Source organism: Primulina eburnea, chromosome 3 (assembly GCF_022965805.1).
Source record: "Primulina eburnea isolate SZY01 chromosome 3, ASM2296580v1, whole genome shotgun sequence".
In the NCBI taxonomy this organism is placed as follows: Eukaryota; Viridiplantae; Streptophyta; class Magnoliopsida; order Lamiales; family Gesneriaceae; genus Primulina; species Primulina eburnea.
The window spans coordinates 50,543,099-50,687,277 of record NC_133103.1 but is presented as its reverse complement, the minus strand read 5'-3'; the positions used below and the strand labels follow the sequence as shown (position 1 = coordinate 50,687,277).

At 36.1% G+C, this 144,179-nt stretch overlaps 8 protein-coding genes across 10 annotated transcripts; 3 read left to right on the top strand and 5 right to left on the bottom strand.

Annotated features, from left to right (window-relative positions):
• Positions 1–52,702: 52,702 nt before the first annotated feature.
• On the top strand, positions 52,703–54,674 carry LOC140828546 (stearoyl-[acyl-carrier-protein] 9-desaturase, chloroplastic-like). The gene is made up of 3 exons (XM_073191479.1): positions 52,703–52,965; positions 53,464–53,968; positions 54,077–54,674. Exons 1-3 carry the CDS (start codon positions 52,844–52,846, stop codon positions 54,626–54,628), a joined length of 1,179 nt encoding a protein of 392 aa, XP_073047580.1. The 5' UTR covers positions 52,703–52,843; the 3' UTR covers positions 54,629–54,674.
• A 23,128-nt stretch (positions 54,675–77,802) lies between these two features.
• On the top strand, positions 77,803–79,887 carry LOC140828545 (6,7,8-trihydroxycoumarin synthase-like). The gene is made up of 2 exons (XM_073191478.1): positions 77,803–78,723; positions 79,140–79,887. The coding sequence occupies exons 1-2, from the start codon at positions 77,830–77,832 to the stop codon at positions 79,746–79,748; spliced, it is 1,503 nt and encodes a 500-aa protein (XP_073047579.1). The 5' UTR covers positions 77,803–77,829; the 3' UTR covers positions 79,749–79,887.
• Positions 79,888–86,473: 6,586 nt separating this feature from the next.
• Positions 86,474–102,139, bottom strand: LOC140827828 (histone-lysine N-methyltransferase family member SUVH9-like). Of its 3 annotated transcripts, XM_073190682.1 has the most exons (3): positions 99,998–102,139; positions 99,868–99,909; positions 86,474–86,738 (listed from the first exon to the last, which is right to left on the bottom strand). In XM_073190682.1, exon 1 carries the CDS (start codon positions 101,994–101,996, stop codon positions 100,059–100,061), a length of 1,938 nt encoding a protein of 645 aa, XP_073046783.1. In that variant the 5' UTR covers positions 101,997–102,139; the 3' UTR covers positions 86,474–86,738; positions 99,868–99,909; positions 99,998–100,058. The 3 variants fall into 3 exon arrangements, with proteins under 3 accessions (XP_073046783.1, XP_073046781.1, XP_073046782.1); XM_073190680.1 differs by lacking the exon at positions 99,868–99,909 and having other exon boundaries at positions 86,474–86,823; XM_073190681.1 differs by lacking the exon at positions 99,868–99,909.
• LOC140827829 (uncharacterized) lies at positions 86,822–99,861 on the top strand. Its single transcript, XM_073190684.1, has 2 exons — positions 86,822–89,399; positions 89,432–99,861. The coding sequence occupies exon 2, from the start codon at positions 90,677–90,679 to the stop codon at positions 91,754–91,756; it is 1,080 nt and encodes a 359-aa protein (XP_073046785.1). The 5' UTR covers positions 86,822–89,399; positions 89,432–90,676; the 3' UTR covers positions 91,757–99,861.
• A 1,822-nt stretch (positions 102,140–103,961) lies between the features above and the next one.
• On the bottom strand, positions 103,962–106,239 carry LOC140827448 (accelerated cell death 11-like). The gene is made up of 4 exons (XM_073190120.1): positions 106,213–106,239; positions 105,854–106,026; positions 104,888–105,033; positions 103,962–104,312 (listed from the first exon to the last, which is right to left on the bottom strand). Exons 1-4 carry the CDS (start codon positions 106,237–106,239, stop codon positions 104,206–104,208), a joined length of 453 nt encoding a protein of 150 aa, XP_073046221.1. The 3' UTR covers positions 103,962–104,205.
• On the bottom strand, positions 105,888–109,030 carry LOC140827827 (histone-lysine N-methyltransferase family member SUVH2-like). The gene is made up of 2 exons (XM_073190679.1): positions 106,875–109,030; positions 105,888–106,026 (listed from the first exon to the last, which is right to left on the bottom strand). The coding sequence occupies exon 1, from the start codon at positions 108,875–108,877 to the stop codon at positions 106,937–106,939; it is 1,941 nt and encodes a 646-aa protein (XP_073046780.1). The 5' UTR covers positions 108,878–109,030; the 3' UTR covers positions 105,888–106,026; positions 106,875–106,936.
• Positions 109,031–118,716: 9,686 nt separating this feature from the next.
• On the bottom strand, positions 118,717–119,079 carry LOC140827447 (uncharacterized). Its single transcript, XM_073190119.1, has one exon. It carries the CDS (start codon positions 119,077–119,079, stop codon positions 118,717–118,719), a length of 363 nt encoding a protein of 120 aa, XP_073046220.1.
• A 38-nt stretch (positions 119,080–119,117) lies between these two features.
• On the bottom strand, positions 119,118–127,594 carry LOC140827826 (accelerated cell death 11). The gene is made up of 4 exons (XM_073190678.1): positions 127,245–127,594; positions 120,947–121,119; positions 120,105–120,250; positions 119,118–119,529 (listed from the first exon to the last, which is right to left on the bottom strand). The coding sequence occupies exons 1-4, from the start codon at positions 127,449–127,451 to the stop codon at positions 119,423–119,425; spliced, it is 633 nt and encodes a 210-aa protein (XP_073046779.1). The 5' UTR covers positions 127,452–127,594; the 3' UTR covers positions 119,118–119,422.
• Between the last annotated feature and the right edge of the window lie 16,585 nt (positions 127,595–144,179).

The following is a 144,179-nucleotide window of genomic DNA, read 5'->3' as shown; positions in this document are numbered from 1 at the left end:
TAGTATAAAGCTTTTAAATTATGTAAACTGAATAAGTGAAATAAGGGGCATCAGTTCTTGCATATATCAGTTCAGTTATGGTGAGAACTAAACTGATAATAGCTTGAACTGAAATTAACTGAACTGATAATAGCTTGAACTAGGGGTGAGCAAGATTTCGGTTAAACCGAATTAACCGACCGAACCGAGTCAATTCGGAAATTCGGTTCGGTTATTTCGGAAATTCGGTTTTCAAATTAAAAAAATTCGGTTATATCGGTTAATTCGGTTCGGTTACGGTTTTCGAAATTTTGAAATCGGTTAACCGAATTAACCGATATAATAAATATTATTATTTAATAATTTTTTTATTTTTCAATTTTTATAAATATTTTAATTTTTAATTTTAAAATCGATATAGTATGTATTAATTGTGTTCAAATAAAACTTATACATTTGGGATGTGTGTGATTTTATATTTTTATGCATTTGTGTAAAGTGTAGTGTTAAAAAAAAATTTACATATATAATTAAAGTTAAATCACAATTTTTTTTAAAACTAATCGGTTAATTCAACCAATTTTAATTCGGTTCGGTTTTCATCGGTTATGAAAATTAATTCGGTCGGTTCGGTTATGGATAAATATTTCGGTTCGGTTATGGCTAATTCGGTTCGGTCGGTAACCGAATTAACCGAATACTCACCCCTAGCTTGAACTGAAAAAATCAATTTTAAAGCAAAAGTTAAGCAGTTAAATACACAAGAGATGTTTATGGATGTTCGGAGACTTCAACTGCTCTTACGTCACCCCTTCTATCAACTCGGGTAGGTTCCACTAGAAGACTTTGATTTATACAAAAGTTTGTACAAACCTACTCAGCTTACGACTTACCCTACTGCCTAACTGAAGTCCTAGTCTAAACTGAAGGCAGCACCTTCCAGCCAACACTTGTTTATTGTCTATGTGTCAAAGACTATATACACAAGTTTACGTCTTTGTGAAAGACTCAGTCAGCTAGTCAATAAGCTCAACTCTCTGTATATATGAGCGCTTTTGTGTGTGCGTGTGTGAGAACTAAACTATGAATACAAAACGAAGGTGTTCTCACACATTGAGAATTTTGCTTCTATACTAAGCAATTGGCATGCCCTTTTTCTCTTTTGATCTTCACAAACTTCTTGTTCTTTTCTTCACTGATCTTCATCTTCTATTTATAGGCGCTAAGCTTGATCGTAAAGTGAGACTCAAGTATTGTATAGGTTGCATTTTGAATATGTTCTTCGATATTTGTCTTGTACTTTTCGACAGTCATTCTGGAACGTTTTGGCTTTAAGCACTGCTGCAACATCTATTATTGTCCTTTGACTGGACAAACCTTTTCCTCAGTGCGCACAGCTGGATTTCATTGAATAAGCTTGTCGTGTTCTGCACACTGATTGATTCCTAACTGATGTTCTGAGCTGGTCAGTTGACCTGAGCTTGAACTGGTTCGGTGAAATCAGTTGGCTCGTTAGCTGAACTGATTTCGCTGTTTCAGTTGAACTATTCAGCTGAGCTCTTCATCAGTTGGCTAAGCTTCTGAAGGTCTTCTGCTGAATTGCCTATCGGCTGGACAATCAGTTGAACTGGTCTTTTGATATTTCAGCTGAACTGGTTCAGTTTATGCAATCATTTGGCGTTTTCAGTTTGCGTCTCGATAGCTTCAGTTTTGGCTCGATACCTGACCAGTTCGAATCTTGATCAACTCCAGTTTGTGCGCACTTAGGTAAATTTATTAGAAACAAAATAACAAGTTTTGTTAACATCAAAATCAAGATTGTGAACATGAAATGTTCCAACAATCTCTCCCTTTTTAGTGATCACAAAACTTGAGCGATTAACGCAATTTAAAATTTAACTGATTATCCCCCTTTGTGAGAATAAAAACATATAAGTATATTAAAAAAATTTCAGTTCGAGGGATAAGAAAGCTCCCTCTCAAGAACTAAATTAAAAAAAACGAGTTAAAACATTTTTCAGTTTGATGGATAATTTTAAAGAAAACTCTCCCTCAAGAACTGAATTACAACCCCCCCTTAAAAATATAATAATTTAGGCAGTTTTAATGAAGTTTTAGCATCTTTTAACATTCAAGCAGTTTAGACAACACATTAACTGAAAATATCAGTTCATTTACATTCAAACTAACTGGATAAATATGATGATTATTTAATAAAATAAGTGTCCCTTGTATTATACATTAAGCACACCATCAAGTGTAAGGGAAATGCTACTACACTTAGAAAATATTTAAACAATATCAAATATCAGTTAGTTTATGCATAATAGAACTGAATATACCTATAACTGGTTGCCTTGAATGCTTTGAATTTTGCATCGATCTTGAGTTTTTTTTTTTTTGCCAGAAGAGTAGCTAATTTGCCTTGGACTTGATCTCTGTGCTGGCTAACTGGTCGAGTTGACTCAAACTGGACTCAACTGATGCTAAACCGCATTGATCATCTACTCTGATTTGATATGGCAGTTAAGTGGCGGAATACTACTGATGATTAAGCTCTACTTTAATCATCCAGCATTTCAGCTTAGCTGGGTTTCGTCTGTTGATCAGCTTGAACTGGTAGACTGGCACCTGAAATCTTGTCGACCGATCAGTTTATTGTTCTGCTGTCAGTTGAACTCGAAACCCTGCAAGTTGCTACAACAAAATCCGAAGTCGAGAGAAATGGCTACAATGTTAGTTGCAGATCCAACAATCTTCTCTCTTCCCACGGTAAGCTCATTTAAAATTTTTAAGAAGATTTTGAAATCCATTTTAGATAACATTTTGAAACATATTTGAAAATATTAGCTTTCAAATTTCCTTCTTAGAACAACTAGCTCTTATAGCAATTGTTAGATCGGTTCGGACACTTTGAAGGTGCTTCAAACGCAATATTCTCAATGAGCTACAATAGCTCGTATTCTAGAATGTAAACACCGATGAATTATATCGAGTTTGGATTTATACCAAGCAAAAAATAATCATTCGTTATGAAACATCTACTAATTTAAAAGCGCGGAAATTCTTTTTTTTTTAAATAAAAACTCGCATTTTAGAAATAACATTTAAAAATGTCTTAAATATTTGACAATATAAATAGTGCGTAAACATAAACGAGTAAAAATTGTGAAAATCATCAGCGTATCAAAACCAGCATATAAAAATGTTCATATAATCTCAAATCTCATAAAAACAAAATGCGGAAAACATGTGGTCCTCGGGTCGTGTCACCCCACCAGGTCTGTCTACTCAGTGTTTAGCACCTCCAGTCCTCTCAATAACAAGCTCACCAGCATCACACACGCCTAGTGAGTCTAAAGACTCAACACACCTGTACCGTTAATAACAAGTACATATACATAGCACACAGCAGTGAAAAATATCATACTCAACATACCTTTCATGAACTTAAAAGCATAACGTAAACGTGTCGTATAAAATCATGTCGTGTCAACTCATGTCATCTCATATCATCATATACGTGTCAAAACAGCTCATCGTGTCATTGACTTAAACATTTTCTTTTACTTGAATTCAGTTCATTAGTTGTGACTTTCGTATCAGCTCTATCGTATCAGCTCTATCGATAGATCCATCTATAAAAACCGTGGTACCCGGTGGCGGGGGACATCAGCGACAGCATTACCCGCCCACTAAGCCCGGGCCTCAGCTCATCATATCTCATGTCAATGGAAATACGTTCGTCGGGCTCCCTCTAGGGCCTTCTCCCGTAAACGGGTTCCCTCTGGGCCTTTTCCCTCACGATATCTCCAATCATATCATCGTATACATATACATCGTCAGTCACAACCAATTCACATCCTTAAAAAATATCATCATTTTCATCACTTAATAAAATATGCATACGCGTAACTTTCTTTTAAACCAAGCATGCACCGTATTTATCATAATTGCGTAAAAATCGTAAACATGATGCATGAACATTTAAAATATCATGAATTTGTGCTCAGGGCGCTGCCAACACCAAAATCTCACCCCTAGTGCAAAATGACTGTTGCCCTTGGAAACCCGAAAAATTATCGTTTCACCTCTGGGCCTCTAAAATTGACCCGAAGCTTACCAAACTCCTTAAAATATCCCAAAACATTTTTTATAAGCGTTCCTATACGTAAACTCGAGTCCATTTTACAACTTAACCGATTCGTTTTAAAACTTAGACCAAAGTCCCGGTTTTAACCTGAATTGACTCGAAACTTAACCGAATTTTTCCCAATATTTTGTCACACCTTATAACCGTCTAAAAGGCCCTGAGACCTCAAAAATCCATCCCTTAAACCCCTCGGTCAGCCCTTGAAGGCTTCTGTAAAATTTCCTCACCACCCTACTCTATCTTTAAACACCTTACCCAAACACATTTGTGTATCTAGACTAAAACCAAGTGGTCCAGCCATGACCCAGCCTCATCTCAATCACCCTAGGAACCTACTGGATGCCCTTGACCCAAGCTTACTGCCCCATGCAAGCCTCCAAGGTTCACACACACAAATCCCCCAAAAGAAACCACCACGCATCTAACTACTCATATCCCGATCGATCTCGCCTTCCAGCAAGTTCCGAGCCTTTCCAAGCCCTGTCTCAGATCCTCAAGGATCTAATCGATGGCTCAGATCAGTTCTTGTGTTGTTGGATCGGCCCTTGGCACGCTATCTACCCCAAAACCGAGGACAACTCCTTGCTGCCTTCCACCCCTCCTAGCTTACAGCCCCTATAGCTCAATCCCAACCTAAGGACAACATACTCTCGACATAAGGAGCCCCTCAGCACGCCACACAACAGCCTCCTTGCAACAATATCAAAGAAATAATGAATAGCAATAAAGAAAGTGCAAGTACATAATTATGAATAAAAAATTCTTCCTGTGCTAAGCTAAACCGGAATCATCATGCGTGAATGCATTCTCCAACATATAAAACGTGCATGATGCAGCAAGAGATAATACAAAGCATGCCTGGAGATGATTTGGTGAACAAATCAAGAAGATGGAGGCCCAAGAATATTTTTCCTTTGCCAAGAGAGTGTGCAGCCGAAGATTTCATTTGTGAGAATGGAGGTGACCGAAGCTTCAGCTGGGTTATGATGAAACCGAGTGACTTTTGGATGGAAAAGGGGTGGGTGTCGGTTGTTGGGGGGTTATGGGTAGGTAAAGAGGTGTTTGAATTAAATAATATAGTTAATTTGAGGTTTAGTGGGCACTCATCTTGTTAATTAAAATTTTAAAAGATGTTTAAGCCCAATGAACTTAAAATTTGACCTGTTAAATTCAAACACACTCCCGAAAAATATTTTGTGCTGAAAATATTTTGAAAATGTTAGTCAAACTCTCAAAAAGTCTATCGATTCGATAAAATTTGCGTACCGTTAAAAAAATAAAATCTTGCGGGTAAAAATACCCAAATAAAATCCCATTTTTGAGAAATACCCTTAAAAACACTTTAACTTAATTTATAAAAATAAATCGTGCAATAAAATAATTTTCCTGAAAATTCTCCGGTCTCCGATCCTCGTTCAAACGTGAAATGGATCTAGAAATCCTAATGCATGAATTTCATGAATTAAATCTTATCATGCATGAATTATGTATAAAATGCATAAAAAGAATTAAACACATAATTAATGAAATAAACATGCATTTACTGCTTTAAAACAATTTAATAAAATACCAAAGAAATTTAATAAGTTGCTTGCATGTGGTTCCCGTGGACTTTCAAATTTTCGGGACGTTAAACGTTAAGTAAGCTAATTAGTTTAAAGCTTTTAACTTGTGTAAACTGAACTAAAGGGGATTAGTTCTTGCATATATCAGTTGAGCTATGGTGAAAACTGAACTGATAATAGCTTGAACTGATCAAATCAGTTTTAAAGCAAAAGTTAAGCAGTTAAATACACAAGATATGTTTATGGATGTTCGGAGACTTCAACTGCTCATACGTCACTCCTTCTACCACCTCGGGTAGGTTCCACTAGAAGAATTTGATTTATATAAATATTTGTACAAACCTACTCAGCTTAAGACTTCTTTACTGTCTAACTAAACTCCTAGTCTAGACTGAATGTAGCACCTTCCATCCAACACTTGTTTAATGCCTATGTGTCAAAGACTACATATACAAGTTTTACGTCTTTATGCAAGACTTTATCAACTAGTCAATAAGCTTAAGTCTCTGTATATGTGAGTGCTTGTGTGTGTGTGAGAACTGAACTATGAATGCAACACGAATGTGTTCTCACACACTAGAATTTTTCTTCTATACTAAGCAGTTGGCATGCCCTTTTTCTCTTTCGATTTTCACACACTTTTTGTTCTTTTCTTCACCGATCTTCATCTTCTATTTATAGGCACGAAGTGATCGTATAGTGAGACTCAATTATTGTATCCGTTGCATTTTGAATCCATTCTTCGATATTTGTCTTGTACTTTTCGACATCCATTCTGAAACTTTTTGACTTTAAGCACAGCTGCAACGTCTAATATTGTCATTTGAGTGGACAAAAGCTTTTCCTCACTGTGCACAGCTGGATTGCATTGAATAAGCTTGTCGTGTTATGCAAACTAATTGATTCCTAACTGATGTTCTGAGCTGGTCAATTGAACTGATCTTGAACTGGTTCGATGAAATCAGTTTGCTCGTCAGCTTAACTGATTTCACTGCTACATTTGAACTGTTCAGCTGGACTCTTCATCAGTTGGTTGGGCTTCTGAAGGTCTTCTGCTGAACTTCGTGTCAGCTGGACATTCAGATGAACTAGTCTTTTGATATTTCAGTTGAACTGATTCAGTTTAGGCAATCAGCTGGCGCTTTCAGTTTGCAGTCTAGAAAGCTTCAGTTTTGGCTCGATAACTGATCAGTTCGAATCCTGACCAGTTCCAGTTTCTGCACACTTAATTAAATTTATTAGCAACATAATAACAAGTTTTTTTAACATCAAAATCAAGATTGCGATTTTAAAAAATGTTCCAACAGATGGATTAGGGGGTCTTTGCATTTGGACAGAGCAATCCGGGATGGTTTGAAGAAACAAAGGATCGAAACTACTTCCTCATCCAAATTACGCCGGATTCTCTTTTGACAGTGCAAGCAGTCACAAACCCAAACAAGAATTATTTAATAATGTTTACATATCCTCATATGATACATGACTAAGGTTGTAACGTCTACCATTTTAAATGTTTTAAAAGTGCTGATATATATTTTTTTAAAACCTCACATTTCCGAAATAATATTTAAAATAATCGTAATTATCTTACCGTAAAAATATTACAGTTTAAAATAATCAAACTCATCCAAAATCATTCGTAAACATAAACGAATAAAAATCTTAAAATCATCATGTATAAAAAAATTCATCTCCTTTCAATTTCATAAATTATAATGCGAAAACATGCGGTCCTCGGGTCGTGTCGCCGCACCAGGCCTGCCTACTCAGAGTTCGGTACCTCCAGTCTCCTCAGCATGAATCTCACCTGCATCACACACGCCTAGTGAGTCTAAGGACTCAACACACCTGTACCAGGAATAACAAGTACATATACATAGCACACAGCAGTGAAAAATATCATACTACTTAAAAATCATAACGTAAACGTGTTATGTGAAATCATATCGTGTCAAATCATGTCATCTTATATCATCATATACGTGTCAAGACAGCTCATCGTGTCATCATAAACTTAAACATTTTCTTTTAATTGAATTCAATTCATTAGTTGTGACTTTCGTATCAGTTCTATCGTATCAGCTCTATCGATGGATCCATCTATAAAAACCGTGGTACCCGGCGGCGAGGGACATCAGCGACATCATTACCCACCCACTGAGCCCGGGCCTCAGCTCATCATATCTCATGTCATCGTATACATATACATCGTCAGTCACAACCAAATCACATCCTTCAAAAAATATCATCATTTTCATCACTTAATAAAAACATGCATATGCGTAACTTTTCCTTTAAACCAAGCATACAACGTATTTATCATAATTGCGTAAAATCGTAAAAATGACGCATAAACATTTAAAATATCATAAATTTGTGCTCAGGGTGCTGCTAGGACCAAAACTTCACCCCGGGTGCAAAATGACCATTTGCCCCTGGAAACCCAAAAATTATCGTTTTAACCCTGAACCTCTAAAATTGACCCGAAGCTTACCAAACTCCTTAAAATATCCCAAAATATTTTTAGAAGCATTCCTAGGTGTAAACTCGAGCCAAAATCAGAACTTAACCGATTCGTTTTAAAACTTGGATCGGGGTCCCGATTTTAACCTGAATCGACTCGAAACTTTACCCGAATTTTCCCAAACTTTTACCATGTCTTAACAACACTTAATAGGCCCTAAACAAATGTCAATAAGCTGCTAACCCACAGCTGCAATTTCCAAAACCTGAAATCAACTCTCAGTCCTATCCCATTACCCCACCTCATGTGCCCCTATCTCTCAAAAAACCCATGTCTCAAGCTATCCCATCGTTCCAGCCATAAACCAGCCCACCAAGGACCTAGACCAGATCCCAAGCCACTTATCAGAGCCAAGCTACCCGCCCCATGCTTGCTTCTAACAGCTAAGAAGCGAGAATTCCCAACCCGCTTCCTACCGAGGCCAACGCGTCACCCCCTGGCCCAATCAGGGGCGGAGCCACCCTTGGGCTAGGGTGGGCTCCAGCCCCACCTATTTTTTTTTTTGAAAAAAATTAGTATTTTAAAATTTTAAATTATTTTCAGCCCCATATTAAAAGTCAAACAAATTTATCAGTTTTATTTTTTATTTTTTAGTCTCATGTTTAAAAACTAAAAATAAAACAACTCTCATAATCATAATTCATTACTGTATATTGGTTGATTTATAGTCGTATGTTCTGAAATTATGCGACTTTGATATAAAAATTCGACGACTCTAAAATTATGTTAAATATCTAGTTGTGATTATTTGAGTTGCAATAATATTGTCTTATGATGTATATGAATTTTGGAGTTTAAATTTTCACCATAAAAATCTATTGTTGTATATTTTTAGAATAATAATCAGTTGGTTGAAATGTATGATGATTGTTAATGAGCAATTATTGTTGGGCTTGTTTTGTGATTTTTCTATTTACAATAATCGAAAATTGAATTATAAGTATGAAATTTGAAAAATAATTTATTGTTGTAAATTTTTGGGAATATTGAATATTTCTAGTTAAATAACTCAGGGAATGAAGAAAATAAAAATTGTCAAGTTATTTTTAAACCAAAAGAGTACATATCAACAAATAACAAGCAAACATCAATTACAAACTCGGGGAATGAAGAAAATAAAAAATGTCAAGTTATATTGGATTTTTTTATTTAAAACACGATTATTTAAAAAAATTATAAAATTTCGGTTAATTGTGTTACTGACCGAATAATTGATTTTTCGATTTGATTTGTTAGATATTCATAAAAAAGTTTGTCGAAAAAAAAGTTCAATTAATTCGATTTTAGAAAATTTGATCGAACCTATTACTGTCTAATACATGATGGGGCCAGCCCCAGGTACTCACGATTCCTAGCTCCGCCCCTGGGCCCAATCAATTGTCCCACCGCTCCATTGTTGTTCGAACCCTTCCAGACCCCAACTCAGACCCACCAGGTGTTAGGGTCATATGCATTTAATGGGATGTCGGATGAATACAAATTGGTTTTGCCAATTTGTTGCACGTGTCATTTGAATGGTTGATTGGAGGCTCGCAAAATGGAATAATGCTTCCTTTTGTTCACACGAGATTATTTCCCCTATAAATAAGTGCGTAACCTGTATTGTTTAATCATCCCAAAACAAACAAAGCAAAGCTTTGTAATTAAGAGAGAAAAAAAAAGAGAGTTTTTTTTGTTCTCTTGTGTGAGTTAGAGAAAATATTTTCTCGGTTATACTCGGGTTGGGAGTGTGAGATATTTAGTGTATTGTTGTATACACTTGTTGTAATATTTCTCCTGTTATAAAAGATCTGCAGTAGCTCCGTGGACGTAGCCTATCTTGGGTGAACCACGTAAATCTTTGTGTCCTTGTTGATCATTTTATTCCGCAATTTTTCGGCACTATATTATCATCGTGATCGGTATCGCTTCGGGGTAATTCCCCAACAACTGGTATCAGAGCCTTGTTGTGAAAATTCTTTAAAATTCTGAGTATGCTCTGTGGTTGCAGCTTTGTCTGATCTTCCACATCAGAAAAGATTTTTTTTAGATTTTTTTGCTAAGGCTAGAGAAGTGATGGCCGGAGATGATGGATCGGGACCGGGAATCAACAAGTTCGACGGAACAGATTTTTCGTTCTTGCAGTTACAGAAGCTAGCAAGGAGATGATATGGTTGAGATCCTTTCTGGAAGAATTGGGTCAGAAACTTGAAAATAGCACATTACACTGTGACAGTCAGAGTGCTATTCATTTAGCAAAAAATCCTGTTTATCATGCAAGGACAAAGCATATACAGGTTAGGTACCATTTCATCAGATCAGTACTGGAAAATGGAGTCTTGATGCTTGAGAAGATTCCTGGAAGCAAGAATCCTGCTGATATGCTCACGAAGACAGTAACCACTGACAAACTGAAGTTGTGTTCGACTTCAGTTGGTCTCCAGGAGTAACATTGGAGATATGAGCTGCTGCACTGATGGTGTGAAGACATGATTGAAATCAAGTCTTCAAGTGGGAGAAATGTTAGGTGACATGGGTCATATGCATTTAATGGGATGTCGGATGAATACAAATTGGTTTTGCCAATTTGTTGCACGTGTCATTTGAATGGTTGATTGGAGGCTCGCAAAATGGAATAATGCTTCCTTTTGTTCACACGAGATTATTTCCCCTATAAATAAGTGCGTAACCTGTATTGTTTAATCATCCCAAAACAAACAAAGCAAAGCTTTGTAATTAAGAGAGAAAAAAAAAGAGAGTTTTTTTTTGTTCTCTTGTGTGAGTTAGAGAAAATATTTTCTCGGTTATACTCGGGTTGGGAGTGTGAGATATTTAGTGTATTGTTGTATACACTTGTTGTAATATTTCTCCTGTTATAAAAGATCTGCAGTAGCTCCGTGGACGTAGCCTATCTTGGGTGAACCACGTAAATCTTTGTGTCCTTGTTGATCATTTTATTCCGCAATTTTTTCTGGTCCAGGGCTGGAGAAGGCTCTCACACAGTTGGTGTAGCAGAACAATGTGGATCGAGCCCCCTCACACCTCACAGTACTCGTTCGGCTTTCACCCTATTGCATCAAAACCCGACCTCGATGCACCCAGCTGTATCTAACCTCAATGATTCACGATCTGTACAACCCCTCATCATCCTAATACAGCAGCCCCTTGCACAAAACCAGAAAATATGAGAGTTTGCCAAGGAAACACCATAATCACATGGAAACCGAGAGAATTTTCTTGTACAAAGCTAAATCACGTATGTCATGCACGGGTATGATCACCAACATAATAAACGTATATGATGCAGAAAGAACAAGTACAAAGCATGCCTGATGATTTTTGGTTTACAAAGGCTTGAAGGAATGCCACCCGAGAGTGAAGAGAGCTTGAGTTGATGAAGAAGGAGAAACCGAATCTCCTTGCTGCAGCTCACACGAAGAGAATGCATGTTTGATTGGAGGGTAGGCGGTTGAGTGGAGGTGGAAATGATAGGTTTAACTAGAGTTAATGATACTTAACTATATAGATAACAATGGATAGTGGGGGTCTTCAACCGATGAGGGGCATTCATCGGTGTGGAGGGTTATGGGAAGTTAAGGGGTTTGATTTAGCTTAAATGAATTAATAATTAAAAGGTTAATGAGCTCTAACCTTGATACTTAAATGATTAAAAGAATATTTAATCCCGATGAGTTTAAAAGTCGACCCGTTAAATTCAAAAACACTACCGAAAAATATTTCGTGTTGAGAAGGTTTTGAAATTATTAGCCGAACTCAAAAAAAAATCATCTGCTTCGATAAAATTTGCTTTATGTTAAATATTAAAATCTTGCGGGTAAAAATACTCAAAAATTCTCATTTTTGAAAAATACATTTAAAAATGATTTAACTTAGTTTATAAAAATAAATCGTGTAATAAAATAATTTTCCTGAAAATCCTCCGGTCTCCGTTCCTCGTTCGAACGTGAAATGCACCTAGGAACCCTATTGCATGAACTTTTAAAATTTCGTGAATTAAATCCTATTATGCATGAATTATGCATAAAAATAATTAAACACATAATTTATAAAATAAACATGCATTTAATGCTTTAAAAGAATTTAATAAAATACCAAAGAAAATTAATAATTCACATGCACGTGGCTCACTTGGACTTTCAGATTTTCGGGACGTTACAAAGTGTGTGTCCCAAAACATGTATACATTATCTTTTTTTGAAACCACAAATTTATTTTACAGTGGAGGTGGTTTTTCTAGTTCAAAATATTGTGAGTGCTAAACTGATATTATGGCCGTGATCACCAACACCCATGAAGTGATGGTCCGTGTCTCCGCTAAGAGAATGTTCAAAGCCTTCGTAGTCGACGACCACCACATGTTACCAAAAATAGCCCAGAAGGTCATCAAGAGTATCGATATCATCCAGGGTGATGGTGGTGCCTAAAGCATTGGACAGATGAATTTTTCCGATGGTAGGTCAAATCAAGCTACCATCTTTGTTTTGTTACATGTATAACTTCGTGCTTTAACATCGTATCTATATATCAAATATTATATTAAAAAATCCATTTGATGGCAGGTGTTCCATTCACTTATTGTGGACACACAGAACATTTGGTCATGGGATTTTAACTCTTGTCGAAGAATACCTCACGGAAATCACACCGAGGGCGATTTCCAGTTCACTGAGGAAGATCACAAGGCAAGCAAAGCATTTGGTCATGGGATTTTAACTCTTGTCGAAGAGTACCTCATTGTTCATCCTGATGTTTGTGCTTAATCTATTATATGGCGATAGATACCAATTTAATAACATATTGAACAATTAAATTAAATGTAAGAGTGAGTGTCCAGTGAGCCAACTTGTAGCTTGAACTCTATTAACTCTAATGTAAAAATATTTTGTACGGTTTTATCCAAGTATAACATTTATATTATCTGTATATTCATGTAAGATGTATAGATAAATTGATTATATTACAGTACCATGAGGTTTATCTCGCAACGTAGTTAATGAAGTTCATTAGGAACTATATTGTATATTCTAAACTCGTTCTTAGTCGATTCAACGACCTAAAACAAGGATAAATGTCACTTGAACTCGAAACTAGCATATATGATATAAACATCATGTTTTATAAGTAAGAGCATGAAGACGTCCATTGATACAGCAGGTACTCATTAGATGAGGCAATAAACAACCCTCTCTCGGATATTCCAAGTGGTTATAACTAATCAAGTTGATTAGTTCGTGGTTATGGTTGTACATCAATAATTATTTGACAATTGACAACATGGAAACTCTACGTACTAGCACTACACTTTGATTAATTTACCGATTCCACGAGGTTCATCAGGTGGCGAGGCTGGGTGCAGTTTCGACATACGTAGGAGCCGATACATTGTAGTCAGGGATTTACCGCTCACCTACGGGTGTGGATTATCTTATGTGATCTGATGAGTTAATAGTGCAAATTATTTTTGGCCAAAGTAAGACGTGCATTATGGAAAATGTTTTCTTAGTTGCACATATGATACCACTATGATTACTTAAAAATACATCACATCGTTATCGAATTCATTTGTAAATCTTGATATATCGATGATTGCATATTCGATTGAGATATATGTGTTGAGGGGATAGTAGTGTACACTGTTGGAAATTTGAATAAAAATTATATGTCATGAATGTGGGAGTGCCTTTTGGTTCTCCACATTCTTGAGTTGGTTGTGGCTCATTATTGTGGAATGTCTTTTGACTTTCCACATTCTTGAGTTACTTGAAAACTTGTGGCTCTTCATATTCTTGAGTTAATGGGAAGATTAATTGAGTTAATTATTCTTGCATGACCCTTGGTATGCTTTTTGGGGGCTTATAAATAGTGTGCTCATTTCCCCATTTCAAGGTGCATGAAAATCTTTTCTCTTTCAAGTATTCTCTTGCATTTCATATTGTTAGATTTTCTTTTGGCCTCCGTTAAATCTCGGTGATAAAGTAAAGGTACGCTTTCAGTTCGTCGTAGTAGTGTCTCGTGCTAATTCACTGCTGGTTGTTCCGTTGTATCCTGGGAAACAGACGTCCAAGTTCATCCTCGAAGCACATCCCGGAGGGGACGAATCTGTTTTAAGGACACTGTATTTTCATACAGGCATCGGTTTGTTTTATTTTAAGCATTGTGCTACTGTTTTGTTCATACTACTAGTTCGTTGGTTTTAGTATACCTTTCTGTTTATTCCATACATTTTGTATAACAATCTTAAAACAGATTACTCATTACGTGTTGTTTCAGATATGGCTACTGAAACTAACGTGCAAAGGGAAAATGTTCATGTTGTCCCTCCTCAAGTTGTCCCTCATGGTACCCCACGTGCTGCTGCGGTTGCTGTTCCAGCAAGTCACGGTGAAAAACCCGAGAAGTTTACTGGTGTGGACTTCAAAAGGTGGCAGCAGAAGATGCTGTTTTACTTGACGATGCTGAACCTGGCTAGATTCCTCACGGAGGATGCTCCTAAACTCAACGAGGGTGAGGGAGATGTTGAATCTGTTAGTGCGGTTGAGGCATGGAATCATTCTGATTTCTTGTGCCGAAACTATGTACTAAACGGATTGGCAGATTCGCTCTACAACGTGTTTTGCGAAAAGAAAACGGCTAAAGAGCTGTGGGAATCCCTTGACAGAAAGTACAAAACCGAGGATGCCGGGGCCAAGAAGTTTCTTGTTGGTCGCTTTCTGGACTTTAAAATGGTGGATTCAAAGCCGGTTATAAGCCAAGTTCAAGAACTCCAAGTGATTCTTCACGAGATTCACGGTGAGGAGATGACTTTGAGCGAATCATTCCAAGTGGCTGCTATTGTTGAGAAGCTACCACCAGCTTGGAAGGATTTCAAGAACTACTTGAAGCACAAGCGAAAGGAGATGAATGTTGAAGAGCTCATTGTTCGACTTCGCATCGAGGAAGACAACAAGAGTTCGGAAAGACGATTATTTTCTCCTGTTGCCACTAAGGCAAATGTTGTCGAGCATGGCCAAAGCTCGAAAAAGAGAACATTTTCCTTCTCCAGCAAAAGGTTGAACATGGGACCCAAAGGAGGCGTGTCAAAGAAAAAGTTCTCCGGAAAATGCTACAACTGTGATGGTATGGGTCACAAGGCATCTGAATGTAAGAAGCCGAAGAGAAACCGAGAGGCGAATGTGGTAGAGAACATTGCTCATGAGGTTTCGAACATGAATCTCTGTGCTGTAATATCAGAGGTTAATCTGGTGGGTTCGAACACCAGGGAGTGGTGGATCGACACTGGTGCCACTCGCCATGTTTGCTCCGACAAAGAGATGTTTGCAACTCTTGAGGAATCTGAGAATGGGGAAAAGCTGTTCATGGGAAATTCCGCCACTTCTGAAATCAAGGGTCAAGGAAAAGTTGTCCTAAAGATGACATCGGGAAAAGAACTGACGTTGAACAATGTGCTGTATGTGCCTGACATCCGCAAGAACTTGGTGTCCGGGTCGCTTCTTAACAAGCATGGTTTCCGCATTGTCTTCGAGTCAGATAAGGTGGTTTTGTCAAAGAGTGGAATGTTTGTTGGCAAAGGTTATGTTTGTAATGGTTTATTCAAACTAAATGTAATGGCTATTAAGCCCGTGATGAATAAAGTTAACAATTTTGCTTACTTGCTTGAGTCTTCTTGTTTATGGCATGGTAGACTTGGACACGTTAATTATGATACAATTCGTAGATTAATTAACATGAAAAGCATTCCTGCATTTCAAATGGATAAACAACACAAATGTGAAACTTGTGTTGAAGCAAAACTAACGAGATCATCTTTTCGAACTATTGAAAGAAATAGTGAACCACTTGATATAATTCACAGTGATGTATGTGATTTAAAAGGTGTACAAACTCGTGGTGGAAATAAATACTTCATCACTTTTGTTGACGATAGCACAAAATTTTGTTATGTGTATCTCCTCAAAAGTAAGGATGAAGCTATTGACAAATTTGTCCAATATAAGAGTGAAGTTGAAAACCAACTTAGCAAGAAAATTAAGGTGCTAAGAAGTGATCGTGGAGGTGAATATGAATCACCATTCGCTGAGTTTTGTGCTCAGTACGGTATTAAACACGAAAGAACTGCACCTTATTCTCCTCAGCAAAATGCCATTGCAGAGAGAAAGAATCGCACATTGAAAGAAATGATGAATGCGTTGCTATTAAGTTCTGGTTTACCACAGAAAATGTGGGGGGAAGCTGTTCTAACAGCAAATTACCTTTTAAATAAGGTGCCCCGAAAGAATCAAGATAAAAGTCCATATGAGTTATGGAAAGGTAGAAGTCCTTCCTACCAATATTTGCGAGTGTGGGGGTGCCTTGCCAAGGTAGCAGTACCCACTCCAAAGAAAGTAAAGATAGGACCAAAAACTGTGGATTGCATTTTCATTGGATATGCTCAAAACAGTAGTGCGTATCGTTTTTTTGTATATGAATCTCAAATACCTGATATTCACAAGAATACGATAATGGAATCAAGAAATGCTTCGTTCTTTGAACACATGTTTCCATGTAAATCTAAGGAAGAACCAAGTTCATCCAAAAGATTATATGAAACAATTGATGAAGAACAAGAGCTTGATCAAGACATTGAACCTAGACGTAGCAAGAGAGCTAGGACTGAGAAATCATTTGGTCCGGATTTCATCACTTTCATGATGGAAAGTGAACCTCAAAGCTTCAAGGAAGCAATTAGTTCATCTGAGGGACCTCTATGGAAAGAGGCTATCAATTCCGAAATGGAATCAATTTTACAAAACCATACGTGGGAATTAGTAAATCTTCCTCCGGGTAGCAAACCACTAGGATGTAAATGGGTTTTCAAAAGGAAAATGAAATCAGATGGAACAATAGATAAGTATAAAGCCAGATTGGTAATTAAAGGTTACCATCAACGTGAAGGGCTTGATTACTTTGACACATATTCTCCTGTATCGAGAATAACCTCTATTCGAGTGATACTTGCGATTGTCGCCTTGCGGAATCTTGAAGTACACCAAATGGACGTAAAGACTGCTTTTCTAAATGGAGATTTAGAAGAGGAAATTTACATGGAACAACCTGAGGGATTTTCTGCGAATGGGCAAGAAAATAAGGTATGTAAACTGGTGAAGTCTTTGTATGGCTTAAAACAAGCACCAAAGCAATGGCACGAAAAATTTGATAAAGCCATGATGGAAAGTGGATTTAAATTCAGTGAATGTGACAAATGTGTATACATAAAAAACACTGAAAATGGATATATCATTTTATGTCTTTACGTAGATGACATACTTATCATTGGTAGTAATGATAAGATGATTAAATCCACTAAGAAATTATTGAACTCAAGATTTGACATGAAAGATTTGGGATTAGCCGATGTGATCCTTGGAATTAAAATCCATAGAACATCAGAAGGGATAGTCCTAAGTCAATCGCATTATGTTGACAAAATACTTGAGAAATTCCATAATGATGACTCCGCATTGGCTAGAACCCCGATTGACACCAGTCAGCATCTATCAAAGAATCGAGGTGAGAATATGTCTCAATTAGAATACTCTCGAGTCATTGGAAGTCTGATGTACTTGATGAGTTGTACAAGACCAGACATAGCCTATGCAGTGAGCAAATTGAGTAGATTCACGAGTAATCCAGGAGTTGAACACTGGAAAGCAATTATCAGATTGCTAAGATACTTAAGGTACACTCGTGATCATGGGCTGCACTATACCAGATATCCTGCTGTTATCGAAGGATACAGTGATGCAAATTGGATATCTGATATGAAAAACTCAAAATCTACAAGTGGATTTGTATTCACTTTAGGAGGTGCAGCAATTGCGTGGAAATCTTCTAAACAAACTGTAATAGCCAGATCCACGATGGAATCTGAGTTTATAGCTCTTGACAAGTGTGGTGAAGAGGCTGAATGGCTGCGTCATTTTTTAGAAGATGTTCCAGAATGGGAAAAACCAGTGCCGGCTATATGCATACATTGTGATAGCCAATCTGCAATAGGAAGGGCACAAAATACAATGTATAATGGTAAGTCTAGGCATATACGTCGTAGACACAATACCATTAGACAACTACTCTCAACTGGAGTTATCTCTATTGACTACATAAAGTCAAAGGATAATATAGCGGATCCGCTAACCAAAGGGTTAAACAGAGAGTTAGTTGCGAAAATGTCAAGGGGAATGGGGCTCAAGCCTATAGAATAAATTGGTGCGAAGGAAAACCCAACCTACGCTGACTGGAGATCCCAAGAACTAGGTTCAATGGGACAACCTAATCGCATTAATTTGGAGAATCACTGTGGGGGTTATCCCTAGTCCATTCCTATTATGAAACAATGAATGTTGAGGATAATCTTACGGCTTTTAATGATTCTGATGAGAAGAATATAGAATCACCTATGTGAGAGAGAAGTGGGGCCGCTTAGAAGGAATTGCAAGGCTCAATTCTAGACCCTCTCGCAGAACCAGGCGTGTGTTCATGGCCAAAACGAACACAATCATGAGAACTGAATAGTATCAGGGAGAGTCTTGTGTGAAATATATCTTAATTTACATAAACGGCAGAACAGTTCAAGGACATCATGTCTACTGGTCAGCTAGTAAAGCAAATATATTTCATGAGGGAAGGTTCAAAGGATAACACCTACCTATCCTATGCAGGATTCAACTGTAGAACTTTGTCACCGAGATTTATATCAATTTTCATTCATGTGGGGGATTGTTGGAAATTTGAATAAAAATTATATGTCATGAATGTGGGAGTGCCTTTTGGTTCTCCACATTCTTGAGTTGGTTGTGGCTCATTATTGTGGAATGTCTTTTGACTTTCCACATTCTTGAGTTACTTGAAAACTTGTGGCTCTTCATATTCTTGAGTTAATGGGAAGATTAATTGAGTTAATTAATCTTGCATGACTCTTGGTATGCTTTTTGGGGGCTTATAAATAGTGTGTTCATTTCCCCATTTCAAGGTACATGAAAATCTTTTCTCTTTCAAGTATTCTCTTGCATTTCATATTGTTAGATTTTCTTTTGGCCTCCGTTAAATCTCGGTGATAAAGTAAAGGTACGCTTTCAGTTCGTCGTAGTAGTGTCTCATGCTAAGTCACTGCTGGTTGTTCCGTTGTATCCTGGGAAACAGACGTCCAAGTTCATCCTCGAAGCACATCCCGGAGGGGACGAATCTGTTTTAAGGACACTGTATTTTCATACAGGCCTTGGTTTGCTTTATTTTAAGCATTGTGCTACTGTTTTGTTCATACTACTAGTTCGTTGGTTTTAGTATACCTTTCTGTTTATTCCATACATTTTGTATAACATACACTAACCATAACTTAATGGTTCTTTCAGGAAGTATCTGTGATACCTAGAGAATCATTAGGTGATGCTACTAGATGCTCTTACCATGATCCGATGAGTACAGTCAGACTTGACTTCTGAAGTTCTTGATCAAAGTGTTGATGAAAAGAATGTGGATAATTAGGTTAAGCCCGAATAATGACAAATATTGTCCTGAATCACATGAAATTGTTAACTCGCGGCTAGCTGTATCTCTGAATCATTAAAGTTTTAAAAAATATTGAATATTTTGTTTCATTGAGATAGTTGAATTCAAGGAGTTGAATTTGGTGACTATAGTTTGAGGAAGATCAAACAAATCGTTTATAAAATAATTTATAAGTCTGTTCCATATTTGGAAGTTGTGGAAGTAAGCCTGACTACCAATTTGGTTAGTAGAGTGCACCTCCCTAGTTCAGTTAAACAGTTCACAAAATAGGAAAATTCTAAAAAATTTCGAAATTTTCACTTTTCATTGGAATGACGAGATTTGTACCCTCGATGCTGTCTGATCGTATTATAATACATTCATCATTATTTAATTAGTAAATTTAGAATATGCTAATTAAATATTAATTAATAGTTTTGAAATAGTTTTGAAAACGACGTTAATTTCAGTTATTGTTCGTAGAAATTTACAAGAACGAATATTTCCGCTAAACCTAAAATAGTTTGGTGTTCAGTATTTAAAACGCAAAGGTAATAAATTCTAAACGTCCTATGTACGGATTTGAATCATACGAAGCCCAAGAATATTTGATTGTCAAAATTAAATTTCTTTGAAAAATTTTAAACTTTCGATGCGTCTTGAGTGCGAGAAAACAATACTCCAAAATTAAACTAAACCCCACTAAAAGGGAATGTGAGTTTTCAAGGCTATTAAAGTATGTGTTTTTGGTGTATTTCTTGAATAAATTTGGCCCTTCATGAAGGCGTATATATGGTGTCTTATTTATTCAACGATACGATGCTAATTGTATCCAAAGGATTTGAAGTCAATTTGAATTTAATCAAATGAATATTTGAACGTCCATAATATAAAAATGATCAGTCGATGCTTAAGATAGTAAAGAAATTGGGCTGTGTTGTCTATTAGCAATATCAATGGGTAGACTAGTCAGTTTTTAGATCGAATAAAGTGCCGTGGGATGTGCCAAAGAATTAATTAATATCTTTCCAAGATAATTAAAATCAATAGATTAAAAAAAATGGAAGATGTTAATAAACACGAAAATATTATTAATTCTGAAAATTTGATATTGTGTGTTTGGTTTTATATAATTTTTCAATCACATATTTTAACTAAATTAGTGATGATAAAAGAGAAAATAAAATGCAGAGGACACCAGAGATTTCTCATTTGCAATATTATGAATCACTTTTTTTTTAACAGTGTCAATCGAATAACCCCCGACATCTGTCTATCAAAAAAATTCAATCACCTTCCAATATAAAATATGATTTCTTCGGTTCAACAGATAGATGCAGTTTTTTTTACTATAGAACTAGTCCTCAAGAGTATGTCTTTTGTGAGACAGTCTCACGAATCTTTATCTGTGAGACGGGTCAACCCTACCGATATTCACAATAAAAAGTATTACTTTTAACATAAAAATTAATATTTTTTAATGGATGACCCAAATAAAAGATTTGTCTTACAAAATACGATACGTGAAACCGTCTCACATAAGTTTTTGTCAGTCTTTAATCTGCATTCTCCGGACAACAAAATAATTACCATCAAATTTCACAGTCCAATGTGCCGAACCCTTCTTCGCTAGTCATCGTTCTCAAATGCAACTTGAGATGTTCTGATACCAATTGTTAATATTAAAGTCTAGGTAATGTAAAAAAGGCCCAAAGTAAGACAGGTAAGTTTTGTAGGCCTAAAGAAGGTTTTTTTAATGAAATACTAAAAATATTACTTTTAAATTTTAATACCCAATCCACACAATTACCCTGAAAAATTACTAGTTGTGTTCGGTTGCATTCCATTACAGAAAAAAAAAAATAACGGTTGATGCGATCCAGGCGAAATAGATGAGCAGGGTCGGGTGCTCCACCGGATCGAATCAAGTATTTGTAGTGTTGTTTAGGAAAATGAACAAGGTATATGGCTTCAATCTTGACCTGCAAACAAGAAGATGAACTCGCGAATGGGCGCCGGAGGGGTGTCCGACGTGACCACTCCGATGATTAAATCAGCAGGCAAAGAAGAAATTAAGCAATATATATGCGAATATATGTGAACAATACTTTTTAGTTCAAAGAGTCTCTCTTTTAAATGAATTTAATACCTGCTATTTATAGGGGAGGAATGAGTAGTTTCCTCGATTTCCGTGACATCTACTAAGTCGGTTTACCTTCCTAGCTTCTGATGACTTCTCGGACACTCCAAGCCCAAGTTGCTCTGGCAGATTAGATGGCATGTAATGATTATACTCAAGTGTGGCTCACTTGTCGAGGTAACGCTATTTTCGAGGTTGCCAAAGTGGATATGCAACTGGGAAACACTACCCGGTCAGGGGAGAAGCACCCGACCAACTCTATGAGAGCCCGGGTAAATAATAAAGAATTGCGTACAACACCAATCCATCCGGGAAGAGGAGTTATACCATCCGGGAAGAGGAGTTATACCCGGATACTCCTGAAATCGACCCTGACTATGACCCGGATCCTACTAGGGGTATCACCACCCATCCCTAAAATAGTCGGGCTAGAGCTTGACTCGCTGTCCCGATTTGATCCTTTCTGCACTCTTTGCAATTGTGAACAAATATTTAAACAAGGGAACTTTTGGAGTGTCTCGTATCCCATATCCTTGACTCCCCGATGTCTGATAATCACTATTCTCGAGAGAATCGATCGAATACATTAATGAGGATGCTACTGAAAATTGCTCGTTTTTCAAGGTAATGATGAGTCTATACTCTCAATAACTGCACACGTCTCTTCACTTGGACGCACGATTTCCTAAGCGTCCTACGATCGTCCGATTAAATTTGAATCGAAGGTAGAGATGAACGCTCTACCCTATAAATAGAGACCTTGCTTATCCTTCCATCTTATCAATGCAATGGCAAGCTCAAGCAATTCGAAAGCTCCTGATATGGCGGGGGAATTTATGCGTGCGGTCACAGAGAGACGGAAGACTGATTTGGAAGACGAAGTTTTCCACAAAATACTCCTATTTTGGGAAAGATTGTACGAGCTGGAATCTTCTCAGTACGCAGAGGGGGCTCCTGCTCCTGAGAACGTGGCTCGTATGCAGAAGTACCGTGAACGTCTTTGTGTTGCGGAGTATGTGGACATATTTACTCACCATGGTGTCTACGCACTAATGCTAGAAAAGGAGTTGAAGATCCTGGAAGACATAGCCGGGTCAGATAGCTTTGGCAAGACCGCTACCGGAGATCTTAGCGGTTGGCTGCACAAATGGAGGGTTGCTGTAGAGGATGAACATCTCCGTGTAATTCGTGCTCATTTTTAATAATGAAATGTCCTTTTGTTTTCGTTCTAGCACTTATCTGGTAAATAGCGAAACCCACTTAAACGAAATTAAATAATGAAAATTGACATGACTAATAATCCCTAGATAATAATGCTTAGGCCAATGAGGTCTCGGTCTACCAGTTTGTTATGTTGAGATCTCGAGATTGTAGTCCGAGAGAAGGAATAAACAGGGACCAAGAATCCCCCGGTCTGCTGACGTGGTGCCATAATAATATGAGATTTATTGAACTCCTGCCAAACAAAAACGTTCCGTATTTCGAGGCACCTCAGACTTGACGTTTTGATAGCTGTTCAGATCCTTTCGTCCTGCTCCGCGCAATTTACGAGGGACATCCTGATCATACACCTGTCCAAATCTGATGGCTATGATCAACTCTTGCCTTTGAATAATAAAGGAGACGCTTCGCATGGCTGAGACTCTTGGATTTCCCCCACATTTAAGGACGTTTGCCTATAAGTAAGAGGGTGAACACAAAAAACAATTTCCCATTTTACCATGTCGAGTTCAGGCGGTTCCAGTGCTTGCAGCAGCACACACGTCTTGGTGACCCCGGCAATGCGTCCTCATCTAGAGGAGCTGAAGAGAGGCATCGAGGAGAGCGTGTGGAGGAAAGTTATGACCGTACGAGATAAGGCCCACGATCTGGATTTTTCCTACCGCAACAGTCTCGTTCTTACTCGAGCACAAAGAGCAAGAGCGAGGAAGTATATCCGAGAATTTGCAGTGGCTCGGATTACAGACCTGGTTAATGACCAGGTTCTACTACACATGATGCTGCGGAAAGAATGGCATGCGCTAACCAAGATAATGCACAATGAAACCTTTGTCAATCTTCGAATCCACGAGCTGACTAACTGGATAACAGAATGGCGAGATTCTGTGTCTGTTGTAATGGATGACATAATTGCTCGCCGCTTCTTTATGTAATGAGAAATTTATTGCTTTTTATTGCTTTATTGCCTCTTTTCCAGAAAATCTATATAAATTTACGTGCGTCGCAACAATAGATGCTCAACCAATCGTAATAATTCGAATTATAAAACTGAAAACGTCTCCGCGATATACCTGTCTGGGAATCTATTCCGGGGTGCGATATCCTTCTTCCTGGACTAAAAACACAATCCCGGGTAATTAAATTTCCGGGCTATCGAACAAGTTGTCGGGGGCCTCGCCTTTTACTTCGCGCATTTTGCTTGTGTACTTCCCTCAAATTTACGTGTTTCCAAGTAAAAACCGGGATTTAAAATCTCCCCGGTTTAACATAACATATAACATATCGAGGCCTCAAACCTCCCGATTTATAAAATAACATGCCGGGGCCTTAAACCTCCCGGGCTCCCAAATAACATGCCGCGGCCTTAAACCCCCCGGGCTACCAAAAACTGGGTAATTCAAAAGGTACCGTGATAGTACGTACCTTTCTTGCTTCAACGGTTATTAACGTTTCGAATTTCGAGGCGTTGATAAGTCTGACACCATAATGATTACGCGTGTCCTTACCGATTCCCAAGGATCATCTCGTCCATCCGATTAGATGCAAATCAAGGGTAGAGATCGAGTCCTTCTCCTTATAAGTAGTGCCTAAATTATTTTGAAAATATCACTTTCAAATTCGAATCTCCGGCGAAGCCCTGCTTAAATTGCTCCTCGAAGCTCTTCCGTGCAAAAAATCACCCACTTCCGAAGCTCCTCTTCAAAACCTGTAAGTTCTCTATTTTTATCATGTCAAACTCTACTTCTTCAACGTCGGGAGCCAATGCGCGAGGCTCTCCTAGCGACGAATCTGCTGCGTTACGCTCCGATGCTTCTCAATCTCCCCCACCCCAACGCTCTGTCACCCAACCTGCTAAGAGACCAGTAGCCTCTTTAATTAAACCATCTTCTTCTAAACCCTCCATTCCTAATTCCTCCCGAATTCTCGCCCAAAGAAAAGGTAAGGGCAAAACTCGGGCCGTGAGCCCTCCTCCTGTCGAGGCCCCGGGATTTCCCTGGTTCTCCTCTCTGAGTAGCACCCTGCGCCCAGGGGCGGATGAAGAACTTAGGACCTTGGGTAGTATTCCTTCCAATCTTTCTATTTTAATACCCGAGTCCTCTGATAGGGCAAAAAACCCCCCTCAAGGGTACACTACTTTTTTCCGGGACCAAATTAAGAATGGTCTTAGATTTCCGATTCACCCCTTTTTCATTGCAGTTGCCAAATTTTTTGGCGTACCCATTAACCAATTTCACCCTAATTCTTTTAGGATAATGGCTGCCACTTATGTCCTCTTTAACATGAATAATTTTCTTATTAACCCCCTCATTCTTCACTATTACTTTTCTTGCCGGTTTGGGGATAATGCCTTTTCCCTGACTGCCCGGCATAACGCTCGCTTCCTTGATGATATTCCCTCTTCTCAAAAAGGGTGGAAAGGAAGATACTTTTTTATTCGACTTCCGGGAGATCTTCCCTGCTTGTCTGGCTTTCTCTCTTCTCTGCCTACACAACCTTCGCTTCCCGGCACCTATAAATTTGAAGAACCCTTCATCGTGAGCCAGGATTTGGTGGAAGGGCGCAAATACTCATCTTCCACATTAATTTCTGATGATAATTTGATCACATATGGGTTGAGTCCCCGGGGTGAGGATCCCGAAGATCGCATGATTGATGAGGTGGCGGGCTCGGGCCCTCAACCCGGTAATTCACCCTTCTTTCTTGCCACCCCCTCCCTTGTTCTTTCCTTGATTTACTCAACACTTACTTCTCCTCTGTCCAGATAACTCCGAGATGCAAGCAGCTTTCGCTAAAAGACGAGCAGTCGAAAAGGCGGCCCGGGAAAAGGAACTCGCAACAAACCGGGCAATGGCCGAAGCAGAAAAACAACGTGCTATGGAGGAAACGCCCCGGGGAATCGAAATTACTCGAGAGAATCCTTCCCGGGATGATACTCTTCGGGTAGTGGTTGAGACCTCAGAGGAGGCCGAAGATCTGGTTCCTCTTAGTAAAAGGCAAAGGATCTTGGCTGTCGAGCCCGAACTGATTATCTTGGATAATCCTCCTGCAGGTGATCAGGGTCCTTCTGGTTCCCACGAATCCCTTCCTCCTCCGCAGTTCAAGGAAGCCTCCAGCTCCGAATTTCCTTCGACTAACATTTTTTTCGAAGGGCCTACTTCTAGTGGCGCGAAACGCTTTAAGCAGATGCTCAGTCTTTCTGAGGCGGCCTTTCTAAAAAGTGTTCCGGCCTGCAATAGATTTCTGGAAGGATCGAATCGCCTCTATTCCGTAAGTTTTTCTCCTTATTACACTTATATTTTGACACATTCTTTATGACTTTTGCTCTTTGTTTTTGCTCAGGCTGCTCAAATGATAATGTCTGCTTTTGAGGAGGTGGCTGCAGTAGCCACCAAGACAAATAGGCAAGCCCGGGCGGCTCAAGAAATTCATGATCAACTTCGAGAAGATATTGCCCGGGCTACCAAGCTGCATGAGGAGAAAGTCACCGGTCTCCTGGCCTCCCTGGAAATGGCCAACCAGCATTTGGCTTCCGCTCAGCGTGCTCGGGATGAAAGTTTAATCCGAGAAGAGGCCTCTCAAAGGCAGATTGCTTTCTTGGAATCCCGGACCCGCTACCTTGAGGAAGAAGCTACTCGCCAACAACATCGAGTCGTGGCTGCTGAGGATAAGCTTAAATCCTTACAGCTTACTCAAGAGGAATGGAAGACTATTTTCCTTCAATCCTCAGATTTCCAAGCGGCTGTTGAAGATAGATCATACAACTACTTCAAAGTCGGTTTTGAGAAATGCCGGGAACAGTTTGAAGAGGAAAACTTAATCCCGGCTAACAAAGAAGGCTTCCCGGATATTGACAAAGCCATTAACTCCCTTCCTAAAGATGGTGATGCTGACCAAGAGGCTGGGGAGTCCGGGGATCAAACTGCACCTTTAGAGTAGGATTGTTTACCTTCTCTCTTTTTTCTTTGTAATTTCCGGCCTTCGAGCCCTTTAATGAAGAACTTTCTTTTCTTCCTTGTGACTAAATGATATGTGAAATACATATGTATTCCCAGACCCGGTCCTCATGGTCATTTGGGCCTTTTAAGAGCCAAAGCGCGGAGCCTTGGGCCGGGGAGCACGTCCCGGGACTTGGAATGGTCGAGGTGTGTGGCCCCGAGCCAGGGTGTAGTGCCCTGGGCTTTTGAGAACCAAGGTGCGGAGCCTTGGGCCGGGGAGCATGTCCCGGGACTTGGAATGGTCGAGGTGTGTGGCCCCGAGCCAGGGTGTAGTGCCCTGGGCTTTTGAGAACCAAGGTGCGGAGCCTTGGGCCGGGGAGCATGTCCCGGGACTTGGAATGGTCGAGGTGTGTGGCCCCGAGCCAGGGTGTAGTGCCCTGGGCTTTTAAGAACCAAGGTGCGGAGCCTTGGGCCGGGGAGCATGTCCCGGGACTTGGAATGGTCGAGGTGTGTGGCCCCGAGCCAGGGTGTAGTGCCCTGGGCTTTTAAGAACCAAGGTGCGGAGCCTTGGGCCGGGGAGCATGTCCCGGGACTTGGAATGGTCGAGGTGTGTGGCCCCGAGCCAGGGTGTAGTGCCCTGGGCTTTTAAGAACCAAGGTGCGGAGCCTTGGGCCGGGGAGCATGTCCCGGGACTTGGAATGGTCGAGGTGTGTGGCCCCGAGCCAGGGTGTAGTGCCCTGGGCTTTTAAGAACCAAGGTGCGGAGCCTTGGGCCGGGGAGCATGTCCCGGGACTTGGAATGGTCGAGGTGTGTGGCCCCGAGCCAGGGTGTAGTGCCCTGGGCTTTTAAGAACCAAGGTGCGGAGCCTTGGGCCGGGGAGCATGTCCCGGGACTTGGAATGGTCGAGGTGTGTGGCCCCGAGCCAGGGTGTAGTGCCCTGGGCTTTTAAGAACCAAGGTGCGGAGCCTTGGGCCGGGGAGCATGTCCCGGGACTTGGAATGGTCGAGGTGTGTGGCCCCGAGCCAGGGTGTAGTGCCCTGGGCTTTTAAGAACCAAGGTGCGGAGCCTTGGGCCGGGGAGCATGTCCCGGGACTTGGAATGGTCGAGGTGTGTGGCCCCGAGCCAGGGTGTAGTGCCCTGGGCTTTTAAGAACCAAGGTGCGGAGCCTTGGGCCGGGGAGCATGTCCCGGGACTTGGAATGGTCGAGGTGTGTGGCCCCGAGCCAGGGTGTAGTGCCCTGGGCTTTTAAGAACCAAGGTGCGGAGCCTTGGGCCGGGGAGCATGTCCCGGGACTTGGAATGGTCGAGGTGTGTGGCCCCGAGCCAGGGTGTAGTGCCCTGGGCTTTTAAGATTAGTACTCGTCGAACTTAAGATGTAAGAAATAATAGAACACTTCTGAGAAAAATATATCTTCCATTATATCTTCAATCAATACATCCATTTAAGCATAATACTGTTTTAAATTAAATACATTCCAAGGTCTCTTGAGGGAACGCCCTTGTGCATCTTCTAAATAGAAAGATCCCGAACTGACTTTTCGAGTAATCTTGTAAGGTCCTTCCCACCTGGCTTCTAACTTTCCGACTTCCCCAGCAGGATTGACCTTTTTCATGACGAGATCTCCTATTTGGAAATTTCGGATCCGGACCCTTTTGTTATATGATTTCATAATCCGATTCTTATATGCTTCCATTCGGATGCATGCTCGATCTCTCTTTTCTTCTATCAGATCCAATTCCATAGCCCTGGCCTGATCATTGCTGCTTGGGTAAGCTTCTACCCGAGAAGAAGTCATTCCGATCTCTACGGGAAGGACTGCCTCAGAACCATACACTAAGCTGAAAGGAGTTTCTTGAGTAGGTGCCCGGGGAGTAGTCCGATAAGCCCAGAGAACACTAGGCAATTCTTCCACCCAATCTTTTCCTTTACCTTGTAATCTGGTCTTTAGTGCTTGCACAATGATTCTATTGACAACCTCTGTTTGACCGTTAGCTTGTGGATATGCAACAGAGGTAAAAGATTGAATAATCTTCATTTCCTGGCACCACAACATAATTTCTTTGCCCTGGAATTGTCTGCCATTGTCCGAGATTAGTCTTCTGGGCACCCCAAATCGGCATACAATATTCTTCCACAGAAATTTCAACACTTCCTGCTCGGTAATTCGGGCTAAGGGCTCGGCTTCAACCCACTTGGAAAAGTAATCCACTGCTACTAATAAAAATTTCTTCTGAGCCCGAGCAGTTGGGAAGGGACCCACAATATCCATACCCCATTGATCGAAAGGGCAAGATGCCCAGATGGGCTTCATGAGAGTGGCCGGGCTGTGCTTAAAATTTGCGTGATGTTGACAGCTCTGACAAGCTTGAACTATCTGGGTGGCATCTCGGTTAAGAGTTGGCCACCAAAACCCGGCAAGCATGGTTTTTCGAGCTAGAGACATTCCTCCAAGGTGCTCTGCGCAGCATCCTTCATGAATCTCCCGGAGTACATAATCTACCTCCTCTTCAGGTAAGCATTTTAAGAGAGGCCCCTGGAATGATCTTTTATACAAGATTGAGTTTAAGAAAACAAACCTGGAAGCCTGTCTCTTAATCTTCTGGGCTTGACCTCTGTCCTCGGGTAGTGCACCCTTTTCAATAAATCTGATTAAGGGCGTCATCCAAGAGTTTTCTGGATCGGGGGCTCTTCCTTCGTCGGTCGAGAGGATCAAACGGGAGACGTGCAACACTTCTCGGGTACTTACTTCACTTAGGGAGGCAGCCATTTTTGCCAGAATATCCGCCTCGCTGTTCTCCTCTCGGGGTATCTGTTCGATACTCCAATCCGAAAAGCCCTCCGCTCGTGTTTTGATAAGCTGTAAATATTTCAGCATCCTGTCATCTTTGGCTTCGTAGACACCCCTTATCTGCTGAGTGACAAGCTGTGAATCAGAATATATAATTATTCGGGAAGCCCCGACTTCCCGAGCAGCTCGAATTCCAGCTAGCACAGCCTCGTACTCGGCCTCATTATTAGTTACTCGGGAATCAATCCTTATTGCCAATTTGATTTTTTCTCCCGGGGGAGATATCATCACGACTCCTACTCCGCACCCTGCCAGGCTAGACGCCCCATCTACAAAAACTCTCCACACTTCCTCTTCACTGGGCTGGATCATCTCAGACAAGAAGTCTGACAAAGCTTGTGCCTTGATAGCCACTCGTGGTTTATATTCGATATCGTACTCCCCCAATTCCACAGTCCACTTAATCATTCGCCCAGATACCTCAGCATGAGTCATGATTTTACCAAGAGGGCTGTTGGTAAGAACCACTATTTGATGTGATAAGAAGTACGGTCTTAGCTTCCGGGAAGTTACGATTAAAGCCAATGCAATCTTCTCTACCTCTGTATACCGGAGTTCGGGCCCTCTTAGAGCGTGGCTGACGTAATAAATAGGCTTCTGATCAGAGCCTTCCTCTTTGATCAACACTGAACTGACAGCATGCTCTGTAGAGGATAAATATAGGAATAATTTTTCCCCGGGCTCGGGCTTTACTAATACCGGGAGCTCTGCAAGATGGGCTTTCAAGTCCTGGAAGGCTTGTTCACATTTATCGTTCCACCCGAATTGCTGGGCCTTTCTCAAGATTTGAAAGAAAGGATAACTTCGGTGTGCTGATCGGGATATAAATCGAGAAAGGGAAGCAATCCTTCCTGTCAGTTTTTGTACTTCTTTTACAGATTGGGGGGAAGGCATACATAAGACAGACTTCACCTTCTCTGGATTTACCTCAATTCCCCGATCTGTGACCATGAATCCCAAGAATTTGCCACTCTTTACGCCAAAAATACATTTGGCCGGGTTAAGCTTGATCCCATATTGCATGAGGGTGGCAAAAGTTTCCTCCAGATCATCAATAAAAGTAGTGACCTCCCGGGTCTTGCTTAAGATATCATCCACATAGACCTCTACGTTCCGCCCCAGCTGCTTCTCGAATACTTTATCCATAAGACGCTGATAGGTGGCCCCTGCATTTTTCAACCCGAAAGGCATTACAACATAACAAAATGTACCTCCCGAGGTGACGAAACTGGCCTTATCTTGATCTTTTTTGGCCAGGGGAATTTGATGATACCCCTGGTACGCATCCATAAAGCTCAGCAGCTCATAACCAGAAGTGGAATCTACCAGCTGGTCAATCCGGGGCAGTGGATAATGATCTTTGGGGCATGCTTTGTTTAGATCACGAAAATCTACGCACATGCGCCATTTGCCAGTGGATTTAGGTACTAAAACCACATTGGAAAGCCACGTAGGGAATTGAATCTCCCGAATGTGCCCTGCCTTCAGGAGCTCCTTTATTTGTTCGGATATGACCCTGTCCTTTTCAGGACCAAAATGCCTCTTTTTTTGCTTCACGGGGTGAGATCCCGGGATGATGTTCAAATGATGCTCCGATATAAGGGGAGAAATCCCCGTAAGCTCCTGCTGGGACCAGGCAAATACGTGAATGTTAGTTTTTAAACACTTAATTAAACTTACCCGGGTGGTCATGCTGAGATCCCGAGCCACCCGGATTTGCTGTCCCGGCCCCACTTCCACCGCCTCCTGCTCTTCTTCTGCCACAAAGTGGATCTCCCCTTCCTCCACTATTCTTTCTCCTGTCCTAACTCTCTTCCCCTCCCTCTTAAATCTGCTCCGATCCGCCCGGACCGCTTCTACATAACACTTTCGAGAAGAGGGTTGATCTCCCCGAACTTCTCCTACCCTTGCTCCCACAGGAAATTTTATTTTCTGGTGGTAGGTAGACGCTACAGCCCTTAACTCATTCATAGCCGGCCTCCCCAGGATAATGTTATATGATGACGGGGAGTTCACCACAGTGAAAGAAGTCATCACTGTTTTCTTTAGATCGTGAGAGCCCAGAGTCAGCGGCAAAATAATCTCCCCCTCTGGATAAACCATGTGTCCGGCGAAACCAAAAAGAGCAGTTTCCACTGTTTCCAGGTGATAGCCCTGTAAGTCCATCTGCTCAAAAGCATCTTGGAAAATTACATTCACAGAACTGCCTGAATCTACGAAAACCCGCAGAATGTCATAATTCGCCACCCGGGCTTGGATCACCAAGGCATCGTTGTGGGGTAGATTCACCCCTTTCAGGTCTTCCGGGCCGAAACTGATGACTGCCTCATTGCCCCTCATTCCTTCCACCTCCAAGCACTCTTTCCTACTTCTTGACTTCCTTGCCCGATTGGAGTCTCCGTCAGTAGAGCCTCCGGATATCATTTTAATTGTCCCTACAACGGGGGGTGACTTCTTTCTCTGCTCAGGTTCAGGCCCCCTTCTTCTTCCGGGCTCGGTTCTAGAGTTGTTTCTCACACCTCCTCTCTGAGAACTAGATCCGGGCTGTCGGGATGCCCACGGCGGCACCCTAGACATTTGAGTATTGATAGTGGGTTTTGGGAAGGAAGGCGCAACATAATTTCCCTTTAGAACTTTGCAATCCTCAGTATTATGATAGCCTAATTTGTGAAGCGCACAAAATCCTGTCTTCTCTGGCCGAGCCAGTTGATGATCCGGAGCTAAATCCCTACTACACTCCTGCACCTCCCTCTCTCGGGCAATCTTCAGAGGCACATGATGAGAGAAATGCCCTGGATTGCCCCTCTTCTGTCCTCTCTCCTCGGGTTTGGATACCCGGTCTCCCCTTTCTTTCCTCACTGCTTCCCTCTTCTGTTTCTGGGCTTCCTCCATATTTATGTACTTCTCTGCCCGGGATAACAGATCCTCAAAATCCCCGGGCACTTTTTTGGTTAGCGATTTAAAGAATTCACCCTCTCTCAGACCCTGGGTGAAGGCAGTAGTCTTGGTCTCGGTGGCACAAGATGGGACGTCTAGAGCCACTCTGTTGAACCTTTTGATGTAAGCCCGCAAACTCTCCTCGGGACTCTGCTTCACCTCAAAAAGACTAAAAGCAGTCTTTTTGTACTTCTTGCTGCTACTGAAATGGTGTAAAAACACCCTCTGGAAATCCTGAAAGGAGTTAATACTCTGGGATGCCAGGCCTTCGAACCACCTCTGAGCTGAATCCACCAACGTCGTTAGGAATACTTTACACTTAATTCGGTCAGTGTAGCAATGCAACATGGCCGTATTTTCAAATCTGGCCAAGTGTTCCTCTGGGTCAGCGTTGCCATCATAATCTTTTACTTTGGCGGACTTGAAATTCCCGGGAAGAGGTTCCCGGACTATGATGTCTGCGAACGGACATCCTCTCAAGATTGTTCGGGCAACGCTTCGTTCTTCCAACTGTCCTTCGAGGACCTTCATCTTCTGCCGTAAATTTGACAATTCCTCTGCCATGGTAGGAGATTTGGATCCGGCGCTAGACTCCTCATCTTCCCCTGTTACTTCCTTTTCCCTCCTCTCCTGTTCTTGCTCCTCTTCATGTCCTTGTTTATCACCCTGTTTATCACCGGGTGGTGTAACAGGTCGAGAGACCTCCTTTCCAGCTGCATATAATGCGACGGCATCAGCCATCATTCTTTTTAACTCCTCAGGGGTCAGGGTAATGTTTGGCCCAGTATTATTGACATTGGCTTGTCTCGAAGTCTGTCCCCCATCCCCCTGGGCATGAGGATCACCCTGATCGGTTCTTCTTGTACGAGCCATATCAACGTCTTGAATTCAGTATATTTCCCACAGACGGCGCCAATGATGCGATCCAGGCGAAATAGATGAGCAGGGTCGGGTGCTCCACCGGATCGAATCAAGTATTTGTAGTGTTGTTTAGGAAAATGAACAAGGTATATGGCTTCAATCTTGACCTGCAAACAAGAAGATGAACTCGTGAATGGGCGCCGGAGGGGTGTCCGACGTGACCACTCCGATGATTAAATCAGCAGGCAAAGAAGAAATTAAGCAATATATATGCGAATATATGTGAACAATACTTTTTAGTTCAAAGAGTCTCTCTTTTAAATGAATTTAATACCTGCTATTTATAGGGGAGGAATGAGTAGTTTCCTCGATTTCCGTGACATCTACTAAGTCGGTTTACCTTCCTAGCTTCTGATGACTTCTCGGACACTCCAAGCCCAAGTTGCTCTGGCAGATTAGATGGCATGTAATGATTATACTCAAGTGTGGCTCACTTGTCGAGGTAACGCTATTTTCGAGGTTGCCAAAGTGGATATGCAACTGGGAAACACTACCCGGTCAGGGGAGAAGCACCCGACCAACTCTATGAGAGCCCGGGTAAATAATAAAGAATTGCGTACAACACCAATCCATCCGGGAAGAGGAGTTATACCATCCGGGAAGAGGAGTTATACCCGGATACTCCTGAAATCGACCCTGACTATGACCCGGATCCTACTAGGGGTATCAACGGTGAAACCAGAATTTCAAATCCTTTATAGCTCTAATTAAAGTCGAGTTTCGGCGCAATTAATTACATTTATTGTATTTAATACCGGCCGCACGTCTGCATATTTTGAATGGGTGCAAAGAATATAAAAGAATTGTTTGCTGAGGTATTGTGTGTAGTGCTATAGCATCTTAACGTAACATGCAGCGAAATAATATAATATCACACAATTAAATTTTGATGAATAAAATAAGATAAAATTAATCGTGCCCAAGTATACACACTTGTCTCAGGGTCAACGATTCACTAGAAAAACTTGCGAGTTTATAAAACCAATTACTAGTGAATAAAAAAAAAAGCTAACTCCCTTAACAAAGGGAGGGAGCAAAGTGCATCCAAAAAACTTGTCAAACCAAATAACCAAAAATATGGATGCGAGGTTTGTGATGCCGATATTCTGTTTTATAAACAACATTCTAATTACCACTGTGATTATGTGTTGTGTCTGCTTGTCTTCAACAGTCTATGACAATACAACAATACGCATTGGCTTGAGCACTTGCTTGCTCTCATGCGCCATCTATATTCATCCATCGATCACAACATCTATCTTTGATTATTATAAGCTTCTTTTGTCTTAGAGTTTATTTCTTGAATAAAATGTTAAAATATATGAAAACAAGAGTTTTATTAGAAAATAAACTCTTTTAGATAAATATATCATATCTAGAGTTTATTAAAAATCTCAATAGTTTAAAAAGACAAAACTCTATAATTAATATGCACAATATTATAAAAATTAAATTAAGAAATATATTTTATGATTTAAAATATTTCAGTTGCATGTTATCACGAGTTATAGATTTAAGAAAAACAGCAAATGTTGACAAATTTAGATTTGTACCTGGTGATGTTATTGATGCCATGTTACTAAAAAAATGTATTTGATATAATGGGAATTCACAAAAAAAAAAAATTATAAATTTACTGTTGAAAATAAAGGGTTGTGTTGAAAATAAAGAGTTGAAATTATTGAATGTTGAAAATAAGAGTTGTTAATATTGAAAATCAGTGTGTGATGATGTATGTAATGATGTATTTATTTTTGGATTATTTCAAAGAAATTCTATAAATAGGTCTCTCAATTTGTGAAGAAGAATACAATTGAGTGGATAAAATTTTATAAAAGTTTGTAGTTTAATATATTTTGTGAGTTTGATATTTTTATTTTTTACCATAAAGTTTTACTTTTAACATGTTATCAGCACGATACTTGAAGGTTCAGTTCTCCATATTTTTACAAGCTCCAAAACACAAGAAAGAGGTAACAATATTCAAAAGTAAGAATATTTATGTTACTGTTTATTTATTTTTATTGTGTATATATTTAATATATAATATCATGTTATAATATAAAAGGATTATATGACACCTCATTATAATAAAGTGATGTGATTATTTCACCGTTTATATATTTTTATTGTATTATATAACAATTATATATATATTTGTATAATGTCACAATATTATATAAAAAGGGTTTCTGACACCTCATTATAATATTGTGATGCGATATACATAATTATGTAAACATGAATACATTATATACATCATATTATTAACATAAAATTTACATATACAGACATTTGTTTTTTAAAGATTTTGTAACAATCATAAACGACTAGTTTTTACCTCATAAATATGACACATTCAATCACTTCAAACTTACTTTTCCTCCCTAAATATTTTCTTCATCAAAATTTTCGACAAAGAAGATGATGATTCTTTCAAGGTTATTTTGTATAATTATTTTAGTTATTATGTGACACCCTGACCCGAAACAATAAAATATACAGCGGAATTTAAAATTTTCTTTAAAATAGGGAAGGAGTTTCAAAATACATTTCATAAAATGTTTTACAAAATGAATACATGATCATTCAAATGATTTAACAAAATACAAAATATCATTCTTATGATCATGTCCCAAAATGATAACAAAATAATATTCCTTCCATCTTCGTATGCATATGACTCCAGGCCACAGTCAACGTCCTGATCCGTCGCTCTTATCTGCATCACATGAAAATAACTGAAATGAGTATGAAAACTCAGCAAGTGGAACTCTTACATAGCAATAATACATAGTATACTCTGTAAAACATGACTTTGAAATCATAAATACCATCAACTCTGAAACATGAATACTGTAGCAATAGCATAGCAATAACATAGCAATAAGATGGTATTTCTCTTTACTCTGGTTGGATTGATATCAATAGTATCTCTGACTGTGGTACTCGTATCCCAAATCGATATAAACCGATAACTCTGAGAGATACAAGCCTATGGGCGTTGATCAACTAATTGCATGCAATTCTCTGACTATGTTTCTATCAATCCAATAAAACATTTGAACTCTCTATAGCATTTAAACCATCACTTTGTAAACTCTTTCTTTTCTCTTGTATTCCCTTTTCAATAAATGAGACATACAATGCCTCCAATAGATATACAATCGAATCAATACATAACTATGGATCAAATGAAGGGAATAACACTTTGAAATCATTAAAACACCATACATATATAATCATGTGAGCAAAGGGATGAAATTCCACTTACAAACCACAATAACACCTTGATTCTAACTCTTGGTACACCACCTACAACAATAATCCATAAACAACACCATTATCAACTCTATATCCAAGAATCCAAGCTAAATAATCCATAAATCAACAAGAACAACAAACTCAAGTCAACTCTTAACTCAAAACCTTAAAAGAATCGCACCAAAAGCTTACCTTAGCTTCCTAGCACCAAGGAGAACCACGATCTCAAGTCGAAACGCAAACTAAACGCTTGAATCGAAGATAGAAAGCAAAAGAAATGGAAGAAAACCCTTGCAAGAAGAGAGGAAAATCGAAAATGGAGGAATGGGAAAGGATAAGGTATGGCCAACAACTCCAAAAAGTAACTTAAAATCTCGCCCATACCTAGACCGCGGGTGCGCTGCCACAAGCACCGCGGGTGCGCCTCGCTCACGGCACAACACAAAAATTCTGGAACACTGGGACCGCGGGTGCGGCGCTGCAAGCACCGCGGGTGCGGTCCCTGCACTACCGCGGGTGCGGTCCTGCTACGACTTCCCAACTCCATAATCATGAATAGTACACCGCGGGGGCAATCCTCTAAGAGCGCGGGTGCACTCTGGCCACGGCCAAGATCAAAACTCAACCAACTAAAATCGATCCGAAACTCTGAAACGAACAACCAACAACAACTAATACCTCAAGACAATAATACCAAGCATACTATAGCCCATAAACACAACTCTAATCATCTAAATCACATAACCCAAATAACATACGAAACTTAAATCGTACCGTACACCAGGCTCGGCTATTACATTCTCCCCTCCTTAGAGGAATTTCGTCCGCGAAATTGACGTCACTGCACGAACAACTCAGGATACTTCTCTCTCATCTCATCCTCTGGTTCCCACGTAGCCTCTTCGATCAAATGTTCCTCCAAAGGACTTTAACAATGCCGATCTCTTTGTTCCTCAAAACTCTAACTCTGCGATCCAGAATCTGAATCGGAATCTCTTTATACGTCAAATTCGGCGTCAAGTCCAATGGCTCGTGGTGAAGAACATGGGAAGGATTCGCAATATACTTCCTGAGCATCGATACGTGAAAAACATTATGGACTCTGTCAAGATCTGGCGGTAGGGCTAATCTGTAGGCTCGATCACCAACTCTGTCCAAGATCTCAAAGGGACCAATAAACCTCGGACTCAGCTTACCCTTCTTGCCAAACCTCATCACACCCTTGAGAGGTGCTATCTTCAGAAACACGTGATCGCCAACCTCGAACTGCAAAGGCCTACGACGAACATCTGCATAGCTCTTCTGTCTCGACTGCGCTGTCTTCATTCTCTCTCGGATCACAGCAACAATATCAGCAGTCTGTTGGACCAACTCTGGTCCCAACATCTTCCTCTCACCAACCTCATCCCAAAACAAGGGCGATCTGCACTTCCTGCCATAAAGTGCCTCATACGGTGCCATGCCAATCGTCGCCTGGTAACTGTTATTGTACGTGAACTCAACCAAAGGCAACATAGAATCCCAGCTACCTGGATAATCGATAGTACAATCTCTGAGCATATCCTCTAGAATCTGAATGACTCTCTCTGACTGACCGTCGCTCTGAGGGTGATAAGCTGTACTAAACGCTAACCGCGAACCCAAAGCTCTGTGCAAACTCTTCCAAAACTCTGAAGTAAACCTGGGGTCACGATCAGACACAATCGACAAAGGCACACCATGAAGTCTAACAATCTCTGCAATATATTCCTCGGCATACTGGTTCATGGAGTACGTCGTCTTGACTGGAAGAAAGTGCGCTGACTTGGTCAATCGATCAACGATAACCCAAATGGAATTATATCCTCTCTGCACTCTGGGAAGACCAGTCACGAAATCCATCGTAATATGCTCCCACTTCCACTGAGGAATCGACAATGATAGCAATGTCCCAGTAGGTCTCTGATGCTCGATCTTCACCTGCTGACAAGTAAGGCACTGAGAAATGAACAAAGCAACATCTTTCTTCATACCTGGCCACCAATAAAGTCGACGAAGATCCTGATACATCTTCGTACTGCCTGGATGAATCGAATATGGCGCGGTATGAGCCTCTGTCAAGACGTCTCGTCGAATATCATCGTCAATAGGAACACAGATACGGCATCTGAAAGTCACCAAACCCTCTCCATTCATCGCAAACTCTGAGTTGCCTCTCTACTCTGCTCTAGCTCTCAACTCTGTCAACTGAACATCGTCAGTCTGCTCTCTACGGATCCTGTCCGTCAATGTAGCCCGAATGACCAACGCTGAAAGGCGAGCAATGGTCCCCGGAACTACCAAATCAATCTCCTCTCTCTGCAAATCCATCAACAATGGCCTCTGAATCAAAGAACTCAAAGAAGATCTCGACTTACGACTCAAAGCGTCTGCTACAACATTCGTCCTTCCCTGGGTGGTAACTGATCGTCACATCATAGTCTTTGACAAGCTCTAACCACCTCCTCTGTCGCATATTGAGCTCTTTCTGGGAAAACAGATACTTCAAACTCTTGTGGTCTGTGAAGATCTCACACTTTTCGCCATACAAGTAATGTCTCCAAATTTTCAAGGCGAAAACCACAGCTGCTAGCTCCAAATCATGCGTCGGATAATTCCTCTCGTAATCTTTCAACTGGCGATAAGCATAAGCAATGACCTTACCTCGCTGCATCAGCACTGCACCAAGGTCCTTTCTTCGACGCATCGGTATAGACAACGAAATCCTCTGAACCACTGGGCAATGAAAGAACATGAGCTGTCGTCAATCTATCCTTCAACTCCTGAAATGCTCTCTGGCAGTCAATGGACCACTCGAACTTCACAGTCTTCCTCGTCAGATTGGACAATGGCAGGGCAATCTTGGAAAAATCTGAAATGAAACGACGATAATAACCCGCCAAACCAAAGAAACTGCGTACCTCTGAGACAGTGGTAGGAATAGGCCACTTCTGAATCGCCTCTATCTTCACTGGATCAACTGCTATAGCATCCTTCGAAACGACATGGCCTAGAAAAGAAATCTGATCCAACCAAAACTCACACTTCTTCAACTTGGCAAACAACCTCTTCTCCCTCAACATCTGAAGAACAACTCTGAGATGCTCTGCATGAAGCTCTCTGGTCTTGGAATAGATCAAGATGTCATCGATGAAGACAATGACGAAGCTATCCTGATATAGCTTGAACACTCGGTTCATCAGATCCATGAAAACTGAAGGGGCATTGGTCAGACCAAAAGACATCACGAGAAACTCATAGTGACCATACCTGGTCCTGAACGCCGTCTTAGGGATATCGGACTCCCTAACCTTCAACTGATAGTAGCCAGACCGAAGATCAATCTTCGAAAAGACAGTAGCACCATGGAGCTGGTCAAATAGGTCGTCAATCCGTGGCAACTGATACTTGTTCTTGACAGTCACTTTGTTGAGCTCTCTGTAGTCGATACACAGCCGCAACGACCCATCTTTCTTCTTGACAAACAGAACCGGAGCTCCCCAAGGCGAAGAACTCGGACGAATGAAACCTTTGTCTAGAAGATCCTGCAACTGCGTCTTCAACTCCTTCATCTCGGTAGGGGCCATCCTATACGGAGCCTTAGAAATAGGAACCGTACCTGGAGCTAAATCAATAACGAACTCAACATCTCTGTCCGGCGACAAACCCGGAACATCATCCTCAAACACATCGGCAAACTCCCTCACAACATCAATATCATCAATATTCAACTTAACCATACCATCCACATCCACAATAGAAGCAAGAAACCCATCGCAACCTCTACACAACAATCTCTCAGTCATCAAGACATGAAATAAAAGGAAGGACCAGCGAAGTACCTGCACTGGCGAGCATACCTCCCTTATTGATATCATCTGCAAAAGTCACCGTCTTAGCAACGCAATCAATCACTGCACGATAAGTCGATATCCAATCCATGCCAAGAATAACATCAAAGGCAACCATCGGGATCACAATCAAATCAGCAAAGACCTCTCTATCATCAATACGAACAGGGCATGCATACACAATAGACGTCGGGCACAACACATCTCCTGAAGGTAAAACAACATTGAACTGGAGGGGAATAACAGAAGGAACTATACCCAAAGATCTCAAAAACAATTCAGACATAAAAGAATGAGTAGCACCAGTATCAATCAAAGTCGTAGCTACTCTGCCTGAAATTAAAATGGTACTAGAGATCACAGAAGAATCATGATTAATACCTTCCTTCGTCATCGTAAAGATACGACCCTGCACCTTCCCTTGGCTAGCTCCCTTTGGACAATCTCGGGCAATGTGGCCTGCCGTGCCACAACGATAGCAAGAATGAGTGTCAAATCTGCACTCTCCCCTATGATGTCTCCCACACTTGGGACACAAAGGCTTCTCGGGATCAGATGGAGCAACTGGAACTATCGGTGGTCTAGGATTCGAGTCCATCTTGCCCTTCCCCTTGAATCGATCTCTGCCTCTCTGACTCGAACTCTGGCCCCTCTGAGCAATGGCCTGGTGTCTCGCTTGCCTCTCCCTGGCAATGTCCTTCTCGTCCTGCTCGGCCAACAAAGCCTTGGACACGATCTCCTTGAAAGTCACGGCCTTGGACATATTGATATCTCGACGAATCTCAGCTCTAAGGCCTCGAATGAAATGAGCGCCTTTGTCTCTGTCGTTGGAAGCAATATACGGGGCAAACAAGCAACCCTCCTCAAACTTCAGAATATACTCGTCCACATTCAAGCTCCCCTGTCGAAGCTCCAAGAACTCCGTAACCTTCCTCGCTCGAAGTGCGTCGGGGAAATACTTGTCATAGAACAGGTCTGTGAACTCTGACCACTTCAATGTCGAGACATCAACTCCAACTTTGGTCGCATTCCACCAAATGCGAGCAGCTTTAACCAACATGAAAACAGCACAACTGATAAGGTCTCTGTCCTCGTAGTGGAGATGATCGAAGATCGCCTCTAAAGCCTTGACCCACTCGACAGCAACTAAAGGATCGGTGCTCCCTGAAAACTCTGGTGGATCCATCCTCTTGAAAGCAGAAAATATGGCATCAGTGCCAACAGCCTGAGCAACTTGCCCTCTCGCTTGACCTCTGCCCTGACCTGCTCCTTGCAATCGGAGCAACTGCTGGATCTGCTCGCTATGAACTTTGGCCTGCTCTTTAAGCAACTTGCCGAACTCGTCGACAACTCTCGAGGAAGAACTATCCTCACCCTCTACTGCTTTCCTCTTAGGTGGCATCCTCTACTCTACAATGGGCTCACAAAAGACATATCAATATATAACAATGGATAGATGCAAGAAAACATACCCGGACAGTTGACAGTAGACGAAGTCATATGCATTGGTCCGAAGAACACCGCTCTGATACCACTAAATGTGACACCCAGACCCGAAACAATAAAATATACAGCGGAATTTAAAATTTTCTTTAAAATAGGGAAGGAGTTTCAAAATACATTTCATAAAATGTTTTACAAAATGAATACATGATCATTCAAATGATTTAACAAAATACAAAATATCATTCTTATGATCATGTCCCAAAATGATAACAAAATAATCTTCCTTCCATCTTCGTATGCATATGACTCCAGGCCACAGTCAACGTCCTGATCCGTCGCTCTTATCTGCATCACATGAAAATAACTGAAATGAGTATGAAAACTCAGCAAGTGGAACTCTTACATAGCAATAATACATAGTATACTCTGTAAAACATGACTTTGAAATCATAAATACCAGTCAACTCTGAAACATGAATACTGTAGCAATAGCATAGCAATAACATAGCAATAAGATGGTATTTCTCTTTACTCTGGTTGGATTGATATCAATAGTATCTCTGACTGTGGTACTCGTATCCCAAATCGATATAAACCGGTAACTCTGAGAGATACAAGCCTATGGGCGTTGATCAACTAATTGCATGCAATTCTCTGACTATGTTTCTATCAATCCAATAAAACATTTGAACTCTCTATAGCATTTAAACCATCACTTTGTAAACTCTTTCTTTTCTCTTGTATTCGCTTTTCAATAAATGAGACATACAATGCCTCCAATAGATATACAATCGAATCAATACATAACTATGGATCAAATGAAGGGAATAACACTTTGAAATCATTAAAACACCATACATATATAATCATGTGAGCAAAGGGATGAAATTCCACTTACAAACCACAATAACACCTTGATTCTAACTCTTGGTACACCACCTACAACAATAATCCATAAACAACACCATTATCAACTCTATATCCAAGAAACCAAGCTAAATAATCCATAAATCCACAAGAACAACAAACCCAAGTCAACTCTTAACTCAAAACCTTAAAAGAATCGCACCAAAAGCTTACCTTAGCTTCCTAGCACCAAGGAGAACCACGATCTCAAGTCGAAACGCAAACTAAACGCTTGAATAGAAGATAGGAAGCAAAAGAAATGGAAGAAAACCCTTGCAAGAAGAGAGGAAAATCGAAAATGGAGGAATGGGAAAGGATAAGGTATGGCCCACAACTCCAAAAAGTAACTTAAAATCTCGCCCATACCTAGACCGCGGGTGCGCTGCCACAAGCACCGCGGGTGCGCCTAGCTCACGGCACAACACAAAAATTCTGGAACACTGGGACTGCGGGTGCGGCGCTGCAAGCACCGCGGGTGCGGTCATTACCGCGGGTGCGGTCCCTGCACTACCGCGGGTGCGGTCCTGCTACGACTTCCCAACTCCATAATCATGAATAGTACACCGCGGGAGCACTCCTCTAAGAGCGCGGGTGCACTCTGGCCACGGCCAAGATCAAAACTCAACCAACTAAAATCGATCTGAAACTCTGAAACGAACAACCAACAACAACTAATACCTCAAGACAATAATACCAAGCATACTATAGCCCATAAACACAACTCTAATCATCTAAATCACATAACCCAAATAACATATGAAACTTAAATCGTACCGTACACCGGGCTCGGCTATTACATATTATACTCACTAATCTTGTATTTATCAGAGAATATCCACCTCGCGTTTTTTCATTACTTTTAAAAATGCTTGTACTTATAATTAATCTGTTACTTTGTATTGTCATTTTAATATATTTATAACTTAACTAATAAAATGCATTGTTATTTTTATAGTACCACCATGTCAAATTTGACAAAGCTTAAATTTGTTGCGCTCGACATTACGAGAAAAAATTGTATGACATGTACTCTATATGTAGAAATACATCTTGAGTCATTGGGTCTAAGTGAGACCATTAAAGAAAATGGTATTTCATCATCACAAGAAAAAGCAAAAGCTATTATATTTTTGCATCGACATCTTGACGAATAATTAAAATGTGAATATCTAATTGAAAACATCAAATGACTTTATGGAAATGATTAAAAGAAATGTTTGAACATATAAGGGAAGTTATACTTCCGACTATCCGTGATGATTGGAATACGTTAAGATTCAAAGATTTTAAGAAAGTCAATGAATACAATTCAGCGATGTATCGAATAATCTTGCAATTAAAATTTTGTGGACATGAGATTACAGAATCAGAAATGATTGAGAAAATATTTTTTCACTTTTCACGCATCCAATATAACTTTACAATAACAATATATAATGTGTGGATTTGCAAGATATTCTGAACTTATTGCATGTCTTCTTGTGGTGAAAAAGAACAATGAGCTGCTCATGAGAAATCATCGGCATCGACCTATTGGATCAACATCATTTCCAGAAGTAAATGTTGTAAGTAAAATGAATTCAAACCTGGAAACCAAAATAAATTTTGAAACAAGGTCGAGGTCGAGGTCGAGGTCGTGGTTGTGGTCATGGTTGTGGACGTGAAAGTGGTCTTGATCATGGCCGCGGCCATGGTTTTGAAAACAATCGAGATAGTTACTTCTATAACTTATCTCAAAAGGGTGTCACGAACCACCCACTAAAAAGGTATCATGAAAACATGAGTGTTAATAAAAATCACTCAAAACGATTTGAAAGTTCTTATTTTAGATGCGACACTCCAGGACATTGGTCTCGTATTTGTCGATCCCCAGAGCACCTTTGTAAGCTCTATAAAGAATTGATAAATGGGAAAGGAAAAGAGGCCAATCACTGAACTTAGTGGTCGTTTGAGTAATTTAACTCATTTTGATGCTGTAGATTTTTTGAAAGATTTATCTGAAAATGATCAATATATTGGTGAATTGAAATGTTTTCATGTGCTCATATATTGTTTTATTATATAATTATGATATTTCTTATATTTTTCAATAAATTACATATGTATTGTCGGTAACTTTTTTCATTGCATATTTATTTTGATATAATTCAGATATGGAAACTCCTATGAAAAAAGCTAAACAAGGAACTAATCCTATGGAAGTTTGCATACCTGATAGTGGTACAACGCACACTATTCTCCGAGATAAAAGATATTTCTTGGAACTAAAACCAACAAAAACAATGATGAATACAATATCAGGCCATGTAGACTTGATAAAAGGTTGTGGTAAAACACATTTCATAAATGATGATTTGCATTCACCACAATTGAACATAAATTTGTTGATCTTTAATGACATATATTCACATGGGTACGATACTCAATAAATGAAGGAAATGAGAAATATATGTGTCTTACCACATAAATATCATGAAAGAATTATGTAGTTGAAAAACTATCAATACTCCCTACTTGATTGCATTATACATATATAAGTCCAATTGAATCAAACATGGTAGTTGATAATTCTTCAAAACTGATTAATTAGCATGATCGATTAGGACATCCTGGTTCAACAATGATGCGAAGAATGATAGAAAATACGCATGTTCATCCGCTGAAAGACCCGAAGATCTTTCAAAATAATAAGTTTCAATACAAAGCATGTTCTCTTGGAAAACTTATTATATGACCATCACCAGCTAAAATCTAAATTGAATCACTTATGTTTCTTGAACATATTCAGGGTTATATTTGTTGGCCAATTCATCTGCCATGTGGACCATTTAGATATCTTATGGTATTGATCAATACCTCCAGCAGATGGTCACATGTATGTTTATTATAAACTCAGAATGTAGTATTTGCAAGATTACTTGCTCAAATAATAAAATTGTGAAATCAATTTCTCAATCATACAATCAAGAAAAGTAGACTTGATAATGCTGGTGAATTTACTTCCTAGACTTTCAATGATTATTGTATGTCAATGAGAATCACTGTTGAGCATCATGTTGCTCATGTACATACACAAAATAGATTAGCTGAATCATTGATTAAATGTATACAACTGATTACTAGACCAATGATTATGAAAACAAAACTCCATGTTTCTATATGAGAACATGCAATTTTACATGCTGCTGTATCAATTCGCATCAGACCAAGTGCATATCATAAATACTCCCCATTGCAGCCTACCTTTGGTAAAGAACCAAACATTTCTCATCTGAGAATTTTTGGATGTATGGTATATGTGTCTATTGCACAGCCTTAACAAACAAAAATAGGACCTCAAAGAAAGATCAGAATTTATATTGGTTATGATAACCCATCAATCATTCGATATCTTGAGCCTCAGACAGGCGACGTGTTTACAGCACGTTTTGCTGAATGTCATTTTAATGAGGAATTCTTCCCAATGTTAGAGGGAGAAAAGAAACATATCGAAAAGGAAATTACATGTTATACATCATCATTGTTACATCTGGATCCAAGAACTAAACAATGTGAAAAAGATGTACATCAAATTGTGGACTTACAAAGAATAGCAAATCAAATGTCAGATGCATTTGCAGATACAAAAGGAGTCACTAAATTTTATATACATGCTGTAAATGCCCCTGCTCGAATTGAAATTTCAAAGAAACAAATTGAAGACATTCATGAGCATAGAGAAACATGATAATCACAAAATAGAGAATGATATTCCGACATAATTACATGATGATGAAAATGTTCCGTCAGAACCACAAACTGATGAGAATCGTGAAATCTCTATCAATTATATTAATACTGGAAAAAATGAATCCGAAAAGATATAAAAAAATTTGACGAGATATTTTCTTACAATGTGTCATTTGACATCATAAATGTCAATGAAATCATGAACCAAAATATTTTGATGAATGTAAAAATCTACATGACTGGATAAAATGGAAAGATGACATCTAGGTTGAATTGGATTCTCTAAATAAATCTAACGTTTTTGGGATTATAGTCCTTACACCTGAATGTGTAAAACATGTTGGGTACAAATGAGTCTTTATTCGAAAGCGAAATGAAAAAAAATGAAATAGTAAGATATAAAGCTCGACTTGTTGCACAAAGTTTTTCTCAAAGGCCTGAAATTGATTATGAAGAAACGTATTCTCCTGTTATGGATGCAATTACGTTTCGGTATTTGATTAGTTTGGCGGTATCTGAAAATTTAGAAATATTTCTTATGGATGTTGTCATAGCTTACTCATACGGATCACTTGATAGTAATATATATGAAAATTTCTGAAGGATTTAAGAAGCCTGAAGCACAAAGTTCAAAACCCAAAGAATGTTATTCTGTGAAATTTTATATGAGTTAAAGCAATCCGGCCGAATATGGTATAATTGGCTAAGCGAACACTTAATGAAAAAGATATATGTAAACAATTCAGATGCGTAATTATTGTTGTATATATTGATTTAAACATTATTGAAACGATAAAGAAATTCAAGAAGTTGTGTCGTACTTGAAGGAAAAATTTGAAATGAAGGACCTTGGAAAAACAAAGTATTGTCTGTGTTTGCAAATTGAACAAAAATGTGGAATATTTGTTCCCAAACCGGACTGAAATTTCTTGGCGTTAACAGAAGCAAACACTTATAACAACTTCATCAAATCACGCCGAGATTATTGCGCTACATGAAGCAAGCCGTGAATGTGTGTGGCTAAAATCAATGACCAAACATATCTAAATCTCATGCGGATTATCATTCGACAAGAAGCATGTTATACTATATGAAGATAATACTGCATGTGTTACTCAAATGAAAGAGAGATACATTTTAAAGTGACATAACTAACCATATTCCCCCTAAGTTCTTTGCATTCACCCAAGAACTTGAGAAGAATAAATATATTGATATTGGTTACATTTAATCAAGTAAAAAATAATAAGATCTCTTCACAAAGTCACTTCCTACGACAATATTCAGAAAACATATATATAACACTGAGATGCGCAATCTACGAAATTTGTGAAAAATCGTTTGTGCTAACATGAGGGAGAGTTTACATGACTACACTATTTTTCTCTTACTATGGTTTTTATCCCGAATGGTTTTTCCTATAGTAAGGTTTTTAACGAGGCAGTATAAAAATACGTAATGAAGACAATCATTATATCACGATCATCATCACAAGGAAGAGTGTTGAAAATAAAGAGTTGTGTTGAAAATAAAGAGTTGAAAATACTGAATGTTGAAAATAAGAATTGTAAATATCGAAAATTAGTGTGTGATGATGTATTTAACGAAGTATTTATTTTTGGATTATTTACAAATAAATTCAATAAATAGGCATCTCAATTTTTGAAAAAAATCACAATCGAGTAGAGAAATTTTTTTATAAAGTATGTAGTTTAATATATTGTGTAAGTTTAAAATTTTTCTTTTTATCGTAAATTTTTAGTTTTAACCTAACGAATTTATTGACCCATTAATGAGATTTTTCCAATTTAGTAAAGAGTCGCCGGCCTACCAACATCTCTGTAGTCTATTCAATTTAATTAAGTTTTCCAGTAGGATTTAAAAGATTTGGCCCGATATATCTTACTCACCCGAATTGACACCTTAAATAATTTGGTCTATCGAGTATGTGTATATACTAAAAAACATATATCAATTCAATTTGATAAATAAATAAATAAATTATTTAATTAATTAATATTTTTAAATTTTTTATTACATAAATAATATTTATTTATTCTATTAATTAGACATTTAACTACTTAATTAAAAAAATATTTATTTATTTGTTGAAATAAATAAATAAATATTTATTCTTATTTATTATTATTTTACGTTATTTCATTTAATTGTTCTTACACGTGGATAACTAATTAAATAAAATCCTTGTTTTTTGAAAGTATTTTAATTAATCGAGTTTGTAGATTTGTGATTAATCAATTTTAAGATTTGGCAGATTATATGAGTATTAAAGTTTGTTAAATAATTAGATTAGTTCGATTTTATCCTAATCAAATCTAATTAATTTAAAGCATCAGTTATAAATAGTAATCTATTTTTTTATAGTTAGCTCAATGGATAATTAAGTGTTATATTCGTACTTATCTCATACAATTATCTAGAATTATCGCATTTTCTATCTTAATCTCAATTGAATAATCGGAAATTTAAATTTTAACATTTAAAATTATTGACCAATCTTAATATACATTATTATTTATAAATTTTTGATGTAATTTAATCTATAGCTTTTATTTTATCCTTATTATTCACATGCCCTTTCCTATTCTATTCCTATGATATCTCTATCTTCATATTGTGATATACATTATTTAATTATTATTATTATTATTTACTATACACGTAATCTTAATTTTACACTGCCCAATTCGTGATCATAATCTAAAGTGCAATATATATATATATATATATATAATCAAGGTTTCAAGTGTATATATGTACATACATATATATATTTATAATCAAGGAGATCTCTGTGATTTGAGATCAATTTTTTTTATATAATTATAATACAATATGTCACAATTAATGTTTTCTTAAAAAAATAAAAAATGGTGGGAAATCATTTTTACGATTATTATTTTTAAAATAATATGCTGTCCATGGTCTATGGCCAGGTTTATTTAATTTAAACCATTACTATACATCACTCAATTTAATAAAGCCTATGCGCGTAGAGATTATATTCTTTAATGAATTGCCAATATTATAAATTAAATTAATAATTTTTCAAAAATCTCTCATATGAATTTATATATTTATCAATATCATAAATTAATATTTCTTTAAAAAATTAAAACAGAACTAAGATTATATTGTTATTTGTGTTCCTTATGATTTAATTTTTATTGGTGATATTTCGTTGTCATTTGTTTCTATAGTGACTTTTTTTTATTAATTAATATATTGAATAATATTTAATTATTAAAAACAATTAATATAATTTACTTATTTTTATAAATATATATAAAATAAATTTTATATTTTATAGAAAATCAAGGAAAATGTTATAGAAATTAACGAAACACAATAGTTTTTTATGTAATTAAATTTATGTTCGCTACTTTAAAATAATAAAATCTTATAATCTCATTAATTTATAGAAGTTTTACCGTATTTAGTTCCACTGTCAAAATTAGTTAATGAGATATTGCAAGCGCTAGGATTGGGCGGATCTAGAAATTTTTTTGGGGGCGGAAATTATTTTGAAAAATAATTAATTATTTTAAAAAATTCAAATAAATATAATATTTTCACATCTGCTCACAAAATGATAGGAATAATAACATATATTATATACGAAAATCGAAATATATTGATTTTACATCTAGTCACAAAATAATAGGAATAATAACATATATTATATACGAAATATATTGATTTTTTAAATCTTAATTTAGTACAAAGATATTTAAAAAATAATTTAAAATTATTGATTCAAGCTAATTTATATATTAAAGGGCAAATCTCCATAAATTTTTTTATTAGTGATGTGGTTTTAACTATAATTTTTTTTAAGAAAATAATAAATAGATTAAATTTGGTCCATCAGAAAATATGAAGTTCTTTTTAAATGTATATGAAATTATTAAAATTTAATAAATTAAAATACAAAATAATATTTTATTTCCCTCGATTTAGTTATGTCTCTATATATGAAATGTTTAGTCTTTTTATTAATAAAAAACAGAATAGATATTTGTATTAGGTAATTAATATTTATACACAAAAATTATGCTAAATATTATTTTTTTCTAAAAATATATTTATAACATTTGATTCCAAAAATCCAATTTATATAATTTTAGCTTGGTTTTCCAAAAGAAATTGACGAAAATGTGATCGTTCATATATTTATAGCATTAACCATAAAATGTTTTAATTTTTTTAAAAAAATAGTTGCCTTTTAGATTAAATTTATATATATGGATTTAAAGTATTTAGAAAATATTTATTAAAATTCAAATATTTTAAACATATAATAAAAATATATTTTAGAAAGATTTGAATTTTTTTTAAAAAAATTTCTTCCAAATTTGAGTCGATCATAACGGTTGTTAATTAGCTATTAAAGCGTGATTCTCGACCAGCTACACACTTAAACGGTTCATTCGATGCTACCTGTGGGGCACTGGCCCCACAGGATTTCAGCCATTGATTTTACATGGTGATTAAATCTGGGCCTTTGATCACCTCATGGGGTGTATGTGTGTTTAAATCTGAGCCTTTGATCACTTCATTGGGGCAGTGCCTCACAAGGTAGAGTGAAATGAACCCACTTAAACCTCTTTAAAGTGCGGCAAGGTCTTATCGGTGCTAGTGAGTTATAATATATTTAACAAATTGACCGTTTAACAAGGTAAATGATAGAATTACTAAAGCAGACAATTAATAAGCAGCTCAAAATAAATAACACAACATATATAAAAGTTCGAAAGAAATATATTTCTATGTCTCTCTTTCTTACACTCAATAAAAGAATTCGTTAAATGACTTTAGTTGTTATAACAATAACTTAAAAACTCATTTCAGATGGGACTTATTCACTTACTTATTACTCTTAGTAAACAACATTTTATTGAACCCTAGGTCCAGACAGATATATCAACACTCTAAACAGATAACTTGAGCAACTTGAGTGAATGTGTAGCACAAAATGATCTTAAATGATCAGATATGGACAATATGCCTGTGCTATGGAGAAACTTGATTATAGAACTGTTAAGATTGGAACTTGGACCTAACTCAATCCCAAAAGCTAGATCAAGGGGGGAGGATGGTCTAAGACCATATATACAATTATCAGGTTATTTATCCTACCGATGTGGGACAATTAACACACCCCTCTCACGTCCAGGAATGAACATCTGGAGCGTGGAGTTTACAAATGACCCAATTATAGACAGAACGGTGGTCCAACACATAACGGTGGAACCTGAGCTCTGATACCATGTTAAGGTTGGAACTTGGACCCAACTTAACCCCAAAAGCTAGCTCTTAGGGTTGAGTTCGGTCCAAATTCCAATCTTAACAAAAATAATGATCAAGAGTCGTCGAGATCTTGATTATGGCATATTGTGAATGATTTCACTAGTCTCTTGGTCTTGAATCATGTCTTTATATACTTGATTTCCTTCAGCAATCAGTTCTTTATCAACTATCATTTAAATTGATATTTAACCTAAAAACAAGTTATCTTTTTTTAATTTCTCTTTATAGTACGCATGCCGTTATTACTGTTCACTGACATTAATTAATCCAAATATGATAATTAACTATTTCTTAATTTTTTTTCTCCTGTAAAATTAGTTGGAAATAAGATGCATACTTTTCCCTATTTTAACCTCGTATTGCGTTATTTAAACCCTTCTATGTACAGAGTCTGCACCATCCATTTGTCCATTTTCCTTGCTTCTCTGTCATCTTTCTTCTTTCAATCATTTTCACAGATCATCGTAATCTTTCTGATAAAATCCATTAACTATAGTAAAAAGATAATCAGAAATCAGCTGGTTTTTTTGCGACGACTTCTACGCAAGGAATAGAATGGCACTCATAGCTAATCTTGCTTTCAATCCCAACAAGATGATGTCTTCATTTCCTGATTCTGATAAGATCAGATCTTCTCACCAAGTTTCCGTGGCGTCGAAAGTTCATACTTCTCCCAAGTATCTTTCTTGATTCTAATCCCTGTCTTTTTATTACGATATCTATAGGTGTATTGGGGAACCGACGGTCTAACTTTGTCTACTCCACATGGAAGTAACTGCATGGAGTCTTCTTTCGAAAAAATAATTAATCATATTTCTTGTCTTAAATCAGGAAAATTGCATCGTCGTTCTTATATAATCAATCCTCTACGTAATTTAATTCAATCTTAATCAAGTATTTTTTTTTTTCAGTTTTTGAAAATTTTAATATGTTTTATATTTAATGTGATACTTCACGTGATTCACATCAACTCTTGATCGGTGTTATGTCAAAAAAAAAAAAAGATAATTAAAACTGAAGTTTGAGACTAATTAACTCACAAAATTAAATATACAAATTTTAAAAAAAATGCAATTTTTCCTTCTTTAAACAAACCAATATTCATGTCTGTTCATGCCTCATAATACTATGTTTTTTTTACTTCTTTAAATGCTTCGTTGAATTATGGATCGTAGGGAGGTGATAAACCTTAAAAAACCATTCTCTCCCCCAGAAAAAGTTCTCGACCAAGTGACTCCCTCCATGCCACAAGAAAAGTGTGAGATATTTACACAGCTACATGATTGGGCTGAAAACAATATCTTGGTGATACTAAAAGACGTCGAGAAATCTTGGCAGCCGAGTGACTATTTACCCGACTCAACTTCCGAAGGATTCGTGGATCAGGTCAAAGAATTGAGGGAGAGAACCAAAGAGATCCCAGATGACTGTTTAGTTTCATTGGTTGGTAACATGATTACCGAGGAAGCACTTCCAACTTATCAGACATTTCTCAATACAATAGATGGAGTCCGAGATGAGACTGGTTCTAGCCCCACGCCTTGGGCTATCTGGATCCGAGGGTGGACCGCCGAAGAGAACAGACACGGTGATCTTCTCAATCGATATCTCTATCTCTCCGGACGTGTCGATACGAAACAAATCGAGAAAACCATACAATACTTGATTGGTTCCGGGATGGTAATATTTATTTACTTATATACAATAGCATTTAATTAATAATCAACTTACTCTGCATGCCGTTTGAGTTTTTAATAACTTTGTCAACTTGAATTTTAACATTAAAAGGATGTCAGCACGGAGAACAACCCGTATCTTTCCTTTATCTACGTGTCATTTCAAGAAAGGGCAACGTTCATAGCTCATGGAAACACAGCTAGGATTGCCAAAAAATATGGGGACACAAAACTGGCTCAGATTTGTGGCATCGTTGCCGCAGATGAGAAACGCCATGAAGCTGCCTACACAAAAATTGTTGAGAAGCTCTTTGAGATCGATCCGGATAGCACGATGAGGAGTCTTGCTGACATGATGAAGAAGAAAATCGTAATGCCAGCCCACATGTTGTACGATGGCGTGGATGAAAATATTTTCAGTAACTACTCCGCCGTTGCGCAACGAATAGGTGTATACACTGCCAGAGACTATACCGACATTATGGAATTCTTGGTCGACCGATGGGGTGTGAAGAATTTGACGGGGCTCTCCGACGAGGGGCGTAAAGCGCAGGATTATGTTTGCGGTTTAGTTCCGAGATATAGGAAGTTCGAGGAGAGGGCACAAGCTCTGGGAAAGCAAGCTACTGTTCCCTTTAGTTGGATATTGGGTAGAGAGGCTTGAATATTTATTTATTTATAATTATATATATATATATATATATATATATATATATATATATATATATATATATGTATGTATGATACACTATATTTACAACAAATATTGAATAACATTTCAAGAAAAAAAAAACAAATATTGAATAAAGTAATCCTTTGAATTGCAGATATTTACTTGAGTGAATTTGTGCTCACGTGTTTGCTTTTAGCGTGAATTCTCTCATATATTGTTTTCAATATTCTTATAAATATTTTGGGATATACTTTTTTGAAGATTAATAAAAAAAATGCAACGTATATATATAACTGACATTAATCATATTATATAAATACGTGTGTGTTGGCAAATACTATGAAAGCCATCAAAATATAGAAATTGAGTTGATGTACGATTCAAAATATACGAATTGTTTTCCTATACAATAATTGCAACTTGACATATTTTGGTTATATACATATATATATATATATATATATATATATATATATATATATATATATCATTCTGTGTGGGGTCCTTAACTCCTAATCGTTATTACAACACAATCAGATTAAGGTTAATTAATTACAGCGGAAAACGAGTTTAAATTTTCTTTACAATGAGCCCAAAATATATTATTTGAGTACAAAAATAGTATTTCATCTCACAACATAAAATATGCCCACACAATCAAAACCAACTATATACAAACAACTCATATCCTCGGGACATACCTCGGAGACAGAAAAATGGCAATTTTAGTCATGCAAGTTGATATATTTTGAGTTTTCGTTAGGTAATTTGTCAATATTTGGTGGTAAATTGAATTTTTTTGTTCTTTGATTGAAGCCACTAAATCTAAAAATTATTACTTATTTAATACCGATTATCTCTTGAATTATGAGTCATATAGATTGAATTTATTAATTATACATGATAAAATTAGGTAGCAAGAAAGTATTGTTTTTGTAATGCCCGAAAATTTAATCCTAATAATCGGTAATTATTGATTTATAATTTGATATTATTACGAGATAATTAACCGAGACACGATTTGAGGTAACGTGTGAAAATGTAAGTGCAAGGACAGTAGCATTCACGCACATGCGCGAACGGATGCGCGCACATGCGCGAAGTGGACAGAAGGCTTCGCGCATCTGCGCGAAGTGGAGGCACGCATATGCGCCGAGTGGCCAGTGGCAAGATTGCCGAGACAGAACATTAGGCGCACATGCGCGACTTGTGTGCGCACGTATGCGCGATATGTCTAGAGGACCTCGCGCATATGCGCGGCGAGGAGTCACGCATATGCGCGAGCTACCGAGAAGTTATGTTCGATAACCAGTAGGTCTCGCGCATATGTGCCGATTGATGTCGCGCATATGCGCCGACATATGCGCGAGACGTGCTGAACTAAGAATGAGCCACACGTCTATTATATGCATGATATATATATCATAAACGAATTCCTTACCTCAGATTCAAGGAGAACGAAGAAAATTTCAGAGAAAGTTTTCGAGAAAGAGTGGAAAATCCTTACGCCTTTTGTGAAAAATCCGTCCGTCTGATTTTGAATCCGACTTCGGTACCGAGTTCCTAGCAACGTAGGCTACAACTGGACGTAAGTTTTACTACGTTTTGACATGTTTTGAAATTATGCTATTGTCAGAATTGGATGGAATTCATATATGATGTTCTTGACATATTAGACATCATAGAATCGAAGTCAGATTAATAAACGGACTGATTATGAAATTGTTGTGAATTTCTGAAGTTAATTGATTGAGATATAATATCAGATTGTATTGATATTGATTATGAATCGAGGAAATTGTTATCTGGTGGTGTAGTATTGACGGGGATACTGAGTTTGTACCGTTATGCCGATGATTTGAATTAAATCCAGATTAATCAGTTCAGTGTTGAATTGAGAATTGAATATTGATATTATGATTCTCAATATGTCGTTTCAGATTTATCGAGACAGTCTGGAGTTCAGAACTGATATTGCTTCAGACCGAGACTACAAACGAAAGGTATAAGTCAATGTGGTATCGGGAGATCGACTTGAGTCGGTTTAGACTTGAGTTTCTCTAAATCACATACTTTACTTTATTGCATTGATATTTGCATTGATTTGACTGATGTACTTGTTCTATTGAATTATAGATAACAGGTATTAGACAAGTAATCTTGTGACAGAAGTGCCTGATAGTGGCGGGATCGCCACGGGCACATTGCACGATGTCTCAAGATAGGATATTGGCGATAGAGCTACAGTCCATGATGGTTAGGTCAGGACACTGGATGTTTGGTTATATCGAGTAAATAGAATCGGAATTTCCTCTATTACGGAATTCGATATAAGAACACCATATTTGGTTATATCGAGTAAATAGAATCACTGTTCCTTCTATTACGGAATTCGATATAGGAACACCACATCTGGAAATCGGGATCCCTAGACTAGGATTGAGTCTAGTCTGAGTCGTAGAGTAACGAGCATTGTCGACAGTTTGATATTGATTATATTTCAGCTTTTGATATATATTGATGTTACTTGTTCATGCTTTATTTTTATCATATGATTGCATGTTTCGTTGATTTATACTGGGATTATATTCTCACTGGAATTATCCTGTTGTTGTCTTGTTTGTATGTGTACATGACAACAGGTGGGACATGATCAGGGTCCAGGAGATGAGGAGAGATCGTGATAGAGTGGAGACTTCGGACTTGGATGCATATAGGGTTTTGACACTTGATATTTAGATGTTGAACCTTAGTTTTACTGATTTGTAGACAGTACAGGACTTGTACTTTATTTTATACTGAGTTGTATATTAGTTGATTTCACTACGCTCCGCATTTTTAAAAAAAAAAATTTTAGACCCTGTTTTATAATTGATTAATTAGTCTCAATGGTGATTAAGAAATTGATTAGCGTCCGGGTCCCCACAGTTTTCCAATTGTTCCTTGTAAAATATAGATGAGATAACTGTGACTTAATTTTTGGTATAATAAATAAAAATATATTTATGAATTTATTTGATCTATTAGTGAAACAAAACTAAGATTTATAATTTATTTTTGGCTAAATTTTGATCCACGCCTTGTACATATTGTAAGGTTTTTTACAATAAATTTTATATTCAAAGAAATCATAATATTTTTAAATTACTACTCTAATTTTAAAATTAATTATTTGTCTTAATTTCCCTATTAATGTGGAAGTATTAGTATTTAAATTTGTAACCGATATATATTAATGATTTTTAAAATAATTTTACATTCAAAGAAAGCATATTGTTTTTAAATCACTAGTCTAGTTTTCAAGTTAGTGATTTATCTTAATTTTCATATTAATGTGGAACAATTAGTATTTAAAATTTGTAACCAGATTTAATAAATTCATGATTTGAATTATGAAACTAATATCTATATAGCAATTATTTTGTATATGTCATCATTTTAAAATTGACTGCTGTAGCAACTTTTCACATATTGACCATGTTAGAAGCGAAAATAACATTTTAGATGGGGTGAATGAACTGTTATAAAATTATGACAAGTAATGTGAAACTCAAACTATGTGTTAATAAAACAAGTCAATATTTTAATCAAAATGAGTAAATTAAGCTATTGAAAGAGCTATGTGCACAAACATTTCAAGTTACTTAATTAATACGATATATGCTAGTGCAAAATATTGGTTCCATTTAGAAAGTCAACAGCACAGATGATGAAAGATAAGACAAGTAAAATAACCGAAAGTAAAGAAGAAGTTTGTTTATGGAAGTTCGAAAACCAATCTTCTACGTCTCTTCTTCTTTTGTTTTCTAAAAGATTTACTACAATATTTGATCGATAGAACCTTTTGTACAAACTCGCTTCAACTTAGGACTTATATGTTACTTAATTGACACTCCTAGCATACTTTTTTATTAACTCAATATGTTCATAAACATGTTTCTAACAATTATAATGATTCTCACAATACAATGAAACTCGTGTAATAAAAAAAATGAATAAAATGTGCACAATATGATCTTTAATCGATCTGATAGAACTTTGTGCATGTGCAAAGGCTGCTTAAAAATAAATCTTGTAAGAGATGATGTGAGATTTGAGATTGGTTGATGAAGATCAATGTAACATTAGTCTCTTTATTCGTGATGCATCTCCCTTTTGTATGTGTTGGGTCCCAACATTAATAAATAGCTATGGTAGACATAGATGTACTAGGTAGTCGATAATTAATAAGAAAATGTCACTTGTTCTTATCTTGTTTCCAAATATAATAATGATTAGTTCAAATTCCTTGAAGACTAGCTGAAAAAGGTAATCTGTGGGGACCCGGACGCTAATCAAGTTCATAATCGTCATTGGGTCCCAACATTAATAAATAGATATGGTAGACAAACACGTTTCGCGCATATGCGCGACATCACTCGACGCTTGCGCGAGACCATATGTCTCGGCGCGTCATCTGCACAGCACCTCGCGCATATGCGTGCCCCTGCTCGGCGCATATGCGCGAGGTTCTCTGGAATTGCACTTGGTTCATCGCACAACTCGTGCATATGCGCGCCCTTACTTCGCGCATATGCGCGAGGTCTTCTGCCCGTTTTGCGCATGTACGCGCATGACGTCGCGCATGTGCGCGAAAGGAACTGTCCTCGCACATACATCTTCTCATGCTGAGTCAAATCGTGTCATGATTAATCCCCTCGTAATCATATCAAATCCTAAATCAATAATTACAGATTACCAGGATAAAAATTCTCGGGCATTACATAACCTATATCTTTTTTTTGTCTGTACTGACAACTCTTGGAATATACTCAGAGATAGTATGTTGTCTTCAGAGAATGTTGTCAGATTAATCTAAAATACGATATGTTCTGCTCACAGAATAACTGCGAACAACATGGTTCCACTCGAGCTGTTGTAGATGCTTATAAGATCAGTAGGTTTGGACGGCTTGATTTGTCTGTATGAGTTTTTACGTCTCATCTTGTGTCAGCGTAGTTGAACAACAGAAATGATGCTCTTTCATCGATAACCTAGTCAATTTAGTTCAGTTATTCCTATATTTAGTAATTTATCTTAAGTTAGTATTAGTTTAGGTTATAATCACCAAAACTTATATTCAAATTTTATCTTAGCAATTTTTCTCTTTTTTGGTGATGTCAAAACTAAATTGTTTGTGCAAGTAATAAAGACTAAGCAAAATCTGGACTTTTTATCAATTGAACTGATAAGATACAAATATAATTTTAAAAAATATAACAACAATACTGTAAGGAATTGTTGTGCAGGAAATCAATTAAAACATTATAATGTGTGTATCAGAAGTTAGTGTTGTGTCTGGTGTTGTCAACACTGTACACAACACGGCAGCGGAAATTAATTATTTAACACACAAATATAACTTTAATAAATTAACACCAGATTTAAATTATGCACAAGTACGAATACTTGTGCGGTGCCTCATGGCAAAAAATTCACTAGAAAAATTATGTAAATCGTTTACACCAAAAACAACAATACTAATGAGAAAACAAAACCAAATTCCTTGACACTCCAAGGAATTAAAAATGCATCAAAACAAACCAATAAAAACTAGATGCATAAAATAAAAAGCGTGTTGCTTAAAACCAAACGACGACACTCTTCGATCAACACTCTGCGTCAGTGTTGTTCTTGAGTGTTGGCAACACCAATCGGCAACACAGTATAACAGTGAATCAATCACACAAACTTTGCACAATCTGAACTCTGTATGTGCACTCCCGAAAAACCTCCAGCAGATCCTCTCCACAACAAAGTGATCACACAATCACACAAAAACGCCTCAACAAAATATAGGTTCGGCTTTTGTATTTTTCTTCTATGTATGCGCTCTTCTGCCGACCTCACGAAAGAGTCACATCAAAGGACTCACACGAAAAGCTTCGACTCTCCAACTCTCTCCTCAAGACTTCTCTCTATCCCACACGCATGACGGCTACAAGGAACTCCATATTTATATCTAATGCTTGACCTAAATATCTTCCCATAAAAGAGTCCTACAAAATATAGAAAGAAGATTTCATTAGATATAAAAACTTTTTTTAAACAAAGATAAAATATCTTAGAGATACAAATCACATTAAAAACAAATCATATAATATATAGACTGAATCAATCAAGATTTTATCATCTAGAAATAAATCAAATAAGATCTCATAATCTAGAAATAAGTAAATAAACTCTTTTAGTCTAGAAAGGCAAAATCTTAAATTGATATTATCAATTTAACAAAATAATAAAGGAATAAAATATTCCTTTCAAATACTGTAACTAGTAATATTTAGTTCTTATAAGTAAAAAGAAAAAAAAATAACCCAAACATGAATAATCCCCTCGCATGGCTAACATTAATCCAAAACGGATAGCCGAAATTTCAGCATCAACCACATATCCTGGATGGCTTGTTCAACGAGCTGAAGCCAACACAAATATTGCCATGATGATCTCTGATCACCACACTCGCGCAAAATTTATCAATCTACTCATTGGAGCCTGCATCAACATCAACCCGAAACTGCTCCAAAGGAGGTTTCGTCCATTTTTTCACTTGTACAATATGATTATGCAAAGGTTGAGAAAGACACAGTTGCCTTGCTTTCAGGGATCCCACAAGGTAGGAGGTAATCCAGTTCACCTTAATTAAACGGCTAGGAGTTGTGCTTCAAATGACAAATCTCTTTCCAAATGTCCCAGGTGGTAAAAAAAAATAGCTCGAGCTCAGATTTAGACAGTCGATCCCTCAAATAAAGTCCACAATAGATAAATGGGAGCTTGTTGCGTTTCTTCACACAGTGCCAGAACTCAGTGCATTTTCAGGCTTCCCGGACAATAGGGCAATAGATAAGGCAGTGACTAGTAGAAGCATCCGCCGTGCCACAGAAGAAACAACAATCATCGGGACCCGGTGGTTTAGAATAGCCGAGGTAACTTCCCTGACCGCCGTGCATGGCCCAGTTTTTCTGGAAGGAAAGAGCTGTAAAACCATCGGGCCCAGGTGCTTTGGAAGGATGCATCACGAAAATAGCCTTAAGAATTTCTTCCTCTGTATACGATCGCACAAAGGACATCATTCATGATATCATCTACTACAAGGAAAATAGCCGCGATGGCTTTCTCAATCTCCAACTCAAATGGATAACATGATGTGAAAATGTTGGCAAAATATTTCAGGATGATATGTGCTACATCCCTTTCTTCCGAAAACTACTTACCAGTGTCATCAAAAAGCCCTTGAATAAGATTGAAACTTTCCTCTCAGACGCAAATGAATGGAAGAATTTTGTATTCCCATCGCCATGCGCCAACCTATTAGCACAACTGCACAAGCCCTTTGATTCCAATGCATTTCTTCTGGAGTCACAAGTTTCACAATTTCCTTATCCAGAGCATTTATTCTGGCAGCAGTGTATCTGGCTTGGTTTATAGTGTCATTAAATTATTAAGTTCTTTGCGAATCAACTCAATTTTCCATCGCATATCAGAAAAACGAGAACCAAACCAAGACCAAAGATATTACTGAAATATTTTAATTTGCTCAGAAGATGAACAACATTGTCACTCCCCCTGCCATCGTTCCACGATTGAATTAAAATCATCTTCCACAGTTCATTTATGCTCGAATGTGAATCTTTTAGGCCTCTTTTAAAAATAACATCACACCCCTTCTTCATGGTAACTGGAATAAGTCTATGGTCTGAGCTATAGTTGTCACGCCCCGAAACTCGGGATTGACACCGGCGTCGCTTATCAATCACAAAATCGAAAAACGACCAGCCTCGTAGCACAGTATAAACCGAAACCAGTTTATTTCATAAATTCGCAAAAACAACCATTGTCTTTACAACTGAATAAATTGAATAAATTGCGGAAGCGTTTACAATTAAAATAAACCTACTAAAATTCTTAAATCTTTGCAGCAAAATTCGAAATATAATTAATTTCACCAGCCCCAAAACTGGTCCGACTCTTCTTCCTTGACCTGTTCCTCTGATTTATCTTCAGATTTATCTGGGAAGGGTTGTAAGGGGTGAGTATTTGGGGAAATACTCAGCAAGTGGGGGCCGTTCGAGTACATAACAACATGCATAAAATTCGAAATACATACACACACACACCATGCATTTTTTTGACTCATACCACGTTCATATCATTGACCTGGCACTGAGATTACTCTACTTTCAATGGTTTACTGACGTCAGTCCCTAATTTTTATTCCTCTAAGGGGGCGAGGCCGAATCGGTTATATCCCCACCGTATGAGTGTCATATCATAGTTGGGATTCCCTCTCATATCCAGTTGGATCCTCACAGTGTCAACATAAAACTTATGCACAAATCATAACCAGAAGGGGTAGAAGAAGAATTGTACTCGACCGAATTTTTATAAAACCGAAAATGCATCACACGAAAATTCAACATTTAAAACAAGCCCACTTACCTTAAACTTCTTGAAGAAAAACGTGAAAACTCCGGTGGCTGGACTGCGGCAGCGCTTCGCTGTGCTCGAAAATCCTAAGGAACTAGGGGAGGGGAATTCTCGAAAATATGAGAGTAAAAAGAGGTGTGATTTTCGAGACACTGAGCCCTCCTATTTATAGGGGTTGGCTGCTATCCTGATCGTGTATCAAATCGCGTTTGAATTGAATCAAATCTCCATCTAAAATCGTGATCAAATCTACCTTTATTCTTTATCCTAAATTTGGAATTGTATGTATATATCCCAAGGATAATTTTCGAAATTATGCCTTGCCCAGTCTGCAAAATTTTTACTTTTGTGTCTAATTCCCAATATTCGGTAGATTTTTGACTTCCTAAAATAATAAAAATTATATTTCTTAAATCCCACAAATTTGCTTACTTAAATCCGAAATTTAGTGGTATTTTTCCACAAATAATATTTGGATTATTTTTCCTAAAATCCTGGTAGTTGAACTTTTAAATATTTCCCAAGACTGCATTCATCGCGTAGACTCTCCCTACTATTTTCGAAAATCCTTAACAAATCTTCCAATATTATTTTCGAAAATTACATGATAAAATCCTCAAGATTTTTTAGTTCCAAGATTGGATTATCTTCTTGCTTAAATCTTGACCCAGGTGTATCAAATCTTAGATCTGTATCCGGTAAAATTCTGCATATCTCAATTTCTGAAAAAAATATACACGATATTATTTAAATTCTTGAGAAAAATATTGTACCCGGTAGAGTTATCCAATCTAAAAGCAAATGCCATTCGAAGTTACATACAAATAAGTATAGCCGCTCGAAGATGATCTCATCATTCTTACGTATATTGCACCAAGCAAAGTGATCTATTTTGAGAGTAGGTCTCATGTGAGACCGTTTCACGGATCATAATCTGTGAGACGGGTCAACCCTACCCGTATTCACAATAAAAAGTAATACTCTTAGCATAAAAAGTAATATTTTTTCATGGGTGACCCAAATAAGAGATCCGTCTCACAAATACGACCCGTGAGACTGTCTCACACAAATTTTTACCCTATTTTGAATAGCAAATCCCGCAACATACATGCACGAATTTATCACATCATTAAAAGCTGACAGTTGAGAAAAGATCGTAGAGAACCTCCAGAGTTTTCGCTTCCAAGAAATATATCTTAAAGAAGATATAGGGCTGCCATAGAATCCCATGAACTCCAAGTTTTCTGCTCGTAAGACACAATGCAATCAATATGTCCAGAAGTGTAAGTACAAATTTGAATCTCATATGGATCTTTCCAAAGCAAGGCCAAACCACCCTTTCTACCCTCAAAGTATACAGTAAAAATCCCATTATATTGAAAATAGTTTCTACAAGATGCATATCAATCGAGAATGGTATAATTTAGTTTCACAAATAAAAAGCATCGAAGGGTTACTTTTGGCAATAAGACACCGAAGCTCTCAGAATGCTCGTGGCGGCGATTGAGCATCATGTATAAAGATGGACTCGGAATCAAATTGGTATTTTACTGACCTCATTGACTGCTCGAATTGCTCTCGTAGTCTTTTACCTTCACTTATACTGGCATTCTCAAATCCACGAATCTTGGGATTAGACTAATCCCCCCGGACCAGTCGCTTCCATTGTTTAGTACTCTTGGTTTGGCTTTCCGGTACCACAGTCTCAACTGATTGCTCTTTATCCTTCGCTATCGGGTTTACATTTAGCTTCGAAGATCCCACAGAACCACCCATGATTACTTGATCGACAGATAGGATCATAGCCTTCGCCTCATTTATGCCAATGTTCTCCTGACTAATTAGAGGTTCATATGAAGCATCCATAATTGCTGGCCAAGGCACAAGTCCATTTCCCCAATAAAGTTCTGTTCCAAATCATCCGACTGCATCAAAATATCCTCCCCTTCGGAGGAACAGTGTTATATGGATTAGAATCATATGGACACTGAGAAACCCCTCTGGATCCAGAAGGCACACTGGATTCAGAGTTACGATTCCTCAGATTCCCTAACCGTCGGCCAGCAGTTGCCACAGGAGCATGTTGGTTGATATTCTTTTATTTTATCTTGGCAAATATCGAGATAAAAATGAATGAACTAAATAGTTACGAAAAATAATGGAGGTAAGAGTTTGATTTTTTTCCTTTAAAACGATATTGTCTCGTCTCTGTGCTCACAATTGTTGACAATTCGTTTCCCAAGATACAATGACTACAGCTTCAAAATAGAAGAACTACATATTTTAAAGTCACACGAACTTTGAAAAATGTTTAGAACGCTATTAAGATGGTATAAAAACTTTCTAATTTCGAATTCTAAGCGTTTAACTTAAAAATCTACTTCCAAGAGTTTAAGGTGGGTGTATTGGTTCTAAACTTTTAATAAATTTATGGAGTTTAAAAAAAGTCTAGAAGTATTCAATTTAAACTTTTATATATTTTATAAAAGTTTATTGGTATTCAATGTAAATTTTTGTAGAATTTTAAAAGTCATGTGATATTTAAACTTGACTTTTAAAAACTCTACAAAAGTGTATAGGTATTCAAAATGTTAATAAACTTTTAATTACTACATGGAATTCTATTAAGTACAAAAATTAAAGCCTAAGGTACAACAATAAAATGTCAAAAAATGTAAAATATTTTTTTATTGCTAATAATAGTTTAAAATCAAAATTATTTAAATCGTTCATTTTATTTTTAGAGTTTCAATCACAAAACCTCATAAAATTTAAAATTATATTTATTAAAAAAAATTAAAAATTATTACACTATATATTAAAAAAATTTATAATCTTTTATTGACCTATAAATTTAAAATAATAATGATTTTAATAAGTAAAATTTATTTTTATTTATTTATTATAGAATATTTGATGTTTAATTATTTTCTGTAATTTTAGTTAATTTATATCTTAATTTTGATTATAACTCAAAATTCTTGTATATGATATTTTCATTAACTTTATATATATATATATATATATATATATATATATATATATATATATATATATATATATATATATTTGAATGATTTATACATAATTTCAGAAGTTTATCAACAAACATATATTAACAATAACTATAATAAATTAAATATATTAAAACTCTATAAAGTTACCCTATTTACAAATATTTTAACATACTTATTATTTATTTTCATGTATAAATAATTGTCTTGTTTATTTTTTTTGTTTTGGCATATTGCCAAAAACAAAATTGATATATTTTTTAGACAAAAAATTATTTAAGCGCAAATGCTAAAAAAAACATAAAACTAGAAGACAACTCTCAAATTTAATTTTCAAAGTTCGAATTTAAGTGTATGAATTTACAAAATCCATACTAAAGTTTATTTATTTAAAATTTTAATTTTAGGCGCTAATACTTAAAAATTCTTATATATAACTAGACTTAGAGAGAAATGAGAAGAAAGAGAAAATGATACTGAATGCAAATGAATTAAACCGTATTTATAGAAAATGAAAAACTTTAATAAAAAATTATATCATTTCACAAATCGTTCTTATGAGGCTTGGCTCTTCAGGCGCCACAAAATGACACAACCGTGTGATTTGAAACAAATATTTTTAAAATTATATATATTATATATATAATATTACAATATAATATATATATATATATATACATACATACATACATAATCATTTTGATTCCATCTTTTCACTGAATAAAATTCGAACTCAATTAATTTCTCATTCACCCTAATTGATAATCGATAAATAATTATGTTTGCCACATAACTCGATCGTTTAAATTATTTTTATCGATTCTAAAATTGTTTAACATAGCCTTCATTCAATACCCAAAAGCCAAAGAAAAAGTGTGCACTAAAACAACATCACAATCCCGCAGCAGATGTCCCAATCGTCCACATGCATATAATATTTTTATTTTGTTAAGGGAAAAATGGTTTAAGACGTGTATCTCTTTCTCCCATAAGTCATGGGGTAAGTATGAACTTATCAACAAAGCGTTCATCATTTTTCCAAAGTTCGAGTTTTCTTTTCAGAACTCTGTTTGATTGATGAGAGTATGGAGCATTAGTTTGATGTATAATGTCCAAAGATAAACAAAACTCATCAAATGGAGCTCCATATTCTTCTCCTATATCGCTGCGAATACTTTTAATTCGTTTACCAAGTTGGTTTTCAACTTAAGTTCTATAGTTTTTGAACACCTCAAGTGCTTCATTTTTACTTTTCAAAATATATATGTAACAGTATCTTGTACAATCATTAATTAATGTTATATGGTACTTCTTCTCTCCTCTAGTATGCACAACCTTTAAATCACCAATTTTGGTGCGAATCAATTCTAGATGAGTTTTATATCTTTCAACCTAATAGAAAAACATTTTGGTCATTTTTGATTTGACACATAATTCACATTTATATGTTGGCTCAACATTAACTTAGGCAGTAAATACAAATTTATTAAATGGCGTAGAACATTAAAATTTACATGTCTAAACTAACATACTATAAATTAGAACACTCAAACAAGTACGTAGAATTTTTAATTTTATTGTCATCAAACTCGCGGCGAACCGCTATTGCGCTCAACTTGAATATGTTCTCATCAAGATACATCTTCCCTACAAAATGACTATTCTTGGTCAATACAAATTTATTAAACTCAAATACAGGCTTAAATCCATGTTTGACCAACGATATACGCAATACGAGGTTCTTCTTAATAATTTCAAGAACATGAAGAACATCAATGAGGGTAACTTACATCCCCGACGTCATCTTCAAAACCACCTTTCCTATCCCGATTATGCCCGATATAACATTATCTATCATGAAGAGTTTTACCTCAAAAATTGAAGTGTATTTTTGAGGACATCAATTTATCAAAGCATATGTGACAAGTCTCACCCATTCAACCCACCATTCATTTGGGTTTCCCATCATATTTGGTGAACACAGCTGAGGTAAACCAAGTTCAGAAAAAAATCAAATGTTAACGACTTTTCTTGAAATATGTTTAGTTGTTCCTTCCCTTTATTTGGGCGTCTGCAATCATTTGTCATGTGGTTCGGCTTCCTGCAGTTGTAGCAATTTCACTTGAACTTTTCCATATTCTTTTGTTGTTTTTGTTTATCCATTAACTTATTTTTCTTCTTTTTTTGTTGGATTCCACCAAGTTGATCACTTTCGCAGCCAACTTATTCGTTTTATTATATGTATCACGGTTGTCTTCTTCAATACTCAACCTCATAATCAAATCCTTGAATCTCATTTCTTTCACAAGAATAGAGTTTTTCCATCAAATCAACAACTTGAAATGACTCTCTTAGACTCATCCATTCTGCAGGAATCTCGTGTAATGGTACTTGTATTCCTTGCACTTCACTCACCACAGATTTGGAGTCTACGATCTTGAAATCCAAGAAACATCCCACAATGAACTTTTTAAGACTGACATCTTCTGTGTTATACTTATTTTCCACCATGGCTCTTTTGTGGTATTCACTTAACAATGTACATTATATAATGTATTGTCAAGTCTATTGAGAATGTAATTCTTGCATAGAAATTTCTTTGAATTCATGCATCTGCTACAGCACTTCTGTGAGAACCCGAATTTTCAGCAGCTAGCAATTTCAGTAGCAAATGAAAATTCCAGCAGAAGCTAGCAATTCCAGCATCAAGCTAATATTTCAGAAGTTTATATTTTCCAGCAGACATGTATTTTCCAGCAGATTGGAATCCAGCAGCAGACTACAGATAAAATCCAGCAGCAGCAGCACGAAATTCCAGCAGACAGTTACTAATTCAGACCATAACTTGTAACTGAAGCATTCAACACGAAATAAAGATTGTTAATGTCAGATTATGACATTAATTGGAAGGCTAACAGTCAAATTTCGGCCTATAAATAGCACCCTCAAGTCTCTGAAATGGGTTACACAAGATTTGAGAGTATCACTTAAATTTCGAGTTAAGAGATAGTGCCTTTGTCAAGCAGCAAAATCCAGTAGCGAGAGCAGCTAAATTCCAGTAGACTTCAACCGAAACTTTATAGCAAATCAAGTAAGTGGGCTTATGTATAAATATCTTGAAAACCCGTTTGATGATTTCTGTTTCAAAGCAAAGCATATTCTCGATTTCTGATATCTGATTTTGAGCACTGAAACTTAGTGAACTAATGGTAGGAATATATATTCTGAACATTACTGAATTCTGATTACTGATTACTGGCCTCACCCCTTAGAGGAGAGAACCTATAGGGGACTGATATCAGTTTAGCCCTGAAATTTACGAACGTGCTCAGTGCTTACTTGTTAAACTTCTGATTACTGAATACTGATTACTGATTACTAATTTCTGAATACTGATTCCTGTTCTGAAAGTAAGAGTTTCTGTATATTCTTGAAATACTGTTCTGTATTAAAATGATTTTCGAAAACTGAGAGTTATTCCCGCCCCTGCTTATTGAGTGACAATCATATCACTCACCCACCAAACCCATCTCAGATAAGAGTACTGAAGAAATGTTAGAAGAAGAAGAGCAGATCCAGTTCTGGGGGCTGGTGAAGAAGACTGTTGTTCTCAGTTTATGTTTATTTTTATTCCGCTGCATCTTTTAAGATACTGTAATATTTGGTTTTACATTTCCGCTGTAAAAAATCAGTATTCGAGTTGTAACAGACAATTGATTTATTTCGTATTATGAATAAAAGACTGGTTTCTGAAATTCAGTACTTCTGAGGCTTGTTGTTTTCGAATGTAAATTCGAGAGCAACGCCGGTATCAACCAACCCCCGTCCCGGGGCGTGACATTGAAGTGGTATCAGAGCAGAACCCGGTTTCATAATCTGGGGAGGAGGAACTAGAAATAATAAGTTCTTATAGACTTCTGAGAATAAGTTCTGAAGGTTAATGAAATAGACTACTGAAAATAAACTACTATAATAGACTACTGAAACGAGTTAAAAAAAAATCAGTAGGCCAAAACCAGTAGACGAAAAACAGTAGGATAAGATCAGTAGCCTGAAACCAAAACCAGTAGAAGGAAACCAGTAGATCTGAATGTAGAAGACTGGGTCAGTAGACTCGGAATGCAGCAGACAATGCTGGAAAAGCAGCAGACTGATTGCAGTAGCATCAGAATTGCAGTAGACAGTGTATTCCAGCAAGCAAATGCAGTAGACCTCGCAAAATGACATAGAAGTTGAGGTGTTTTTCGCGCAAACTTCAAACGGCCATAACTTTTGATCCAGGAGGAATTTTACTATTAAAAGTAGGCGTTGGAAAGCTCTCGACTGGAGAACCTAACCTAGAACGATTCATCGTTCTAACACCGCCGACGGACCCCAAAATCCATCGTTTAGATAGTGATATCATCATTTCCGTAAAATTTTCCAAAATTTTGAAGCTTTGAGGAATTTTCATTTCCAAATGGCTTAGTATTTTTGCACCAAACTTGGTACCATTCATGTTCTTGATGTGAAGGATTTTCAGTAAATTTTTCACGGAATTCTGAGACAGAAAATTTTTGAGCTATTTCTTCTGTTAATTGTATAGGCAATACTGATTCTGTTCATTCCAGTAATTGTCTATGGTTCGACTTGCATTCTTGACATCGTTTCTGAACCTTCACTCTCCTGTTTTGGATGAAGATTATGACTGATCAGAATAGCTACATTAAGAGCTTAGAGAAGAAGAAGTACCTATAGATGTAGTGGAAAAAAAAAGAACAGTGATAATGGAAAGATGATAAGATATACTAGATTGGTATTATCATACGAAAAGAAAGAAGGGTAATATTCTTTGGGAAGGTACCAAGATAAATTGAATCATATTGGGAATGTACCTATCTGATATAAGTTGATTTACATTTTTGGGAATTTACCTATCGAAGATAAGCTTCTGACTTAAGATGAATTGTCTGACTCGAGGATAATAAACTATTTATGCAAATATGAGATAAGGATTATATAAGCTTTGAAATTCAGATGTAGGAGTAAAATTTTTGTTAATAATTAATGGTATGTACATTAAATTTGGGATGCTAAGAGAAAGACATCCAATGAGACTTGGTTGTGTTAAAACATGCTAGACTCATAGTCTTTATTAAGGAAAGATTTAGTAAAAGAAGAATTGTCTGAGGATTTAGTTTCTTCCGTTCAAGGTTGAAAATTTTTTTAACTAAGTTATAATTATTGGGACTTGAAGCAATCGACTGATAAGGAGTTATAGTCTAAAATTCTATAGTGGTTTCAAGATTTGAGATAGAATAAAATAAGTATGGATACGCATATATTCAGTGCCGATCTTATACAGTGTACTTTGGGAATTGATTGGTTGGACAAGAATCATGTAATTGTAGATTGTCAGATTAAGAATGCCAAACCCCAATCCAAGAATTAATCGTACTTCGTGGTAAAGATAAGGAACATAAATCCTTCCTTTCTACTTCTCAGACCTAGAAAGTCTAACTAGCAATGATCGATCAGCGAGGTAAATAACGAAGTTACTCTAAAGATAGAGAATATTCCAGTTATTCAGGAATCTCCGGATGTCTTTCCTGAAGAACTCCCAGGCGAACTTCCTGATCGCGAAGTGGAATTTGAGATTAACTTAGCGCTCAATGCTACACCAATCTCAAAAGCACCATACCGAATGGCTCCAGCAGAGTTGAAAGAACTCAAAGAGCAACTTCAAGAGTTGTTGGACAAGAAGCAAATCCGACCAAGCGCATCTCCGTGGGGAGCTCCTGTCCTATTTGTAAAGAAGAAGGACGGAAGTATGAGGATGTGTATCGATTACAGAGAGCTGAACAAGATCACAATAAAAAACAAGTATCCGCTTCCAAGGATTGATGACTTGTTTGACCAACTTAAAGGAGCTTCAGTCTTTTCCAAGCTCGACTTAAGGTCAGGCTACCACCAATTGAAGGTCAAACCGGATGATATTCCAAAGACAGCTTTCAGAACAAGGTACGGACACTATGAGTTCACAGTGATGCCGTTCGGATTAACAAATGCTCCGGCAGTATTCATGGATCTGATGAATAGAGTGTTTAAACCATTTCTTAACAAGTTTGTGGTGGTATTCATCGACGATATTCTGGTATATTCGGCAAGTGAGGAAGACCACAAAAGAACATCTTCGTCTCACCCTCCAGAAGCTGAGAGAAAAGGAACTATACGCCAAGTTCAAGAAATGCGAATTCTGGCTAGAGAGCGTCGCATTCTTGGGACACATAATATCAGCAGCAGGAGTATCTGTGGACCCTAAGAAAGTGGAGGCAATCTCGGATTGGCCTAGACCAAAGAATGTGACAGATGTACGAAGCTTCTTGGGATTAGCAGGCTATTATCGAAAATTTGTTGATGGATTTTCCTCAATAGCCATACCTCTCACCAAGCTCACACAGAAGAACTCTAAGTTTCAATGGAGTGAAAAATGTGAGCAAAGCTTCGAGACTTTGAAGAAGAAGCTTACATCCACACCAGTGCTAGTATTACCTATGGAAGGTAAGGACTACACCGTCTACAGTGATGCATCCAAAGAAGGTTTAGGATGTGTACTCATGCAGGAGGGAAGGGTGATTGCATACGCATCAAGGCAGTTGAAGCCGTATGAACAAAATTACCCAACGCATGACCTCGAACTAGCTGCAGTGGTATTCGCACTAAAGATTTGGAGACATTATCTTTATGGAGCCAAGTGTGAGATTTTCACCGATCACCAAAGTCTCAAATATCTGTTTACACAAAAGGAACTAAATATGAGACAAAGACGGTGGATTGAACTCATAAAAGATTACGACTTGACGATAAGCTACCATCCAGGCAAAGCCAACAAGGTAGCAGATGCTTTAAGTCGAAAGAATATGAGTAAGGTAATCCTTACATCACTTTCAGCACAACCATGTCTTCGAGTGACAATCAAGATAAGCCAAGATAAAGATTCCGCTTTGGTGAAACTGAAAGAGCAAGTTAAAGAAGGGAAATCACCAGATTTCGAGACGGATAACAAAGGAATCTTGTGGATGAAAGGTCGATTGTTCATACCAGACATCGACCACCTTCGACAAGAAGTGATGTCTGAAGCACATAAGTCAAAATTTTCAGTCCATCCTGGCATTACCAAGATGTACAGGGACTTGAAGAAGAATTTCTGGTGGAGTGGAATGAAGAAGGACGTGGCGATGTTTGTTTCCAAATGTCACGTGTGCCAACAAGTAAAAGCAGAACACCAAAGACCTGGAGGACTTCTGCAACCTCTAGAAATTCTAGAATGGAAATTGGAGCATATTTCTATGGATTTCGTTGTGGGTTTACCGAAGACGAGACAAGGACATGACGGGATATGGGTAATCGTAGATAGACTCACAAAATCTGCGCATTTCTTACCTGTCCGCATGAACTATAATTTGGATAAGCTAGCCACATTGTACATGAATGAGATCGTACGATTGCATGGAGCTCCAGCTAGCATACTGTCAGACAGAGATCCTAGATTTACATCTCGATTTTGGAAGAGCTTTCAACAAGCTATGGGGACTAAGGTTACTCTTAGCACGGCCTACCATCCGCAGACTGATGGCCAAACTGAGAGGACAATACAAACTCTAGAAGATATGCTGAGAGCATGTGCCTTGGACTTTAGTGGTACTTGGAGCGAACATCTGCCTTTAATCGAGTTCGCATACAATAATAGTTACCACAACAGCATTGGAATGGCACCATACGAAGCTCTGTATGGACGAAAATGTCGATCACCACTGTATTGGGATGAAGTAGGGGAAAAATCCATCGTTGGACCCGAACTAATCCAAGAAACAGTGGATAAAGTTGCTATGATCAGGGAGCGATTAAAAGCTGCACAAGATCGACAGAAAAGCTGGGCTGACATGAAAAGAAGACCCGTGGAATTTGGAGTTGGAGAGAAGGCATATGTCAAAGTGTCACCCATGAAGGGTGTATTCCGATTCAATAAGGCTGGGAAACTTAACCCCAGATACGTCGGACCATTTGAGATTCTTGAGAAAGTGGGAACACTTGCTTACAAATTAGCACTTCCACCCGATATGTCAAGGATCCACAACATTTTTCACGTATCGCAGTTGAGAAGATATATCTCTGATCCAAGTCACATTCTGGAAGCTAGACCACTTCTGGCGGAGAGTAATCTAAATGAAGAGCTGAATTATGAAGAGATTCCGATTCGAATTGTGGATCACAAAGACCAAGTACTGAGGCGACGAACTATTCCATATGGCAAGGTACAATGGTCCAACCACACCGAAAGAGAAGCTACTTGGGAGTTGGAAGAAAAGATGCGAACACAATATCCCTATCTCTTTGAAGATCAAGTATAGCCAAGTTTCGAGGACGAAACTTTTCATAAGGAGGGAGGGATGGAGAACCCGAATTTTCAGCAGCTAGCAATTTCAGTAGCAAATGAAAATTCCAGCAGAAGCTAGCAATTCCAGCATCAAGCTAATATTTCAGAAGTTTATATTTTCCAGCAGACATGTATTTTCCAGCAGATTGGAATCCAGCAGCAGGCAACAGATAAAATCCAGCAGCAGCACGAAATTCCAGCAGACAGTTACTAATTCAGACCATAACTTGTAACTGAAGCATTCAACACGAAATAAAGATTGTTAATGTCAGATTATGGCATTAATTGGAAGGCTAACAGTCAAATTTCGGCCTATAAATAGCACCCTCAAGTCTCTGAAATGGGTTACACAAGATTTGAGAGTATCACTTAAATTTCGAGTTAAGAGATAGTGCCTTTGTCAAGCAACAAAATCCAGTAGCGAGAGCAGCTAAATTCCAGTAGACTTCAACCGAAACTTTATAGCAAATCAAGTAAGTGGGCTTATGTATAAATATCTTGAAAACCCGTTTGATGATTTCTGTTTCAAAGCAAAGTATATTCTCGATTTCTGATATCTGATTTTGAAGCACTGAAACTTAGTGAACTAATGGTAGGAATATATATTCTGAACATTACTGAATTCTGATTACTGATTACTGGCCTCACCCCTTAGAGGAGATAACATATAGGGGACTGATATCAGTTTAGCCATGAAATTCACGAACGTGCTCAGTGCTTACTTGTTAAACTTCTGATTACTGATTACTGAATACTGATTACTGATTACTGATTTCTGAATACTGATTCCTGTTCTGAAAGTAAGAGTTTCTGTATATTCTTGAAATACTGTTCTGTATTAAAATGATTTTCGAAAACTGAGAATTATTCCCGCCCCTGCTTACTGAGTGACAATCATATCACTCACCCACCAAACCCATCTCAGATAAGAGTACTGAAGAAATGTTAGAAGAAAAAGAGCAGATCCAGTTCTGGGGGCTGGTGAAGAAGACTGTTGTTCTCAGTTTATGTTTATTTTTATTCCGCTGTATCTGTTAAGATACTGTAATATTTGGTTTTACATTTCCGCTGTAGAACATCAGTATTCGAGTTGTAACAGACTATTGATTTATTTCGTATTATGAATAAAAGACTGGTTTCTGATATTCAGTACTTCTGAGGCTTGTTGTTTTTGAATGTAAATTCGAGAGCAACGCCGGTGTCAACCAACCCCCGTCCCGGGGCGTGACAACTTCTGCGAGGATAAACTTCCTCTTCGGGTATGGTGGGAGAATCTTTTTTTAGAAATCTTGCAAAACTTAGAGTTGTAAGATCATCTTTTGAAATATGCACCATCGAAATTTTCCGGCCTTTCTTATTGTGCGAGTGGATCACGAGTTGTCGTCATTGATGAGAAAGTCATCTTCAAACTTTTAAATGAATCTTCTTAAGCTTGTTGGTGAAAATCTTGTAGATGCCAATAAATAACAATAAGTTGAAGCTAGTATTGAACGTTGTTTCTTTAAGAAAATTTGTCTCTCCCTTGTATTTTGGGAATCGATAATCTTCTCTCAAGATACAAAACTTTTAATTTGTAAGAATATGACAACAAATCACGAGTTCTGGAATCAAAAAAAGTTGTAACTTTCCTTTTTCGAAATAAGAGAACTTCAATATGAACATGAGAATGAAAACGTGGGAAATCTGAAATAGTAGTTTCTTATCATGTTTGATTCTTCTATTTGTTTTGTTTTTTTCTACAGCCGACATGTGTTTTTATCATGTGAGTGTCTTTTAGGATCAAGATGATAAAAAGATCTCATTAAAATATACTATAATTGAATTGAATGTAGAAAAATCCAAAATGGTTAACGACAATTCGTCAAATTGTGTACTCGGCGTCCACGCACTCCCTACTATGTCCATTAATTAAGACAAAAAATTCCAACAATAGAAACATTATCTAATTATCTACACTCTAAATATATTTTTTTAAAAAAATAAGAAAAATAGGAATCGAAAATTATAACAATATTAACCAAAAACCACTTACGTGTTGTATCTAAAAAAACCACTTACGTGTCTTTGAAATGCACCAAGTTTTTCGTAAGTATCAACTGATACAAACATCGTTCTAACTAGTACATGACAAAAACTTGTGTGAGATGTATATTTTATTTGGGTCATCCATGAAAAAATATTACTTTTTATTCTGAATATCGTTATGGTTGACCCATCTAACAGATAAAGATTCGTGAGACCGTCTTACAAGAGACCTACTCTTAGTCCATTAGCAGGAAAAAAAATTAAAATTAAATAACTGCACTGACCTTTTAAAAAATAATTCTTTCATAGCATATCTGTTTGAAAATAGTAGAAAATAACTTAATAAATTTTAAATATATATTACATATTTAACTAACTAAAATCATGTGATTAATAATGTCCGTATAAATAACTAATACATGAATCGTATAAAAAATATATAATAAATTTTTAACACAAATAAAAGTCATAAAATTATAAATATCAAACTGAAAAAATTCAAAATATATAATAACAATGAAAGAAAATATTTTTGGAATAAATGATGGAGCAAAATTGAAGTCTTCTAATTGATATTTGAGAAGAAAAAAACCGTAAAATAAAAGTGATCTAAAAAGTTCATTTCACTCAATTTTAAGTAAAAAAAAACTCACAAGGCCAAACTCTAATAACTCATTATAAATTATCTTTGATATTTGATTCAAAAAATACATGCAGTTTCTTACTAAAAATATGTTATATTGGTTAAAATTTATTTTAAATTAATTATTAAGATAATAGATTTAAAAATTTATAAAAAAAATTATTAATCTAATTTTTATACAATTACTATAAAATTCAATTAAAGCAAATGAAAACTTTATGAAAATTATTTGTTTCGTTTCCTATACTTAATTTTTTAATGTTTTTCTTTTACAATTAATTTTGAATATTTAAATAAAAAAATCAAACATAAATATATAAGAATTTGAAGCCAAATTTTTATAATAAATACATAATATCCATTTATATATATAAAAAAAAATAACATCAAATAAGTTTCATTTTTCTAAAAAAAAAAAAAAAAAAAAAAAAAGCAAATATCGTAATCAAATAAAATTCATTTTTCTTAAAGAAGAAGAAGCAAAAATCGCAATTCCTAACATCATGAAAAATTCAAATACGGATCAAATACTTTTGCAAGAACCATAAGTATATTATATAAGCGAAGTTTTATTGTTTAAAAAGTTCACCAATCGCTTGACATCTCTGGTTCTCATTCGCAGTGGAAAATGGCTTCCATTCTTGATCTCCTATTGCTACTCTTACTTTTCCCTGTTGTCATCATTTTCATCCATCGATGGCACAAAAACACAGCGAAGAAAACTAGTTACCCGCCAGGTCCTCGAGGGCTCCCGTTAATTGGAAACTTGCTCCAGTTTGAAAGCCTAAATCCTCATCTTTTCTTGTATAACCTTTCCAAGAAACATGGCCCCATCATGTCCATGAAGCTTGGCAGTGTGCCACTGATTATCATTTCATCGGCCAAAATAGCCAAAGAAGCATTCGCCAGCAACGATATAGTCATCTCGAATAGACCATATCTAACAGGCCAACAGAAGCTATCCTACAATGGCCAAGATATTGGCTTCTCGGCTTATAACGACTGCTGGAGAGAGAGGAGAAAAATTTCGGTTATACACCTCTTTAGTCTAAAGCGAGTAAATTCTTTCGCCCCTATTCGTAGGGAGGAGGTCTTCCACATGATCAAGGATGTATCCAAGAGAGCAGATAAATTTGAGCCTATCGACTTAAGTGAAACATTAATATCTTTGTCGAGCAGCATTATCTGTCGAGCTGCTTTTGGGAAATCTTATAGGGAGACTTCCTCCGTCAAACGAACCTTTGATGTGCTTGTACACGAAGTTCAGGCGGTACTCACTGGTTTCTTTTGGGCCGATTACTTTCCTATGTTAGGTTGGATGGATAAAGTTACCGGGATGGTTTCTCGACTAGAGAAATGTTTCGAGAATATGGACTCGTTCTATCAAGAACTCATCGACGAGCACATTAGCTCGAATAGGCCACAGTCGATGGAAGGTGACATTCTTGATATACTGATCAAGTTGAAAGAAGGGAATGCAAGTTCGGTTGTAAGCTGGGATCATATTAAGGGAATGCTCATGGTAAGTATCAGTTAAATATTAGCAAAATACAGTGTTTACCTAAAATAGTTGCAAGTTGCAACACTTTCCCGGGAGGTAACATTATGTTTACAGCTTGATCACTTATGGATGTAGATTAAGTCGAACCGGCTCACATGCATGCTTATTAAGCCAAATTCGACACAAATTCGATCGTGCTAGATCCAATTCGAGCTCTAGCTCAATTCCGGCGTTCTGACATGTGTAGCTGCTAAAAACTCATGAGCTAGATCACTTAAAATTGATTTTAAAATATTTTTTTACATACTTTTTAAAAATAAAATAAAATAGTTTGCTGTTATTTTATGTATTTATAAATATAATAAAAGATAAATGACATGTTACTTGATGTGAATATGGTTAATCGATTCATCTTGCCAAAAATATATTCACTGCAGAACATCTTTATAGCCGGAACAGACACAAGTTCGTCCGTGGTAACTTGGGCGATGACGGCTCTCGTGAAGAAGCCTGATGCGATGAGAAGAGCTCAACAAGAAATAAGAAGGATAGTCGATAAGAAACCCTTCGTGGACGAAGATGACATCCAAAAACTACCATATTTTAAAGCAGTGATTAAGGAGACTATGAGATTTTATCCACCAGTTCCACTTCTTGTCCCAAGAGAAACAACACAAAGGTGTTTTATTGATGGTTATGAAATCCAACCTAAAACTATGATATATTTCAACTTTTGGTCTATTGGTAGAGATCCCGAGTACTGGAAAAACCCATATGAATTCTCACCTGATCGATTCTTAGATAGCAAAATCGACTATAAAGGGCAAGATTTCGGGTTAATTCCATTTGGATCTGGCAGAAGAGCCTGCCCTGGGATATTGTTAGGTATTGCAACTGTGGAACTGGCACTTGCTAATCTTCTTTTCGCATTCGACTGGGAATTACCAGACGGAATGACCAAAGAAGATGTCGACACCGATGCATTACCCGGAATGGTGATGCATAAGAAAAACCCTCTCTGCCTTGTGGCCAAGAGCTACATATGATTACTATGTTTTTCTTAAGGATTGAGCAATGAATATGTAAGTTGCATTTGAATGAGAAATCATATGACACTGTTTTCATGTATTCTCCATCTATAAGAATTGCTCTATGTAACCACATAAATTATTATATTTTCCCTCATTTTTTATTTATTTTTACTTAATAAAACCTCTATAAATTAATATTCGATAAATTATTATATTCAAGATATTAATTTTTTTTCGGTCCTGTTTCGGGCCACCTTGATAAATTAATGATTTCGATAAATTAATAGGATAATGATTTTTTTGGAAGCCCTTTGTATAAATATATGGTCACCTCGTTATCATATTTTAATAAGAGTGGGTCTCATGTGAGACCGTCTCATGGATCTTAATCTGTGAGACGGGTCAACCCTACCGATATTCACAATAAAAAGTAATACACTTAGCATAAAAAGTAATACTTTTTCATGGATGACCCAAATAAGAGATTCGTCTTACAAATATGACCTGTGAGACCGTCTCATACAAGTTTTGTCTTTTAATAATTCTTTAAAATTATAACCATAGAAAGGCAATTTAAGTACAATATGATTCTTATATTATTTGTTTTTCATTAAAATTTAAATCTAATTGCATTTCATATCAAAATCTTCTCATTAAAGATAAAAGATATGATATTGCAATAACAAATTGTTAAAGAATTCTTTAGCCTTTCACATATATAATTGGTTCTACAGATATTTTTACTCATGTTAAACAATGAATTTTTTTATTAGAAAATAACATCTCTGGTTGGAGGTCAGAGTCGGCTTTAGCTCTTAGTCAACTCGAACTCTTTAAGTCGGAAATACAATAATATATTTTTTAATTATTAAAATCGATTAATATCATTTACTTATTTATATATGTATATACACGTATATAAATATATCTATAATGATTTTTTTTATGTTAATTCAAGAAAGCTGATACAAACATGAGTGAAATATAATGAATTTTTTGTAATTAAATTTACATTTCTGAATCAAAAAATTTACATTTCTGAATCAAAAAATTATTATTTAAAATAATTAGTTAATGATTTTAGATTATTTAATACCTCTCAAAATTAATAAAATAAAGTTTTACTATAAATAATAATTGAGAAAAAGTTTTCAAGTCTACTAACTTGTTCAATTTAGTGTTTTAATCCACTAAGTTTTCAAATTTTTTTTTATACTAACTTTTAATTTTTTATCATTTTGGTATAATTGGTGACGTGATATTGGAAAATGCTGACTTGTCAGATATCACGTTAGCAATTTAACCAAAATAGTCAAAAATTAAATTGTTGTATACAAAAATCAAACTTTGAAAACTTAATGGACTAAAACCCTAAATTTAACTAAATTAGTAGAAAGCCTAATTGTAACGTCCCAGATTCGACGACTGTCCCTACTGTACCAAGACGAGTCTTTCCAGCGTACTTATATCCTCACTAGCGCATTTCCTAGGAAAATTCCCAAGAGATCACCCATACAAGAATCACCACAAGTCAAGCACGCTTAATTTTGTAATTTTTATATGATGAACCCCCAAAAGAAAAAAACAGCACCTTCTTGATATGAGTAGTACATATCAAACATTTTAAGCGTTTCTCAACTGCAGTCTCATACCTGAACAATTTTGGAATTCTTCTCATTCCGACGTGAGATCGATTCATTCATGTTCCCTTCGCTTAGAAGTATGCTAGGAGCCTCTCATTGTCCGTGAAACCTCATGGCATCAGCGATCACTCCCTGCCCTCTTCGTCCTATATATTCGAAGTATAGCAATGTGTTTCGGGCATCACATGCCCACCGGCTTCCGCTTGGTCCGTTCTCGAACCATGCCGTACTAAGTGAAGGCTCTGATACCACTTAAATGTCATGTCCCGAGATCGAGGTTGGCCAACATTGGCGTTGTTTCACAATCACACAATTTGTAAACAACAAGCCTCGTAGTAATCAAATATCCAAAGCAGTCTATTTCAGAAATCATATCAATGTCTTTACAAAATTTGAACGAAATGTGGAAGCGTAAAAAGTAACAAAAACAAAATAACAGGACTGGTTTTGAATGAAGTGACATTTTCACTATCTCATGAATATTCTTGTTCTTCTCTATCAATTTATTCTTCGTTCTTATATGGGAGGAGGAAGTAAGGGTGAATATTTGGAGAAATACTCAGTAAATGAGGTCGATCGTGCGTAACAAATACCAAGGATACACATATAATTTCAATAATATGCATGTTGAATCCAATATGAATAAACATAACATTGCAAATCATCTCATTTTTCATGGTTTACTGATCAGTCACCTATATGTTACTCTTCTAAGAGGCGAGGCCAAAAAACGGTTATTTTAATCCACCACATCATGACCTTATCTATAAGGTCCAAAATGCGATAACTTAATCCAACTACATGCGAATCTAGAAAAAATGAAAAATGCTTAATTAAATTATTAGTTGCATTATTTATATATGGTAGGCATGTTTATATGTTAAAAATATGATTTTTTATTAGAATGCATAAAACTGTGTTTTCAAGGGTTATTCGAGACGCAACCGAAGAACGGAGACTAGGGACTGTAAAGAGAAAATATTTTTAATAAATGATTATTTTTAATTATTTAATATATGGTATATTTAATAGGTAATTTTTGAAAATGGTAATTTTGAGATGTTTTTACATGCCGAGTCGTATTTTAAATCGGTAATCGATTTTTGAAGAAAACAAGAACTTTTTGGAGGCTCGATTATTATTTTCGAAAACTTTCCTAAACAATATATTTTTCATACATTATAATGGGCCTAATGGGTCTATTATACCGAGGTTATTGGGCCTAGCTTTCTATCCATTTATTTATATCCAAAGATAGAGTTTCTAAACCACAAAACACTTCATATTACACACTCAAAGCATTAGAAACCTAGGGTTTCTCTCCCCACCCCACACGAACACAAGCCACATGTTTTTGAAGCAATTCACGTCAACTTTGAAGGAAAAATGCATTAAGGATTCTTCGTCTCTCCGACAACGTCCCTCGCATTTAGAATTGAATATCCGTGCTTGAACCACGCAAAGGCACACCTTATTCTTTCTTTTCTCATCATACATACCATATTATGTGTGAATATAATGGTTGCATCAAAAATCTGATGTCCCTCCTTTTATTTTCGTTTTTATGGCATATACATGGAAAACTTGTGTTTTTTTGACATGAAACTCATTGTATTGATGTTGCAGAAGAGGATGCCAGGTTAGGGTTGATATGGGCTTGATTTAGGAGCCCTAGATTGGGTTGTACAAGGGCTGGACATGAAGGGAAAAAAAAACGAAAATTTGGAATCATGAATAGCTAGGGCAAGGTTTTGGGAGGATAAAAGGGGGAGGCCGCACGGGGTGCTTTCCAGGCGAGGGGCTGGGCTCATGAGAGTCCTAGCATCGAGCCATGGCGGTCCACGCATGGCTGGAGAGGCTGGATAGGGTAGGCACACGGCTAGGGAACTTCCTAGCCGTAGCCGCGCGCAAGGATTGGAGAACCATGCACGTCCTCGTGCATGATTAACTAAGGCTGGTCCGGTAGGTTCCTAAGAATTCGGTCTAGGTCCTAGGATGGGTAAAACAGTTATTTTATACCTGAAAAATGTTAGGAGTACTGGCACTTTCTTGGTGCTGTAATGAATGTTAAAATGTTTATTTTGAAAGAACATCGAATTTTATTATGGAAAAGGTGAAATATTAAAAGACGTGTTGCATACTTGGTTTAAAAGAAAATGATGTATATGCATGTATTTTTATGAAGTGGTGGAAATGTTGAAAATATTTTGAATGCTTAATTGTGACGGTAAGAAAATAGGGATTCGTGAGGTACTAAGCCCCAATGAAACTTGATTGAGGGACTAATCCCCGTGGGAACCCAATACCAAATTTCTATAGACCAAGGTCCAGTAATGGAAAAGTGGTTGATGTTGTCTCCACCAACTATAGAAAACCATTTTACTAAATTAATTTTTTTTTTTTAGAACAAGCAACCTGTGAATCATGAAATATATATCAATATAGGATCCACAAGTCAAGTAGAAAAAGTCTCATTTACCCAACAAAAAAGATAAATGAGATGAAAAAACAAAAAGAACTAAAGAATGAACAACTCGATCAGAAGTCAGCATTAATTCCTTAAAAGATTCATAATGTTGCCTGTAACCCAATACTGATCAATTATTGTATGTTCTTAGCAGTGTTTTTACAACCGGACCGTTAGTCGAACCGGTTAAGCCTTAAAAAATGGTTCAACCGAGTTCGGTCGAACCGGATCAATAAAATTAATATTTTATTATTTTATATAATAAATAAAATAGTAAAATATTGATTATTTATGTTTTTATAGTTTTACTTAATTTTTAAGATGAAAATTATAACAAATATCCAAATAAACACCACTTTTCCGGTTTTTCCGGGTTTTAACCGGTTTTCGGTTTCCGGTTTTTCCTGTTTTTTCCGGTTTAACCGGGTTTTAACCGGTTTTTTCCAGTTAAACCGGTTTTCCGGTTTTTTCCTTATCTCCGGACCGGTCTAGAGGCCGGTTCGCGGTTGAACCGGTCCGACCGGCCGGTCCGGTCCGGTTTTGAAAACAGTGGTTCTTAGCATCAAAATGGAGCTTTTTCAAAGCTTAACGAGCTTCTCTTTTCCACTCCTACTTTTCACAGTTATCAGCATTTTGATCCATCGGTCGCACGAAAAACACCACAAAAAAAACCAGTTCCCCCCAGGGATCCCGTTAATCGAAAACTAGCACATGTTCGACAGCCTAAATCCTCATCTATTCTTGTATAACCTTTCCAAGAAACAGGGCACCATTATGTCCATGGTCAAAATCGGATTCAATTGTCAAGTGCCCCTATCGGAAATAGGATTGACTAGCGGAGCTTGGAAGCGTGCCAGTGATTGTCATTTCATCGGCCAAAATAGCCAAACATGCGCAAGTTCAACTTGCTGAAGCTATTTTGAGCCCGAGCTCATAAATTAATTCCTTCTAAACCTCAGAAACCTGTGATCTTGATCATTAACTTAAAATTGATTTTAAAATATTTTTGTATCTTAATAATATATATATAAGAAAAAAAAAATATTATATTTATAATACAAGGAAAATTGCGATATTATGTTCTTATGCTTGTCAGTTTTCCGATTTTTGTTCTTTATATTGTCTAAATTGGGTTGTGGACATGTACTACCTTTCAGTTTCTCCGCAGTTTTAATTCATTTTCAATAGAAAATAGTGACCTTTTTAATATTTCTTGTATTATAATAATATATGATTACTTTTTACATATGCACACATTATGTAAAACCATTACCAATCCTTGTATATGCACAACTCATTAACACAGTGATTAGCTCGGACTCGAAAAATTCATTGTGTGACGACGGAAAATTTTCTACTGCAAACATAGCCATGCCTAACAATCGAGACAGCGTCTATCTTATCACTCACACACCTAAGGTACCAAATTTGGGACGAAATTTCGATTCAAGACCAAATTATAACAATCCTCCCCAACTCAAGGGGGGGAAAATGTCTAAGGCAGAATTTTCAAGATGACTGAATGTATATACTGGTTCACGAGTTTTTCAAGCTTGTTTGATTCTAAATTATCGAACCAGAGTTAAAATTATTTTATATTTTATTAATATAATTATTTATTAAATATATTCATTTTTCGAGCTTTTCGGACTCGAACCTTAATGTTCGAGTAATAGTTCGAATAGCTCGCGAATAGGCCACCACTCGAACCAAGAAACTTAAATTTGTACGAGTTTCAAATCGTGCTCGAACTCGAATATACTTCATTCAAGCTGAATTCGAGCCTTAATTTTTTTTACTAATATTTGGCTTGATTCAGTTAGTTTCAACACCAAATTATATATAAGCAAAAACATAAAATCAAAGAAAGTAAAACTACAAAAGGCAACATATTATTGTTAATAGCAAATATGGACCCCCTGTGAGCTTCCTGTCTATCAGGTTTATGATTAATACAACTACATGAAATAACTTGACTGAAAATCTAGCTTTGGTTTGCATAATTATAAAGCTCTAATAAACAACTACACTTACAAGGACCTCGGAACATACCAATGGAATGAACGAAATCTGATATTCCTATCCAAATACGATAAGAAAAGTAAAAAAAATTTCCCGACCCTCGAAAGTTATAATCGATACAATTCGCTTTCGTGGAAGATGAACAAATCCTTCTCAGAAAATATCACTCACGCATCTAGATGCAACGAATTTCTAGTATCAGTAATGTCTATGTTCAAAATAACATGTATACTCTAATATCGGCATGTAAATTTCAAATACCAACTGGCGGCATCCTACAGTAATAGAACTCGTTAAAAACATAGTAATTGAACAACATTGTTACAGCATCACAAGTTTTATTGTCTCTGATGCAACACAAAGTGTGTGCATTTAGCACAGATTCCACATCCAAGAATCTTGAAATTTCGAGCTTTTAAAAAAAAAAAATCAAACAGAAGCCAAAGTCAGAACTTCATAGGGTTGATTGTTGAATGTTACTACCCTCAGGTTAAATAAGAATAAGTGAAGGACCCCAAAAGACCTTCACTTATTCTGTCTCAAACCGCAAAAAATCCGCGTCCCCAACTTCAACTCACACAGGTGCATACTTTTCATAAATGTCTTAATTTCATGCTTCTTTATCCTTTAATTCTTATGGAATTCAAAAAATTTAAGTTAGAATCATCCATTGACAAAAGCATTTATAATTTCTGTACAATTTCAAGCAACATGGATTCCCATATAAGCAGCATACACTGGCTAAGAGTACATGAGTTCACAAACAGTTGTGGAAAATCTAATTACAAATCTATATATCTTTAGTCGCTACAGTGGTGCACAGAGGTTACTTAGTGTCATGCGGAAAAAGAACTCCATCCAGAAGAAATGCCGCTGCAAAAGGTAACACCATCCACAAAAAGCAAGTGTAATACACAGCCCAAAACATGCGAGTTCACAAAGATTATCTACTTTACATCTGTACGAGGAAATTAAATTATGAATCAACACATATTCTAATCATAAAAAAAAATGGAATTATAAACCAGATATGTTCATTTTAAAAATTTGAACTGGCGCATCCTTTATCCCCAGACCACATGAGAGTATAAATCGTCCAGAAATACTAATCATGGACAATTGATGATCTAATACAGTACTCACACACTTAAATTGTGTTTCCAAACAGGAGTGGTGCTAAGAACTCCAAGGATGTAAGACACATTTAGAACCTTGTTAAATCCTGTAATATTTTATTTCACTGTTTTTCTGCAGCAATTGGATATAGCCGTTTTCCACAGTAAGTCATCAATTCATGATATATTAAGCAAAAAAAATTCAAATATCTAAATCATCAACTATGTTTTCATCATCCCCATCATCATCATCTTCCAAAACAGTGGTAAGTTGATAGTGTAGAAAAAATTAGAATAAAAGTTTGCATATTACTGTATCATCTAAATAGTCAAATTCTTTTTCATCCTTCTCCTCAACTATGTCATAATAGGGGGAAGATTACATTAAAAGTTTGCATAGAGGACTTTTGAACTTTCTGATAAAAAAGTCACACATAAATAGTCACGGGCTTCAACTTCGTTGGGTCGAGTTAATTTTTATTTACCTCAAAAATATCAATCCACTTTTTTAAAACGCGCGCTTCGCGGCGTTGCTTTTAATAACTATGGACACAACTACTTTTAAGAAAAGAATTCCATGTTGACTCATATGGTCTAGTTATACATGAATGAGTTAGCATAATTGATACTTTAAACTTCTTTTTAAAAGAACCAAAAACACTACAATATCATAGTTTAAAGCAAGAAAATAATATTTGATCAAAGGAAGTCAAGGATCATCATTTTCACACACCATAGCTATAACGGTGCAAGGCGCAAAGGGGTCCCAGAGCTTGAGGCACAAGGTGTAAGGCGAGGCGTTTGTCTTATCGAAACAAGGCGCACTACTTATTTTTTAGAAAAATACATTGATCTACTATACTATTTTATGTTGCGCAAAGCAAAAATTTATTAATAACACCATAAAGGAACCTTAAACATCCAGATCATATCTTCTTTCATAATAGCTAGGCGTCTGATATAATCTTTGTTTCTTAGGGCTTAGACCTTTGGGGCTTTGCTTGATCATAAGTAGAGGATTTTTTCCTCGAAGAATAAGTCGCGCTTTCTTCTCTTTTTGAAAACGCAACTTCTCTGTGAAATAAAAAAAAAATGCCTTTCCTCGAGTACACTTAGTGTGAGTATCCAACTGAGCCTAGGTGCATACCCAGACGCAGCAGGGTCGCCTGGTCGTGCTTAGGGCCTTTTACAACTATGATACATGTCGTAGCTTTTCACATAAAGTGAAAATAAAATTGTCAAAATTATTACACATGAAATGTTATGTCCCTTGGTGACGGATCTTGTTATGGGGTGATTAAGAGGAATATCGCCAATTTCTTGGGCGTCTCTTTGTTTATTTGATTTCCTTCATAGGCAGACTTGGTGTGCGAGTTTGTGGGACTCGTTTCGAGAAAACATCGCGATCTCGTAAGACTGATTTCTTCGAAGATTCAATTACGAATTTTTTATTTGGGAAAATTGTAATTTTATTCAGAGAACTAGGCATGTTTTGGACAATTCTTAACTTGTAAAAATTTGGTTTTCATAGAGTCACTTGTTTTTTTTTTTGTTTTCGTCACATGAGCAATGTATGAGACTACCAGTGTCAAATAAACAACATCCCGGTAGATTTAGAGGTTTCGGGCAAACAAAAAAAAATTACAAGTTACCGGATGAAATTCAAACTTTGACAAGTTATATGACTAAAACCCAAAATATGCTAACTTATAGGACTAAAATTGCAAAATTTTTTATTACCAGTAATCCTGTTTTAATAAGGAATGTTAGAGCACTGATATGCTAGGATAGTGCCTAAATGATTAGAATATTTTTACGAAAGTGGATCTACTGGTACCAGGAAACTAAAATAAACTAAGAACTTAGGATCCTCTATTTTTTAGACTAGTGGTCATTCTTATCTCTTGACTTAACTTTCCATGTGTGAATAGATGATACACCAATCAATGCCCTCGTTGGGCCTCGTTAATGGGCTGCTGTCACTGAGATTCTGCTGCATTTTATCTCAAGCTTCTATGCCCATGAGTCCGTGACATGTAATGATAATCTCAATCAATATTCAATATCTACCATATATTTTGTTTCATTCCTAGTAGAAATGTAAAAGCAAAATCCTCTCTTTCCTTCTCCAAAATAGCATCATTGACAAAAAAAATAATAATTAAAATTTGAAACTCGTTTTATTTAATTCATCAAGATCAAATTAATACAACTAAAGAAATTTCAAATGACTAACCATGCATGAAATCCTAGTAGTACCTACTTAATTCAATCAAACCTTTTTTGGAATATTGATCAGCACAATCCCTTGAACTAATTTCCGGTAATTATGATGAATTATCATGTTTCAAGTAAAACCACCACAAAAATAAATAATTGGATTAAAATATTGAATAATATATTGTTACTCAGGATTATTGTCAAATAAACGGCCAACATACTAATCACTAGAAAATATTGTATCCTTTCGATCCCTTATTGGTGTTGGATGTGGAACCTCGTGCATTCACCATCCGGCAAATGTTTGATAGAGACGTTAATGCTTCTGCATTATGGCCTAGTGTAATTCGTGACTTTATTTCTGTAATGGACCTGGGACTTCTCCATATTACTGGACCTGGGACTTCTCCATAATACTAAATGTCCATAAAGACGATAAGGTTTAGGCACGGCAAAGCTAATCCCTAATGCTAAGGTGCACCTATACGAAGAGTAGGCTGAAAAGCACGGATTGTATGATCATTGAATATTGATTTGTCGTTATTCTTACTCATTTATCATTTCCGATTATTGTGATTATTTACTTCGTTTTATCACTGCGCATTGTTAAATAACAAATAAAAGTCAACAAAAGGATGTCGCGTAAATTGGTTCTCAAAAATACACCAACAAAATCGGAGGTAGAAAAGTGAAGCATGAGTAGAAATAAAACATGGTTCCATGGATGGAATTAGAAAGAAACATGGCCCAGTAGAGGAGCTGTGCATTTCATAGTAACCATGGCAAACTCTTGTTTGAAGCACGAAGCTAAAAAGGACTAGTGTGCAGCACCGTATATAAAAGAACAAAAATATGAAGAAAAAGGGAAAGCACGAGCCCATGTTATAATGCCAAGGATGTGTATTGTACGTGAAATTTTAAGAGAAGAACCAAGAAAGAGACAGGGAGTCGTGTGCAGCTCCCTATTCGAGCCGTGTATCAAGCAAGAAGCTCCACACAGCCCCGTGTAGGCTAAATCCTGCACGATCACAAAAAATAAGGAAATTGTGGGGAAAAGGAGTTTTCACCTTCTTGGACGTGATTTTGAGGATCCCGAAAGGAAAACACTTGACTGCAAAATTTCAAGGAAAAATTATAAATAAGAGGTTCGAATAATTTTGGGGGAGTTTTTTCAGTTATTTTTTACGTTTAGGATTTGATACACGACAATTCAAGGGGGAATCGTGCCATCTTGCTGAGATTTTCTTTTTCTACTTTTTACAATTTATCATCATGAATTCAAACATTGATTTTATGCTTCATTTTGCTTTTATGAAATAGTTTCTATTAGACTAAGGTCACGATAGGATCAAGATAATATCATGTTTTGATATTTGGTTACTTTTCAATAAATTATTATTATTTCTTTTCAACCAATACTATGTTTTGAATCGAGGGTTCTAGGGAAATACAGAATCGAGGGTTCTAGGGAATCAAATGAAGAACAATGGAATAAGGAGGGTGAATGAGAACTGCGGGGACAGCGGGCAGAAAGAGGTAGAGCCGCAGGGCTCATCTAATTCGAAGGCACAATACAGTAGTCCAGGGGGACAGAAGGACAAAACGATGCATGCAAAGGCGGCCAAAGTATATAAAATACTGACAAAAGTTGTTCCGAAGGATGCAGCAGATTTCAGAAGATCACCAATACAATCGATGAATAACACCGATGATGAGGCGGAGCATGGGGAGGGTAAGGGCATAAATAATCGATCTTTGCCCAAATATGAAAATGTCTATTGCAGGAGAAATAAAGGAGGAAGTGCTCGGACATTCGAGAGTTGCTGGGAAGATGAGAAGAATGATCCAGTTATCGGCAGCAATGTCAACAATATGTATGGTGGGAACCATGGCTCAGACAACAGAGTATCATTGGAGCTTTATGAATCAGAAGACGATTTCCTGGATAATGAATTCGAGTTATCAGACACTGATAGTCAAAGATCGCTGCGGTCAGAGGAGTCTTTGAAATTCAAACAACAGGAAAAGATAATGGAGGGATTGTTCTCACCAAAGAGGATTGAGACGACCATCGCGCCAAATCCACCTGAACTTGCTAAATCTGTTGTGGGACAGGTACTAACCAATTTCCATTCCTCACTCCTAAATCATTCATTCAAACTACATTCATTTTTTCCTTCATCATTCAATGCTCTGGGGTTGTCTAGTGGTCTCTTAGGAGGAGGGGGTGTGAGGGTAGATGAATTGCCGGGTCACGAGAAAGAAAATTTCCAAGTGCTTGATTCGGAGAGGAAAGGGGGAACTACTAAGGATATCCGGAAGTTTCGGGAAGATGGAAAGTGTGGGGATCAGGGGAAATTTTCGCCGGTACTGTTGAAGAAGGATTTGAATAGATTGAGATGTGAATTTAGCTGTGACAGATGTTCTTCCTCGAAGGGTCATGAGGTTTTTTTTATGAAGATTCTCACTTGGAATATCAGGGGAGGGGGGAATGTGAAAAAAAGAGAACTAGTTCGAACGGAAATTAATTCAGGAAACAAAGAAAGAACAAGTTGATAAGTGTTTAGTGACTAGTATGTGGAAGTCCAGATTTGTGGATTGGTCTTTTTGCCCTCGGAAGGACGTGCGGGAGGTATACTAGTCATGTGGGATTCGAGGGTAGTTGTGGTTACTGATAACTTGATAGGGGAATTTTCAGTGTCAATTCGGATTAGGGGTGTTGATGATAACAGTTGGTGGTTCTCGGCGATTTGTGGACCTGTTAAGCCACAAGATAGGGAGAGATTGTGAGATGAATTATCAGGTTTGAGTTCTATTTGCGAGAATAAATGGTGTTTGGGAGGAGATTTCAATGTGGTCAAGAACACCGGAGAAAAGATGAACAGTCTTACATCCACCACGAGTATGTTATGTTTTGACAGATTAATAGGTGAATTGGGCCTTCATGATCCGCCACTGTTGAATGCAAAGTACACGTGGTCAAATTTCAGGGTGGATCCAATTTGTTGCAGATTAGACAGATTTCTTATCACTAATGGATGGAGGGATATTTTCCCTCATTTCAGACAAACAGTGATGTTTGATACAAATAAGTCGAAATGGGGTCCGTCTCCGTTTAGATTTGAGAATGTTTGGCTTTCACACCACAGTTTTAAAGCACTGGTGCAGAATTGGTGGAATGTAGGGGTGAGTCAAGGGTGGGAAGGGTATAAATTTATGAAAAAGCTGAAAAAATTGAAGGTTGAGATGGTAAGTTGGAATAAAGATATGAGGAGTTGAAATCCAAGATAAAGCATTTGGATGAGTTAGAATCTGGTGGAGGATGGTCCGATAATCTACAATCTGAGATAAGGGCAGTGAGATGTGAGCTGAAAAATGTGGCATTTAAAAGATTCCAATTGAAGAGTCAGAAAGCGAAACTGAGATGGTTGAGGGAAGGTGACCAAAATTCAAAATTCTTCCATCCATTGTTGACCAACAGAAGGAGCAGATCGATTGTAGATAAGGTGGAGTTAGAAAATGGGTTAGTGGTTACGGACGAGGCGCAGATTGAGGAACACATCATCAAATACTTTAGGAATCTCTATAGGAAATCATAGGGGGATGGGGGAGCTTTGGATGGGTTGGAGTGGTGCCCTTTGGATACGGCTGAAGCGGAAGGACTGGAGACTCCTTTCTCGGAGAATGAAGTTAAAAAAGCGGTGTTTGAGAGTGATGGTTCCAAAGCTCCAGGGCCAGACGGTTTCACGTTGGCAATTTACCAAAAGAATTGGGAAACGGTTAGGGAGGATCTTATGAAAGTCTTCGCTGAATTTTTCGAATGAGGAGTGATAAATGGCGTTACTAATGAAACGTATGTTTGCCTAATTCCTAAGAAACAAGATGCAATTAAGGTCAATGATTTTCGGGCGATAAGTTTGACAACGAGTTTGTATAAAATTTTAGCCAAAGTATTGACTAACTGAGTTAAGAAAGTGTTGAGCAAAACAGTCGCCGAGAACCAATGTGCATTTATAAAAGGTAGACAAATTATGGATTGCTGCTTAGTCGCCAATGAAGTCGTTGAAGAGAACCGTAAGAAGAAAAAGTCGGGTTGGGTTTTTAAGATTGATTTTGAAAAAGCATATGATAATGTCGACTGGAGATTCCTTGATTTCGTGTTGCACAAGAAAGGGTTTGGAGAAAGATGGAGGAAGTGGATATGAGGATGTGTGTCAAACGTCTCATTTTCAGTTTTTATCAATGGAAAACCGAGGGGAAAATTAAAGGTCAAAGAGAATTCGTCAAGGGGATTCTCTTTCTCCTTTTCTATTCAATTTAGTTGTTGATGCCTTGGGGAGGATGGTTGATAAGGCGAAGGATTTGGATGAGGTAAGAGGATTAGTGGTGGGGAAAGGAAAAGTCGAAATTTCACATATTCAATTTGCAGATGACATGTTGCTTTTGGTACAGACAAAGAGGCATGTGAAGGCATTAGTGGAAATAATCAAAGTATTCGGAATTAAATCGGGGTTGAGGATTAATTTTCAAAAAAGCTTCCTTCCGGGGATTAATATCGATAATAATGAAGTGAATGAACTGGCACATGAAATTGGATGTAAAAAAGAAGATTGGCCAATAAAATACATAGGGGTACCGTTGGGAGGTAAGCCTTTGACTTTCGAATTTTGGGAACCGGTCCTATCCAAGATGTCAAAAAAACTTTCAAGTTGGAAAAAGGCGTTCTTGTCAAAAGGCAGTCGTCTCACTCTTATTAAGTCCGTACTGAGTGCAATGCCTTTCTACTGCATGTCTTTGTTCAGGTTCCCAGTGAAAGTGGCCAAAATGATTGAAAAAATGATGTGTGATTTCTTATGGGATGGTATGGATGGGAATAAGCATTGTCATGTTGTTGGGTGGGAGAAGGTTTATAAACCGAAGGACAGGGGAGGGTTGGGGCTGGGGACTATTGTTTTGAGGAGTAGAGCTCTTCTAGGAAAGTGGTAGTGGAGAGGTACTAAGGAAAAGGAGACTTTGTGGGAAAATGTGATACAAAGCATTTATGGTCTTCAAGAAAATGGGTGGGACTTGGGTTTGGCTAGGAATGCTACATTCAGAAGCCCTTGGAAATATATTTCTCGTACATTCCTGGCAATTCTTAGTTTGAGTGGGGCAGTTTTGAGGGGGGGGGAGGGAGGGGAACTTCATTCGTTTCTGGGAGGATGTTTGGGGGGTAGTGGGAGTCATTCTATGATTCTTTCTTTCCTTTGCAATCTTTTCCTGCTTTCTCATGCAATTAAAATATTTGGAAAGTTCCTATCCCACACAAGGTTCAGATTTTCTCGTGGATTGTGGCTTTGGGAAAACTTCCTACAGCGGATTCAGTGCAAAGAAGATGGCCCACTTGTGCTTTAAGTCCTCAATGGTGTACGTTATGTCAGGAACACAACGAGACCTAGGATCATTTGTTGCTTCACTGTTCTTTCTCACGAGTTATTTGGACTATGGTGATGCAGGAGCTTAGATGTTATTGGGTTTGTCCGCAGAGGGCACGAGACATGTTCATTGTTGAGCCAAGTATATCATCCGGTATAAGATTTAAGGTATTCTGGTACGTCATCGTTCATTTAACTTATTGGTCAATCTGGCTCGAGAGGAATTAAAGAATCTTCAACGACTCACAAAACAATGTCAATGAGGTCTGGGAGATTATCAAATTCAAGTTGCAACGTCGATATCAAGGATCAAAGGGTTTCAACGGTTTATCTATATCGGATCTAGTTAGGGATTGGAAGTTTGTTATGTTATGACGATAGTGTGATGTCCATGTGTGCGGATTGCTCATCCGCTTCTTATGTAACAAAAAACTTTTTTATCTATAAAATATAATATTTCCTATAAAAAAAAAACTAGAAATAGTTTCGTTTTCAGTATGCATTTTTGAATGAAAACTAAAACTCCATAATTCGTAAAAAAATGTGTTTTTTATTTGACTAAAATTGTATAGAAACATTCAAGTAAACATAGGTTTGTTGATTTTAGAAATAGATAAATTTCAACGTAATCAAAGGCTTGATAATTAACCGAATAATAATGTAGTCAACAATGGAATCTTGTAACATTGTGTGTCTTGATCTTCTTATTTGAAATCTCGGTCTTTTTATTTGAAATTGAATTCTTACTTAATAATTAACGATAACTGAATTTGGTTGTCAATTTTCTTACTTTAGTTTAATTCACTTGGGTTACTAATTTCACCTGTTACAATTAATTAATTTCCTCAAGCTAAAGTATAGAGATTTATATCCTAGTAATTAAAAATGGTTTCTGCGGTAAAGACTTAGACTAAAATGCGTCTATGTTATAACTCGACCTAGTACGCTTACTGGTCCCATCGAAAAGATCGGACACTTTGAACCCAAGCACATAACCTTGAACCATGCGTGACTTTAGTATACTCTACTTTTTTCTCCTATGAAAAATAGATTCCAAAAGGTGAATCAGGAGTTACTAGAGTTACTTGACAAGGAGGATGTTAGCATATTTGCCTAGGAAATTAAAACAAGTGTTCTAAAAAGCGCGAAAAAACACAATTTAAGCACAAAGCGTGATAAAGCTTTGGTTCGATCAAAATGTGGATTAGGCATCCAACCTCACATTATTCATATAAAATTTTAAGTTTATTTTTTAACAAGATTTTAAGTTAACTTTTGTTATTTTTACGATAAAAGTTAATTTTAAAATTTTAAATATTAAATATTTCATGATATATATTTTTAAACAAGAACTCTCTAGAGGCACCAAAATAATGAAAATATCCTTTAATTGTTACTCTTGATGGTGAAAAGTATTCTAAATTTATACATTTATTCTTAAATTTTGTATGTTTATATGTTCTTTATTTTATTAATTGACTTGATATAATTAAAATTATAATCAAAATTAAAAAGTTTTTTATGCTTAATTTCTTATTAAACTTGTTTAAACTTGTAAAGCTTGACCTTGACTCTTCGACAGTTTCGCACTTTTTATAACCTTGCTTAAATGAATACTGAAATAAATCTATGCATGTAAACATTGACAAGCCTTTTCTAAATCTAGTGTTTTTTCGGTCATAATTTTTTATCCCGTATTTTTTTGTTTTCCACAAACAATTAACTTACATTCTCCTTCATGGATTGCAAATAAATATTCATTTCCTAAAATGATGTCTTTCTAAAACTACCTTATTACCTGAAAGTTACGACACCACGCCATCAATTGACAACCCTAATTTATAACAAAACAAAATTACATGAATTCAAACATTTATCTTTTCTAGATTCCCTTTAAAACTATATATCAAATCAAAAGACAAACTCAATTAATAATGGAGATATTATAATTAATTATATTTACTTCGCTTCAAAGAAAAAAAAATTACCAATAAATGTTTTCACATTGAAAATATAGTAATGGCATTTTTTTTAGTGCTTACTTCAAACAATACTTGCATCGATTATGTTTTCTAAAACAATTTCAAGAATACATGGCCCCTTTCTAAATTTGTATTAATTGTTGAAACATTAATAAATGAGATTCAAAACGCATTTTGGTAATCTTGAGATATGTTAGTGTAAATTCAACACACGCGGGTAAACAAGCATGTGACACGGGGCCGTGTCCTTTACATGGAACGATCTTAGAAAATCGAATAAAATCAGGAAATGGAATTTTCTAATGGGCTCAAGAGTTTGGAGATTTTTGGACAAAATCTTAAGGCTAGGAATCTTTAAATACAAGCCTTCGAAAATATTTAAGAGGATTTTTTACGATTATTTTTTATAGCTAGGGTTTGAGAGAAGAACTCGATTTCAAAAAGGGAATCGCGCTGATCACGCTCAGACCCGTATCTGATATGTGTCAAGTGAGTCTATCTTCTTTCACGAAAATAAAAAAGTATTCCAGCGTGATATCGAAAGAGAAGAAAAATATGGTATGCTTAATGAAATCCTTCTTTCAAACACAAACATTTGTTATTTAATTGAAAAAATTTCTAATAATGATTGAACTTTTTGTCAAGACTTATTAGTTTTTGATAAATTAAGTTTTTAAATTCAGAAATAATTCGTATGTATATCAATATATTTCAAGAAAGTAGGTTGATTTGCGACGAATAAATCCAATATAACAAATTTTTACTTCCATTGGGTTTTCATATGTGACATTACACATTGTGTTGGTGTATTGCACGCATACACGAGATTAACAATAATAATTTTGCACGCATTGTGTTTGCATATTTCCTACGGCCTACTGTCAAAAACTATTTTGTAGATGTGATTAATTTAAGTTTTCTAATACTTCATTTCGCATAATACATGATACTAACAATAACAAATTATAATTAATGAAATTAGTATTATATTATTTTTAAGTTTGTTGCAAGTGTAGCGATTTTAGTCATATTTGTACATATACTTTTTGAATTGAATGAGAAATCACACACACACACACACACACATATAACATTTGTTAGGTATATATATATATATATAACATTTGTTAGGTATATTCGGTAAACTATGCAGCTAAAGCATTATTTGTTTTTATAATTGAGTATAAAAGTCACAAGTTTAGTTTCTAGCACTTTAATCAAAGAAAGGAACACGAACACACTTTATTGTGTTGGGACCCAACTTAAGTTTGACTCGGGCCCTAAAAATCTTAGGTACGGCACTGATCACGCAGATATTTTTTCTTATTCGTTCTAGAATTTATTTTTGTGAATTCCAACATTTGTTTTATGCTTTAATTTGATTTTATGGAATAAATTTCTGTAGACAAAGATCACGATATGACTGAGATAATTCATTTTATATTTGGTTAGTTTTCAATATATTATTCTTTCTTGCTTTCAATTATTGATTAATGAGGGTTTAATATTGATTATGAATAGCCCGATTACCTATTTACTTGTTCATTGATTAATCATGAATCCGAAGAGGAATGATTAAATATAGCAATAAAGACGTCAACTAACACACAATAAAATCGACTAGGAATACAATTCAATTCTGTGTGCGGTTTTATGTGAAACTGAAATTTCACAAAGATTTAATGCATTTTCTAGAATAGATTTATCGCATTTAAATCTAATAAAATTCAATTAGAAATAATTGGATGGTTACATTTAAATAGGTTTACTAACTCGAGAAATTGATAATAAATAAATTAGGGATTTCATCGTGATTGTGCAAGAAGTTGATAATTATTTGGATTTCATCATGTGCTGACTTAGTAGAGTTCAATACGTTGTTATTCTTAATTATTTATTTGAATTTGAATTCTTATTTAATCATTCATTACTGCTAGATTTAATTGGTATTCATCCTAGTTAATTAATGTAGATTAATAATTTTATTCCCCCACACTTATTTTTTAAGTTCATCTTAAACTAAGTAACTAAAATTTTGTTAATTAAATATTAGTGTACGAGGGATCAACTTGAACACATCCGACCACATTTTAACTTGACATATTGCACTTGCTAGTTTCCCAACCGAAAAGATCGATCAGCCGTATTGAAGTGCAAATCAAACAACTGAACCATACAACTATATTTCAAATTTGGAGGCATTTTGGGTTCATATAAAACTCTCATAGTTAACATCAGGCCATCAAAAAACACTAAAAACCATGAAGTATAAATAATGCACAAGTCACCAAAAACTAATGCATAAAATATCAGTTCATGCAGAAATTGTTGCATCACTGCTCTGACAGGCAGCCCTCTATTAATATAGGTCTCTTTTCCTCTTAATGACCACTTCATTTTGGACACCTTTATTCCACTTCCAAGAGTCCTGTCTAGGTAGACCAAGCCATTTTATCCCTTCAAGTACTTATCTTGCTAAAGATTGAATTATCTTCAACATCTCCACACATCCTATAATTACACTCTTTTCCTCTTGTCCAACTCTTTAGAACTCATATAGGAGGCTACTATCTTAAGACTTAAGTTGAGGTGATAAATCCCACTATAGATAACTTACAGTCCAAAAAAAAAAAGGACGCAGCTTGACCTACCACTCGTCCATTACTGTGTAGCACAATTCGTACCCTGGTTTCTAACCTGTCTCACTTCCTCCCAACTCCATTTTCCTTCTTGCAAACATACCACAGTAGTTCTTATTTAGGTCTAACATTTGCGAGCTCCGTCAACTTTCCAATTAAAGAATCAAATTTTCAGCATTTCAAGCAGTCTCATCACCTTATACTAACAGAGTATAGACCAGGATTCTTGCCTACGCTTTTACAATGCCAATACAAAACATAGACCAACTTCATCGCCACTAATCCAACCTTCATCTAGCCTTCAAGTATCTAAGAACTGTTTCAATGTTGTCTGGCAAATTTTTAACCATGTTATATTAAGTTTTTTAACTTTTCACCTATTAGCAAAGTCTATTAGTACTGTATATCCCAAAAAATCTACAAAAATCTAAAAAAATTAAGCCACAAAATGAATTTCATAAAAGGTTGAAGGGCCAACCAACCGTCTCAACTAAACATGGCTCTACTTCAAGGAAAAAAATACTACGCTAAATCATTTCCATCTGCACCTTGGCAAATTGCATAGTAAAACACCAATATGTCTCAAGAGTAGTTAGAAAATTAATAATAGATAGAAATCCAATCTTAGTTACCTTAATAGTCAGCATGTGAATGTCAACAAGTCATATATAGATCTAAGAAATCAAAACATTTAAACTCATTGGAATCAAAAGTAATACGGACTACTGTTATCAAAAATTTAAAAAAAATATATAGGTTTACCTTAGTACATTGTGTTGAATGCCGTCCGTTTCTTCAAAATTGAACCAGCTCAGAGAGATAACTAGATACAAATTGCAAGCTTCCCCATATATTCATCAGCAACCCCATAATCAAGGCTAAGCTCTCTCATAGGTGGGATATTTTCCAGAGCAAACAGCATGAGATGAGGAAATGACACATTATTGTGATCATACAACACAAGTTGCACCATAACATTCGGACACGAACTGTGGCTCATATAGCATGCTAAGTTCCTCATTCTTGAAACATCCATGGCAAAATCCAAAGGAGGAACTGTTGGATATTCTGGACGAACATAGTCGGAAAATACTTGTGATAAATCACCCCATTCAGTCCATCTGTCAGCATAGCGACTCGGATGAATTAAGCTATCACCGTTCATAGTGAAAAGCTGAACTTGCTCACGAGTGAGAACAACTCCAGCATACTCACAAATAAAGGAGCCAGCTCGGATCACGTCCAACGATCTAACACCCCAACCAGTCTCCCTCGACCTAAAAACTTCAAATCGATTCTTAAGACCCTTCTGGCTCACACGATTCTGGCAACTGGGGGGACAGCCACAATTTGGACCACACTCGAAAATCAATGGTTTTCCCCTCACTAGAACCCCATGCATATCATATGCAAACTCGCCTCCATTTTTCGTTGCACAAAAGCAATCATTCAAACATTCCCCAACGCATTTACATCCAGTCTTACTTCCACAATTATATACATATGAAGGGAAAATCGTTGTGGTAATATATTCAAAATGTAGAGGGTCACGGTGCCCATCAATATCATTAAAGAAAAGCACCGGAAAATTCTCCTTGTTCTTCGACAAATCCAGTGTCAAATAACCCTTAGGCCGCACATCCAATGGCTTATTCCTCAAACTATATGCAAACTTCATCACATTACTTCCCATTTCCACCTGATTCTCAATCCTAACTAGCTTGAACTTAAAAACACCAAACCCTGACTTCCCCACCTCGAACCAAGTCTCGACAATTCTATACAAACCATCATAAACATAAACTTTACCATTAACACCACCTCCGTACTTCAACCCTCGGATAACCCTTACCTCAATTCCATAGTTCATGCTCCTCTCCAGTGCTAAATTCCCACATTCTAATTTTTGATGCATAACCTGCTTCCCATTCTTGTCCTGTCCACCATGGCCCGAGTATATTACAACATCCCCAGAATCTTCATCATCCTCGTAACCTCCCGAAACAATAACACTAGTTGCAATAGGCTCCCCATTCGAGCAATAGCTAGCTGGCACATAATCAATCCCAGCCTGGGGCTGCCCGTGCAATCCCACAACACACAATTCCATCCTAAAATAAAATACATCCCCAATCATCACTCCAGGTATATCACCCACTATCCGTTTATCGCGATTCAGCCACAATCTTCGCTCTCGCATCAATGCCGCAGCTTTCAAGTCCGCCCTCGTCCGCCTATGCTGAACGAGCCCATTATCAGCATTCTTATGCTTTTCATCTTCAACCACAGCAAACACCCGCAACGAATCGTACAGCATCCGGGTTTTTCGAATTAAGCCGCGATAGTACCGCTGATCTTCGGGTTTCATGTCAGTGATTCGAACGAGTTCAGCAGAGCGCTGATCATTCTTACGGGTTGCACGAACCATATCGTTCGAGAGGTGGGGTTCTGGTTCGGAAACTGGGACCAGCGCCAGCGCATCTGGGTCGGATTCGGGTAGGACTGAACCGTCTCCATTTTCGCCTGGGCGTTGTGCGAAGGCAGAACGGAACAGCTCAGAAATGCGGGAAAATTCAGATAACACATCGGAGGTGGCGGAAGGAGACTGGGGAGGTGGAGTGGAAAGGGGTGGAGGAGGAGCTGGCGGTAATAATTCATCCATAGGTTCAAGCTTTGGTTCAATTTTGGGCACAATTTCAGCAGCTGAAGGATCTGGACAGAGGTTCAAATCTTGAAATTGAACCATAGAATTCGAACCCATTTCAAATTTTCTTCGGGGTTTGTGCAAATTTCTCCCAAGCGTACCAATGAAGGAAGACCTGAGAGATTGTGATTTGTGAAATAGTGTGTTGTATGTAGTGAAGAGTGTGTTTTTGGGCTGCGGAAGTTTTAGGCAAACATTTGAGACGCTTCCGAGGATATGTAAGAGAAAACACAGCGATTATATTTTATTTCGGTTGAAATATTATTTTTTAAAAAAAAATATTAATTTTTTATTATAAATATGAGAAAAGTTGAGTTATTTCACGGAAAATGATATATGAGACAATCTAATAAGAGACTTATTCAATATAATATTTTAAAAAATGTAATTAACTTCTCACATAAATGTATTTAATTAATTAATATTTCATAGTAATTTTGATGTCACACATGTTGCACATATATTAAAAATTATATGTATGCCTAAAACTGCAATTATCTTCTCAAAAAAATCATCAATTAATAATGTATATTAAATTAATTCGGATGCATGCACCAACTCAAAATGTAATTATTTAATATTTTATTTTATATTAATAACGATGATGTGTATATTGCATATAGCCATCAATACGAGCTAGGTCTGTCGGGTTTGCTCAACCTGATAATCAAATTAAGTGATTTGTATAGGGAAAAATCCAAACTCATTTTAAGACAGACCTCCACGGGTCAGCACGCGTAGGTCGCAGGACGAGGACGGAGATGGCAAATCTGCTCCCACCTCGTCCCGTCATGTCTCATCCCGTCACATTGTCATCCCTAATCTTACTCAAGTCAAAATTATATATACATGAAGCTCTTTTTATGTTTTACATTTATTAAAACTGGAGAAAAAATAACCTACCACAAAACTACCATTATATTATTTATCTATTGATCTATATTTATATTATTAAATTAAATGAGCTAAACGTCGCAGACTAACTAATTTTGGAGACGACGTGAATTTTTTTTTTTGCAAAGTTCTAAAAAGCATGAAGCGTCACGAAACGCGGATGTCGAGCTTCAAGCTTTTCAGTTTTAAGCGAGATTAGCACATGTTTAAGCGTGAAAAAACGTTTTTTATCTTTAGTGTAATTGTAATTATCTCAAACCAATAAATAGATAAAATATTATAACTTTAAGTCTCATGCATTAATTCTCATATTTATAAAAGTATAAAAATCTCAAAATTACAATCTTTATTTGTTTTTGTAACTAGACCACATTAAAAATTTAAATATTTGTCAAATCATTATCAGACACTCTTAATCATAATTAAAATCAAAAAATAAACATCTAAATTATAAACATAATTTATTATTTTAAAATAAAAAGACAAATATTCAAAATAAAAAAAATTAAAAAATAAACTGATGCGATTAATTGTACTTAAACACGCTTAATTAAACACATTAATTACGCTTAATTGTAGTTTCATCGCTTTTTTCCGCTTTTCTCCGAAACGGAGTGTTTTTGTCTAGCTTCAAGCTTAAGCGGGCTTTTTAGAATACTTTTTTTTTGTAATTCTAAAACTCTCATTTAATCATTCACCGAATTCAATATTCTTTCTATCCATTTTAATTTCAAAACTTCATAAATTATATTTATTTAAAAAAATACTACTTCATTATCAATTTTTTTTCATCCGAGTGACTGTCTACACGCATCACGTGTGCCGCAACCAGCTAGACACACTTTACCAATTTAAAAAAATACTACTTCATTATCAAGTTTTTTATAAAAAAAAAAAATCCACGAATATTCTTTAGAGAGAGTTCTCTCCATAAACATTTCTCACTCTCCAATTTTTTTTAACACCCGAATAACACAATTTATTTAATATTTACAAATATTTTATATACTAATGTTATTTTCCTTTCATTCAAATTAAATTAAATCTATATAATACATGATTAAAAAATTATAATAAAAAATATTTGATTTGTTATCTCATTCATATTTCGAGTCAAATAGCACAAAAACAAATTATCTGGAAAATCTACACTTTCAAAATAGAAAAGGCCACATGTATCGAAAGTTACGATAACACAAGGAGAAACAAAATAATGTTCCTATCTGGAATTATACATTTTTTCCTGAGAAATGCTGGTAACTTACTGTACAATTTCAAGAAGTGCAGGCTGTAAAAATACGTACAAGCGAATAAAACAGAGAATGATGGGATGATACGTGACGCGACGGTTCAACGAAGATGGATGCGACATTCACCAGTCGATGCCTAGTTCTCTCGATATGAAGAGCTGATCGATGTACGATATAACAGGCGCCACTGAAGCAACGTAGCTCTTCATCTGAATACTTGCAGATGTTTCTGAACAAGAGAATATAATTCTTGAATTATAAAAAATATCACTAATGAAAAATAAATGGAATACTTTGTTTAGCATCAATAAGCCATATATATCTAATCACTACATCAAAATTAATCAGCGACTGTTACACATATAGAGGAGCACACAAAGCAGAAGAAGTAAAAATCATCCAAGAAAATCCAAAGATTACAAGTTTGGTTGGTTTCTCGACTCTGGTTCAAAGAAAATGGAACATTTTCCATTTCAGCACAAATTTATACTTTTGCATACGACTCCAATGTTGTTCGAGTTCTGAACATCAGAACGTTCACCAGCCAACTTACTTCGTTAATATCCTGATTTCCACTATAGGAATCACGAGTACCAAGGGTTGGATCGCTTTTTGTGTATTTGCATACTAAGAGATGGCAATAAACTGAAAATTTTGATTTAGCAGATGGTATTGAATTTGAAAGTCAAAATAACCATGAGTCGTATTATGCAGTGCAATGGGAGCCCATATCAAGCTACCAACTGTCGAGTCACCAAATTATGCTCGTAATTGAGTTACTTAGCAAACGTGAGAGAGGCTCACCATCTTCATTGAGCTTCTTCAAAAGTTGAACTTTTGTGGGAAGCGCATACATTCCCGCAGCTACAGCTTTTCTGATCATCCATCCATGATATGGAGCAAAAACTTGTGCATAAGCTTTTGAGGCGGGATCCTTCAGGGAATTTCCCCTGACAAAACAAGTTTCCATGCTTTATACAACCGCTTATCACGATAACCTAAGTTGGATATAAAGTCAACAGTTTGTGTCGTTAACATATCATGCATAATTTGCAAAATAACCATTAGTTTAATTACACTAATTTGGATTTAAAGCCAACAGTTAGTGCCGCTTATTACCATATCCTAATTCTTTATAATAACCATTAGTTTTATTACACTTTTCTCAATCAAGTTGAATCTTGGAATGGTCGTACATCAACAAAAATTTCTTCAATTTTCTTTTCAGTGGTTAAAAATCCTACAAGTCGATACAAACTCAAAAACCTCACTCTACATAGCCAGTAATAATGCCTTTATGCTCTCGCTCCTCTAATGTTATATATATACTCCAGAACTGTAAATGGTAAAGGCAATTACTCAGCTTAAAAACTATTGAGCAAATTCGTTTTTTGAGATAATGTTAAATAGTCAGCATTTTCACCCATTTGATAAAAGCAAGGAGTGAGAATTGCTAATGGTGGTGAGACAAAAGAATATTGAATATCGGAGAGGGCTTAAACTTTGAGTTGAAGCAGGCTTTGGGGAAGGCAATAAGATCGAAGCAAATATTAGAAGGAAAAAAAGGATTTAAATAACAAGTTCGCGAGTGGTGAAATCAAGCATTTCACTAAACAATGTAATTTTGAATAGCCAATTTTTTTAGCACCAGCATATTCATTGTGACACCAAAGGCACAGGCACAAGCTGTCTAGTCTGAGCGAGACAAAGAAGAGCATCATGATGACGCAATTATAATTATAAGGTGAAAGGGTCTAGAAACGCACGTACCCTGTAACAATAATCTGCTCGAACAAAACTTTGACCATGTCAATCCCACGCTTCACTCTGAGAAGATTCCTCGTATGGCTCCCGGCTATCCTTACACAATTAGCTTCGATATCACCAGCCATCATCACCGGTAAAGTTGATATTGATTTTGACGCCTCTGAAAGATCCTCCACCTGATATCATGTTACTACGAGATCCTCAAATAACAATGTAAAACGTATATTTTAAATGTGCTTATCAAGCATGGCATTTCTTGAAAATTACAAAAGTGAATGCACCGCACCATACACAATGTTCTAAAAGGTGTCGCCTAGGACCGTCTAGTACACATACCACGTTAGTTCTTAATTAGGTCTAACATTTGCGAGCTCCATCAACTTTCCCATTAAAGAACCAAATTTTCAGCATGTCAAGCAGTCTCATCACCTTATACTAACAGAGTATAGGCCAATATTCTTGCCTACTTTTACTATGCCAATACAAAACATAGACCAACTTCATCGCCACTAATCCAACCTTCATCTAGCCTTCAAATTGACCATACAAAGAAAACTCACTGCAAGTAAAGTTTAGTATCTAAGAACTATTTCAATGTTGTCTCTTCAAATTTTTAACCATGTTATATTAAGTTTTTTTTAACTTTTCACCTATTAGCAAAGCCTATTAGTACTGTATATCCCAAAAAATCTACAAAAATCTAAAAAAATTAAGCCACGAAATGAATTTCATAAAAGGTTGAGGGGCCAACCAACCGTCTCAACTGGCTCTACTTCAACGAAAAAAATACTATGCTAAATCATTTCCATCTGCACCTTGGCAAATTGCATAGTAAAACACCAATATGTCTCAAGAGTAGTTAGAAAAATAATAATAGATAGAAATCCAATCTTAGTTACCTTAATAGTCAGCATGTGAATGTCAAAAAGTCATATAGATGAAAGAAATCAAAACATTTAAACTCATTGGAATCAAAAGTAATACGGACTAATCTTATCAAAAAATTAAAAAAAATTAGATTTACCTTAGTACATTGTGTTGAATGTCGTCCGTCATCTTCAAAATTGAACCAGCTCAGAGAGATAACTAGATACAAATTGCAAGCTTCCCCATATATTCATCAGCAACCCCATAATCAAGGCTAAGCTCTCTCATAGGTGGGATATTTTCCAGAGCAAACAGCATGAGGTGAGGAAATGACACATTATTGTGATCATACAACACAAGTTGCACCATAACATTCGGACACGAACTGTGGCTCATATAGCATGCTAAGTTCCTCATTCTTGATACATCCATGGCAAAATCCAAAGGAGGAACTGTTGGATATTCTGGACGAACATAGTCGGAAAATACTTGTGATAAATCACCCCATTCAGTCCATCTGTCAGCATAGCGACTCGGATGAATTAAGCTATCACCGTTCATAGTGAAAAGCTGAACTTGCTCACGAGTGAGAACAACTCCAGCATACTCACAAATAAAGGAGCCAGCTTGAATCACGTCCAACGATCTAACACCCCAACCAGTCTCCCTCGACCTAAAAACTTCAAATCGATTCTTAAGACCCTTCTGGCTCACACGATTCTGGCAACTGGGGGGACAGCCACAATTTGGACCACACTCAAAAATCAATGGTTTTCCCCTCACTAGAACCCCATGCATATCATATGCAAACTCGCCTCCATTTTTCATTGCACAAAAGCAATCATTCAAACATGCCCCAACGCATTTACATCCAGTCTTACTACCACAATTATATACATATGAAGGGAAAATCGTTGTGGTAATATATTCAAAATGTAGAGGGTCACGGTGCCCATCAATATCATTAAAGAAAAACACCGGAAAATTCTCCTTGTTCTTCGACAAATCCAGTGTCAAATAACCCTTAGGCCGCACATCCAATGGCTTATTCCTCAAACTATATGCAAACTTCATCACGTTACTTCCCATTTCCACCTGATTCTCAATCCTAACTAGCTTGAACTTAAAAACACCAAACCCTGACTTCCCCACCTCGAACCAAGTCTCCACAATTCTATACAAACCATCATAGACATAAACTTTACCATTAACACAACCTCCGTACTTCAACCCTCGGATAACCCTTACCTCAATTCCATAGTTCATGCTCCTCTCCAGTGCTAAATTCCCACATTCTAATTTTTGATGCATAACCTGCTTCCCATTCTTGTCCTGTCCACCATGGCCCGTGTATATTACAACATCCCCAGAATCTTCATCATCCTCGTAACCTCCCGAAACAATAACACTAGTTGCAATAGGCTCCCCATTCGAGCAATAGCTAGCTGGCACATAATCAATCCCAGCCTGTGTCTGCCCGTGCAATCCCACAACACACAATTCCATCCTAAAATAAAATACATCCCCAATCATCACTCCAGGTATAACACCCACTATCCGTTTATCGCGATTCAGCCACAATCTTCGCTTTCGCATCAATGCCGCAGCTTTCAAGTCTGCCCTCGTCCGCCTATGCTGAACGAGCCCATTATCAGCATTCTTATGCTTTTCATCTTCAACCACAGCAAACACCCGCAACGAATCGTACAGCATCCGGGTTTTTCGAATTAAGCCGCGATAGTACCGCTGATCTTCGGGTTTCATATCGGTGATTCGAACGAGTTCAGCAGAGCGCTGATCATTCTTACGGGTTGCAGGAACCATATCGTTCCAGAGGTGGGGTTCTGGTTCGGAAACTGGGACCAGCGCCAGCGCATCTGGATCGGATTCGGGTAGGACTGAACCGTCTCCATTTTCGCCTGGGCGTTGTGCGAAGGCAGAACGGAACAGCTCAGAAATGCGGGAAAATTCAGATAACACGTCGGAGGTGGCGGAAGGAGACTGGGGAGGTGGAGTGGAAAGGGGTGGAGGAGGAGGAGCTGGCGTTAATGGTTCATCCAGAGGTTCAAGCTTTGGTTCAATTTTGGGCACAATTTCAGCAGCTGGAGGATCTGGACAGAGGTTCAAATCTCGAAATTGAACCATAGAATTCGAACCCATTTCGAATTTTCTTCAGGGTTTGTGCAAATTTCTCCAAAGAGTAACAAAGAATGAAGACCTGAGAGATTGTGAAATAGTGTGTTGTATGTAGCGAAGAGTGTGTTTTTGGGCTGCGGAAGTTTTAGGCAAACATTTGAAACGCTTCCGAGGATATGTAAGAGAAACACAGCGATTAATTATTCAGACAATTATTACATGGTAAAAATTTAACAAATTTTTAAAATTGTAATTAATTAATAATTTATTTTATATAATTAATTCCTCAAAAAATTATTTAATTAATATTTTGTTTTATAATATAGTTCCAGTGGCAGGCACGATATATGGTTGGTCTAAATGTGATTAACTTCTGACATAATTGTAGTTAATTAATATTTTAATTTTATACTGTATTAAAGATTATATGATAGGTCTGGAAATATAATTAATTTCTCAAAAAATATTAAATAAAAATTTATTTTTTATTAGTTTTGATGACAAGTAAGTCGCACATGAATTAAAAATTATATGGTAGATCTAAAAATGTAATTAATTTCTCCAAAAAAAAATGTAATCATTTAATATTTTATTTTATATTAGTACATTGTAGGTCTAAAATATAACCGATTAATATTTTATTTTGTATTAGTTCCGGCCACACACACGTTGCACATGTACTAAATATTATACACAAAAAATGTAAGACGGTAGATCAACTTTACGAGACAGATATTTTATTTTGATCATCCATGAAATATTAATTTTTTGCTAAAATTATTAATTTTTTATTGTAAATATGAGAAAAATTGACATATCTCACTAATAAATATTTGTAAGATCGTTTCATAAGAGACTTACTCAATATAATAGTTTTAAAAATGTAATTAACTTCTCACAAAAATGTATTTAATTAATATTTTATAGTAGTTTGATGTCCCACATGTTGCACGTTTTTTTAAAAAAATATTATAAATTTAAAAAAGCATTATAAAAATATTGCAGATTGAAAATTTTTATGAAACTAGTACAATCTGCTAAACACGGTTACGGATTCATATTTTATTTTTAAAAAAAAATTGAAAAAAAAAGTCACGGATACAATGAATCCATGACAGCCTGTCACGGATTCAGAATCTGTGGCAACTGCCATGGATTCTGAATCCGTGACAGACGGTCACAGATTCATTGTCCGTGACCATCTCCACCCGTGACTCTCTTTTCCCTTCTTTAAATGAGGCGCACATCTCCTCATTTTCAATCGCCCCTTCTCTTCTATTTCACGGATAATATCACCGATCGTGGAGCACTTCTTCCTTCTTTCCAGGCATTCTTCTTTCATCACCGAGCTTCATTAGCGTAAGTATTTGAATTTTTTTTCAAAGTATTAAGAAGTAATGATATTTTTTTTATTTATTATATTTATTGTTGTCCGTTAACTATAATAATTTTAATTTTAATTGTATTAATGGAATTATAATACTAGAATTTGGAATTTTTGCATCACCAAACACATTATGAAGGCATTATAGTAGTTTTAAGTAATATAATAATAATAATGTACTTAATTAATTTCAATAATTATAATATTAATTATATAATATTAATGAATTCATCACGTACTACTTATAATAGTAATTTTATTATTGAAATACTTATAATAATAACTATTACCAATGTATACGTTTTTATAATTATTAGTATACTTATTAATAAATATTAATATTGTATGTATTATAATTACATGTTACATTTTATGAATTATATTTGATAATTAAAAGAAATTATTTAATTTACATTAATTAGTTTTATTACTAATTTGTCATGAACATATAAAATATAATATTTGTTAACTATTGATTTTTTGTTTGCAAGATGGCTGAAAATACGGATAATGTGTTGTATTTTCGGGGTAGACACATATCAAATAATATCAACGCTGAGAACATGGATGCAATAATTCCGCCACGCCGGTCTGACAAATGTCTTTGGAGATTGCTTAATGCTGGGATTCACCTCCGTGTCCGCCTATGTCTTGCACGCATTGGCTTCTATGGTGTCATTCAGTGTGGTCCAATTAAATGTTATGATAATCATTTCCTTACAGTCATTGTTGAGAGATGGCGTCGTGAGACACACACATTTCACCTTACAGTGGGCGAGGCAACAATCACACTACAGGACGTTGCCCTTATTTGGGGGTTGAATATTGATGACATGCCCATCACTGGTGTAGATACCGCGTACAACAAACATACTTTACAACAGCATTGCGCTACTTGGTTGGGTTTTACGCCTACATCTTCTCAGATTAAAGGTGCACATCTTTATCTGACCGCTTTGCTAGACCATTGCCTAAATAATATGATAAATGATCAAAGCAGTGAAGAGGACGTTGCACAATATTCCCGTTGTGTTGTATTAATGATCATTGGTGGATGTATGTTTCCGGATTCGGAAGGTGCTGACTGTCAAACTTATGTATTTGCAGTTTTTGAGGACATAGAAATAGTGAATACGTATAGCTGGGGTTCTGCTGTGTTGGCGTATCTTTATATAGAGTTGTGCGACACATCAATGAGATTAAAGATCGATTTGTGTGGCCCTGTTCAGATATTGCAGGTAATTTTACACTTGTACGATCACTATATTTGTTGTACTTAATTTTTCTTAATGATTTGACTATTTATGTTGTATGTTATTGCAGATTTGGGTGTGGTATAGAATTACTCTTCTTTGCCCTGATAGAGCTCAACAGGTATCTATTTCAGAAGAGCATGCTGCAGATATGCTTCATGGTCTACCATTCCCACCATACGGCGCACGGTACTAATAAGAAATAATTAACGTTTATTATTATTATTTTGTTTAAATGAAAATATTGTGTACTTTTATAAATTGCAGCTGGAGACGCGGATTTTCTTGGACGCACACATGCCCATCATTCGGTCTGTATAATGAGAGATATGATTGACATGATGGTAGAAGGGCAGGTAGATATATAAATTATTTGTTTAGAGTTTGAAATTTTTTACAAATTCAGTCTGAGTTATATATTATCAAATTGTTAATCTTTTTTCATTTTATTTGCTTCAGTTTCTATGGACAGTTTATGATATGGAGTCCCCGGAGGTTGGCAGAATTCTTGATGGACACAGAATTCATCTATGTCGGTCGGCATGCGCATTGATTAATTTTCATATAGTTGAGATGCATAGACCAGAGCGGTGTCTTCGACAGTTTGGAATGCGTCAAGGTATTCCGCCACCTGCTACTAACTTCGACAATTTCCATAAACTGACTCGACAAGGCCGGAACAGCTTTGATTGGGCGACATATCACACAGATTTTGTAGAAATGTGGAATAACAGATATAATTTTGTGATTGGTGGGGATTATATCATACCTGGTACACCCGCCATCACGGTGGCACTATGTTGGTTGGTATCATCGCATTTCACAGATAGTGCTCTCGCCGCCAGTGGTACCTTCGAACATCATGGGCTATCATCCTGTTGATGCAAACTACTGAAATTTTATCGTAAGACATATTCAATTTATCTACATATGTACGTAAATATAATTTATTGTATTAAATATATGTTACATAACATATGCATCTATGTCACAGACACGCCCAGCTCATGTGCAATATCCACCGATGTGGACAAGAAATGAGTTTGAACCCGGGCCATCATCTTCAAATATGGCATACACTACTCCGCCAGTGGTTTCAAGCTTTCCATCGTATGATGCTGGTTACTACACTCCAATTGTTGGTAGTTTTACACAATTTTTACAAAGTGACTTTCGACCGAGTATGAATGAGAGTCGGCCTATATTTAACACGTCGTTCATACCATTTGAACAATATTCTGATACAGAAGGGTATGAGGTTGGTGGGAACATTGCCGATACCAGTACATCTGCAGCACAAACAAGTATGCATGGAGATGATGTACAGTGTTAGGTCGTAGGCGTAGAGTAATCAGAAGACCACCATGTGGCACTGGGGGCATCGTTACCATCGATATTAACTTTTTATTTAGATATGCACAATTACTTACATCGTATTGTTGTATGTTTTGCAATTTTTCTTATTTTAATTATAAGTTGTTGCTACAACATGTTTTTTCAACATTTGTATACAATTTTTGTATTCTTGAGTTTTTGAAATTGTGGAATTTATTAATTGTGATTTATTATTCTTTTACGAATAAATTTACGGATAAATTTATAGTAATGAAAAAATATAAGTCAAATAAGTCAACAAATTACATATTAAAAAATCTTCATAACAATACAACACTGAATTGTCATAATAATACAATACTAAATTGTAAAACCTACGTCACAAACATAATTAATTGGCACCATAACTCGATCTTCTCACCTGCACCTACCTGCAATGAACAAAAATTATTAATAAATACAATAATTTAATACACAATTTTGTAATTACATTAATAACTTCACATGTTATGGTTTAAAAATAAGGTACAATATGTTATTGTAGATCTTTTACTTCCCACGTTGTATCTCCCTCGTTGATGGCTGATCCATCTCGTTTCTTATGCGTGTCGTGCAATCTCTACCAGCATGCCTCCTTTGTCGAAGAACACCATTGTGTCGTAATTGGAATGTAGGTTCATCCCAATATTGTTCATCATGAATAGGGTAGAATCTTCCATCATATGTGTTCACGAATTCGCTCAATGTAAACCATGGTTGTACAAGCTGTGCGGGATTCAAACCAATCCATTTCGCTGCACATATAACATGTGAACAAGGAATTTCAAATATTGTGAATTTGCCACATGTGCATTCACGCGTAGAAATGTTCACAGCTTGTACGTGATGTTAATGACCCGGTCTTCCTCCTGTCGCGACGGATGCTGTTTTATTCCTTTGGTCAAATCTTACTACTCGATGTTCAATTGACTTTTTGACCACATATCAAATTTAGAGTATGCATAGTCGGTCCATGGTTGATTTTTTTTCAGCATCTTATCACTTCGCGCTCGTCGTTGAATGAAATAGTGCACGCAACGCTGTAAGGTCATCTCCACAATTGCAGTTATTGGAAGACGTCGTACCCCTTTCAACACACCATTAGTACACTCAGACATGTTCGTCGTCATTATCCCTCGTCGCCATCCACCATCATGAGCCAATGACCATTTTTCTTTTGGAATGTTTGACAAATACGTGAAAGCTGCTGCATTTTTTGTTCTAATTGCCTCCATTGTCGAATTAAATTTTGCAACTTGGTGTTTTATCCCTGCTTCCAAACATAAGTCTTTTAAATGAATGTTTTTGACCTTGCTGTTGAAATTAGAGCAAACATGCCTCAAACAGAGACGATGAACACCACGAGGAGGCTTGAAGTCAGGGAGATCTTGAATTGCACTTGTTATACCCGCATGTCTATCAGATATAAGGCACACACCACTACACTCTCTGGTAACATGTCATGCAACATTACCGAGGAACCAATGCCAAGACTCGTAATTTTCTTCATCAACAAGCGCAAATGCTGGAGGCAAAACCTGGTTATTGGCATCCAATGTTACTGCTATGAGTAGTTTGTGCTTATATTTGGTGTACATATGGGTACCGTCTATACTGATTACGTTGCGACAATGTCGAAAACCATCTATACATGGTTTGAATCCCAAAACACAAAGTTCAAAACTTTATGTGGATGGACATACGGTCGAAGATGCTTCTATTCTACAACAGTTCCTGGATTGTACTTTGACAAAGCTCCCATATATTTATGAAGCAAAGTTACAGAACTTTCCCATGTGTCATAAACTACCTCCACCGCGCGTTTCAAACTCGGCCATGCCGTAGCATACGATATATCATACCCATATTTTTCTTTAATAATTTCTCGCACATATTTGATTTCGTATGCAGGATCACAACGCACGATTCCCAAAAGTGTACTGGCTATCATGTATATGTCAAGGTTTTGGTGATCTATACCGACTTGAGTAGGCATGCATCTGTGATCATTACCATATTTCGTGATCATGAAGTAGCCTAAACGATATTTCTTTGACAATTTGATGCAGAATTTTGATGGGTCGATCTCCAGCTTGCGATGCACATAATTCACCGACTGAGAAAGTGTAGTAGAGCGAGGGATTTTAATGGGCCTGGTCGCGGGGATACTATATCCAACCCTACCATCTTCAATAATGACATAGCCACCTACGTAAAGTAAAGTTCTCACAGTATCCATGTCTGCACCAAAAACAATGACATAACGTATATAATCATAACATTTAATTATGAGTTTCTTACACATATATTTAAATATATATTTTATATAAGATAAGATTTCAAGCATCACTTACAAGAGTATCAGTGTTATTATTAAAATATATATTATCAAATCAATTTAATTAAAATTTATATTTAGTAATACAAATGTTTATTTTTATAATAATAAAAAAACTGTTATGCTTTATATTAAAAATTAAGATTTTTGAACATGTGTAATTACAATTTTCAAATATATTAATTTTTCAAATTAACAATTTTAACAATTAAGAATATAACTAAATTAAAAAGGAAAAAAAATAATAAACAAAAACAAATGAAAAATTTACTAAGGTAAATTTATATTTTTCAAAATTGTTTTACTACATATAAAATTTATGTTACCTTAAAACTTAATTTACTTACAAAAAAATACTTTTAGATAAATTAATTCAAAATATATCATTGAAAAAAAAAATGTATTATTATTATTATTATTATTATTATTGATAATTTAATATATGTACTGTCGAAACGTGCAACTTTGAAATAATTATAAAGAGTCATTAATTTTATTATTATTTTTTAAAAAACAGGTAAATACAATACATGTAACGCCTACAAAGTAGGCTTCTTATCTTATTTTATTAGGTTATTATAATTAACACGCTAAACAGTTAAAAAGTCCCTAATATTAACTCAATCTTGCCCACAGTCACCTAACACACCCGAAATTTCTTTTGACGTTTTATCTATATATTTACTTAAATTCTCTTTGTTTACAACTCTTTGATACAATTATTATTATTATTATATACTTTATGTTAATTATAAGAATTTTTATATTATTTTTAAAAATTAAACTTATAAAACACAACATCTAGAATACAATTATTCATTGGTAATGATGACAATTTTCATAAAACCTAAAATTTCGAGAACCAAAGGAAAAATTCCAGTAATAGATTAAATTTTATTTTTTTTTAAAAATCTAATTAGTACATAAAATTCATGAATCAAAGAATTTTATTCAATCACAATCACAATCACAAATTTATAATTTATTTCACATAATAATATATTACAAAGACATTGGCCGTACACATATTTAATCAAAATTTCTAACCAAAATTACAAAATTAATATTATATTAATATTAAAAATATATATAAAACAAAATTATAAAAATAATATAATGCAACCCAAAAAATTATAATTACAGTAACACAACATAAATAATACAACTAATATAAAAAAATTATTAAATTACCTTTTCAAATGAGATATTATGGAATTTGTAATTATATCAGCTACCGGAGTTTAACATCTACAAAAAATTACAAACATTATCAGAAATAATATACAAAAAAAAAATTAGAAAGAAAAAACAGAAATTCGACTTAGACTCAGGCGCAATTCTCCCAAATTCTGATACTCAACACAATTCTCCCAAATCAAAATCTGAATTACTGAGATTCGGCGCAATTCCCTCAAATTCTGATATGCGACAGAAAACTATCAAATCAAATTATGAATTCCGATAAGCACACGATCGACGCAATTTATAAGATAAAAAGAATCACTGAATTTTTATAAAAAAAGAACAACACGGACTGAAGAGAAAAAAACTGCTCAAGAAGAATGCAGAAACCGAAAACTTGAGCTGAAAGATGGGATGAATTCGCCAAATACTCGGTGCAATTTATAGGCATGAAAATGAGTAAAGGGTCATTTGAATCCGTGACACGCTGTCCCGGATTGGAAATCCGGTACAGTCTGTCCCGGCCTTGCTGTCCCGGATTCAGAATCCGGGATAGTCTGTCCCGGATTCTGACCGGGACAGTGTCACGGATTCACATCTTTTTTTCAAAAAAAAAAACATAGAATCCGGAACTTTAAAATCCGGATTGTAATATTTTCATAAAATTTTAGAATTTGTAATATTTTAATAAATAATTTTTAAAAATATATTATTTTTTTAAAAAAACCCCATGTTGCACATATCGGGTTGGCTCAACCTGATAACCAAATTAAGTGGTTTGGATTGGGAAAATCAAAACTCATTTTAAGACAAGCTTCCACGGGTCAACACGCATCAGTCGCAAGAAGCGGAAGAGGATGCCAAATCCGCTCCCACCCCGTCTCGTCTCGTCTCGTCCCACTGCATTGTCATCCCTAATCTTACTCAAGTCAAAATTATACACACATCAATCTTTTTTTATGTTTTACATTTATTAAACCTGGGAGAGAAAGTAACCTACCACAAAAATAGGATTATATTTATCTATTGATCTATATTTATATGATTAAATTAAATGAGCTAAACGTCCTAGACTAACTAATTTTGGAGACGTTGGCGAATCTTTTTTATAATTCTAAAACTCTCATTTAATCATTCACCTAATCATTTTCAATGTTTCTTTTTTCAATATTCTTTCCACCCATTTCAATTTCAAAACTTAATAAATTTTATTTATATAAAAAAATACTACTTCATTTTCAAATTGCCGCAACCAGCTAGAAACACTTTACCATTTGAATTTGATATGGCTCGGTGACACCAAAGTAAGTTTACATATTCAACTCTAATCTATGGCAATAATTAAAGGATAAAACAAAAACTTGTGTGAGATGGTCTTACGAATCATATTTTGTGAGACGGATATTTTTTTTGGGTCATTCATGAAAAAGCATTATTTTTTATTGTGAATATCAGTATAATTGACTTGTCTTACAGATAGTTCGTGAGACCGTTATGATTGCCAGCGGTATGTGATTAAGTTTTTTTATAAAAAAAAAAAATAAAAATCCACGTATATTCTTTAGAGAGAGTTCTCTCCATAAACATTTCTCACTCTCCAATTTTTTTAACAATCGAATAACACAATTTATTTAATACTTACAAATGTTTTATATACTATAGTTATTTTCCTCTCATTCAAATTAATTAATATATATAATATATGATTAAAAAATTATAATAAAAAATATTATATATATATAAATATTATGCTAACGCAACGCTAATATCTATTAAATGAAAGGGGTCAAAATATTTGGCATGAACGGTGAAGCCTATTTAACTTACTTAAAATACTTTTATTTTCATTATAAAAGTACTTTTATTTTAAGCGTTTCATCCTATTTTAAAGGATTATAGATTAATAATTATTTTTAAATTATTCAAAATAATCATTTATAATTTTATTTTATTTTGTTTCCAATTTATATGTTTTATTTTTCTAATTTGGTCTAGATCATAAAAATAAATAAATACATATATATATATATATATATATATATATATATATATCAATTTATATTTTTTAGTTTTTTTTTTTTTTTGAAACTCAAACTGCATTTTATTGAACTTCTTTAGGAACCCAACATTCATCCATAATGATGGAACTAATAGAGGTAGGAACTACGTAAGAAATACCAAAACAAGTTTGTTGAAGGGTCGTTTTGACTAATGAGTGAGCGGCTCTATTTGCTTGTCTCCTAATGTAATCGATTTTTATCGAGCTCGAGCTTCTGCTAAGCGCTCTACAAGCTGTAGTAATGAGTCCGAATTCTGTGAGGTCTGGTACCTCTTAATGGATAGCATCTACTGATGTCTTGGAGTCCGATTCCACTATTACTTTATCATGGCCCATTCCTTTAATCCAAGATAGAGCCTCATGGATTGCAAGAGCTTCTGCTTCCTTTACCAGTGCAGTTCCGTGGTGCAGGCTCGTTTTGCGTATTATGAAGGAGCCATTGAAGTCCCCGACCACCATACCCACCGCAAAAGATCTTTTTTCGGTGTCAAATCCCGCATCCACGTTGCACTTGAGGAAGTTCTCCAAAGGCTTCCTCCAGATAACATTTGAGCCCAAATTCTGTTGCTTGTTTAGGTGTGGTTCGACCATTCTCACTGCTAGCCATTCTTTAAGCGTGTCATTTGCATGGCACATTGTCCAATTTGCAGAAGGAGAAGTGTTGTTTCACATCCTTTCGTTCAAAATATTTGATTTGTTATCTCATTTATATTTCGAGTAAAATAGCACAAAAACAAATTATCTGGAAAATCTATACTTTCAAAATAGAAAAGGCCACATGTATCGAAAGTTACGATAACACAAGGAGAAACAAAATAATGTTCCTATCTGGAATTATACATATTTTCCTGAGAAAAATGCTGGTAACTTACTGTACAATTTCAAGAAGTGCAGGCTGTAAAAATACGTACAAGCGAATAAAACAGAGAATGATGGGATGATACGTGACGCGACGGTTCAACGAAGATGGATGCGACATTCACCAGTCGATGCCTAGTTCTCTCGATATGAAGAGCTGATCGATGTACGATATAACAGGCGCCACTGAAGCAACGTAGCTCTTCATCTGAATACTTGCAGATGTTTCTGAACAAGAGAATATAATTCTTGAATTATAAAAAATATCACTAATGAAAAATAAATGGAATACTTTGTTTAGCATCAATAAGCCATATATATCTAATCACTACATCAAAATTAATCAGCGACTGTTACACATATAGAGGAGCACACAAAGCAGAAGAAGAAAAAATCATCCAAGAAAATCCAAAGATTACAAGTTTGGTTGGTTTCTCGACTCTGGTTCAAAGAAAATGGAACATTTTCCATTTCAGCACAAATTTATACTTTTGCATACGACTCCAATGTTGTTCGAGTTCTGAACATCAGAACGTTCACCAGCCAACTTACTTCGTTAATATCCTGATTTCCACTATAGGAATCACGAGTACCAAGGGTTGGATCGCTTTTTGTGTATTTGCATACTAAGAGATGGCAATAAACTGAAAATTTTGATTTAGCAGATGGTATTGAATTTGAAAGTCATAATAACCATGAGTCGTATTATGCAGTGCAATGGGAGCCCATATCAAGCTACCAACTGTCGAGTTACCAACTTATGCTCGTAATTGAGTTACTTAGCAAACGTGAGAGAGGCTCACCATCTTCATTGAGCTTCTTCAAAAGTTGAACTTTTGTGGGAAGCGCATACATTCCCGCAGCTACAGCTTTTCTGATCATCCATCCATGATATGGAGCAAAAACTTGTGCATAAGCTTTTGAGGCGGGATCCTTCAGGGAATTTCCCCTGACAAAACAAGTTTCCATGCTTTATACAACCGCTTATTATGATAACCTAAGTCGGATATAAAGTCAACAGTTTGTGTCGTTAACATATCATGAAAATTTGCAAAATAACCATTAGTTTAATTACATTAATTTGGATTTAAAGCCAACAGTTAGTGCCGCTTATTACCATATCCTAATTCTTTATGATAACCATTAGTTTTATTACACTTTTCTCAATCAAGTTGAATCTTGGAATGGTCGTACATCAACAAAAATTTCTTCAATTTTCTTTTCGGTGGTTAAAAATCCTACAAGTCGATACAAACTCAAAAACCTCACTCTATATAGCCAGTAATAATGCCTTTATGCTCTCGCTCCTCTAATGTTATATATATACTCCAGAACTATAAATGGTAAAGGCAATTACTCAGCTTAAAAACTATTGAGCAAATTCGTTTTAAAAACTATTGAGCAAGCAATAAGATAGAAGCAAATATTAGAAGGAAAAAAGGATTTAAATAACAAGTTCGCGAGTGGTGAAATCATGCATTTCACTAAACAATGTAATTTTGAATAGCCAATTTTTTTAGCACCAGCATATTCATTGTGACACCAAAGGCACAGGCACAAGCTGTCTAGTCTGAGCGAGACAAATAAGAGCAGCATGATGACGCAATTATAATTATAAGGTGAAAGGGTCTGGAATCGCACGTACTCTGTAACAATAATCTGCTCGAACAAAACTTTGACCATGTCAATCCCACGCTTCACTCTGAGAAGATTCCTCGTATGGCTCCCGGCTATCCTTACACAATTAGCTTCAATATCACCAGCCATCATCACCGGTAAAGTTGATATTGATTTTGACGCCTCTGAAAGATCCTCCACCTGATATCATGTTACTATGAGAGCCTCAAATACACAAATAACAATGTAAAACGTATATTTTAAATGTGCTTATCAAGTATGGCTTTTCTTGAAAATTACAAAAGTGTATGGTGAGTGAATGCACCATACACAATGTTCTAAAAGGTGTCGCCTAAGATTGTCTAGTACACACTGTTCTAAAAGACGCCGTCAAGGCCTTCGGTGATCGTTCACCGCCTCGATTTTTACAAAGGCGACGTCTCTGGGGAAAAAATAGAAATTAAAAGCCCATCACCTATAATTTTTTTTATCATGATATTTCAAACGCATTAGTATCATGTTTATCAATATATACATTTTTTAAAAAAGACATGTAACATAATATATACTTCAAACTAATATCATAGATTTTATATTTGAATCGATATAAATGAAGTGTTGGAGAAATATGACAGCGAATTAGAAGAAGAATTAGAGATATAGGCTATAAAAAACCGTCTACACGCTGCCTAGGCGTCAGGTGGCCGTTTAGAATATTGACTATGTAACGCCCCAAATTCGACGACTGTCCTCGCTATACCAAGATGAGTCTTTTCAGCGTGCTTATGTCCTCACTCATACGCACCCTAGAAAACTTTCCAGGAGGTCACCCGTCCCAGAATTACCCCAAGTCAAACACGCTTAAGAGGAGGATGCTTGGCTGACAGAGGGTGAGTATGAGTCCGACCCGGAGGAGTTTCCCGATGAGCCACCATTGATAGCACAGCTAGGACCTTTATGGGGAGAGAATCCTTTACCTCTGTTTGGAAATGTTGGTAACGAGGTTATTATAGAGATATCAGATGATGAGGTGGCTTCCGACACCGAGTCAACTGTTACCATTGAAGAGTAGTACCAGACTATGGCTATTAGTAGTATTGTTTTTAGTTCTAGTATTTAAAAAATAAACACTAAATCATCACATTTTGTTTTGCACAATTGATGATATCTCGTATAAATAGGTTGTAGTAGAAAGATTTGATGTGGTATAAATTTTATGACTTGATGATAATTTCTCGGGTAGTTATCAGTTTTCTCTGTAAATGATGACTACTTTTCTAGTATGATAATTATAAGATTGTATGTGTTATTGATTAGCTTAAAAGTTTTATTGCACAAGTTCTTATATTATGAGAATAATCCATTATAGCAAATTGATGGCATCTTCGAATGGAAGCAACCATGCAAGGAGCCAAGAATATCAAAATCATCAGCATAGAGAGGAACACATACAACAAGAAGAACCGAATCCTCGCCATATGCTCAAGATGATGCAACAATTCTTTCAATATTGCCAGAATCCACAAAGAAACCAGGATGCGGGTGATCGGATCTTTGAACGTTTCCTTCGATTCAATCCTTCTAGGTTCGAAAGGACCCCAGATGCAACCCAAGCTGAGTCTTGGTTGACAAAGATCAAGAAGATATTTTTAGTTCATAACTACTCTGATGAACAGAAAATAAATTTATCTACTTACCAATTCGAGGATGTTGCATACAACTGATGGAAAGTCATAGATCATTAGTGGAGCCGAAATAATAACCCCAGGACATGGGAGAACTTCACAAGAGAATTCGAAGGAAAATATATGACCCAAGTTGTACGAAACACTCAAGAAAGGGAGTTTATGGATCTGGTTCAAGGATCTATGACAGTAGCTCAATACGAGGCTGAGTTTCACCGCTTAATCCAGTACGCCCCTCAATTTATGGAAGATGAACCAAGAAGACAAGAAAGTTCGTAGAAAGGTTAAAACTAGAAATCCGCTGGTCAACGCTATCCTCAGTGCTAACCGATTACAATATCGCAGTCAACCCAGAAATTAAAACACTCCTTAAAAGAGAAGAAGCAGAAAAAAGATCCTGTAACCCCAATTTCCCCGAAAACAACCAAAAGAAGAGAAGATATGAGAACGAAATTCAGCATGGCAAGAAAGAAGGTCCGTCAAAACAAAATTTTCGAGAAGGAGCTAACAAGAAAAGATGCAGATACCGTGGGTTAGCTAATCACAATGAAGACAGATGCTGGAGAAAGAATGGGAAATGCTTGGTTCGTGGAAATGATCAACATCGTATTCAAGAATGTCCACCAGAATCTCAGCATATACCGGCTCCAACTACTCAAAAACGGAAGATTCCAGCCAGAGTTTTTGCACTCACAAGAAATGAAGGCAATATCGATCCCACTGTGTAGTTGAAAATACAATTCTTCTGCTTTCAAAAACTGGAAAAGTTTTATTTGACTCTGGAGCGACACACTCTTTTGTTCCTAGCGCTTTTGTTCACCATCTAGAGACACCATATATAAAACTAGCATATATCCTGGAAATTAGTTTACCAATGGGAAATAAGTTACTTAGCGAAGTTCTCTATAAAGACTGTCCTCTAGAAATTGATGAGGAAACATATATGGCTGATTTAATTGAGCTTCATATACAAGGTTAGGATGTCATATTAGGGATGTACTTGTTGTTTAGACACCAAGCACAATTAGGTTGTTATTCCAAAAAAGTAAAACTCACAAATTTGGGAGACACGAAATTTGGAAACCACAAGGTGGAGTCTTTCCTCGTAACACCAATAGTTGCCAAAAAAGCTCAGGCTATCATTAAAAAAGAAGGAATGGATTTCTAGCCTATATGATCAATAAGTCACATGATCAACTTAAGGTATCTGAAATCTCTATTGTTCAAAACTTTCCCGATGTTTTTCCGTAAGAAAAAAATTCCTTGCCTCAGCAAAGAGAGATTGAGTTCTCTATCAAGCTCTCACCCGGAACAATGCCCAAGTCCAAGATCCCATACCGAATGGCACCTGTAGAATTAAAAGAATTAAAGATCCAATTACAGAGCTTATTGACTGAAAATACATACAACCCAGCTCATCACCTTGGGAGCCCAGGTGTTATTCATAAAAAAGAAAGATGGCACATTAAGACTATGCATCGACTATCGAGATCTAAATAATCTCACTATAAAGACCAAGTATCCACTGCTGCGTATTGACGAACTGTTCGATGCTCTTCAAGGATCCAAAGTTTATTCGAAATTGGACCTAAGGCAAGTATGCTACCAGATGCGGATCCGAGAAGAGGATATACCCAAGACTACTTTTAACACTCGGTATGATCAATATGAATTTTTAGTGATGCCGTTCGGATTGACAAATGTTCCAGCTACTTTCATGGATCTGATGCATCGAGTCTTCCAACCATATTTAGACAAATTCGCAGTCATTTTAATCGACGACATCCTTGTTTACTCCAAGCAAGGAAGAACATGCTCATCATCTTATGACAGTTCTCCAAACATTCTTGGGCCACATAATTTCCGGAAATGGCCTTGAAGTAGATCCTACTAAGATAGATGCAATAATGCAGTGGAAGCAACCATGTAATGTAACTGAAGTTCGAAGCTTTCTTGGCCTAACAGGATACTATCGTAAATTCATCCAAGACTTCGCAAATATTGCAGCTCCACTAACCTAACTTACTCACAAAGATAATACGTTTCAATGGAACCAAATGTGCGAATAAATCTTTCAGGTACTAAAAAAAATGCTTACTAGTCTTAACTCTACCATAAGGAACAGAAGGGTTTACGGTTTACACTGATGCTTCCAAAAAAGGATTGGCCTGCGTATTCATGCAAAATGGAAAGATCGTTGCCTATGCTTCAAGGAAGTTAAAGATTCATAAGAATAACTATTTGACTCATGATTTGGAGTTGGGTGCAATAGTATTTGCCCTAGCAAAATGACAGCATTATTTATACGGTGCGACCTTTGACATTATACTGACCACAAGAGTTTGAAGTACTTATTTACTCAAAAAAGTTAAATATGAGACAACATAGGTGGATGGAATTCCTAGAAGCCCGGGAAGGCCAACGTGGTGGCAGATGCTTCGAGTAGAGCCAGTATAACCCATCTTGGACGAAAGGAAACTAACCGATCTGAGCAAGGCAAGTCAAAAACTTGTTACACATATTTTCACGTGGCCATCTAGCAGGACTAAGAGTTGAACCAGAATTCAACACCAGAATCAAGCAAAATCAGGACTTTGATCCCGATGTAATGAAGCTCAAAGAGACCTAGATCAATGTAATGAAACTCAAAGAGACCAAGGGAGGGCAAGATTCTGATTTCACCACCAACCCTCAGGATATATTTTGCTATCGTAAACGGATTTGTGTACCCGTCTCATTGAAGAAGGAAGATTGTGGAAGAAGCTTCAGAAATGCCTTGTGACAAAGTTGAATTTCAGCACAACATCTCACCCTGAGACAGAAAGACAATCTAAAAGAAATATCCAGACTTTGGAAGATATGCTCTGCACCCGTGTTTTAGATTTCGGAGACAACTGGAAAAATCATCTACCCCTTATAGAATTTGTATATAACTACAGCTACCAGATTACAATTCAAATGGCTCCTAATGAAGCTTTATAGGGACGAAAATGTCGTTCCCCTCTGAACTGGGATCTTGAAGACTGGCGGCGCACCAAAGATGGGAAAACTCGATCCATAAAGCCAGATATTATACAAGAGGCAATTGATAAAGTACAAGTCATCAAGCAAAGGATACAATCAGCTCAAAGCCGACAAAAGAGCTATGCTGACAAAAGAAGAAAGGACTTAGTATTTGCAGCAGTAGATCCAAGTATTCCTCAAAATATCTCCCAGGAAAGGAATCCGAAAAACAGGGAAAAAGGGAAATTTACAACCTCGATTTGCAGGTCCCTTTGAAATTCTGAAAAGAATAGGACCTGTAGCCTACCAACTCCAGCTACCTAAGACACTATCCGGAATACATAATCTATTTCATGTATCCCAATTAAGAAAATGCTTCTCTGACTCAACACCCATAGAGGACCCTGCACATGTAACCCTAGAAGGAGATTTGACATACGAAGAACAACCTGTTCGGATACTTGATCAGAGAATCAAAGAAATTCACAATAGACAAGTTCAACTCGTAGTACTCTGGAGGAACCAAAATATTGAGAAAGCCACTTGGGAGAAAGAAGAGGATGTTAGACAACAATACCCAGAGCTATTCGAATCTGGAGACCAGATTCCTTCAAGATGGGGAGATTGTAATACCCCATAATTAGGTTTATGTAATATTTTATTATTACATAGTGTTAATAATTAAAATATATATATATATATATATATATATATATATATATATATATAAAATAATAAGATTTAAATAACTAAATCAAATATTTAAAGTGTATATATATATATATATATATATATATATTCACATGCATGCATACATAGGAAGTATCATCATCATGCTTGCTTAACCAACAAACCACCTCCTTTCTTGCCCAACAGGTGATCGGAAGATGTTCAACATGGATTGGAGGAAAGGCTTGCTTCTTGCCTATAAAATGAAGCCATTCACTTGAAAATTTTCAAGAGTTTCTAGCATAATTTTCGAGTTTTAGGGTACCACAGACTATACATAGTCCCACTACACACAAGATAAATGGTTGTAACTTGTAAGGGATCATAATGACATGGCTACGGGATTGCTGATGATTCTACAAAAACAAAATTGTGTGGCAGCATCCACTCTTTTTTTGAGCAACTATCAACATCTATTCCCACGAAATTTTTAGAAATCCCACATTATGAGCTAAAATCTTGGCATTAAGAACACAAAATCACATACATATTGATGCAAAACAAGCAAATTCACAAATACTTGACACATAAAAATTAGGAATGACATGAACAAAACACGTAGCCTCGGTATCTTAGCAGTGTGGATGCCGAATCCCACCGCAAATCAACCATACTTCTGCTAATAATCCACGTACCCATGAGAAGTAAAGAAATTCATTTAAGAGGTGAAATAAAAGTACTTTAAACTAGTCTAAATTTCATATGCACCTGAAATATATACACATAAATATGAATTTCCATTACATCCTATGATTTTCACCACCGCACCACCACCAGTTCTCAACCTCCACGGAACGACCACAACTTTCAATCAGCAAATCAACAATTTCAAAAAAAAAAAAAATACAATGATCCTAAAAATCATTAAAAAGATTTGAAACAATCAATCAAACACGGGAAAAACTATACCTTTGCTACGTAATCGAGTTCGGCGAACTTAAATGCGATGCCAAGGCAGCGGAAAAGAGGGGAAACGAGAGAACATGCTCGAGAAAAGGTCCCCAATTCAATTCTGGCTTCTTCTCCATCTGGGTCGGCTGTATTTAAAATACTTGCTAGCTCTTCGAAGGCTTCCGCCATTTTCTTCAGCGGTTTGGCTCCATCTTCATTCGCCATTGATCGATCGCAAAGGTAAGCCGGAGAAATTTAGAATTAGAATCTGACTGAAGGAGCGTCGGATTTACACCTGTTTACACTTTTCGTCCAAACTATTTTATTTGTTGGATTCTTTGGAATTTTATTCTCCATCTCTTTACTCTTTGATAATCGTAACCACGTCGACACCAAATCAATATCGTATCAACAATTTGAAAACAAAATTTAAAAATAAACTAAAACTGAAAGGAAAAATTAGAATTAAATTTCCAAACCCAAATTTAATTTTATCGCAACTCCCTGAACCTACAAAACTTTGCCTAAACTCTCTCAAAATGAAAAAATTGACAAAAACACCCTTATATATTATAATGATCGAATTTCTGAGCGAAAATGGTATCAGAGCCTAGGTAAAAGTATTTCAAATATACAAATTTATTATTACCGAGTAATTGAATGATTGAGGAGAAGAATTTTCTCAAATTACATGAATCCGAACCTAGATTCGAGATTAATTCTTTGCAAGAAATATTCTAAAAATTTGGAATATTTGAAACAGGAAAATCTAACCAATGTTATATATCAAAAAGGAACTTCTCAAAATGTTAAGGTAAACTTATGATTCAAAATAATAGGTTCTTAGAAATAGTACCAGATTCCTCTAATCTCTCTGGAGATCTTAAAAAAATTCAGAAGACAATACAAAATTATGGCAATATGTTATATTATGTACCGCAAAATATGGAGAAAATCCTGGAAAACCAGGAAGAAATTCTTGGAATATTAAAAGATATTCGAACAAGACTTCAAACCCTATAACAACAACCAAGTTCTAGAAGAGGACTTCAGAAGGAAGGTTACCGACATCTTTTGGTACTGAGCCCTTATTACATCAACGATAGAAGGACAAAGTAATGCCAAAACCTTTAACTGAAGAAGAAAAAATTATAAATCTAATTAAATCTGTCTCGAAAAAGAAATTAATCTGATGACAACTTTAGAAAGAATTGGTCTCGAGGATTTTCAAGAATTTGCATAATCATTTGCAAACCTCAAGGTCGTAGATCTAAAGATGAACACAACAGGAGGTGAACAACCCTCCATAACCTGATCATCTTCTCAGGAGCCACCAAGAGAAAGTGTAGGATCTCAAAATATAAATATGAGATAAACTCAACCCGATTTCCATACTGGTGGAGAGTCATACCCAGCAGGGATAAGGTCAAGGAAGAGTCAAATTCATTTGCACCGAACACCCTATAGAAAATCTGTTTTAGAACTAATACTGTAACGTCCCAAAAATATGAAGGCCCATGTGAACCACATGCATGCAAGTTATTAAATTTCTTTGATATTTTATTAAATTGTTTAAAGCATTAAATGCTTGTTTATTTCATTAAATTATGTTTAATTATTTTTATGCATTTTATGCATAATTATTGCATGGTAGAATTTATTTATTTCATTAAATCGTGTTTAACTATTTTATACATTTTATGCATAATTCATGCATGCTAGGATTTAATTCATGATTTATTTTAAAGTTCACGCATTAAGGTTTCTAGGTGCATTTCACGTTCGAACGAGGATCGGAGACCGGAGAATTTTCAGAGAAATTATTTTATTTAATGATTAATTTTTATTAACTGATATAAAGTGTTTTTAAGGCTACTTTTCAAAAATGGTATTTTTCTTGGTATTTTTACCCGCATGATTTTAATTTTTAACGGTACACAAATTTTATCGAATCGGGTGACTTTTTAAGGGTTCGGCTAATATTTTCAAAATCTTTCCAACACGAAATATTTTTCGGGAGTGTGTTTGGATTTAATGGGCCTACTTTAAAGTTTGTTGAGCTTAAATATCTTTTTAAACCTTTAAAATAAATTTAAGAGCCCATTAGTTGGTTTGTTAACCATTTTTATATTATATAATTTACCCTAAACACACCTTAACCTAAACCTAATAGTTTCCACCAGCCGACACCATCGTTTTCAGAACCCCTCCCCTCGGCTTCACCCCCAGCAGCTGAAAGGAGTGGATTTCTTCACCATTCTTGCCAAGAAAAGTTTCCCCGGTGTCTCCTCCGTCTCGTTTCGTTCATCAACTACCTAAGGCACGCTTTGTATCGTTTTTTTCTGCATCCTACACGTTTTATATGCTGGTGGTTGTATTTATGCATGAAAAGTTTCGATCTATCCTAGTACATGAAGAACCTTTCGATTCCATGAAATTATTGTATTATTGTGATGGTTGTTCACGTTTCATATATTTCTGTGCAAGGGGCTGTGGGTTGCTGATGCTAGAGGGTTGAACCATGTCTCGGTTTAAGGAACTTGATGCTAGAGTCGAGTATGAGAGCAGGTAGCCGTCGGGTTCTAGGTGATTTCGCTTCGGCCGAGCTTCGGGCGTGCCAGCGATCATGTGGGTGGCTATGGGTTGTATGGGGCCGTGGTTGTCACTCTTGTGGCTCTAGAGGGATCTGAGAGTGGTCTACTTGAGCTTGGTTAGTGGTTGATTCCATCGGGTTGCTAGGATCGAAACTTGCGAGCCAAGGGAATAGGGTCTTCGGTTGCCATGGTGTAAGCGATCATTTCTACATTGGTTTGCTCGGCAGCTTTATGTGTCGGCTAAGCTTGGTTTAGGAGGTCTCTTAGAGCCTTAAGAATGAGATTAAAATGCTGGACAGGTGGGGAGATTGGAGGGGACCGAAAGGTAATGGGATTGGGGGCCATGTGTTGAAATGGGATTTTAGAAAAGGGGTGGCCGAGAGTTAGTGGAGTTCTGGAAATTTCAGCCGTGTGGTTAGGGGTTAATGACATGGTTTTAGGAACATTTTAGTGTTTTTAAGGATGGTAAAAAGGTTGGGAAAAATTTGGTATAGTTTCGAGTCGATTCGGGTTAAAACCGGGACCCCGGTCCAAATTTAAAAACGAATCGATTAAATTGTAGTATGGGCTCGAGTTTACGTCTAAGAACGCTTATAAAAATGTTTTGGGACATTTTAAGGAGTTTGGTAAGCTTCGGGTCAATTTTAGAGGTCCAGGGTTGAAACGAGAATTTTTGGGTTTCCAAGGGCAAAATGGTCATTTTGCACCCGGGGTGAGATTTTGGTCGTGGCAGCGCCCTGAGCACAAATTTATGATGTTTTAAATGTTTATGCATCATGATCACGATTTTAAGATTTTATGAAGATATACGTCGCATGCTTGGATTTAAGAAAAATTGCATTGATGCATAATTTTTATAAGTGATGAAAATGATAATGTTTTGAATGACGGGAATTAGTTGTGGCTATCGAATTATATGTAAATGTTTAAGATGTATATGTAAATGATGATGATGATGAGGCCTAGGCACAGTGGCTATCGAATTTTATAAGGGCAAAATGGTAATCCTGTCACTGATGTCCGACAGCCGCCCGGTACCGCGGTTCTATGTATGATGGATCCATCGTAAATGATGATGTACGATAGTCACCTCTAATGAACTGAATTCACCAAAGGAAATGATAAATGACAAACGATGAATGATAAACGATGAATGATGAATGATAAAGATGATTAACGATGAGCTGTTTTGACACGTCATGGTTTTACACGACACGTTTATGTTACGTTTTAAAGTTCATGAAAGGTATGTTGAGTATGATGTTTTTCACTGTTGTGTGCTATGTATATGTATTTGCTATTAACGGTGCAGGTGTGTTGAGTCTTTAGACTCACTAGGCGTGTGTGATGCAGGTGAGCTTAATGATGAGGAGACGGGAGGTGCTGAACTCTGAGTAGGTAGACCTGGTGTGGTGACACGACCCGAGGACCACACATGTTTTCCGCATTACGATTTATGATATTGAGAGGAGATGAATATTTTTATATGTTGATGATTTTAAGATTTTTATAAGTTTATGTTTTCGTATGATTATGGATGAGTTTAGTTATTTTTAAACGACACTATTTTTATTGTCAAGTATTTAAGATCATTTTTAAATCTTATATTTTCTGTAGAGCGCATGCATGCGAAGTGTTTAAATGATATCTCGAAAATGCAAGCTTTTAAAAAAAAAAAAATTTATTTCCGCATTTTTAAAACGAGTAGACGTTTCAGTTGGTATCAGAGCAAGTGTCTTGTAAAGGGTTGTGCCACCGCCAGCTTCTGCTGCTCAGTCTTCAAGCCTCAAGTCTGTAAGCTTTTATGATTTAAATATTTTAATGTTTTTAATGCTATCACCTGCATGTTTACATGATATATGTTTTACGGTACATGTTAATCTGTCTTTAAGATTAGATGCTTTAAAATTTTTATGCATGTTACGACATGAAATGAGAAATTATATGATTTTCATGCATGCTGGCTTTGTGGTGGAATTGGACATGAATAATAATTTTGCTATTGGGCACCAGGAAAAGTTGGAAATGATTTGTCTATATTGATTTTGGTTAGTAGTACTGATGTTCTAATTCGGGATCATAAGTTAATGGTGAAGATTATGAATGCTTTTGGTGGCATGTAGGTTTTCTAAGAAAAATATGATGGTTCATGATTACTAGTTGAATTAATTTTTAGGATTTCATGTAATGAATGACGAATCGAAAACTACAAAGATTTTTGGAAGTATAAAAACGTGGAATTTATTTAGGATGAATGCTCTATATAGTGGGATTTAAGGATTGAATTGCATGAATTGAGAATTTTAAGGACCTAATTGTAATAACCAATAATTGAGGACTTAAGTGCAAAAATAAAATTTAAGGGACCATTTTCAAATTTCCGAATTTTGGGATTAAATTCTGAGTTTTGAGAATTTTAAGGTTTAATGAGGCAAAAATCGAAAATTTTATGGGGACCAAAAATGTAAATTTCGAAGAGTTGTAGGGTTAAGAATGTAATTTTCGAGAACAATAAGGGCCAAATTGCAAATCTCGAAATTCTGAGATACATTTGGGATGTTAAATATTTATGGAAATGTAAGATTGGTTATGAGAATTAATTATGGGTTTAATAAGATTAAAATTATTGAACTTTATGATACGGAGAACCTATAAAATGGAATAAGAAACGCCAAGAACTTATGGGTAATTGTTGGATTCTTGAGATTAAGGAAAAATCGGAAAATATTCGAGGAAACTAAGAACTAATTTTACAATTTTAAGAAATTTGGGGGATTTGTTTAGCAGTAAGTGAAAAGCGAATGGTTTAATTGACCGAAATTTTTGATGATTTAGATTTGAAGGAATATTTGGAACCTTGAGATATCTGGGTGATAATGTTATAAGAAATGATATTCAAGGACATTGTAGAATGAGTCAATCTTGGGCTTGAGAATTTAAGTGTTAGTTAAATAATGTTGTGACAAATTAAGAATTTAAAGTGATGGCTATCTAAGGTAAAGTTGATCGGTTAGTTAAGTTATAAGAAAAAATATTCAGTTAGCAAAATTTTGGGAACTTAAGTTTTAATCATGACATTAATAGTTAAAATTATATCTTTGTTGTAATCTAATATTTCTAGAAATTTGGGTATGATCGATGGTTAGATTACTTGATAGACGCATATAAGAATTGAGGTAGACATCTGGTTTTAAGAAGTTTTTGAAAGCCATTAAGGAACATGAGAATAAATGAATATGTGTGTTGGAGTGATACTATTCATTATTATTTGGGTTGAGTAAGTTTGAATTTCAAGTTTTTGAGATAAGTGTTTATACGGAAATTTTGGGTGAAAAAAAAAAGAATGAGTTGTGTTCAACATAGGTTACCAATGGACGAATGTTAAGATTTTTATCGAGTAATCAACCTAAAATCTTGATATTGGAATTCTAGAATTCTAGGGGTTATAAGTAAAGTTGATTACTAGAGTTAGTCCAACATTAACATGGGATAACTTAGTAAGTTTTATACGCTGGAATTAATTAAGCATTGAGGATACATAAGTATGAGACATTCATTCCAATGAGGAAAGTCCAAGGGTCTTAGGCCTCAACCTTATTGTAATTGGGAAGATAATAGTTTAAGCATGTAATTGATGCCAGAAGGGTTTTATTATTAAGATAGAAGATGGATATTGTATATTTTGGGTTTTATGGATTATCACTACTCGAAGTTTAAGATTTGCGACAATTTAATATTTGGGATGTACTTGTAAATAATTAAGTTATGTAAGTTTGGTGCCGTAAGAAAAAGATTCGATTCAAGGATCTTAGACTAATATTATTATGGGGTTGAGGTAAGGTTTAACATTTAAGTATATTACCAAGGATAGAAGTCAATCAGTAAATTTTGGTGCTAAGGTTTCTTGAGTTGAACTACATAAATGCTAATGTAATAGATTGATGAACAATATGGGCATAGTATAAGAAAAGTAAGGCGCGACAAGTTTGTACACCCATCTCTAGTATGAGAAATTGTGAGATAAGTCAAAATTTGAGGCCATAGTAGAATAAAACTAAGTTACCATAAGTTGTTCTAAGTTACGATTCGCAAACGAGGATTTTGGTAGGCAAACTTAATTAGGATTGAGGAGACATAAGGACACCTTAAGATTTATTATTTCATCAGAGTAGCACCGCGGAAGCGTGTACTATTGGATACTAGAACTAAGTTTAAACTTTTCGATTAACAAGGATAAGCGAATTTCGAGGACGAAATTCAATTTAAGGGGAGAAGATTGTAACGTCCCAAAAATATGAAGGCCCACGTGAACCACATGCATGCAAGTTATTAAATTTCTTTGATATTTTATTAAATTGTTTTAAAGCATTAAATGCTTGTTTATTTCATTAAATTATGTTTAATTATTTTTATGCATTTTATGCATAATTATTGCATGGTAGAATTTATTTATTTCATTAAATCGTGTTTAACTATTTTATGCATTTTATGCATAATTCATGCATGCTAGGATTTAATTCATGATTTATTTTAAAGTTCACGCATTAAGGTTTTTAGGTGCATTTCACGTTCGAACGAGGATCGGAGACCGGAGAATTTTCAGAGAAATTATTTTATTTAATGATTAATTTTTATTAACTGATATAAGGTGTTTTTAAGGCTACTTTTCAAAAATGGTATTTTTCTTGGTATTTTTACCCGCATGATTTTAATTTTTAACGGTACACAAATTTTATCGAATCGGGTGACTTTTTAAGGGTTCGGCTAATATTTTCAAAATCTTTCCAACACGAAATATTTTTCGGGAGTGTGTTTGGATTTAATGGGCCTACTTTAAAGTTTGTTGAGCTTAAATATCTTTTTAAACCTTTAAAATAAATTTAAGAGCCCATTAGTTGGTTTGTTAACCATTTTTATATTATATAATTTACCCTAAACACACCTTAACCTAAACCTAATAGTTTCCACCAGCCGACACCATCGTTTTCAGAACCCCTCCCCTCGGCTTCACCCCCAGCAGCTGAAAGTAGTGGATTTCTTCACCATTCTTGCCAAGAAAAGTTTCCCCGGTGTCTCCTCCGTCTCGTTTCGTTCATCAAATACCTAAGGCACGCTTTGTATCGTTTTTTTCTGCATCCTACACGTTTTATATGCTGGTGGTTGTATTTATGCATGAAAAGTTTCGATCTATCCTAGTACATGAAGAACCTTTCGATTTTCCATGAAATTATTGTATTATTGTGATGGTTGTTCACGTTTCATATATTTCTGTGCAAGGGGCTGTGGGTTGCTGATGCTAGAGGGTTGAACCATGTCTCGGTTTAAGGAACTTGATGCTAGAGTCGAGTATGAGAGCAGGTAGCCGTCGGGTTCTAGGTGATTTCGCTTCGGCCGAGCTTCGGGCGTGCCAGCGATCATGTGGGTGGCTATGGGTTGTATGGGGCCGTGGTTGTCACTCTTGTGGCTCTAGAGGGATCTGAGGGTGGTCTACTTGAGCTTGGTTAGTGGTTGATTCCATCGGGTTGCTAGGATCGAAACTTGCGAGCCAAGGGAATAGGGTCTTTGGTTGCCATGGTGTAAGCGATCATTTCTACATTGGTTTGCTCGGCAGCTTTATGTGTCGGCTAAGCTTGGTTTAGGAGGTCTCTTAGAGCCTTAAGAATGAGATTAAAATGCTGGACAGGTGGGGAGATTGGAGGGGACCGAAAGGTAATGGGATTGGGGGCCATGTGTTGAAATGGGATTTTAGAAAAGGGGTGGCCGAGAGTTAGTGGAGTTCTGGAAATTTCAGCCGTGTGGTTAGGGGTTAATGACATGGTTTTAGGAACATTTTAGTGTTTTTAAGGATGGTAAAAAGGTTGGGAAAAATTTGGTATAGTTTCGAGTCGATTCGGGTTAAAACCGGGACCCCGGTCCAAATTTAAAAACGAATCGATTAAATTGTAGTATGGGCTCGAGTTTACGTCTAAGAATGCTTATAAAAATGTTTTGGGACATTTTAAGGAGTTTGGTAAGCTTCGGGTCAATTTTAGAGGTCCAGGGTTGAAACGAGAATTTTTGGGTTTCCAAGGGCAAAATGGTCATTTTGCACCCGGGGTGAGATTTTGGTCGTGGCAGCGCCCTGAGCACAAATTTATGATGTTTTAAATGTTTATGCATCATGATCACGATTTTAAGATTTTATGAAGATATACGTCGCATGCTTGGATTTAAGAAAAATTGCATTGATGCATAATTTTTATAAGTGATGAAAATGATAATGTTTTGAATGACGGGAATTAGTTGTGGCTATCGAATTATATGTAAATGTTTAAGATGTATATGTAAATGATGATGATGATGATGATGATGAGGCCTAGGCACAGTGGATAGGTAATCATGTCACTGATGTCCGACAGCCGCCCGGTACCGCGGTTCTATGTATGATGGATCCATCGTAAATGATGATGTACGATAGTCACATCTAATGAACTGAATTCACCAAAGGAAATGATAAATGACAAACGATGAATGATAAACGATGAATGATGAATGATAAAGATGATTAACGATGAGCTGTTTTGACACGTCATGATTTTACACGACACGTTTATGTTACGTTTTAAAGTTCATGAAAGGTATGTTGAGTATGATGTTTTTCACTGTTGTGTGCTATGTATATGTATTTGCTATTAACGGTGCAGGTGTGTTGAGTCTTTAGACTCACTAGGCGTGTGTGATGCAGGTGAGCTTAATGATGAGGAGACGGGAGGTGCTGAACTCTGAGTAGGTAGACCTGGTGTGGTGACACGACCCGAGGACCACACATGTTTTCCGCATTACGATTTATGATATTGAGAGGAGATGAATATTTTTATATGTTGATGATTTTAAGATTTTTATAAGTTTATGTTTTTGTATGATTATGGATGAGTTTAGTTATTTTTAAACGACACTATTTTTATTGTCAAGTATTTAAGATCATTTTTAAATCTTATATTTTCTGTAGAGCGCATGCATGCGAAGTGTTTAAATGATATCTCGAAAATGCAAGCTTTTTAAAAAAAAAAAATTTATTTCCGCATTTTTAAAACGAGTAGACGTTTCAAATACATCCTCATGGTGTTATGCTTAACCTATATGTATTAGATTTCAAAAACAGAGAAGATCTTATATTTGACTGGACATCCATTATAAGAATCACAGCATGCACACTCGATCTCAATAGAGAATGATTCATTAAACTACTGGAAATGAGTCTTATGATATCTGTTAAAATTGCTTGGGACATGACTTCGGTAGAAACCAAAGAATCAATCCTGGCCGAAGAATCATTTAGTGAGATAGCCGGAAGAATGGCTACCCTTTTTAAAGCACAATTTATATGGGTAGACTATTTTAACAGTCAAGATACAGAGAAGAAAAAGAAATATACTCAAGCTCTATATAGTCTTGAATCACATGATATATGTTTAGTGGATGAATATATTATGTTGTTCACTAAATATAAATGGAATTCAGGGGTCGAAGAAAATATAACAATGCATCTTTTCTTCGTAAAAATGCCAAGTCCCTGGAGAGAAATGCTCATAAGGGAATATGTCTCTAGCAATCCAGATACATTGGCACGAAGAGCCTCTTTTCTCAAAGAAAAATTGGCAGAATGGTGTCATTTGACAGTAGTACAAAAGAATTACAAACGATTAAGGGGTATTAACAAACATACTCCTTTGTGTTGTAAGGAAAATGATCTTCCAACAATTATTAGAAGTAAACCGCAAAGGCATAAGAGGAATAATTTAAGAAATGATCCTTATGCTAAAAGTGGGAGAAGGTCTTGGAGACCAAGAACAGTTGGTCTAGACAAGAAGCCAAATCTTATAAATTTGGGCAAAGAAGTGGACCATCAAGAAGTAGGATATCATCCCAAACATCGAGTACATCTCGAAGCACAGGAAGAACACCTACAAAGAAAACTTTCAGAAAAGCTCATACTCGAGCTAATGAAAGTTTTAAAGATTGTAATTACTGGACATATGGAGCAAGATGTCATATCTCAACCAACTGTCCAAAAAATGAAAAACGAGATATTAAATGCTTCGATCCAACCTCGGATATTGAAGAAGCAATTTATTACCAAGATCTTATTCAGGTATACCGATTTGATGATATTGCCTCAGACGAAAGTATATATAAAGAAGAAGAAATCTTAAGTCAGGAAAGATCTGATGGAACTGAATCGGAATCTGACTGAAGACGAGGTGTTTCAACAAGAAACACATGAAGATTTGTCCGGTTACTTTAGTCAAATAATAATATCTCATAATATGGTCCAAAAGATCATGAGAGAAAATCCTAGTCTTCAGAGATATCATGGATTCTCTATAGGACAGGTAGAAAGGTTTTTAGGAAGTATTGACCTAAGAAACAAAATGCATCATCTAATCTATAAAGTTTCCAGAAGGAAAATGACAATTCCAATGGAACTTACAGGAAATAGAATGGAGATACAACTAATTCCTTCCGAAAAAATTAAGGAGGAATTAGAAAAACTCGAGATAGAATTAACACGAACCATGACCTAGATTCACAATAGAGCAATCCAGATTATGATAAAAGCTACTTTCAAGAAGGAATAGATTCACCCATTGATATTTCTATATGCTATAAACAAATAGGAAACCTTCAAGATTCACTACTGGGAACAATATCAGGAACTCTCTGTGCAAGAAAAATTGTAGGAGTAATTTATCAAAGAATAGCCTAAAACCTGGCAGATCGAGATTTCAGCCGAGCTTTGACATTACATCAGAATTTCAAAGAAAAAGGGATGATGAAAGAAGGTAATACACCATATTCTATTACATATCAAATTTCATATGCTCTATCTAATATACATCATTCAGAATTGTTTATTAGAACTGAGTTCATTGAAATATATGTGATATTTGGAAAATTTTCCCAGTCAATTTATCTAGAAAGAGTTGAGTTTCCTTTAATACAAGAAACATATATCCAAACACAAGACAAACTGATTCTACAGAGGAATCAAAGTCTTAGATTGGAATCAAGAAGACTATCTTTTCAAGGAAATATAATTACTAGTTATAAATGGGGGAAAGCGCATGTCCAAGAAACCCAATATGAGCCAAAAAGCTTTTCCACAATAGGAAAGCTTAGATGCCTAGAAAGGTGGAAGAAAATAGAAATAGTATTTGATATTACGAAATAAATGAATCAATTTCCTTGTAATACCATATACTATTTAGAACAACTCATGATAGGAACATACCAAAGAATGATTAATATCGGAGAATTGGAAATTCATATCAAAGGAATTCCAGGAAAAGAACCAGATCGATTTTTTTTTACTAGAGTTTCTCGAGGAACATAAACCTTGGAAACGTCGAGAATATGGAATGGAGTTTATGACAAAAGATAGGATGTGAAAAATCCAATGACCACAAGCACATTCTCAATATACATTCCAGTAGGGATGTTATACGAACAATATAAACCAGAATACTTTGTTGTTTATATTGATTCATGTGCTAGAATCTGTACAACAAAAAGATGAGTTTTTCCAAATAAATTGGAAGAAAAACTACCAAAGATTGCTGAAAGATATTTTTCCAGAAAAATCTTAATCTTATGCAAGGGGATTAAGATGACGGAAATCGTGATCGAAGGTGCTGGACAAAAACCTTGGTATAAGGTAAAAATGCCACCAATTTATTTTCATGATACAAGAGCTGACATTTTGCTGGAGAATAACTTCCTACAAATTTCTAAATCATATTCGCAAAAAAATAAGACTAGACGATTAGTGTTCACAACATCTTGTGATCACAAAATCATAGCTCAGAGACTAAGAGATGCATTTTACAGAAAATTTCCTATTCAATTTTGCAGCAAGCGTGGTGATGAAGGAAAACTTCTGAACCCAAAAATGAAGGATTCTATACGATTTGGAGAAACAATGCTCCAACTGAGAGCAGATAAACAACTCCAACCAGAATAAATATAATGCCTCAAGATAGCTCTACATAAGAATGAAGTAGAGTTTGAATCTAAAGTATCATTAGAAGATGTCAATAGAATGATCAAAGAAAATTACAATGAAGATCTCTTGGTATGGTAGGATAAAAATCAACTCAAAGCTTGCCTTAAAATTAAGGAAGATAAAGAGTATGAATTTGTCCAATGCAAGCAAATCCCATTAAATATAATAGATCAAAGGGATATGCAGATTATAATAAAGGAACATTTGGACATTGGTTTGATCAAAGCAGTAATTTCATCATCATGGTGAGATAAAAAGAACAAACCTAGATTAGTTATCAATTATCAATAAATTAATAAGATTTTGGAGTTTGATGGGTACTTCATACCTAGTAAAGAACATCTAATTAGTTGCATATACAATGCAAAGATATTCTTTAAATTTGATTATAAGTCTGAGTGTTATCAGATTCGGATGCAGGAAGAAAGCACAAAATTCACAGTTTTCTCCACACCACAAGGACATTATATCGGGAAGTATTACCAATGAGATTGGCTAATTCACCTCAGATATTTCAAAAGAAAATGGATAATCTATTTAAAAATTATTTCAAATTTATGTTTGTTTATATTGATGATGTTTTAATAGCATCTAAAAATATGGAGGAACATATTAAGCATTACAGATTTCTTTAATGTTTGTAAAAAGGAAGGACTGGTTCTATCAGAAAAGAAATGAGCCATTGCCACAAGATATATTGAATTCTTATGAATAGAAATCGATGAGTTTGAAATAATTTTACAGTATAATATAGTAGAAAAGGTGCAAAAATTTTCAAATGAGCAAAAGAAAAGAAACAACTTCAAAGTTTTCTAGGAGTTGTTAATTTTGTTGGGATGTTTATTAAAAACTTAGCAAAACACAGAAAATCATATAGTTCATTACTGAAAAAAGATGCAAAATTTATATGGACGAAAGAACACACGCATGGACTTAGTCAACTAAAGGAGATTTGTAAAAATATTCCAAAAATGGCTATTCCCCAGGATGAAGATGATCTGATATTATACACAGATGCCATTGATCATTAGTGGGCGGCAGTTTTAACCAAGCTCACACCAGAAGGAGAATAACCATGCAGATATTGTAGTGGACTCTTCTTAGATGCAGAAGACATAAGATGACATATCAACAAAAAAAAATTTATTCAGTAAAAAAGGCTTTTGAAAAATAGCCATTATTTTTACTTGCAAGGAAATTTACTTTAAAAGTAGATAATACACAGGTGAAAGTTTTCTTGGGGAATAGAATAGAGTCTAAACATGAGAAATCCATATTATTAACATGGCAAGTGATATGTTAAAATTATATTTTTGATATTGTGATTATTAAATCTCATGAAAATATTCTTGCAAATTTTTTAACAAGAGATGTACAGTGGTGGTATCGATGTCATCATAAAAATACAGAGGCATTTAAGTGAACAACTTGAAATGCTTCAAAACGAGTTCAACAAGCTGTCCTTAAACACAGAAGTTGCGGGAAGACTATAACAAGTCGATAAGAGAATTGTCTCTGATCGACTTTCATGATGTTTATAGACTTATACTCAATTATGGTCAGTAATATAAAGGTTTATCCTTCAAGGCATTGAGAAGCCATTGGTCTCTCAAATGAAGAGTTTTTTAGTACAGGACTCTATACATGGAGCAGGAGATTCAAATACCCCTATCACAAGTTTTAAGTCGGGATCATCTTCAGATGAGTCGGCTGAAACAAAAATTGAGACTCCAGAGCCTTATCTCGAGTCTTCAAGTCAACTCTTCACCTCGGGGATTGAAGAGGGAAATATCAACCTCAGACCTAATAGTGACAAGGGTAAATCTAAGGTTGATATTAATGAAGGTACAATTTTTCTATTTCAGGTTTACCAACAAAGTTGGGAGAAATTAAAAACAAGAGTAGGCATTAACCCAGCTACAATAAGGGTTGATGTTTCAGGGAAATATCATAGGGTACAGATGAAACCAAATTAATATCCAATAGAAGTTAAAGCATGGTATGAATTCGGGGCTCTTGCCTCAGTTTATACCACATCACCAAGCTTCCCAAAAATTTCAGAACTTCCTAAATGGATTCAGTAAGCCGTTCATGAAACATGGGTAAATAACGACTATTAGTCCATATGAGATATTCTGGAGCTATAAATTTTCAGTACATAACCAGAACCAGCAGGAAAAGGCTTTCACGAAGCCTTTCATTTCATCAAATTAAGGAGGCCAGATGTTAATGTTGAAAAATTTATTAAAGACCCTCCGACAGAAGAAACACCCCTTGTTGTTTCAATAACTGAAGATGACATTTCCACCAGACAAACATGGGGTTTATGGGTCTGTCTGACTGAGATGGACAAAGTCATGTTTCCGTTTAAATTTTATCATAATTTGGTAAACAGATCATTCATGTTAAATACGATGACATGAAAAATCACAAGTTTTGCAGAAGATTTATTTGAAAAGAAAAGAAATCTTCTTTGGAATAGCAAGCTGCCGGGGAGTAAAGATGGTCATGTGGGAAGATGGTCAGAACAGATCTGGCCAGAATGCCCAAACCAGACGGAGCCAGAATTTGGCAAGGGCTTCAGACCTCGGTCAGATAGGAAGCATCTTGCAGAGACATGACCAAGTGGTGAAGGACCACAATCACGTTTTCCTCGGGGACACCAAAAGTTTAAGATTCCTCGACAAAAGTTAAGTGGACATGTGACTGCCATCACTTTCTTTGGGGATAGAAAAAGTTAAAAGATTCTCCAACAGAAGTTAGTGGGCATGTGATAAACCCACTAAATAATCAAGAAAACTTGAACACAAACCACAATATATAAAAGAATTAATGGGAACAAGAAAATCACACAAGATTTAACCGAAGAAAAATGTATGCTACATATCTTAAGGTTTCCAAAAGACGGATTAAAGCATTAAGAAAGCAGCTGATGAATTTTAAAGATATCTATAAATGTTAAAAAATGAAGAGAACGAGATCTCAGCTGATATGATACAAACACATATCTACTGGTTATGCCAGGAGATAAAATTAGAAGAACAAGTCATTTCTAGTTTAATGATCAAAAAAAGGACAAATCAAAAAAAAGTGGAGGGACCATTCAACCACCCACTCAAGAGATAGTGCCAAACACAGCTGAATGACAATAAAGCTATGGCAATAGTTTGAAGTTCGTAAATCAAATCCACAAAGGACTTCTATAAATAAACAGGCAGAAGGAAGATGAAGGCATCATTAAACCTCTTCATTTTCTTTCAAACATTGTAATATTTTCTTTCAAGTTTATGTGTTTTCACTTCGGCTACTATAAATAGCTAAACAAGTTTTTTCTCCTCTACAGGAGGTTATATGTAATAATATTTGGTATGTTTGAATAAAAAAAACCAAAGTTTTGCCCCTATCATGTATTAGTTTCAAATTGAACTATTTTACTATACACCATGGGGTAAGAAACAAAACAGAGTTGTGCTAGGTGATGTTGAAGGAATCTGTGTCAGGAACCATCTGTTTCAACTACGTGATTAGGCTGTGAGGAGCAGTCTGTAAAACCCGGTGTATATAACCAGACGGTACTTCGGTCAAAGAGGTAAATAGTTCAATTTATTATAGGGAAGCATGATGTGCCATTTATAATTAAAAAAAACCTCGATCATTTGAGCCTGGTATATAGGCTGGAAACATTGCGTAGTTGTATGTCTTAAGGCTATATACCTTCAAGAACATGCTCGATAGGTATAACAATGTCACGTGCCAAAATTATAAGGAATAAAGATGTTTTTGAAAATTTTGGAAAATTAGGGTGTTAAAACAAAGAAATAAAGAGATGGGGAGTGAGGAGAAAGTTGAGAATGAGAATGAGGAGTGATTTAAAGTTTGCTCAAACTGAAATTTGATATATAAAACTAATAATATAATTTCTTTTATTTAAATCTAAAATTAGTATCATTAGAATTATTTCAAGTATTAAATAATTTTTTTTTTACAATTTTAACTTTGTAAGTTGACTTGTTATTAGTTTTAGTTATGTCATTTGTCAAAATTTAGTTTGCATCTACTAACTTGATTTTTTTTGTTTGGTCTTTTTTGACGAACCCATTAAATCCATTGAATATTGTTTGTTTAATGTTGATATTCTCCAATGTGACTCATGTGACGAGAATAAAAATTATATTACACATATTAAAATATAATAAACAAAAAATAAAAGGAAAAATAGCTCCGGGCAGAGCTGGCCGTGCTAGGGCGCCATTACTTGACCGCCCGAGAGTGCACACCGGTATTTAAATGTTGATAGGAATTAAATTTCAGACAAGA

Excerpts from the sequence above, each read along its gene's own strand:
- LOC140828546 (XM_073191479.1), top strand. The coding sequence starts at position 52,844 with ATGGCACTCATAGCTAATCTTGCTTTCAATCCCAACAAGATGATGTCT. Across the intron at positions 52,966-53,463 it reads AAAGTTCATACTTCTCCCAA|GGAGGTGATAAACCTTAAAA; the intron begins GTATCTTTCTTG and ends TATGGATCGTAG. Across the intron at positions 53,969-54,076 it reads ACTTGATTGGTTCCGGGATG|GATGTCAGCACGGAGAACAA; the intron begins GTAATATTTATT and ends TAACATTAAAAG.
- LOC140828545 (XM_073191478.1), top strand. The coding sequence starts at position 77,830 with ATGGCTTCCATTCTTGATCTCCTATTGCTACTCTTACTTTTCCCTGTT. Across the intron at positions 78,724-79,139 it reads ATATTAAGGGAATGCTCATG|AACATCTTTATAGCCGGAAC; the intron begins GTAAGTATCAGT and ends TATTCACTGCAG.
- LOC140827829 (XM_073190684.1), top strand. The coding sequence starts at position 90,677 with ATGAAGAACAATGGAATAAGGAGGGTGAATGAGAACTGCGGGGACAGC.
- LOC140827828 (XM_073190682.1), bottom strand. The coding sequence starts at position 101,996 with ATGGGTTCGAATTCTATGGTTCAATTTCAAGATTTGAACCTCTGTCCA.
- LOC140827448 (XM_073190120.1), bottom strand. The coding sequence starts at position 106,239 with ATGGGAAAGTTGATGGAGCTCGCAAAT. Across the intron at positions 106,027-106,212 it reads AGTTGATGGAGCTCGCAAAT|GTGGAGGATCTTTCAGAGGC; the intron begins GTTAGACCTAAT and ends ACATGATATCAG. Across the intron at positions 105,034-105,853 it reads GAGCAGATTATTGTTACAGG|GGGAAATTCCCTGAAGGATC; the intron begins GTACGTGCGTTT and ends TTGTTTTGTCAG.
- LOC140827827 (XM_073190679.1), bottom strand. The coding sequence starts at position 108,877 with ATGGGTTCGAATTCTATGGTTCAATTTCGAGATTTGAACCTCTGTCCA.
- LOC140827447 (XM_073190119.1), bottom strand. The coding sequence starts at position 119,079 with ATGTGCCATGCAAATGACACGCTTAAAGAATGGCTAGCAGTGAGAATG.
- LOC140827826 (XM_073190678.1), bottom strand. The coding sequence starts at position 127,451 with ATGGCGAATGAAGATGGAGCCAAACCGCTGAAGAAAATGGCGGAAGCC. Across the intron at positions 121,120-127,244 it reads AACTCGATTACGTAGCAAAG|GTGGAGGATCTTTCAGAGGC; the intron begins GTATAGTTTTTC and ends ACATGATATCAG. Across the intron at positions 119,530-120,104 it reads GAAGAAGCTCAATGAAGATG|AAACATCTGCAAGTATTCAG; the intron begins GTGAGCCTCTCT and ends TCTCTTGTTCAG.